Below are 139,661 nucleotides of genomic sequence, written 5' to 3' on the forward strand. Positions count from 1 at the left end.
TTTAAGGTGGCACACCGAACTCACCAGATTGTGTAAATATATGTAAAATGTAAATTTGTAAAATGTGAGCACCTCTTGTCTTGTCTTTCGATCAGAAAATTTTAGTAGCTGCAGGAAACTCTGCATTAATATGATTTTTATTTGCAGGTAATCATTCAGTTTTCCTGAATGTGTGTGTGTGTGAGGAGAGTTCTGTGAAAACATGTGTTTTTTGTTTTTAATAAAATCCCGTAAATCTGTCTGTCTCTAGTACATCACTAATAATCCGAATAAAATGTGTCACGTGAACACCACATGGGGGCACGGGAAGGTTTCGTTTGAGCACTGCTAGCATCCCATGGAGAGGTTTGTGAGAGGGTTTACCAGCTGAACATGAGCCTTTATCAACTAAAAACACAACTTCCAAAGCAAAGAGGTAACAGCACAGGAGAAAATATAAGAGACGCCTTGACAAAGGACAAAGAGGAAGGCAGGACTATGCAGTAAAACAACAAGAAACAGATTACAAAATAAGAAATGTAGGCAACACAGGTGCAGGTTGGAATGCAATGGCTGGAAACCTGTTGTAGGTATGACAGGGAAGCAGGATCCAAAGTTTAGTTTAATAAGTTTTTATTGTGAAGGAAACAAAAAGATCAGCAGAGAGGAGCAGGGTGATACAAATACCTAACAGACATCAAAGCTCAGAGGGAAATGAAGGAAGAACAAAAGGTACATCAGGTAAGAACACATCTATCCAGGTTAAGTTAACAGACAAACTGAGCAAAGAAAAAGTGTCAGGACCATGTAGCGTCTGTTATCATCACTTCCTGTTTTATTTTGTAGTCTGAGTCTACTGAAGTCTGTCTTCCTGTCTAGTTCCGTCTGTAATTGCTTTCCCCGCCCTCATGTGTTTCACCTGTGTCTCATTGTCTCCCTTGTTTATTTAAGCTCCATTCCTCCTGTGCCAGACCGTCTTGTAGGATTTCCTTAAGCGTTCCAGCTAGTTTCTTTGAGTGATTTCTTGTTGTGGCGTTAGCTTATCTGTATTCTATATTACCTGAGCTTTTGCCTGCCGGACCTCTGTACCTTTGCCTGAATCCTGATTTCCTGGTTTTGACCCTGGATCTGATTAAACTACCTCTGAGCCTGCCTGATCCCTGACCACCTGATCTGTACTTGATAGGAAGAGGCAGGATTATTATTATTATACACTGAGAACTAATGAGGGAAGAAGAAACAGGTTAGACCAGCTAGGCCTGATAAAATCAACCCACCCTTTGCGGCTATAACTGCTTCAATTCTTCTGGGAAGGTTTTCCACAAGGTTTAGGAGTGTGTTTATGGGAATTTCTGACCACTCTTCCAGAAGCACATTTGTGAGGGACTCTGTGCAGGCCTAGTCAAGTTCTTCCTCACCAAACTCGCTCATGGACCTTGCTTTGTGCACTGGTGCGCAGTCATGTTGGAACAGGCCATCTCCAAAATCTCCAGAATCTCTTGGTATACTGAAGCATTCAGAGTTCCTTTCACTGGAACGATAAGGGCCCAAGCCCAGCTCCTGAAAAACAACCCCACACCATAATCCCCCGTCCACTTCACACTTGGCACAATGCAGTCAGACAATCTCAGCTGTCATCGGGCAAGGGGCTGGTTACACCCTGGACAGTCTATTGCAGGGCCAATTCAGAATCACCAATGAACCTAACCAGCATGTCTTTGGACGATGGGAGGAAGCTGGAGTACCTGGAGAGAACCCACGCAGACACAGGGAGAACATGCAAACTCCACACAGAAAGGAACCAGTGCCTGAACCTGGAACCTTCTTGCTGTTAAGCATCAGCACTAACCACCATGCCACTATGCCGCCAAAATAACCAGATATTCAAAACTAGATTACAAAAACAAGAAAACATGTGAACTTAAAACAAGGAAACAGTTGACTCCGTGCAACTAGTTTGACCAGAAAGCACTGATGGGATGTCTGGATGGTTGAAAAGTGTGGATACTGCAAACTGCACTGCACAGCTTAGACTGAGGGATATATTACTTAAAATAAGCAAAGTGATCTGCCAGTAGAAAAAGCCAAGATTCTTTTAAAACAAAACTAAAAACCAATAAGAAAATCTCAATAACAATATTAATTTATTATAAATATTAATTATGAAGATAAATTAGGAACAAAATGCTTATAGGGAATGAAATACAAAAAAAACCCCAAAACACCTAGTAAATAGACTTATCTTGGTAGATAACTAAAGACAAATATAGTAATATAGACAAATTGGTTTTGTAACGTTGGTGCTCGTAGTATGATCCTAGCATCAGCCCTGTTCATGTACAACTAATAGTCCTAATTAAAGGTCTATAGAGTTTTAGCTGTTTCAAATTAAAAGCATTTAACCGCCTTTTATTGTGAAGCTCCCTTACAAACACATACTGGTAATATCCTGAATGTCTGTGTCTTGAGAGTAATTTTGGAGAAAAATTCCCGGGCATCAGCGTCAGCCTTTTTTTCTTTCAAAGAGTCCAATAGAGTTTCTTTGATGTTGCTCCTGTCGTTTTTGGAGAGGTTCGTCTTGATTTTGAGCAAAGCTGAGACGTGTGCCTCACTGTGGGGGGAAAGAAGGCATGGAAAGATTGTTATGTGACGGTTTACACTCGAGAGGACGCTTCACTGCTGTCTGTGTTAAAGTTAAACCATAAATGCAGAGGTGTAGGTGGTCACCTGAGGTCAGGATGAGCAATTCCCAGTGCAACTACTTGCATCTGTATGGCGGGGATGTCCTGGAGCTTCAGCACTTCTGCAATCTTGGTCAGAATTTCCTTTAACCAGTCGTCCTGTGATCCCTATGAAGACCGGAGCTAATGTTATTGGGTGAAGTTTCAGTCTTTTGCATGTGACACACGCTCACTTGCCAGTTCATTAGGTACACTGGTGAAAACGTTAAACAGTTGTCCCTCGCTATAACGCGGTTCACCTTTCGCGGCCTTGCAGTTTCGCAGATTTTTTTTGTGCAATTTTGCATGTTTTTTTTTTTGTTTTTTTTAACAGCGCATTGTTTTCTGCGTCCTGATTGGCTAAGGGACTGTAGACCATTGTCAATCAATCTCCTCCGTACGGTGTCTCTTGTACAGTACAGAATGCGTTCAGCTTGCCAAATTTACATATTCATGGGTTTCATCAGGTCCCTTTCCACAGGTGTTTTAATCAAGCACCATGCAGTCTACATTCATAATCTAGGTGCTTGATTTTAAACACCTGTGGAAAGGGACCTGGTGAAACCCATGAATAGCTACAGTAGGCCTATCTTTGATCGCTGACAGTGTGACTGAACTGCGGTTTGCAAGTTATTGAGAAAAGTGTATAAAGTGTGTAGTGAGGGGTTTTGCAACCTTAAAACATTTATAATCATTGTAAAAAATAAAGCTGACTGGCTACTTCGCGGATTTCGCCTATTGCGGGTTATTTTTAGAACGTAACTCCCGCGATTAACGAGGGACCACTGGAATATAAAACAGCCCTGCATAAAATCTTAACTTTATGAAGGTTCCGGTGTTCAACGTTAGTTTCAAATAACTGAGAGAGCTGCAATTCAACAATGTTTTCATTCTTAGAGGCTGTAGTTTGCATCGACACGTGTTCCTATTATTTTGTCAACCTCATATTAGTCTAAACACTAATTCATTCCAGTTTACCTGCACCACAAACTACATCCAATGATCAAACAGTTGAATTTCTACCTTTCTGACGCTGTTTCAACATAAACTGAACATTATAAGAGTCATGAAGATAAGATTTAGTCCAGGACTAGTGTACCTAATGAAATGGCAAGTGACTAATGTAACTTAGGTTTAAATATTGTCATGATCTTTTTATCAAAGGACAAGACAACAACCTCATCCTCCAACATTTTTTAAATGTTCAGCTATTTTTCTACCACACCAGCTCCAAGATTGTTTTTGCTTTGTTTAAATATAAATTTTTCTGACTAAACTCTCATCAGTACTCTGAGCTGGTGGCACAGCCTGCTTTTGTTTTCATCATCAGGAGACTTGAGAAGCTTTAGATGGTAAAACCAAAATTCCGTGCTCCTGAAGCCACATTAATATAAAAGTAAACGTGCACATTAACCAGATTTCAGCCTGAATTCAGTCTGAATCTGATCAGTTTGTTGTTCAGTCAGTGTGTGGTGACGCTCTCACCATCTTCTGGAACAGGTTGTGTAAACTCTCAGCGTTGTCTGTCACGGTGGCGTAGGCCTTCTCCTGCTGATCCTTGTCCATCAGTTTGACGTCTCCTCTCAGCAGCCTCCTGACGTATTCCTCCGTCACTTCCTGGTGAAGCTGGCCAATCAGCTCCTGAAATGGATCCCAGCGTCCAATCAGCAATCAGGGCACATTATAGTATATTTAGTTTTAACTTTAAACTGTTTAGACTTTACCTGATAACAGGACTGTTTGGGACCCTGAAGCTCCTGGAGTTCTCTTTCGATGCTGACCAGCAGCTTCTCAAACTCCTTGTTGTTCAGCCAGTCCTTCGTTGCCAGCTTCTGGTAATGTGGCTATGAGAGATACAAACATAAGACTTTATGTTTTGATCTTTAACTTTTACCACAAACACATCGTCTATTATTTTTTCAAACAGGAGGAAGCTGTTGATCTGCTGGGGACTGTTTTCAGCAGTGGATTAATTCACATTTGATGCTCTGTTAGAGGATGATGGGACGTGTCAGACAGATCTAAAATGGTTTTAATTTAATGGCATTTTTTAGTAGATATTGGAGAAAAACTGAAGAAGGCATTTGGTTGAGTGGCTTTGTTTGGAGATGTACCATGACCTGGATGACTGAGAATCTCCACAGACACGTGGCTCAGATGAATTCATATATATTGAGACTTGTTGACAACAAGAAAGAAAAACTACCTTTAAATGAACTTACCTTGAGGTTCTTGTGCACAGGACTCAATAAATACTTGTGTGCAGATTGTTTCATGTCGGTCATGACAGACAAACAGCTCCTCTGCATGTCCTCCTTGAACAGATCTCTCTTTCTGACGAGGACGTCCCTGCAGACAGACAGAGCACACATGAGCTCACTGTCCTCTGACTGTTTTCATTTGTCGTCTGATCACAAACGTACCTGAAGTCTTCAATGCAGCCGAGGTTTGCTTTGACGAACGCAGCGCTGTTGGGCTTGTTCTGCTTGATGATGTCTTCGTGAAAGACTTTGTACCTGCACGAGATGAAGGACACTTCTGTTAGTATAAAACAAAGAAAAAGGTGTCTCAAAATAAAATGACACCTTAGGAGATCACATGACGTCTCGTTACCTCTGCATTGAGTCTGATAGTTGACGTGTTATGTTCTGGGCCTTGTCCAGGTTTCCTACAATTGTCTCTGCTGCTTTCACCATACTATTGATGAACTAAAGACAGATGGAGGACACAAGTCAGTGACAGTAATTACTCTACACACTTGTTTTGTTCATATTTGTTTTGGTTTCGTACAGTTCCCTATGGGCCACGCTGGGTGGAGGTGGGAAGGCACAAATAGGAGAGGTACTAATTAATCTGGCAGGTGTGCTGCTTACACAGTTTATGACAGTCAGCGTTGTTTGTTCCGTGGCCAAAATGTGAGCCTTTGTTTAGTTTGTTTCTTTTTAGCTTTTGGCTCCAATATTTCATAAATATAACAAAATTATTAAGTGATTTCATGATTTCTGCATAATTCTGAGACTGCAAGGTATCCACAACCTTTTATCTGACAATTCTTTTAGCTCCATTTTTGGTCTATACCAACATTTATCTCGTTTGCTAAATGCTCCAACAGTTTTCTAGTAGCTAGTTTTTAAACTTCTGTCTACACTTTTTGGAAACTGTGCTATAAGCTACATAAGCCCAGTCAAAGCCCCTCTCACAGACATCATCATGCTTCGACGTCATGTCGTATCGATGCTCTACCTGGATGATGTCGTAGGCCACAGGACTGACATAGCAGCCATCCTCTCTTGTCGGCTCCTGTCCTGTTTTCCACTTTTCCACTTCGTCGTCCAGGACTCGTTTGATGTAAGTCTTCAGCTCAGCCTGAACACACAACAACAACATGTCACGTTTAACATACAGTCAGTTCATGCCTATTTGTTATTTGAGGCTGCTGAAGACTGATTTTCCAACCATGCAGCTGCTGTAAAACCTCCAAAACCTACATGTGATAATAAGAATAAACTAAAAATGCAGCTAACGTCTAATTAAACCCTCTGGTGTTACCTCTTGTTTCTCCAGATACTGTTGCTCCAGAGATGTCAGTAAGTCTTCAGGCAGCAGCTTTCCCAGCGCTCCCGCATTGATCTCTTTGGCCAGCTCTGGGTTTTGGAAGATTCTGCCACACAGAGGAAATATCTTTCATGAGACACATTCAGATTTACCTCACTCTGCCAGCCCACAATGTATGTTTCTATTGGAGTTTTTTCAAAACAAGGGCAGGATGCAGCCTGTTGAACACCAGGGTGTGACCGTGTCGCAATAACTCAACGCTCAATGTCAAACCCTAACGTTGAGCTATAAATACATCCAGGTGCCTCTCCTGGATGAATTGCTAGTGTGTGCTAACCCTAACCCATATAGAGAAATAAGAGATAAGATGATTATAGAGGTTTTCCGTTGTCCTGATATTCTTGATGGTGGTTAAGAACAGTTACACCGAGTGATTTATCATTATCATTTATTTTGGAGAAAAACATCTGGAAACCAAAAACAAATTCGATCATGGAGTAAAGTTTTTATCAAGACGACCTTTTATCCCGTTGTTGGAGCTATTGGAAGGACAACATGGCCGCCAGAATGATTTCCATGTTAGCAACAGCAGCAGAAACACTGTCCCTAAAATCAGCATGTTATTTGAATGGATACGTTTGTATGATATAAACAATATAATATTATAGACTAATAATTGATTGACTAATGAACTTCCTGACAGACAAACATCTCTATGTTTAGGCTGCAAAGACAAACAACAGAAATATAAAATATGAAACAAAGACTGGATTAATAACTTACCCTGGATAGTACTCATTAACCCACTGCAGGAGGAAAGCGCGGTTCTTGGCATCCAGATTTAATTTTGCAATCTTTCTGAGTCTGCTGCTGAAGATTTGGTGGTAAAGTTTAGCGTAAAAGTTACAGATGTCCATGTCAGGCGGGTAGCAGCTCTTCACCACCTTCACCACCAGCAGCAGGTCCTCCTTCAGCTTCCTGCCCATGTTCAGGATGTCTGTCTTGATGGACGACTGCTTCTCTCGGTTAGCAGGGGGTGTCATACGCCCTTCAACCAAGGCGCTCAGCATGGAGTTGTGGGTCTTCTTCCAGTTGCAGGGCCTCCATGGTGGCGCCATCCCACTTCTGCTTTTCCACATCTGGTCCTGCTCCTCCTCCTGGGCGATGGCCTTCACGGCGGACGTTAGAGCCGCCACATGAGCAGACACCGCCGTGTTGTTGTCATCGTTGACCTCCTCTCCACTGAGAGACAGACTCTGCATCACGGTCTCCATTACAAGGTTTTCAAGGGCCCTGTGGTATGTAGCGAGCTTTTGTTCTTCTTCTTTGGGACGAATAAGATCCTCTGCCTCTGTTATATTCCCAAACAGATGTTTCTCCTTGTCTATCAACAGCTGGCTGGCCTCACAGAAGCGTTGTTCCTCGAGGTGCTGCTCAAATGTGAGGATCACTGAGGAGGCTAAACAAAGGTTTACAATGAACCGTTGGACACTGGAATAAAATTATGCATTCAAACTTCAATCCAAATCTAATATGCAGTAATTTAATTGTTTATTTTCTTCCACGTATTTAGAGTAACTACATTAATCTTGCAACAGTCCTTCCTGAAATCATATTTTACATGATTTTATATCTCTGTTCCTGAAGTATTAATGTTAACAATCAGCAACTGGACTGGAGCCTTCTTGTCATCCACTGAAGGGTGTCCATCGGTCACAGAAGGACTTTTTCCACCTTTAAGACCTCTGGGACTTGTCCAATTCCTGAATGATCTTCTTGCCTTGGCTCCCCTGTTCTGCTCTGTGAGAAGGGAATGGAAACTTGAGAGCCCTTTGGAAGTCTTGTACTTTGGACTAAACTACGCTGCAGTTCCATTTATGTCCACTAGATGCTGTATTTCAGAGTCGAACCTGTCAAGTCCAAACCGCGTACACAAGTCCGAAGTTTCACATAAACAATCCATGGTGTTCAGTTGGTAACTTCGGTCATGAGAGGTAATGGTTGTTGGAGTCTAGCTAGCTAACGACCAGGTAAATTTACATACGAAATCCAAGCGCATAAAGAAACTACTAAAAAAATCTACACGACTAAATCAGAATTTATCAACTCACCATCCGTCTCCATTATTTTTAAAAATGTCAGCCAACGCGTCACGAGTCACAATCTCACAGCTTTCCAAAGATTTCCACTTGCGAAATACCACAAGATGGCGCTGTTCGTACAAAGTTTAACTCATGAACACGATAAACATGACTCCATTTGAAGGCAGCAATGTTTCAGCTGTCAGTTCAGAATATCTCTATTGAGTGGTAAATGTGTTTTCCTGGATCTAATACACTTTTTATGCAGCAATCTGATGAATCTCATGGGCGCTTTTGGATATTACAACCATTTTTTAATTATTACTGTTACAGAATTAAGTTATGAGACGTTATTGTGGTTTTGAGCTGATATTCAACCAAAGTAGAGGAGCTGAATGTAGAAGACACACGGGACAACGGCGCTTGCACACACACAATAAACCCCACAGCTAAAACAAGTTCACACAAGTTGAGGATGTTTAATATGAAGTGAATGAAGCAAAGTTTCATTTGATAAGATTTCTTATCTTATCAAATGGAACTTGTGTTAGGACTTCTCTGCTGCTCAGTGGGTTAAAAGTTAAAGTTCCCACTGTATCCATGTACTGTTGGCTGAATCATCAGAACAGAAACACCAACTCTCACCTTGTGTCTCCGCTACTTCCGATGGTGGAGGTGAGACCATAGACTGTGACCTTCTGAGTGCGGGCCTCGGCCTCGGCCTCACAAGGCGCATGCTTTTCCTGAATGTATTCCACATTCCCAGAGTGGTACCCTTGGGCAACTCTTTGCTCTTGGGGGACGCCTGCTCCTTCTTGGTGTCATCCTTGGACTTGCTCATGGTTTCTGACATCTTATCACACTCTGAGGAAAGAACTGAAATTAAATAAAAATGTCTGTCTGCTCGCTGCTCTAGTAGCGGCTGTTGTTTGACAAACAGCAGGACAGTCAACATGTCCCACAACAAGGAGAGACAAGGAAAAGGAAACTCTTGAATCTGAAGCTACAGCGTGTAAAAGACGAGAGGCAATTTGTCCACTAAGAAATCTTCCTTCTCACGTTTCATGATCCATTTCATCTGTTTTTAAGTAAAAAAATGTCGACACAGTGTTGACAAGAGGAGGTCATGAAAATCAGCTATAATGAAAATAAAGTTTTTTTTAACACAACCTTACAGAGACTTGTTTTAACCATTAGAGTGAGGAACATGTTGTAGCTCTTTTTAGTTCTGTAATAGGTCAATTAATCAATTAGCAAACTATTTTACATTTCTTTTTAACCATAATATCTCATAAGCTTTTTGTATTTAGCTTGAAGACTTGATGCTTTGACATAATCTAACAATAAACTGAATATCTTCTGAGTTTTACACATCCGTCGGACAAAACAAGATACCAAAAGTAGTCATTTTTAATTGTTTATGATTTTATTTTACATAGTAATAGTAATAAAAATAAGAATAATTTAATGAATTTCCATATAATTAACTATCTTTAGGCAATATAATATGATTTGGGTTTTCTACATTCAACATAATTTCTGAGAAAATATTGACATGTATATAATACATGCAAAGATTAGATTATATTAGATTAGACTGGAGTCCTTAGTTCAGCACACTGACTCTTACCTTGAGTGAGAAGGATTAACTGTGTCTGACAAATAAACGTTGAGTAATCCGCTTTAAAGAGCGTCTTTGTTTAAACAGACTTGACACCAGCAACCAGAACTTGTCACCTAAAGCAAAGTTTCTACATGTAAAGGCAAATATTTATAAGAGAAAAAGAAGAAGAAGAAGAAAAAGAAGAAGTGTTGCCTTACCTGTGAATGAAAGCCCAGGTGAAAGCCACCGCAGCCACTCCACTTTTTGTTGCAGAGCTACTTTCACTTTCTTTAATAATGAAAAAGATAGCAGGAGGAATCTGTTGCGTAAAAGCAACGTGAAAATCTGGGCGGACAGGTTTTTTATTTTTTCCACATAACGCAAACATCAATCAGAGTCATTGTTAATTATCGACTCTGATTGATGTTTGCGCTGTGCACCGGAGGAGGAATGTTGAAACAATGATAGTGAGCTGTAAGGGCAAAGTATGATTAAACTGTGCATTTACTTGCTTCCCTTTATGCTACTCTCTATGATAAATCTGCTTCTTTTCAGAGAAAGAAATTACATTTTTATCGCAGCACATTAGTTCACAGATGTAGTTAAATATGATTTTATATACATCTTTTGTGGTTTCTTGCAGCCGACGGGAAAATTAAGTCTGTTTGTGGCTGAGTTTTTTTACTGAACCTTTTATTTAACCAGGAAGATCTCATTAAGAACCTCTCATTCAAGGGAGTCCTGGCCTAGATAGGGAGCAGCAAATACAAGACACGGTTACATTTAAGACAAATAAAATAAAATTCATTCTGCAACATATTCCATGCAGAAGCTACTGAGTGGATCAGAGGAGTCCTTTTACCCAATTCAGTACAGACATGTGGAACAGAAAGCAACAAATGATCTGGTGAATGGAGAGAGTAAGGATCAGATCTTCTCTAGTAAATAATAAAGTTGATTTGGGGGGAAATGAGCCAATCTTACATATCTGTGATGCCCAAAAGTAAGTGCACTTCTAGGTTTACAAGGTAATTTCAAGGACAAATTAAATCTAATCTAAACTAATCTAATTGGAGAAATCACGACACATGTTTGTGGAAGTGTTTGATGGCACGGACAACGGAGCTTTCTCTAAGAGTTTGGAATCTACAAATAATCGACAATCAGACAGATTGAGAAGAAATGGAGGAGATTTAAGGAGACCGTTCCCCTCCACAGGAGTGGTCCATCAACAAAGAATTCAGAGGCCAGGTCGACACCTTGTGCTGTTTGAGTTGTTCCTAAAGTGTTTTTGTGTGTGTGTCTGTGTCAGACTGCCTCCTGCTGGGGATGGCTGCTGCCATCAAGGAGTGTCATTGCTATGGTGTGGGGGTGCCTGGTCTGGTCTAGGTGGGTGCTACATGTCTAAGTAACATCTACACCAATGAATGCCAGGTCCAGAAGTTTCCCAACAGAACATTGAATTGTCAATGTTATTTTCTCCTGTCAGTGGTTTTAATGTTGTGGCTGATGCAATGCGTGGCTTTGACGATGTGGTGGCAGCAGAGAGCTACATCTCTAATGTTTCTCTCACCATAAAGTTAAAGGTAATGCTCAGCAATGTGTTATCAACGCAGCACAGAAGATCATCCATCACTCCATGACATTGCAGACACACGCTTCCTCTCAAGAGCAAAAAAATATTGTGAAGGACCTCCAACCCCACCCTCTTCGGTTTGACCTGCTGGATTCCACACGTTCCCATTCCCTGCCAATCTTATCGTATCCTGTTATACAATGACAGTAAAGGCTTTTCATTTTACACCATTGCTTTGCATAATGGGACAATGCATGCACAACTGAAACAGAAACTGATCTCTGGAAGGATCAAAACGGTTCCCAAAAAAGCTGCCACGGGCTGACTCACCGGCCGTTTTCATTGCAGCAATTAATCTATTTATGACAAATGCAATGGTAGCTTTGACATGAACTTCTCGTGCATTGTTTACATTTATTCAACTCAGTTCAATCTAAGAAATGGTGTAATGTCTTTTAGGCATTCTTTATGTGCCTTGTAGACAAGCGGGTGTTTCATTTGACCTTTCTTCAGGTTGAAGAATCATTGACCCACGTGGTTGTAGTCATTCTTCCTATATCCTCATGTGAAGACATGTGTTTGCATACTAGTATGCATACATACTGTATATATTTCAAGTCAGATTTCAGTTGTCAGTTTTTTTAATGTACTGTTCATGAGCTCTGAGCCTAAACACATATGGAGCATTAAAAGCTTCGTCTGGCTTCAGTCCTGCCTGTGAGCTGCCGTCTCTTCCTCTGCAGGACGGACTGAGCTCCCTTGAGTCACTGCAGCGCACACATGTCTCCTCTTCTTTACAGTAAGTCATGTGACTTCCTGAGAATACCCACAATACACCGCTGAGACTAAATCACCCAGACAGGACTGCAGCTGGGTCACCCTGCCTCTAGAATAGAACCACAAGTGGATGTGTGCCATGAACTGGATGCTTTCTGTTTGAGTAAAGCAGTCTGTAGTGGTAGTAGTGTTCATGTAGTGGGGGAAGAATGAACAAAATAGTACTTCTGTTCAAATGAAAAGCCCAGCAAAGCTTAAATATAAGAAAGAAGAAACATGGCTTGGTGAAAATATATTTACATAAATATATAATATAATGTATTTGCATTTTTAGGCCTACATCTAAAATGTATGTTTACTTTTACTAAAATGGGTGTAGCATTGTTTTTCTTAATTCCTGTAGCTTTGAATTTGGTATATTTTTTAGACTTTTTAAAAAAGAAATATGATTTAAAGTCAAAGTTTATTCATTTTAAGTTAAAAAACAAACATGCAATACTTAATAAGAATGAACAAACATTTCTTCACGTTAAAAGCCCAGCAAAAATATATTTTATTGTCATACTTCATTGTCATTGTGACAATGGAATTAAGTGCAAAAGTCAAACGTTATAAAAAAGTAATATGGAGCACATACAAGGAGGAAAAAAGAAATACAGCTTGGTTATAAATCCAAAAACATATGTTTACTTTGATTAAAATGATAGGAGAGTTTTATTCGGTGACATGCAGGTCAACACCAACACAGACTGTCTGTCCATGCTGCCTTTCTCCTGCTTCAGCTTCCTGATGCCTCAAAACTAAGGAAACACCGCAGGTGAAATGCAAGTTCAGCACATGGACAGGAAAAGCTACGGTGTAGTTTCTCTCAGGGGGTTTGATCCAAACCGTCACTTTTATTTCACAGGAACATGTACGCATTTATTATTCCTTCTGCAAAACTTTCTTCCACCTTCAAAATCAAACACCAAGCGTGAACTGATCCACTGCCAGAAATTGGATTTTGTGGATCTCGTCTTTAGTCTCACTAAATACTTGTTCCTCAACATAATTTGAAATCTTTGAGAGTGAGCAGGTTTTAATCTGAACCTGCAGCTGCAGATCAAATAAAGTTGGCAGGTGGTCGAGATGACATCTAGAACAGATCAGCCAACGCCATCGACTGTACATAAAAGAGAGATGCCACGTGTGACAAATCTATTCAGTGTGACACATGGAGTGTGTTTGTGTTCACGGGTTTTCTGAGGAATTAAGAGCTTGTGAAAAATGATAAATGTGAAGCGGATTTGATGAGTGAAATTCCGGTTTTGTCATGTCAGAGTTTAAGGTGGCACACCGAACTCACCAGATTGTGTAAATATATGTGAAATGTAAATTTGTAAAATGTGAGCACCTCTTGTTTAGTAGCTGCAGGAAACTCTGCATGAAATGTGATTTTTATTTGCAGGTAATGTGTGTGAGGAGAGTTCTGTGAAAACATGGGTGTTTTGTTGTTAATAAAATCCCATAAATCTGTCTGTCTCTAGTACATCACTAATAATCCGAATAAAATGTGTCACGTGAACACCTCATGGGGGCACGGGAAGGTTTCGTTTGAGCACTGCTAGCATCCCATGGAGAGGTTTGTGAGAGGGTTTACCAGCTGAACATGAGCTTTTATCAACTAAAAACACAACTTCCAAAGCAAAGAGGTAACAGCACAGGAGAAAATATAAGAGACACCTTGACAAAGGACAATGAGGAAGGCAGGACTATGCAAGCACATGGAGAGAGGGGCTAACGAGACACAGGTGAGACTAACGGGGGCGGAGCACACAAGCAGAAACCAATCAAACAAACGAGGTGAAACAGGAAGTAAAACAACAAGAAACAGATTACAAAATAAGAAACGTCTGCAATACAGGTGCAGGTTGAAATGCAATGGCTGGAAACCTGTTGTAGGTATGACAGGGAAAAGCAGGATCTGAAGTTTAGTTTTATGAGTTTCACTGTGAAGGAAACAAAAAGATCAGCAGAGAGGAGCAGGGTGATACAAATACCTAACAGACGTCAAAGCTCAGAGGGAAATGAAGGAAGAACAAAAGGTAAATCAGGTAAGAACACATCTATCCAGGTTAAGTTAACAGACAAACTGAGTAAAGATAAAGGAAGAGTCAGGACCACCTAGTGTCTGTTATCATCACTTCCTGTTTTATTTTGTAGTCTGAGTCTACTGAAGCCTGTCTTCCTGTCTAGTTCTGTCTGTGATTGCTTTCCCCGCCCTCATGTGTTTCACCTGTGTCTCATTGTCTTCCTCTCCCTTGGGTATTTAAGCTGTGTTCCCCATTGCTCCTATGCCAGATCTTCTTGTATGATTTCCTTAAGCGCACCTTAAGGGTCAACCCAAGCAGGGCAAGAGGCAAACGCTATGAAGAAAATATTGCCTACCCTAAGTCAACACTACACACTAACACATTACTATCATTGCACTGCACCTTAAAGGGAGAAAGGGACTTCATGCACCTTAATCAGTAAGGACCATTTCACTCTGTAGTAAGAACCTCCAACACCAGGGGGAGACAGAGGGCTACCTCAGCCATGTTTGTTGTTCTTCAGTGCAAAATACACTATATTGCTCATCTGCCTCGACGTGCTTATGAATTTAAGGGTTATCCCATTCTTAATCCATTGAGTTTGATATGACGTCGGCCCACCCTTTGCAGCTATAACAGCTTCAACGCTTCTGGGAAGGCTTTCCACAAGGTTTAGGAATGTGTTTATGGGAATTTCTGACCACTCTTCCAGAAGCACATTTGTGAGGGACTTTGTGCAGGCCAGTCAAGTTCTTCCTCACCAAACTCGTGGATCTTGCTTTGTGCACTGATGGGCAGTCATGTTGGAACAGGCCATCTCCAAAATCTCCAGAATCTCTTGGTATGCTGAAGCATTCAGAGTTCCTTTCACTGGAACGATAAGGGCACAAGCCCAGCTCCTGAACAACAGCCCCACGCTTGGCACAATGCAGTCAGACAAGTACCGTTCTCCTGGCAAGCTCCAAACCCAGATTGGAGACATGGAAACCCATTCCATGAAGTTCTCCATCCACTGTGCTTGAGCTAATCTGAAGGCCACATGAAGTTTGGAGGTCTGTAGCGATCAACTCTCTATCAACGTTCCTAATCACTTCCACTTTGTTATCATACCACTGACAGTTAACTGTGGAAATTTCATGACTGGACTTGTTGTGCGGGTGGCATCCAATCTTCACTGAGCTCCTGAGAGCGGCCCATTCTTTCACAAATGTTTGTAGAAGCAGTCTGCATGACTAGGTGCTTGATCTTATACACCTGTGGCCATGGAAGTGATTGGAACACCTGAATTTATTTATTTGGATGGGCAAGTGAATACTTTTGGCGATATAGTGCATTCATTCATTCATCTTCTGTAACCACTTTTCCTGTGAAGGGTCACGGGGTCTGCTGGAGCCAATCTCAGCTGTCATCGGGCAAGGGGATGGGTACACCCTGGACAGTCTATTGCAGGGCCAATTTAGAATCACCAGTGATCCTAACCAGCACGTTTTTGGACGGTGGGAGGAAGCTGGAGTACCTGGAGAGAACCCACGCAGACACAGGGAGAACATGCAAACTCCACACAGAAAGGAACCAGTGCCTGAACCCGGAACCTTCTTGCTGTTAAGCATCAGCACTGACTATCACGCCACTGTGCTGCCAAAATAACCACAGATATTCAAAACTATCTGACAATAACAAGAAAACACGTGAACTTAAAATGAGGAAACAGTTGACTCTAGCACTGATGGTATGTCTGGATGGTTGAAAAGTGTGGAAACTGCAAACTGCACTGCACTGCTTAGACTGAGGGATATATTACTTAAAATAAGCAAATTGATCTGCCAGTAGAAAAAGCCAAGATTCTTTTAAAGCAAAACTAAAAACCAATAAGAAAATCTCAATAACAATTTAATTTATTATAATTATTAATTATGAAGATAAATTAGGAACAAAATGCTTATAGGGAATGAAATACAAAAAAAAGTCAACCAAAATAGTAAATAGACTTATCTTGGTAGACAAATAAAGACAAATATAGTAATATAGCCAAATTGGTTTTGTAACGTTGCTGCTCATAGTATGATCCTAGCATCAGCCCTGTTCATGTACAACTAATAGTCCTAATTAAAGGTCTACAGAGTTTTAGCTGTTTCAAATTAAAAGCATTTAACTGCCTTTTATTGTGAAGCTCCCTTACAACCACATACTGGTAATGTCCTGAATGTCTGTGTCTTGAGAGTAATTTTGGAGAAAAATTCCTGGGCATCAGCGTCAACATTGATTTCTTTCAAAGTGTCCAATAGAGTTTCTTTGATGTTGTTCCTGTCGTTTTGGGAGAGGTTCGTCTTCATTTTGAGCAAAGCTGAGACGTGTGCCTCACTGTAGGGGGGAAAGAAGGCATGAAGAGATTGTTATGTGACGGTTTACACTCGAGAGCACGCTTCACTGCTGTCTGTGTTAAAGTTAAACCTTAAATGCAGAGGTGTAGGTGGTCACCTGAGGTCAGGATGAGCAACTCCCAGTGCGACTACTTGCATCTGTATGGTGGGGATGTCCTGGAGCTTCAGCACTTCTGCAATCTTGGTCAGGATTTCCTTTAACCAGTCGTCCTGTGATCCCTGTCAAGGCCGAGCAGTTGCATCAGTTCAGTCTGAAGGTTGACTAAAACTGGAGCTTCTGTTATTGGGTGAAGTTTCAGTTTTTTGCATGTGACACACGCTCACTTGCCAGTTCATTAGGTACACTGGTGGAAACGTTATAATATAAAACAGCACTGCATATAATCTTAACTTTATGAAGGTTCTGGTGTTCAACGTTAGTTTCAAATAACTGGGAGAGCTGCAATTCAACAATGTTTTAATTTTAAGAGCCTGTAGTTTGCACCGACACGTGTTCCTATTATTTTGACAACCTCATACTCGTCGAAACACTAATTCATTCCAGTTTACCTGCACAACAAACTACATCCAATGATCAAACAGTTGAATTTCCACCTTTCTAACCCTGTTTCAACATAAACTGAACATTGTACGAGTCATGAAGATAAGATTTGGTCCAGGACTAGTGTACCTAATGAAATGGCAAGTGACTAGAGAATAATGTAACTTGGGTTTAAATACTGTCACGATCTCTTTATCAAAGGACAAGACAACAACCTCAATTCTCAAACATGTGTAAATGTTCAGCTATTTTTCTACCACACCAGCTCCAAGATTGTTTTTGCTTTGTTTAAAAATTATTTTTTTTCGACTAAACTCTCATCAGTACTCTGAGCTGGTGGCACAGCCTGCTTTTCTTATCATCATCAGGAGACTTGAGAAGCTTGAGATGGTAAAATCAAAACTACCATGCTCCTGCAGCAACATTAATATAAAGGTAAACGTGCACATTAACCAGATTTCTGCCTGAATTCAGTCTGAATCTGATCAGTTTGTTGTTCAGTCAGTGTGTGGTGACGCTCTCACCAACTTCTGGAACAGGTTGTGTAAACTCTCAGCGTTGTCTGTCACGGTGGTGTAGGCCTTCTGCTGCCGATCCTTGTCCTTCAGTTTGACGTCTCCTCTCAGCAGCCTCCTGACGTATTCCTCTGTCACTTCCTGGTGAAGCTGGCCAATCAGCTCCTGAAATGGTTCCCAACATCCAATCAGCAATCAGGGCACATTTTAGTATATTTAGTTTTAACTTTAGACTGTTTAGACTTTACCTGATAACAGGACTGTTTGGGACCCTGAAGCTCCTGCAGTTCTTTTTCGATGCCGTCCAGCAGCTTCTCAAACTCCTCGTTGTTCAGCCAGTCCTTCGTTGCCAGCTTCTGGTAATGTGGCTATGAGAGGTACAAACGTAAGACTTTATGTTTTTATCTTTAGCTTTTACCACAAACACATCATCTATTATTTTTTCAAACAGGAGGAAGCTGTTGATCTGCTGGGGACTATTTTCACATTTGGTGCTCTGTTTGTGGATGATGGGACGTGTCAGATCTAAAATGGTTTTAATTTAAGGACATTTTTTAATAGATATTGGAGAACAACTGAAGACGGCTGTATGAGGCAAGAATGAGCTTGCTAATATTCTCTTTTCTCCTTATCTTCTTGTGTTATTGAAATAAACATTTATTGTAACTTTTGAATTTTAAGTTTACATAGTTGTCTAATGGTCATTTATTAGTTAGTTTATTACTGGGGTACTGTAGCTTTAAGGCCACGTCTACACGTACGAAAACGATCTTTTCCCTATCCGTTTTCCCTGGCATCGTTTAAAGAATATCCGCGTCCACACAGATCCGTTTCAATAGACTGAAAATGCTACTTCATATTCCAGGCATATAGGTGGTGCTGTTTCAGAAATTCACCAAAAACGGAGAGGAAGAGGTGGGGCATGCGCATAAAGCTTGAGCGCTGTTTACAAATCGGCTTTAGAAGAAACCAAACTCAAGGAGAAATGATATTTTGCCCTAGTAACCCTAATAGGCTCAATATCTTCTCCAGCAGGAAAACGAGCATGTAGTCCGCCATTGTTGTTGATGTTGTTATGAGACGTCTCGCTGGAGGTGGAAGGCTGCTCGAGGGGTGTGGCGATGACATCATCGTTTTCTCCGTTTTCGCCGTCCACACTAAAACGCAAGAGGTGCGTTTGGGAATTTTTCCACCCTGGGACCCGGTTTCAGAAAAGTGCATTTTAGGGCTATGCGTTTACAGGATTCGTGTGGACGATCGGCCAAAACAATGCAAAACATCTGCATTTAGACCAAAACGCGTTTCCGTGTGGACAGGCCCTAAGAGGCAGCAGCCTCGCACTTTGGTTCAAGTGGTGTCGTTTACCTGCGTGGTAGAACCCCAGACTAGCAGTGGAGACACACGTTTTTTTTTACCGTGTCCTGTTCTGTATTTTTGATTAAGAGAAAGCTAATTTTGTGGATAATTCAGGGACACTTGTGGAATAAAAGTTTTTATTTTTTGTCACATCATCTGGAAGTCGAGTGGATTATTAAGGACAACAGCACCAGGATGCGTGTAAACGAGAAATACCTGCTAGTCAACATTTGCGGATACAAAGGCAGTTGGTTGAGTGGCTTTGTTTGTTCATGTATCATGACCTGGATGACTGAGAATCTCCACAGACACGTGGCTCAGATGAATTCATATATATTGAGACCTGTTGACAACAAGAAAGAAAACTTACCTTGAGGTTCTTGTGCACAGGACTCAATAAATACTTGTGTGCAGATTGTTTCATGTCAGTCATGAGAGACAAACAGCTTCTCTGCACGTCGTCCTTGAACAGATGTCTCTTATTGACGAGGACGTCCCTGCAGACAGACAGAGCACACATGAGCTCACTGTCCTCTGACTGTTTTCATTCGTCGCCTGATCATTGGATCACAAACGTACCTAAAGTCTTCAATGCAGCCGAGGTTTGCTTTAATGAACGCTGCGCTGTTGGGGTTATTCTGCTTGATGATGTCTTCGTGAAAGACTTTGTACCTGCACGAGATGAAGGACGCTTCTGTTAGTATAAAACAGAAAAAAAGGTGTCTCTCAAAACAAAATGACACCTTAGGAAATCGCATGATGTCTCGTTACCTCTGCATTGAGTCTGATAGTGGACATGTTCCATTTTTGGTCTCTACCAACATCTGAGGAAAACATTTATCTCATTTGGTTAATACTTCAACAGTTTTCTAAACGTCTGTCTACACTTTTTGGAAACTGCTACAAGCTACAAGCTGTTTTTTATAAATCTTTGTAAAGCTGATGCTGAGCCCATCATCATGCTTTGGCGTCATGTCGTATCGATGCTCTACCTGGATGATGTCGTAGGCCACATGACTGACGTAGTAGCCGTCCTTTCTTGTCGGCTCCTCTCCTGTTTTCCACTTTTCCACTGCGTCATCCAGGACTCGTTTGATGTAAGTCTTCAGCTCAGCCTGAACACACAACAACAACATGTCACATTTAACATACAGTCAGTTCATGCCTATTTGTTATTTGAGGCTGCTGCAGACTGATTTTCCAACCGTGCAGCTGCTGTAAAACCTCCAAAAACTACATGTGATAATAAGAATAAACTAAAAATGCAGCTAACGTCTAATTAAACCCTCAGGTGTTACCTCTTGTTTCTCCAGATGCTGTTGCTCGCAACGTGTCAGTAAGTCTTGAGGCAGCAGCTTTCCCAGCGCTCCTGCATCGATCTCTCTGGCCAGCTCTGGGTTTTGGAAGATTCTGCCACACAGAGGAAATATCTTTCATCTTGCAAAGATGCATTCATTCTCAGCTTAACCTTTACCTCACTCTGCCAGCCAATGTATGTTTCTATAGGAGTTTCAAAACAAGGGCAGGATGCAGCCTGTTGAACACCAGGGTGTGACCGTGTTGCAATAACTCAAAGCTCAATGTCAAACCCTAACGTTGAGCTGTAAATACATCCAGTTGCCTCTCCTGGAAGAATTGCTAGTGTGTGCTAACCCTAACCCATGTAGAGAAATAAGAGATAAGATGATTATAGGCGTTTTCCGTTGTCCTGATATTCTTGATGGTGGTGAAGAACAGTTACACCGAGTGATTTATTATCATTTATTTTGGAGAAAAACTTCTGGAGACCAAAAACAAGTTCGATCATGGACTAAAGTTATTATCAAGACGACCTTTTGTCCCGTTGTTGGAGCTATTGGGAGGACAACATGGCCGCCAGAATCACTTCCATGTTACCAACAGCAGCAGAAACACTGTCCCTAAAATCACCATGTTATTTGAATGGATAAGTTTGTATGATATAAACAATATAAAATTATAGACTAATAACTGATTGACTAATAAACTTCCTGACAGACACACATCTCCATGTTTAGGCTGCAAAGACAAACAACAGAAATATAAAATATGAAACAAAGACTGGATTAATGACTTACCCTGGATACTCATTAACCCACTGCAGGAGGAAAGCACGATCCTTGGCATCCAGATTTAATTTTGCAATCTTTCTGAGTCTGGTGCTGAAGATTTGGTGGTAAAGTTTAGCGTAAAAGTTACAGATGTCCCTGTCAGGTGGGTAGCAGCTCTTCACCACCTTCACCACCAGCAGCAGGTCCTCCTTCAGCTGCCTGCCCATGTTCTGGATGGACGACTGCTTCTCTAGGTTAGCAGGGGGTGTCATACGCCCTTCAACCAAGGCGCTCAGCATGGAGTCGTGGGTCTTCTTCCAGTTGCAGGGCCTCCATGGTGGCGCCATCCCACTTCTGCTTTTCCACATCTGGTCCTGCTCCTCCTCCTGGGTGATGGCCTTCACTGCGGACGTTAGAGCCGCCACATGAGCAGACACCGCCGTGTTGTTGTCATCGTTGACCTCCTCTCCACTGAGAGACAGACTCTGCATCACGGTCTCCATTACAAGCTTTTCAAGGGCCCTGTGGTATGCAGCGAGCTTTTGTTCTTCTTCTTTGGGACGAATAAGATCCTCTGCCTCTGTTATATTCCCAAACAGATGTTTCTCCTTGTCTATCAACAGCTGGCTGGCCTCACAGAAGCGTTGTTCCTCGAGGTGCTGCTCAAATGTGGGGATCACTGAGGAGGCTAAATAAAGGTTTACAATGAACTGTTGGACATTGGAATAAAATGATGCATTCAAACTTCATAAAAGAAATATTTCTTATATTTAACACTGCAGATCACGTCTATTTTAGATAATTTAATGGATTTTCTCTACATTAATCTCGCAATAGTTCTTCCTGAAATCATATTTTACATGATTTTATATCTCTGTTCCTGAAGCATTAATGGTAGCAATCAGCAACTGGACTGGAGCCTTCTTGTCATCCACTGAAGGGTGTCCATCGGTCACAGAAGGACTTTTTCCATCTTTAGGACCTCTGGGACTTGTCAAAGTCTTCTGGACTCTCCTGATTGATCTTCTTGCCTTGGCTCCCCAGTTCTGCTCTGTGAGAAGGGAATGGAAACTTGAGAGCTCCTTGGAAGTCTTGTACTTTGGACTAAACTACGCTGCAGTTCCATTTATGTCCACTAGATGCTGTATTTCAGAGTCGAACCTGTCAAGTTCAAACCGCGTACACAAGGCCGAAGTTTCACATAAACAATCCATGGTGTTCAGTTGGTAACTTCGGTCGTGAGAGGTAATGGTTGTTGGAGTCTAGCTAGCTAACGACCAGGTAAATTTACATACGAAATTCAAGCGCACAAAGAAACCACCAGAAAAAATCTACACAACTAAATCAGAATTTATCAACTCACCATCCATCTCCATTATTTTTAAAAATGTCAGCCAACGCGTCACGAGTCACAATCTCACAGTTTTCCAAAGATTTCCACTTGCGAAATAGAACAAGAGGGCGCTGTTCGTACAAAGTTTAACTCATGAACACGATAAACATGACTCCATTTGAAGGCAACAACGATTCAGCTGTCAGTTCAGAATATCCGTACTGAGTGGTTAATGTGTTTTCCTGGATCTAATACCCTTTTTATGCAGCAATCTAATGAATCTCATGGGCATTTTTGGATATTACAACTGTCTAAATACAACTGTTTTTGTAATTACTGTTACAGAATTAAGTTATGAGACGTTATTGTGGTTTTGAGCTGACATTCAACCAAAGTAGAGTAGCTGAATGTAGAAGACACACGGGACAACAACGCTTGCACACACACAATAAACCCCACAGATAAAACAAGTTCATACAAGTTGAGGACGTTTAATATGAAGTGAATGAAGCAAAGTTTCATTTGATAAGATTTCTTATCTCATCAAATGGAACTTGTGTTAGGACTTCTCTGCTGCTCAGTGGGTTCAAAGTTAAAGTTCCCACTGTATCCACGTACTGTTGGCTGAATCATCAGAACAGAAACACCAACTCTCACCTTGTGTCTCCGCTACTTCCAATGGTGGAGATGAGGCCATAGACTCTGGCATACTGAATGCGGGCCTCGACTTCAGCTTCCCAAGGCCCATGCTTTTCCTGAGTGCATTCAACATTCCCAGAGTGGTACCGTTGGGTGACTCGTTGCTCTTGGGGGACGCCTGCTCCTTCTTGGTGTCATCCTTGGACTTGCTCATGGTTTCTGACATCTCATCACACTCTGAGGAAAGAACTGAAATTAAATAAAAATGTCTGTCAAGCAGCTGTTGCTTGACAAACAGCAAGACAGTCAACATGTCCCACAACAAGGAGAGAAAAGGAAAAGGAAACTCTTGAATCTGAAGCTACAGCGTGTAAAAGACGAGAGGCAATTTGTCCACTAAGAAATCTTCCTTCTCACGTTTCATGATCCATTTCATCTGTTTTTAAGTAAAAAAATGTCGACACAGCGTTGACAAGAGGAGGTCATGAAAATCAGCTATAATGAAAATAAAGTTTTTTTAACACAACCTTACAGAGACTTGTTTTAACCATTAGAGTGAGGAACATCTTGTAGCTCTTCTTAGTTCTGTAATAGGTCAATTAATCAATTAGCAAACTATTTTACATTTCTTTTTAACCATAATGTCTCATAAGCTTTTTGTATTTAGCTTGAAGACTTGATGCTTTGACATAATCTAACAATAAACTGAATATCTTCTGAGTTTTACACATCCGTCGGACAAAACAAGATACAAAAAGTTGTCATTTTTAATTGTTTATGATTTTATTTTACATAGTAATAGTAATAAAAATAAGAATAATTTAATGAATTTCCATATAATTAACTATCTTTAGGCAATATAATATGATTTGGGTTTTCTACATTCAACATAATTTCTGAGAAAATATTGACATGTATATAATACATGCAAAGATTAGATTATATTAGATTAGACTGGAGTCCTTAGTTCAGCACACTGACTCTTACCTTGAGTGAGAAGGATTAACTGTGTCTGACAAATAAACGTTGAGTAATCCACTTTAAAGGCCGTCTTTGTTTAAACAGACTTGACACCAGCAACCAGAACTTGTCACCTAAAGCAAAGTTTCTACATGTAAAGGCAAATATTTATGAGAGAAAAAGAAGAAGAAAAAGAAGAAGAAGAAGTGTTGCCTTACCTGTGAATGAAAGCCCAGGTGAAAGCCACCGCAGCCACTCCACTTTTTGTTGCAGAGCTACTTTCACTTTCTTTAATAATGAAAAAGATAGCAGGAGGAATCTGTTGCGTAAAAGCAACGTGAAAGTCTGGGCAGACAGGTTTTTTTATTTTTTCCACATAACGCAAACATCAATAAGAGTCATTGTTAATTATCGACTCTGGTTGATGTTTGCGTTGTGCACCGGAGGAGGAATGTTGAAACAATGATAGTGAGCTGTAAGGGCAAAGTATGATTAAACTGTGCATTTACTTGCTTCCCTTTATGCTACTCTCTATGACAAATCTGCTTCTTTTCAGAGGAAGAAATTACATTTTTATCGCAGCACATTAGTTCACAGATGTACTTAAATATGATTTTATATACATCTTTTGTGGTTTCTTGCAGTCGACGGGAAAATTAAGTCTGTTTGTGGCTGAGTTTTTTTACTGAACCTTTTATTTAACCAGGAAGATCTCATTAAGAACCTCTCATTCAAGGGAGTCCTGGCCTAGATAGGCAGCAGCAAATACAAGTCACGGTTACATTTAAGACAAATAAAATAAAAGTCATTCTGCAACATATTCCATGCAGAACCTACTGAGTGGATCAGAGGAGTCCTTTTACCCAATTCAGTACAGACATGTGGAACAGAAAGCAACAAATGATCTGGTGAATGGAGAGAGTAAGGATCAGATCTTCTCTAGTAAATAATAAAGTTGATTCGGGGGGAAATGAGCCAATCTTACATATCTGTGATGCCCAAAAGTGCACTTGTAGGTTTACAAGGTAATTTCAAGGACAAATTAAATCTAATCTAATCTAATCTAATTGGAGAAATCACGACACATGTTTGTGGAAGTGTTTGATGGCACGGACAACGGAGCTTTCTCTAAGAGTTTGGAATCTACAAATAATCGACAATCAGACAGATTGAGAAGAAATGGAGGAGATTTAAGGAGACCGTTCCCCTCCACAGGAGTGGTCAATCAACAAAGAATTCAGAGGCCAGGTCAACACCTTGTGCTGTTTGAGTTGTTCCTAAAGTGTTTTTGTGTGTGTGTCTGTGTCAGACTGCCTCCTGCTGGGGATGGCTGCTGCCATCAAGGAGTGTCATTGCTATGGGGTGGGGGTGCCTGGTCTGGTCTAGGTGGGTGCTACATGTCTAAGTAACATCTACACCAATGAATGCCAGGTCCAGAAGTTTTCCAACAGAACATTGAATTGTCAATGTTATTTTCTCCTGTCAGTGGTTTTAATGTTGTGGCTGGTGCAATGCATGACTTTGACCATGTGGTGGCAGCAGAGAGCTCTTCATCTCTAATGTTTCTCTCACCATAAAGTTAAAGGTAATGCTCAGCAATGTGTTATCAACGCAGCACAGAAGATCATCCATCACTCCATGACATTGCAGACACACGCTTCCTCTCAAGAGCAAAAAAATATTGTGAAGGACTCCAACCCCACCCTCTTCGGTTTGACCTACTGCCCTCGGGGATTCCACACATTCCCATTCCCTGCCAATCTTATCGTCTCCTGTTATACAATGACAGTAAAGGCTTTTCATTTTACACCACTACTGCTTTGCATAATGGGACAATGCATGCACAACTGAAACAGAAACTGATCTCTGGAAGGATCGAAACGGTTCCCAAAAAAGCTGCCATGGGCTGACTCACCAGCCGTTTTCATTGCTGCAATTAATCTATTTATTACAAATGCAATAGTAGCTTTGACATGAACTTCTCGTGCATTGTTTACATTTATTCAACTCAGTTCAATCTAAGAAATGGTGTAATGTCTTTTAGGCATTCTTTGTGTGCCTTATAGACAAGCGGGTGTTTCATTTGACCTTTCTTCAGGATGAAGAATCATTGACCACGTGGTTGTAGTCATTCTTCCTATATCCTCATGTGAAGACATGTGTTTGCATACTAGTATGCATACATACTATATATATTTCAAGTCATATTTCAGTTGTCAGTTTTTTTAATGTACTGTTCATGAGCTCTGAGCCTAAACACATATGGAGCATTAAAAGCTTCGTCTGGCTTCAGTCCTGCCTGTGAGATGCCGTCTCTTCCTCTGCAGGACTGACTGAGCTCCCTTGAGTCACTGCAGCGCACACATGTCTCTTCTTCTTTACAGTAAGTCATGTGACTTCCTGAGAATACCCACAATGCACCGCTATGATTAAATCACCCAGACAGGACCGCAGCTGGGTCACCCTGCCTCTAGAATAGAACCACAAGTGGATGTGTGCCATGAACTGGATGCTTTCTGTTTGAGTAAAGCAGTATGTAGTGGTAGTAGTGTTCATGTAGTGGAAAAACAAAAAGAATGAACAAAATAGTACTTCTGTTCAAATTAAAAGCCCAGCAAAGCTTAAATATAAGAAAGATAAAAGAAATATGGCTTGGTGAAAATATATTTACATAAATATATAATATAATGTATTTACATTTTTAGGCCTACATCTAAAATGTATGTTTACTTTTACTTAAATGGGCGTAGCATTGTTTTTCTTAATTCATGTAGCTTTGAATTTGGTATGTTTTTTAGACTTTTTGAAAAAGAAATATGATTTAAAGTCAAAGTTTATTCATGTTAAGTTAAAAAACAAAGATGCAATACTTAATAAGAATAAACAAACATTTCTTCACGGTAAAAGCCCAGCAAAAATATATTTTATTGTCTTACTTCATTGTCATTGTAACAAGGGAATTAAGTGCAAAAGTCAAACATTATAAAAAGGTAATATGGTGCACATACAAGAAGGAAAAAAGAAATACAGCTTGGTTATAAATCCAAAAACATATGTTTAGTTTGATTAAAATGATATGAGAGTTTTATTCGGTGACATGCAGGTCAACATGAAGAACAGCACAAGGTGTTGACCTGGCCTCCACATTCACTAGATCCCAAACTGATAAAGTATCTGTGGGATGATCCACAGAGTACCCTAACCCTAACCCTAACCCTCCCATCAAAGGCCCCCCATTAACTCAAGAAGGAGATAGGCAGCTATGACGCCGATAGGAGAGTTTTATTCGGTGACATGCAGGTCAACACCAACACAGACTGTCTGTCCATGCTGCCTTTCTCCTGCTTCAGCTTGCTGATGCCTCACAACTAAGGAAACACCGCAGGTGAAATGCAAGTTCAGCACATGGACAGGAAAAGCTGACGGTGCAGTTTTTCTCAGGGGGTTTGATCTGAACCGTCACTTTTATTTCACAGGAACATGTACGCATTTATTATTCCTTCTGCAAAACTTTCTTCCACCTTCAAAATCAAACACCAAGCGTGAACCGATCCACAGCCGGGAATTGGACTTTGAGGATCTCGTCTTTAGTCTCACTAAATATTTGTTGCTCTACATAATTTAAAATCTTTGAGAGTGAGCAGGTTTTAATCTGAACCTGCAGCTGCAGATCAAATAAAGCTTGCAGATGGTCGAGATGACGACCAGAACAGATCAGCAATGTGCCAACGCCATCGACTGTACATAAATGAGAGATGCCACGTGTGACAAATCTATTCAGTGTGACACATGGAGTGTGTTTGTGTTCACGGGTTTTCTGAGGAATTAAGAGCATGTGAAAAATGATAAATGTGAAGCGGATTTGATGAGTGAAATTACGGTTTTGTCGTGTCAGAGTTTAAGGTGGCACACCGAACTCACCAGATTGTGTAAATATATGTGAAATGTAAATTTGTAAAATGTGAGCACCTCTTGTTTAGTAGCTGCAGGAAACTCTGCATGAAATGTGATTTTTATTTGCAGGTAATGTGTGTGAGGAGAGTTCTGTGAAAACGTGTTTTTTGTTGTTAATAAAATCCCGTAAATCTGTCTGTCTCTAGTACATCACTAATAATCCAAAAAAAAAGGTGTCATGTGAACACCTCACGGGGCCACGGGAAGGCAGTTGAATGAGGCTCGTTTGAGCACTGCTAGCATCCCATGGAGAGGTTTGTGAGAGGGTTTACCAGCTGAACATGAGCCTTTATCAACTCAAAACACAACTTCCAAAGCAAAGAGGTAACAGCACAGGAGAAAATATAAGGCTGCATTCAGACTGCAGACGGATCTGATTCAAATCTGATTCCTTCTCATATCCGATTTTTAGGGCTGACTGTTCACACTGCCTTCAGCAAGTGTCCAAATCGGATATGGTTCTGTTCAGACTGGGCCACATTCTTCACCGGTCTGATAGGTTGCTGTAGCAACGAGCGGAAGCGTCATTCAGCACATGTATTTGTCAGACGTCATATAATTGCGACAGCGACAAGCAAAACAACAACAAACAACACGATGGATGTACGTCACGTCAGTGTAAAGATTTATAAGGCATGCAGTTTCTTCCTCTGTCCAAGGCGAATTGTTTTCAAAGTCCTCCTCCATTGTGATAGCTGTAATATCACTGTCCGTGGCCGTAACGTGGCTCCTCCACAACGGAAATAGGCACGCGGTCTGGCGCATTGGTTCTGGCCTGGCGTCGCGTAAGTGACGTCACGGACAGTCAAAACCCATCTGAGTGTTGGGAGCTGTTCAGACTGAGACGCATCTGTCCATATCCGATACGAATGCGATATGAAACTACCTCTGGATGTGGTTTGCAACCGTTTGGCAAAAATCGGATTTCATGTGATCTGTCACTGTTCAGACTTCAAAATCGAGATCCGATTCAAATCTGAATGGGCTAAAAATCGGATTTTGGCTGGCAGTCTGAACGCAGCCTAAGAGACACCTTGACAAAGGACAAAGAGGAAGGCAGGACTATGCAAGCACACGGAGAGAGGGGCTAACGAGACACAGGTGAGACTAACGGGGGCAGAGCACACAAGCAGAAACCAATCAAACAAAGTAAGACAAGAAACAGATTACAAAATAAGAAACGTCTGCAACACAGGTGCAGGTTGGAACGCAATGGCTGAAAACCTGTTGTAGGTATGACAGGGAAAAGCAGGATCTGAAGTTTAGTTTAATAAGTTTCACTGTGAAGGAAACAAAAAGATCAGCAGAGAGAAGCAGGGTGATACAAATGTTTTGTTTTGTAGCCTGAGTCTACTGAAGTCTGTCTTCTTGTCTAGTTCTGTCTGTGATTGCTTTCCCCGCTCTCATGTGTTTCACCTGTGTCTCATTGTCTTCCTCTCCCTTGTGTATTTAAGCTCCATTGCTCCTGTGCCAAACCGTCTTGTAGGATTTCCTTAAGTGTTCCAGCCAGTTTCTTTGAGTGATTTCTTGTTGTGGCTTTAGCTTATCTATATTACCTGAGTTTTTGCCTGCCAGACCTTTGTACCTTAGCCTGAATCCTGATTTCCTGGTTTTGACCCTGCATCTGATTGAACTACCTCTGAGCCTGCCTGATCCCTGACTCCTCCATTTGTGTCCACCTGATCTGTACGTGATAGGAAAATCCAGGATTATTATTATTATTATATAAACTGAGAACTAATGAGGGAAGAAGACACAGGTGAGACCAGTGAGGTCTGATAAAATCAAAAGGTCCCACTGAGGTCAGCCCAAGCAGGGCAAGAGGCAAATGCTATGAAGAAAGTATTGCCTACCCTAAGTCAACACTGCACACTAACACATTACTATCATTGCACTGCACCTTAAAGGGAGAAAGGGACTTCATGCACCTTAATCAGTAAGGACCACTTCACTCTGTAGTAAAAACCTCCAACACCAGGGGGAGACAGAGGGCTGCCTCAGCCATGTTTGTTGCTCTTCAGTGCAAAATACACTATATTGCTCATCTGCCTCCTCACGCTTATGAACTTAAGGGATATCCCATTCTTAATCCATAGGGTTTAATATGACGTCGGCCCACCCTTTGCAGCTATAACCGCTTCAACTCTTCTGGGAAGAAGAGGTGTTAGACACACAAGGTTTAGGAGTGTGTTTATGGGAATTTCTGACCACTCTTCCAGAAGCACAGACACTGATACTCAGTCTTCACTCTAATTCATCCCAAAGGTATTTTATTGGGTTGAGGTCAGGACTCTGTGCAGGCCAGTCAAGTTCTTCCACACCAAACTCTCTCATCCATGTCTTTATAGACCTTGCTTTGTGCACTGGTGCTCAGTCATGTTGGAACAGGAAGGGGTCATCCCCAAACTGTTCCCACAAAGTTGGGAGCATGGAATTGTCCAAAATCTCTTGCTATGCTAAAGCATTCGGAATTCTTTTCACTGGAATTAAAGGGCCAAGCCCACCTCCTGAAAAACCACCCCACACCATAAATACACCTTATACACTTGTGGCCATGGAAGTGATTGGAACACCTGAATTTAATTATTTGGATGGGTGAGTGAATACTTTTGGCAATATAGTGTATGAACCAGGTAAAATAACCACATTCATTCATTCATTCATTCATCTTCTGTAACCACTTTTCCTGTGAAGGGTCATGGGGGGGTACTGGAGCCAATCTCAGCTGTCATCAGGCAAGAGGCGGGGTAACACCCTGGACATGTCTCCAGTCTATCTCAGGGCTAACACAGAGAGACAGACAACCATTCACACTCACACCTGCGGCCAATTTAGAATCACCAATGAACCTAACCAGCATGTCTTTGGACGGTGGGAGGAAGCTGGAGAACCTGGAGAGAACCCACGCAGACACAGGGAGAACATGCAAACTCCACACAGAAAGGAACCAGTGCCTGAACCCGGAACCTTGTTGCTGTTAAGCATCAGCACTAACCACCACGCCACTGTGCTGCCAAAATTACCACAGATATTCGAAACTATCTGACAATAACAAGAAAACACGTGAACTTAAAACAAGGAAACAGTTGACTCAGGGCAACTAGTTTGTCCAGAAAGCACCGACGGGATGTCTGGATGGTTGAAAAGTGTGGCAGCCTGCACTGCACATCTTAGACTGAGGGATATATTACTTAAAATAAGCAAATTGATCTGCCAGTAGAAAAAGCCAAGATTCTTTTAAAACAAGTTAATACATTTAGCCTCAAAGAACCCTCGGATATCTCTGAGGTTTTTAGGGTAAAAACATTTTTATTGATATGAACAGAGCAGTTTACTCAGTAGCAACAGTTGTGACTTTACATTAAGTACCCTCATTGCTCTGTACTGTATTTCATCTATGGGTTCATTTATCTAGAGTTGCAATAGTTTTAATTTTAAGCATTAGCTTAACTAAAAACCAATAAGAAAATCTCAATAACAATATTAATTTATTGTAAATATTAATTATGAAGATAAATTAGGAACAAAATGCTTAAAGGGAATCAAATACAAAAAAAAAAAAAACACACCTAGTAAATAGTCTTATCTTGGTAGACAAATAAAGACAAATATAGTAATATAGATAAATTGGTTTTGTAACGTTGCTGCTCGTAGTATGATCCTGGCATCAGCCCTGTTCATGTACAACTAATAGTCCTAATTAAAGGTCTAAAGAGTTTTAGCTGTTTCAAATTAAAAACATTTAACTGCCAAAAAAACCCACACACTTTTATTGTGAAGCTGCCTCATAACCACATTCAGATAATATCCTGAATGTCTGGTTTGAGTCGTGTCTAAATACAGGGTTAAAGTGTCTCTTCCTGCTTATGCTGCAAAAGTTTTTAGAGTGCCAGCTCATAAACAGTACCTTCACACAAGCACGCAAACCTTCATGTTTAAAAGCTGACTGAAATGTACAGCAGAGGGGGATGGGACACCACGGCTGCACTGCCTGGGACCCCTACAGGGCGTCCTCCTCCTGAAGCAGTTGCGCCAGACGAGCCTCCGCTGTTCGGGCCTTGTCCTGTCCGGGTCTGCCAGATGCCTCCTTATTTTAAGGATTATGTCACAGACTTATAATTTAGATCAGGGCATAGCCTGTCAGGTGGCAGAATAATCCACAAGGCTATGCAGGTAAACTGGTAGTTTACCCAGTTTATCTAGCCAGGTTGGCCCTGTTCAGGCCCTAATGTTGCTCTTTGCACTACACTGTTCCAAGCCTAATTGCAATTGTTCTGAAGCTTTAAAAAGGGGGGGAAATGTAGCATACTCCGGCAGGTGGTGCGCTAGCTAGTCACGACAGTGTGACATCACAGCTGTCATGTGTTGGCCGTATGTTAACTTGGCATTCTGTGATTAAACAAAGGATGAATGAAACACAGTCGGTGCCAAAAAACAAACACATACATCCATGTTATGTTAACAGACAAATTGAGCAAAGATAAAGGAAGTGGCAGGACCACCTAGTGTCTGTTATTTTTAAGTTCAGTTTTATGTCCTCTTTTCATCACTTCCTGTTTTATTTTGTATTCTCAGTCTACTGAAGCCTGTCTTCTTGTCTAGTTCTGTCTGTGATTGCTTTCCCCGCTCTCATGTGTTTCACCTGTGTCTCATTGTCTTCCTCTCCCTTGTGTATTTAAGCTCCATTGCTCCTGTGCCAAACCGTCTTGTAGGATTTCCTTAAGTGTTCCAGCCAGTTTCTTTGAGTGATTTCTTGTTGTGGCTTTAGCTTATCTGTATTACCTGAGTTTTTGCCTGCCAGACCTTTGTACCTTAGCCTGAATCCTGATTTCCTGGTTTTGACCCTGCATCTGATTGAACTACCTCTGAGCCTGCCTGATCCCTGACTCCTCCATTTGTGTCCACCTGATCTGTACGTGATAGGAAAATCCAGGATTATTATTATTATTATATAAACTGAGAACTAATGAGGGAAGAAGACACAGGTGAGACCAGTGAGGTCTGATAAAATCAAAAGGTCCCACTGAGGTCAGCCCAAGCAGGGCAAGGGGCAAACGCTATGAAGAAAGTATTGCCTACCCTAAGTCAACACTGCACACTAACACATTACTATCATTGCACTGCACCTTAAAGGGAGAAAGGGACTTCATGCACCTTAATCAGTAAGGACCACTTCACTCTGTAGTAAAAACCTCCAACACCAGGGGGGGACAGAGGGCTACCTCGGCCATGTTTGTTGTTCTTCAGCGCAAAATACACTATATTGCTCATCTGCCTCCTCACGCTTATGAACTTAAGGGATATCCCATTCTTAATCCATAGGGTTTGATATGATGTCGGCCCACCCTTTGCAGCTATAACCGCTTCAACTCTTCTGGGAAGAAGAGGTGTTAGACACACAAGGTTTAGGAGTGTGTTTATGGGAATTTCTGACCACTCTTCCAGAAGCACAGACACTGATACTCAGTCTTCACTCTAATTCATCCCAAAGGTATTTTATTGGGTTGAGGTCAGGACTGTGCAGGCCAGTCAAGTTCTTCCACACCAAACTCTCTCATCCATGTCTTTATAGACCTTGCTTTGTGCACTGGTGCTCAGTCATGTTGGAACAGGAAGGGGTCATCCCCAAACTGTTCCCACAAAGTTGGGAGCATGGAATTGTCCAAAATCTCTTGCTATGCTAAAGCATTCGGAATTCTTTTCACTGGAATTAAAGGGCCAAGCCCACCTCCTGAAAAACCACCCCACACCATAAATACACCTTATACACTTGTGGCCATGGAAGTGATTGGAACACCTGAATTTAATTATTTGGATGGGTGAGTGAATACTTCTGGCAATATAGTGTATGAACCAGGTAAAATAACCACATTCATTCATTCATTCATTCATCTTCTGTAACCACTTTTCCTGTGAAGGGTCATGGGGGGGTACTGGAGCCTATCTCAGCTGTCATCGGGCAACAGGCGGGGTACACCCTGGACATGTCTCCAGTCTATCTCAGGGCTAACACAGAGAGACAGACAACCATTCACACTCACACCTACGGCCAATTTAGAATCACCAATGAACCTAACCAGCATGTCTTTGGACGGTGGGAGGAAGCTGGAGAACCTCGAGAGAACCCACGCAGACACAGGGAGAACATGCAAACTCCACACAGAAAGGAACCAGTGCCTGAACCCGGAACCTTGTTGCTGTTAAGCATCAGCACTAACCACCAGGCCACTGTGCTGCCAAAATTACCACAGATATTCGAAACTATCTGACAATAACAAGAAAACACGTGAACTTAAAACAAGGAAACAGTTGACTCAGGGCAACTAGTTTGTCCAGAAAGCACCGACGGGATGTCTGGATGGTTGAAAAGTGTGGCAGCCTGCACTGCACATCTTAGACTGAGGGATATATTACTTAAAATAAGCAAATTGATCTGCCAGTAGAACAAGCCAAGATTCTTTTAAAACAAGTGAATACATTTAGCCTCAAAGAACCCTCGGATATCTCTGAGGTTTTTAGGGTAAAAACATTTTTATTGATATGAACAGAGCAGTTTACTCTGTATTGACGGTTGTGCCTTTACATTAAGTACCCTCATTGCTCTGTACTGTATTTCATCTATGGGTTCATCTATCTAGAGTTGCAGTAGTTTTAAGTTTAAGCATTAGCTTAACTAAAAACCAATAAGAAAATCTCAATAACAATATTAATTTATTATAAATATTAATTATGAAGATAAATTAGGAACAAAATGCTTAAAGGGAGTGAAATACAAAAAAAAAAAAAACACACCTAGTAAATAGTCTTATCTTGGTAGACAAATAAAGACAAATATAGTAATATAGATAAATTGGTTTTGTAACGTTGCTGCTCGTAGTATGATCCTGGCATCAGCCCTGTTCATGTACAACTAATAGTCCTAATTAAAGGTCTACAGAGTTTTAGCTGTTTCAAATTAAAAACATTTAACTGCCAAAAAAACCCACACACTTTTATTGTGAAGCTGCCTCATAACCACATACAGATAATATCCTGAATGTCTGGTTTGAGTCGTGTCTAAATACAGGGTTAAAGTGTCTCTTCCTGCTTATGCTGCAAAAGTTTTTAGAGTGCCAGCTCATAAACAGTACCTTCACACAAGCACGCAAACCTTCATGTGTAAAAGCTGACTGAAATGTACAGCAGAGGGGGATGGGACACCACGGCTGCACTGCCTGGGACCCCTACTGGGCGTCCTCCTCCTGAAGCAGTTGCGCCAGACGAGCCTCCGCTGTTCGGTTGCCCCGTCCTGTCCGGGTCCACAGATGCCTCCTTATCTTAAGGATTATGCCACAGACTTATAATTTAGATCAGGGCATAGCCTGTCAGGTGGCAGAATAATCCACAAGGCTATGCAGGTAAACTGGTAGTCTACCCAGTTTATCTAGCCAGGTTGGCCCTGTTCAGGCCCTAATGTTGCTCTTTGCACTACACTGTTCCAAGCCTAATTGCAATTGTTCTGAAGCTTTTAAAAGGGGGGAAAATGTAGCATACTCCGGCAGGTGGTGCGCTAGCTAGTCACGACAGTGTGACATCACAGCTGTCAAGTGTTGGCCGTATGTTAACTTGGCATTCTGTGATTAAACAAAGGATGAATGAAACACAGTCGGTGCCAAAAAAAAAACACATACATCCAGGTTATGTTAACAGACAAATTGAGCAAAGATAAAGGAAGAGTCAGGACCACCTAGTGTCTGTTATTTTTAAGTTCAGTTTTATGTCCTCTTTTCATCACTTCCTGTTTTTTTTTTGTATTCTCAGTCTACTGAAGCCTGTCTTCCTGTCTAGTTCTGTCTGTGATTGCTTTCCCCGCCCTCATGTGTTTCACCTGTGTCTCATTGTCTTCCTCTCCCTTGTGTATTTAAGCTCCGTTCCTCCTGTGCCAAACCGTCTTGTAGGATTTCCTTAAGTGCTTCAGGCAGTTTCTTTGAGTGATTTCTTGTTGTGGCTTTAGCTTATCTATATTACCTGAGTTTTTGTCTGCTGGGACCTCTGTACTTAGCCTGAATCCTGATTTGCTGGTTTTGACCCTGCATATGATTGAACTACCCTGAGCCTGTCTGATCCCTGACCACCTGATCTGTACGTGATAGGAAAATCCAGGATTATTATTATATACAATGAGAACTAATGAGGGAAGAAGACACAGGTGAGACCAGCTAGGCCTGATAAAATAAAAAGGTTACACTGAGGTCAGCCCAAGCAGGGCAAGGGGCAAACGCTATGAAGAAAGTATTGCCTACCCTAAGTCAACACTGCACACTAACACATTACTATCATTGCACTGCACCTTAAAGGGAGAAAGGGACTTCATGCACCTTAATCAGTAAGGACCACTTCACTCTGTAGTAAAAACCTCCAACACCAGGGGGAGACAGAGGGCTTCCTCGGCCATGTTTGTTGTTCTTCAGTGCAAAATACACTATATTGCTCATCTGCCTCCTCACGCTTATGAACTTAAGGGATATCCCATTCTTAATCCATAGGGTTAAATATGACATCGGTCCACCCTTTGCAGCTATAACAGCTTCAACTCTTCTGGAAGGCTTTCCACAAGGTTTAGGAGTGTGTTTATGGGAATTTCTGACCACTCTTCCAGAAGCACATTTGTGAGGGACTCTGTGCAGGCCTAGTCAAGTTCTTCCTCACCAAACTCGCTCATGGACCTTGCTTTGTGCACTGGTGCGCAGTCATGTTGGAACAGGCCGTCTCCAAAATCTCTTGGTATGCTGAAGCATTCAGAGTTCCTTTCACTGGAACTATAAGGGCCCAAGCCCAGCTCCTGAACAACAACCCCACACCATAACCCCCCCCCCCCCCCCCCCCCCCCTCCACTTCACAAACTTCACACTTAGCACAATGCAGTCAGACAAGTACCGTTCTCCTGGCAAGCTCCAAACCCAGATTCATCCATCAGATTGCCAGATGGAGAAGCGTGATTCATCACTGCAGAGAACGTGTCTCCTCTGCTCTAGAGTCCAGTGGTGGCATGCTTTACATCACTGCATCCAGCGCTTTGCATTGCACTTGATGATATATTAATATATGGCATGCCTGGACTTGTTGCGCAGGTGGCATCCAATCACAGTACCACGCTGGAATTCACTGAGCTCCTGAGAGCGACCCATTCTTTCACAAGTGTTTGTAGAAGCAGTCTGCATGCTTAGGTGCTTGATCTTATACACTTGTGGCCATGGAAGTGATTGGAACAACTGAATTTAATTATTTGGATGGGTGAGTGAATACTTTTGGCAATATAGTGTATGAACCAGGTAAAATAACCACATTCATTCATTCATCTTCTGTAACCACTTTTCCTGTGAAGGGTCATGGGGGGTACTGGAGCCTATCTCAGCTGTCATCAGGCAACAGGCGGGGTAACACCCTGGACAGGTCTCCAGTCTATCACAGGGTTAACACAGAGAGACAGACAACCATTCACACTCACACCTGCGGCCAATTTAGAATCACCAATGAACCTAACCAGCATGTCTTTGGACGGTGGGAGGAAGCTGGAGAACCTGGAGAGAACCCACGCAGACACAGGGAGAACATGCAAACTTCACACAAAGGGACCCAGTTCCTGAACCCGGAACCTTGTTGCTGTTAAGCATCAGCACTAACCACCAGAGGTCCGTTTCACAAAGCAGGTTCAACAAACTCTGAGTCTAACCTTGCACTCTGAGTTGATCTACTCTGAGATAGGAAACTCTGAGTTTTCGGTTCCAGAACAGCTGATTTGAGTTAGTTAGATCAACTCGGAGTAGTTTCACCTGGAGTTAAGCACGAGCACCACAAGTATAAAAAGACAGCATCAATGGAGCCCCGATTCGACGAGTCACCATGGCAACGGGGAAGAGGAGGGCTACGTTTTTCACCCAACTCGAACTGGAAATATTAATGCGCTCATACGGTGAGTTTGAGCACGTTTTTAGACGAAAGTGTAACACCGCTGCAGCAGCAAAAGAGAGGGAGACGGCGTGGGAGAACATTGCTGCTCGGGTCAATGCGTAAGTTTAAATGTAGTCCTTTGCAATCACAATAATATTACAGGGGGAAACTGCTTGAGTGGTAGCCTATTAATTTATTTCATTTAGATGCAATCCCGCGGGGGAGAAGCGCACTTGGCAGCAGCTTAAGATGAAACATAAAAACATTGTTCAAACAGGTAAGACCTCGGCATAATGTCATGGGGGTACCTCATTTTGATCATGTTTTACATTGTAAAGTAAATATTAAGTGGCTGTTTGACTGTACAGTTGTTTTATCCCCAACATAATGCTGTTTTCACACACATAAATGTCTTCTCATCTATATCGTGTTCTTTTAAATAATTAAGCCTATTTAAACTAACACAGACTTCTACTCAGCGAACAGAAAGAAAGCAGATGCCCGTAAAACGGGTGGTGGCCCAGCACCGCCACCTCTAACAGAGGCAGAGGAGCTGGCCCTAAGCCAGAATCTAGGAAGGCCAGTGGCTGAGGGAATCCCTGGAGGGAGCTCATCCTCTGAGCTCACCCCCCAAGACACAAGTGCTTTCATAAAATGTAATATGCCTAGACCTATATATATTTTTTTAAGCCTATTCATAAAAATATTTATTTCCCTTTCATGACTTTTTTTTTACTTTTGTCCCAACAGATTCTGACGGTGCTATCTGCCTGGTGGAGCCCCCTCACGCCACAACAGACCTTGTAACTGTAAGTAGGCAGTACTCCAAAGATTTTGTCAAATGGTAGTTTAAACATACTGAAACGTATCACTCATCTAGGATGAAGAGTACGAGGAAACTTTATCTGCTGCCTTTACAGAGAGGGATCCAGAAAGGCCTATAGAGGTAACATCTTGATATGTTACTGATAGTTCTCTTCCCATTTACATTTCTTAACATTCTGGTGGAATATAGAGTGACATTTAGCCTACACTGAAGTATTAACACATTCTCATCCTTTTTTAACAGTGCATGGCTGGGCAGCAGCAGGAGGGTCCCTCAACTTCCACTGCACAGATTGACACAGTGAGATGGATGTTCAGTAAACACCAGAGATTCATTCTGTGGAATTCATGTGCAACTGTATAATGTCCTCCTTGTATGTATTCCCAGTTAACAGTCAAAGAGATTTACAAAATTCACCTGCTGAAAAATATTAAAAAAACAGACAAAGAAATGCAGTACTTGGACCGCCAGATTAGGAAGGCAGACCTTGAAATTGAAATACTGGAGCACAAGTTAGAGGTAGGTGCATAGTCAAAGGTGAATTATGTTAACTATTGGAACATTAACTAAACTAGCTCTTGTATTTGCAGGAAATAAAGAAGACCAAATGAAATGTGTATTATGTCTTTATTTGACTGCTGTGGTGGTGGTTGTGGTGATGATGGTGACTCAATCACTGAAGTGATAATGGCATATGGTGTCTCTGACTGCTCTGCCGTCCTGCATAGCTGACAGGTGGATGGGGTCATCATCAGGGTCTTCAATTTGTAGGGCAGGGTGTTGCTCTCCTCTAATAGTGGCAATATTATGAAGAACAACACATGCCACAATAATATCACAGGCCCTCTCAGGGGTCACCCTGAGATGACGTAGGCACTGGAAACGGGCTTTCAGCAGGCCTATGGTCATCTCAACCCGGGCTCTCGTCCTGCAGTGAGCCCGGTTGAAGTTCTGTTGGGGGCCTGGTTCAGGGTCAGGGTAAGGGGTCAGCAGCCTAGGTTGGCATGGGTAACCCCTGTCACCCAGCAGATGGCCATCAAACTCTCCTGTAATGTAAAGTGGATACATTAGAGTATATTAAAAGGAGGGAGACAAGTGAATTATACAGTATTGTGCAAATCTTTAGGCTGCTTACCACGTTGCAGTCTGTTGCTCAGGTTAGACTCCCGATAAATCCTCGAGTCATGAACGGACCCAGGCCACTTGGCCTCCACATTGGAAATGATGTGTGCAGCATCACATACGATCTTGACAGTGCAGAGAATGACAGATGTTGAACTATGATGCAGTCTTTAACATTTTGAAACAGTAGTCAATCCACATGTACCTGCACATTTATGCTGTGAATGGACTTCCTATTCACATAATCTGCTTCATTATGTGATGGAGCCGTGATGGGGATGTGTGTGCCATCTATGCAGCCAATCACACTGGGAAATCCTGAAAGAAATTAAAATTAATAATCCCAGTCTGAGGTTGCAGCACAATGTCATTAATAGAATATTATTTAATATTCATTGAATGGATCTCTAAATCATTCACCTGCAATCCTGTGGAACTCCTCCTTGATGGCTCTGACAGGTTTATGTCCAGGGAAAATAATAAAGATCGGTAGTAGCCGTTTCAGGGCGAGGCACACTTTTCTGACTGCTCTGCATACAGTTGCCTTGCTCAAGTGATCTGCATCTCCGACGTTGTATAAAAAACTCCCATTTGCAAAAAAACGCAGCGCAACACACAATATCTGCTGGGATGTGAGAGCATGACTTCGGTTGGTAATGTTGGAAATGTAAGGACGGATTAGGTTGTGTATGTAAATGATGGACTGTGACGTGAAACGGTACCGCTCAAAAAGATAATTGTCTGGAAATGCAAGAACATCTATGCGCGGTCTGATAATCATCTCCCGACGAATATTCAATTCTCTGCGCAGTAATGCTGCACCTTCATCCACGGGATCATTGTCGAATGGACATGCCATGGTAGCCTAGTGCAAACAGTCGCCACCTAATGTAACTTATAATGTAGGCCTACTGACTGACTTTTGCAATGATTTTCTCAAAATACAGACGGCAGAACTATATTACGCCCAAACTTGCCCGCTGACTGAATGAATGAGGAAATCAAATACCGTGTGTGGCTGAAAGAGGGCGGAGACAGAGAGAAACTCGAGGTTTGTTGAGAAAAACCTGGTCCCGACCAGGTTAGGTTCATAGAGTATGGTACCATGGTAACTGACCGAGAGCTTAAGTTAACTCTCTCTGTGAAACAGGCTAGAGTTACCCCTCTTTCTCTGGTTTGAGTTACCTCCCTTTGTGAAACGGAAAACTCAGAGTTTCCCTCATTTCAGGGTTAACAGACTCAGAGTTTTCACTAAACCTGCTTTGTGAAACAGACCCCAGGCCACTGTGCCGCCAAAATAACCACAGATATTCGAAACTATCTGACAACAACAAGAAAACACGTGAACTTAAAACAAGGAAATAGTTGACTCCGTGCAACTAGTTTGTCCAGAAAACACAGACGGGATGTTCTGGATGGTTGAAAAGTGTGGTGGCCTGCACTGCACATCTTAGACTGAGGGATATATTACTTAAAATAAGCAAATGAATCTGCCAGTAGAAAAAGCCAAGATTCTTTTAAAGCAAAACTAAAAACCAATAACAAAATCTCAATAACAATATTAATTTATTATAAATATTAATTATTAAGATAAATTAGAAACAAAATGCTTAAAGGGAATGAAATACAAAAAAAAAAAAAACACCTAGTAAATAGACTTATCTTGGTAGACAACTAAAGACAAATATAGTAATATAGACAAATTGGTTTTGTAACGTTGCTGCTCATAGTATGATCCTAGCATCAGCCCTGTTCATGTACAACTAATAGTCCTAATTAAAGGTCTACAGAGTTTTAGCTGTTTCAAATGAAAAGCATTTAACTGCCTTTTATTGTGAAGCTGCCTCACAACCACATATTCATAATATCCCGAATGTCTGTGTCTTGAGAGTAATTTTGGAGAAAAATTCCCGGGCATCAGCGTCAGCCTTTTTTTCTTTCAAAGTGTCCATTAGAGTTTCTTTGATGTTGTTCCTGTCGTTTTTGGAGAGGTTCGTCTTGAGTTTGAGCAAAGCTGAGACGTGTGCCTCACTGTGGGGGGAGGCATGAAAAGATTGTTATGTGACGGTTTACACTCGAGAGGACGCTTCACTGCTGTCTGTGTTAAAGTTAAACCTTAAATGCAGAGGTGTAGTTGGTCACCTGAGGTCAGGATGAGCAACTCCCAGTGCGACTACTTGCATCTGTATGGCGGGGATGTCCTGGAGCTTCAGCACTTCTGCAATCTTGGTCAGGATTTCCTTTAACCAGTCGTCCTGTGATCCCTGTGAAGGCCGGAGCTTCTGTTATTGAGTGAAGTTTCAGTTTTTTGCATGTGACACACGCTCACTTGCCAGTTCATTAGGTACACGGGGGAAAACGTTAAACAGTTGTCCCTCGCTATAACGTGGTTAACCTTTCACGGCCTTGCAGTTTTTGCGGATTTTTTTAGTGCAATTTTGCATGCTTTTTTTTTTTTTTTTTTTTTTTTTTTTTTTACAGTGCATTGTTTTCTGCGTCCTGATTGGCTAAGGGACTGTAGACCATTGTCAATCAATCTCCTCTGTAAGATGTCTCTTGTACAGTACAGAATGCGTTCAGCTTGCCAAATTTACATATACAGTATCTTTGATCGCTGGCAGTGTGACTGAAGTGCGGTATGTTTGTAAGTTATTGAGAAAAGTGTATAAAGTGTGTAGTGAGGGGTTTTGCAACCTTAAAACATTTATAATCATTGTAAAAAATAAAGCTGACGACTTCGCGGATTTCGCCTATTGCGGGTTTTTTTTAGAACGTAACTCCGGCAATTAACAAGGGACCACTGTAATATAAAACAGCCCTGCATAAAATCTAAACTTTATGAAGGTTCTGGGCAGAACACCGGTGTTCAACGTTAGTTTCAACTGACTGAGAGAGCTGCATTTCAACAATGTTTACATTTTTAGAGGCTGTAGTTTGCACCGACACGTGTTCCTATTATTTTGACAACCTCATATTAGTCTAAACACTAATTCATTCCAGTTTACCTGCACCACAAACTACATCCAATGATCAAACAGTTGAATTTCCACCTTTCTGACGCGGTTTCAACATAAACTGAACATTATAAGATTCATGAAGATAAGATTTAGTCCAGGACTAGTGTACCTAATGAAATGGCAAGTGAGTAACTTAGGTTTAAATATTGTCATGATCTCTTTATCAAAGGACAAGACAACAACTTCAATCCTCAAACATGTGTAAATGCTCAGCTTTTCTACCACATCGGCTCCAAGATTGTTTTTGCTTTGTTTAAAAATTATTTTTTTACTAAACTTTCATCAGTACTCTGAGCTGGTGGCACAGCCTGCTTTTCTTATCATCATCAGGAGACTTGAGAAGCTTTAGGTGGTAAAACCAAAACTCCCGTGCTCCTGCAGCCACATTAATATAAAACTAAATGTGCACATTAACCAGATTTCAGCCTGAATCCAGTCTGAATCTGATCAGTTTGTTGTTCAGTCAGTGTGTGGTGACGCTCTCACCATCTTCTGGAACAAATTGTGTAAACTCTCAGCGTTGTCTGTCACGGTGGTGTAGGCCTTCTGCTGCCGATCCTTGTCCTTCAGTTTGACATCTCCTCTCAGCAGCCTCCTGACGTATTCCTCCATCACTTCCTGGTGAAGCTGGCCAATCAGCTCCTGAAATGGATCTCAGCATCCAATCAGCAATCAGGGCACATTATAGTATATTCAGTTTTAACTTTAAACTGTTTAGACTTTACCTGATAACAGGACTGTTTGGGACCCTGAAGCTCCTGCAGTTCTTTTTCAATGCTGACCAGCAGCTTCTCAAACTCCTTGTTGTTCAGCCAGGCCCTCGTTCCCAGCTTCTGGTAATGTGGCTATGACAGGTACAAACATAAGACTTTATCTTTTTATCTTTAATTTTTACCACAAACACATCGTCTATTATTTTTTCAAACAGGAGGAAGCTGTTCTGTTGGGGACTGTTTTCAGCAGCGGATTAATCCACATTTGGTGCTCTATTAGATGATGATGGGACGTGTCAGACAGATCTGAAATGGTTTTAATTTAATGACATTTTTTAGTAGATATTGGAGAAAAACTGAAGAAGGCATTTGGTTGAGTAGCTTTGTTTGGAGATGTACCATGACCTGGATGACTGAGAATCTCCACAGACACGTGGCTCAGATTAATTCATATATATTGAGACTTGTTGACAACAAGAAAGAAAAAAAATACCTTTAAATGAACCTACCTTGAGGTTCTTGTGCACAGGACTCAATAAATACTTGTGTGCAGATTGTTTCATGTCGGTCATGACAGACAAACAGCTCCTCTGCACGTCCTCCTTGAACAGATGTCTCTTATTGACGAGGACATCCCTGCAGACAGACAGAGCACACATGACCTCACTGTCCTCTGACTGTTTTCATTCGTCGCCTGATTATTGGATCACAAACGTACCTAAAGTCTTCAATGCAGCCGAGGTTTGCTTTAATGAACGCTGCGCTGTTGGGCTTGTTCTGCTTGATGATGTCTTCGTGAAAGACTTTGTACCTGCACGAGATGAAGGACGCTTCTGTTAGTATAAAACAAAATAAAATGACACCTTAGGAGATCACATGACGTCTCGTTACCTCTGCATTGAGTCTGATAGTGGATGTGTTATGTCCTGGGCCTTGTTCAGGTCTCCTACAGTTGTCTCTGCTGCTTTCACCATACCATTGATTAACTAAAGACAGATGGAGGACACAAGTCAGTGACAGTAATTACAGAGCACTCTACACACTTGTTTTGTTCGTATTTGTTTTGGTTTCGTACAGTTCCCTATGGGCCACGCTGGGTGGAGGTGGGAAGACACAAATAGGAGAGGTGCTAATTACTCGGGCAGGTGTGCTGCTTACACAGTTTTTGACTGTCAGCGTTGTTTGTTCCGTGGCCAAAATGTGAACCTTTGTTTAGTTGTTCATACAAGTTATAGGAGTACCTTAAGTGTGCATAGATCGGATGAGGCCACAAAGCCTTTGGATGATTTAAGTTGAAGATTGTGAATAAATGTTTGGTGCAACTGCATGGACTCTTCACTAGTCTTATTCAAAGGATCCACCACGGAAAAGGACGTGTCAGATACGATCACTGGTACAGCAGCCCCTCAGTGGCTTCGCTTTGTTGTTTTTTCATTGAAACAAGTCACTACACACCCTGCCTTCATTGTTGGTTAATATTTTATCTCCAGGTTTGTTTCTTTTTAATTTTGGTTCCAATATTTCACAAATATAACAAAATATTTAAGTGATTTCATGATATTGAGTTTTACCATTGCATGCTTTTACTTGTGTTGTGTTTTTAACGATTTTATTTATTATGTTTTTATGCATACGTGTGGTTATAACTAACGACTGCCCGTGAACGCACCACTTTAGCAGTTACACCTGGGAGCCTCCGCCCTCTCCCCGAACCGCTGAACCAATCGGCAGCGGCGGAGAGTGGCGGAGGGATATATAAAGAAAGGGTACGAACCGGAATAGAAAGAGCCAATATGGGAGAAAGACGCCAGCCAGAGGCACGGGCTTGGACCAACAGTAACATGTAGGAACAGAAGAGAAACAAGATGGATGGACGGACAGACGGACTAGGACTGAGTCATCATGTGAGAGGAATGCCAGAGGGACCTCGGGGCGGCGTGAGGGGATGAGAACGAGGAGGAGGCCGCGAACGAGCCGAGAACGGGCCAAGACAGCGGGTGTGTCGGCCGCAAAGAAGAGACCACGGAGCGTTACGATGCGAAGTACTCGCAGCGGCAGGGCATAGCGCCCTGCCTGGCGAGTAAGTGTCTCCCTATGGGCCGTTAGTAACGCTCTGGTGTGTGGTTGTGCGGCGGCATCGGAACCCGTGCGTTGTGTGGACACCCGTAGGTACTGGCCTTGTGTTTTTTTAAAAATTTTTTTATCTTCCAGGTGTCATCCAGGAAACCCACTGCAAGGGCAGAAGAGGCGCCTGCGGCACCTGGAGTGGTGGCAGGCCTCCATCACCTCCCGTCTGAGCCGCCTCGTCCCCGGTCTGGCGACCATGATAGACTCTTTTATTTTCTTTTAGTAATGGACAGTTTTTAACGTTTATTTGCATTTATTTTTTTTAACTTTTGGTTTTAAAACCTTTTAAGGTTTTAATGCTATTGGGTTTTATTTTTTTAAGTCCATTCAATAAATCATTGTTTTTAGTAGTACACCGGCATCTATTGGTTTTCCGTGTCTCTCTCTCCTCTGGTCACTGTCAGCGTGCTCTCCCCTGATTAATTCACTAGTACCTGTGCTTCCCCTCCCCTTCAATAATAACTTTTTCTTCATTCATCTACTCAGTAATTTTCCACTTCTCATCCTCTCTCCCCCCTTGTTGCATATCCACAACCTTTTATCAGGATCAGTGACGCTAACTTTCTTTTAGCTCCATTTTTGGTCTCTACCAACTTCTGAGGGAAACATTCATATCTTTTGCTAAATGCTTCCCCTCTTTTAAATGTCTGTCTCTGCTTTTTGGAAACTGGGATTAAAACCGAGCTACAAGCTGTAAAGCCGACGTTGAGCCCAGTCAAAGCCCCTCTCACAGACATCATCATGCTTTGACGTCATGTCGTATCGATGCTCTACCTGGATGATGTCAAAGGCCACAGGACTGACGTAGCAGCCATCCTCTCTTTTCGGCTCCTGTCCTGTTTTCCACTTTTCCACTGCGTCATCCAGGACTCGTTTGATGTAAGTCTTCAGCTCAGCCTGAACACACAACAACAACATGTCACATTTAACGTACAGTCAGTTCATGCCTATTTGTTATTTGAGTCTGCTGAAGACTGATTTTCCAACCATGCAGCTGCTGTAAAACCACCAAAACCTACATGTGATAATAAGAATAAACTAAAATGCAGATAATATCTAATTAAACCCTCAGGTGTTACCTCTCGTTTCACCAGATACTGTTGCTCCAGAGGTGTCAGTAAGTCTTGAGGCAGCAGCTTTCCCAGCACTCCCGCATCGATCTCTCTGGCCAGCTCTGGGTTTTGGAAGATTCTGCCACACAGAGGAAATATCTTTCATCTTGCAAAGATGCATTCATTCTCAGCTTAACCTTTACCTCACTCTGCCAGCCAATGTATGTTTCTATAGGAGTTTCAAAACAAGGGCAGGATGCAGCCTGTTGAACACCAGGGTGTAACCGTGTCGCAATAACTCAAAGCTCAATGTCAAACCCTAACGTTGAGCTATAAATACATCCAGTTGCCTCTCCTGGATGAATTGCTAATGTGTGCTAACCTTAACCCATATGGAGAAATAAGAGATAAGATGATTATAGAGGTTTTCCGTTGTCCTGATATTCTTGATGGTGGTTAAGAACAGTTACACCGAGTGATTTATTATCATTTATTTTGGAGAAAAACATCTGGAGACCAAAAACAAGTTGGATCATGGACTAAAGTTTTTATCAAGACGACCTTTTGTCCCATTGTTGGAGCTATTGGAAGGACAACATGGCCGCCAGCATCACTTCCATGTTAGCAACAGCAGCAGAAATTGTCCCTAAAATCAGCATGTTATTTGAATGGATAAGATATAAACGATATAAAATTATAGACTGTAATAATTGATTGACTAATGAACTTCCTGACAGACAAACATCAACATGTTTAGGCTGCAAAAACAAACAATAGAAATATAAAATATAAAACAAAGACTGGATTAATGACTTACCCTGGATAGTACTCATTAACCCACTGCAGGAGGAAAGTGCGGTCCTTGGCATCCAGATTTAATTTCGCAATCTCTCCGAGTCTGGTGCTGAAGATTTGGTGGTAAAGTTTAGCATAAAAATTACAGATGTCAATGTCAGGTGGGTAGCAGCTCTTCACCACCTTCACCACCAGCAGCAGGTCCTCCTTCAGCTTCCTGCCCATGTTCAGGATGTCTGTCTTGATGGACGACTGCTTCTCTGGGTTAGCAGGGGGTGTCCGCCCTTCAACCAAGGCGCTCAGCATGGAGTTGTGGGTCTTCTTCCAGTTGCAGGGCCTCCATGGTGGCGCCATCCCACTTCTGCTTTTCCACATCTGGTCCTGCTCCTCCTCCTGGGTGATGGCCTTCACGGCGGACGTTAGAGCCGCCATATGAGCAGACACCGCCGCGTTGTCATCGTCAATCTCCTTATGACTGAGAGACAGACTCTGCTTCACGGTCTCCATTACACGCTTTTCAAGATCCCTATAGTCTGCAGCGAGCTTTTGTTGTTCTTCTTTGGGAGGAGTAAGATCCTCTGCCTCTGTTATATTCCCAAACAGATGTTTCGCCTTGTCTATCAACAGCTGGCTGGCCTCACAGAAGTGTTGTTCCTCGAGGTGCTGCTCAAATGTGGGGATCAGTGAGGAGGCTAAACAAAGGTTTACAATGAACCGTTGGACACTGGAATAAAATGATGCATTCAAACTTCATAAAAGAAATATTTCTTATATTTAACTCTGCAGATCACGTCTATTTTAGATAATTTAATGGATTTTCTCTACATTAATCTCGCAATAGTTCTTCCTGAAATCATATTTACATGATTTTATATCTCTGTTCCTGAAGCATTAATGTTAGCAATCAGCAAAATGCCTCTCACCGACTGGAGCCTTCTTGTCATCCATTGAAGGGTGTCTATCGGTCACAGAAGGACTTTTTCCACCTTTAAGACCTCTGGGACTTGTCCAATTCCTGAATGATCTTCTTGCCTTGGCTCCCCTGTTCTGCTCTGTGAGAAGGGAATGGAAACTTGAGAGCTCTTTAGAAGTCTTGTACTTTGGACTAAACTACGCTGCAGTTCCATTTATGTCCACTAGATGCTGTATTTCAGAGTCGAACCTGTCAAGTCCAAACCGCGTACACAAGTCCGAAGTTTCACATAAACAATCCATGGTGTTCAGTTGGTAACTTCGGTCGTGAGAGGTAATGGTTGTTGGAGTCTAGCTAGCTAACGACCAGGTAAATTTACATATGAAATCCAAGCGCATAAAGAAACTACCAGAAAAAATCTTCACAACTAAATCAGAATTTATCAACTCACCATCCATCTCCATTATTTTTAAAAATGTCAGCCAACGCGTCACGAGTCACAATCTCACAGCTTTCCAAAGATTTGGAATCTCATGGGCGCTTTTGGATATTACAACCATCTAAATACAACTGTTTCTGTAATTACTGTTACAGAATTAAGTTATGAGACGTTATTGTGGTTTTGAGCTGACGTTCAACCAAAGTAGAGGAGCTGAATGTAGAAGACACACGGGACAAAGGCGCTTGCGCACACACAATAAACCCCACAGATAAAACAAGTTCACATAAGTGGAGGACATTTAATATGAAGTGAATGAAGCAAAGTTCCATTTGATAAGATTTCTTATCAAATGGAACTTGTGTTAGGACTTCTCTGCTGCTCAGTGGATTCAAAGTTAAAGTTCCCACTGTATCCGCATACTGTTGGCTGAATCATCAGAACAGAGACACCAACTCTCACCTTGTGTCTCCGCTACTTCCAATGGTGGAGGTGAGGCCATAGACTGTGACCTAGTGGGCCTCGGCCTCGGCCTCACAAGGCGCATGCTTCTTCTGAATGTATTCCACCTTCTCAGAGTACCGTTGGGCAACTCGTTGATCTTGAGGGACGCCTGCTCCTCCTTGGTGACATCCTTGGACTTGCTCATGGTTTCTGACATCTCATCTCACTGAATAACCCCACACTCTGAGGAAAGAACAGAAATTAAATAAAAATGTCTGTCTGCTCGCTGCTCTAGTAGCAGCTGTTGCTTGACAAACAGCAGGACAGTCAACATGTCCCACAACAAGGAGAGAAAAGGAAAAGGAAACTCTTGCCGCTACAGCGTGTAATAGACGATTTGTCGATTTGTTTCTTAGATTTGTTTCTTAGATTTGTCCACTAAGAAATCTTCATTCTCATGTTTCATGATCCGTTTCATCTGTTTTTAAGTTTCAGTTTGATTTTCTCTCTACAAAAATGTCGACACCGCGTCGACAAGTGGAGGTCATGAAAATCAGCTATAATGAAAATAATTATTTTTTTTAACACAACCTTACAGAGACTTGTTTTAACCATTAGAGTGAGGAACATCTTATAGCTCTTTTTAGTTCTGTAATAGGTCAATTAATCAATTAGCAAACTATTTTACATTTCTTTTTAACCATAATATCTCATAAGCTTTTTGTATTTAGCTTGAAGACTTGATGCTTTGTCATAATCTAACAATAAACTGAACATCTTCTGAGTTTTACACATCCGTCGGACAAAACAAGATACCAAAAGTTGTCATTTTTAATTGTTTATGATTGTATTGTATAGGCAATACGATTAATAGTAATAAAAATAAGAATAATTTAATGAATTTGCAGTTGTAGCCATATAATTAACTATATTTAGGCAATATAATATGATTTGGGTTTTCTACATTCAACTTCCTCACGATTTCTGAGAAAATATTGACATGTATATAATACATGCAAAGATTAGATTATATTAGAGTCCTTAGTTCAGCACACTGACTCTCATCTTGAGTGAGAAGGATCAACTGTGTTTGACAAATAAACGTTGAGTAATCTGCTTTAAAGAGCGTCTTTGTTTAAACAGACTTGACACGAGCAACCAGAACTTGTCACCTAAAGCAAAGTTTCTACATGTAAAGGCAAATATTTATAAGAAAAAGAGAAGAAGAAGAAGAAAAAGAAGAAGTGTCGTCTTACCTGTGAATGAATCTGTTGCGTAAAAACAATGTGAAAATCTGGGTGGCCAGGTTTTTCCACATAACACAAACATCAATCAGAGTCAGTTTTAATTATCGACTCTGATTGATGTTTGCGCTGTGCACCGGAGGAGGAATGTTGAAACAATGAGAATGAGCTGTAAGGGCAAAGTATGATTAAACTGTGCATTTACTTGCTTCCCTTTATGCTACTATCTATGACAAATCTGCTTCTTTTCAGAGGAAGAAATTACATTTTTATCACGGCACATTAGTTCACAGATGTAGTTAAATATGATTTTATATACATCTTTTGTGGTTTCTTGCAGCCGACGGGAAAATTAAGTCTGTTCTCCTTGTTATGTGGCTGCGTTTTTTTATTGAACCTTTTATTTAACCAGGAAGATCTCATTAAGAACCTCTCATTCAAGGGAGTCCTGGCCTTGATAGGCAGCAGCAAATACAAGACACGGTTACATTTAAGACAAATAAAATAAAATTCATTCTGCAACATATTCCATGCAGAAGCTACTGAGTGGATCAGAGGAGTCCTTTTACCCAGGTCAGTACAGACATGTGGAACAGAAAGCAACAAATAATCTAGTGAATGGAGAGAGTAAGGATCAGATATTCTCTAATAAATAATAAAGTTGATTTGGGGGGAAATGAGCCAATCTTACATATCTGTGATGCCCAAAAGTAAGTGCACTTCAAGGTTTACAAGGTAATTTCAAGGACAAATTTAATCTAATCTAATTGGAGAAATCACGACACATGTTTGAGGAAGTGTTCTCTAAGAGCTTTCTCTAAGAGTTTGGAATCCACAAATAATCGACAATCAGACAGATTGAGAAGAAATGGAGGAGATTTAAGGAGACTGTTCCCCTCCACAGGAGTGGTCCATCAACAAAGAATTCAGAGGCCAGGTCAACACCTTGTGCTGTTCTTCATGTTTTTTTTAGTTGTTCCTAAAGTGTTTTTGTGTGTGTGTCTGTGTCAGACTGCCTCCTGCTGGGGATGTCTGCTGCCATCAAGGAGTGTCATTGCTATGGGGTGGGGGTGCCTGGTCTGGTCTAAGTGGGTGCTACATGTCTAAGTAATATCCACATGGATGCCAGGTCCAGAAGTTTCCCAGCAGAACATTGAATTGTTAATGTTATTTTCTCCTGTCAGTGGTTTTAATGTTGTGGCTGATGCAGTGTATGACTTTGACCATGTGGTGGCAGCAGAGAGCTCTTCATCTCTAATGTTTCTCTCACCATAAAGTTAAAGGTAATGCTCAGCAATGTGTTATCAGCGCAGCACAGAGGATCATCCATCACTCCATGGCGTTGCAGACACACGCTTCCTCTGGAGAACAAAAAAATATTGTGAAGGACGCCCAACCCCTCTTCGGTTTGACCTCCTGCCCTCTGGGATTCCACACGGGTCCTTGGAAACGGTCCCTGCCAATCTTATCGTATCCTGTTATACAGTAAAGGCTTTTCATTTTACAGCATTGCTTTGCATAATGGAACAATGCATGCACAACTGAAACAGAAACTGACCTCTGGAAGGATTGAAACGGTTCCCAAAAAAGCTGCCACGGGCTGACTCACCGGCCATTTTCATTGCTGCAATTAATCTGTTTATTACAAATGCAATGGTAACTTTGACATGAACTTCTCGCGCATTGTTTACATTTATTCAACTCAATTCCATCTAAGAAATGGTGTAATGTCTTTTAGGCATTCTTTATGTGCCTTACAGACAAACGGATGTTTCATTTGACCTTTCTTCAAGTTGAAGAATCATTGACCACGTGGTTGTAGTCATTCCTCCTATATCCTCATGTGAAGACATGTGTTTGCATACTAGTATGCATACATACTATTTATATTTCAAGTCAGATTTCAGTTGTCAGTTTTTTTAATGTACTGTTCATGAGCTCTGAGCCTAAACACATATAGAGCATTAAAAGCTTCGTCTGGCTTCAGTTCTGCCTGTGAGCTGCCGTCTCTTCCTCTGCAGGACTGACTGAGCTGGTATATTTGGTATATTTTTTAGACTTTTTAAAAAAAATATGATTTAAAGTCAAAGTTTATTCATTTTAAGTTAAAAAACAAACATGCAATACTTAATAAGAATGAACAAACATTTCTTCACGGTAAAAGCCCAGCAAAAATATATTTTATTGTCATACTTCATTGTCATTGTAACAAGGGAATTAAGTGCAAAAGTCAAACGTTATAAAAAGGTAATATGGTGCACATACAAGAAGGAAAAAAGAAATGCAGCTTGGTTATAAATCCAAAAACATATGTTTAGTTTGATTAAAATGATATGAGAGTTTTATTCGGTGACATGCAGGTCAACACCAACACAGACTGTCTGTCCATGCTGCCTTTCTCCTGCTTCAGCTTCCTGACGCCTCACAACTAAGGAAACACCGCAGGTGAAATGCAAGTTCAGCACATGGACAGGAAAAGCTGACGGTGCAGTTTTTCTCAGGGGGTTTGATCTGAACCGTAACTTTTATTTCACAGGAACATGTACGCATTTATTATTCCTTCTGCAAAACTTTCTTCCACCTTCAAAATCAAACACCAAGCGTGAACTGATCCACAGCCGGGAATTGGACTTTGTGGATCTCGTCTTTAGTCTCACTAAGTATTTGTTGCTCTACATAATTTGAAATCTTTGAGAGTGAACAGGTTTTAATCTGAACCTGCAGCTGCAGATCAAATAAAGCTTGCAGATGGTCGAGATGACGACCAGAACAGATCAGCAGTGTGCCAACGCCATTGCCATTCACGTGTGACGAATCTATTCAGTGTGACACATGGGCTGCGTTCAGACTGCCAGCCAAAATCCGATTTTTAGCCCATTCAGATTTGAATCGGATCTCGATTTTGAAGTCTGAACAGTGACAGATCACATGAAATCCGATTTTTGCCAAACGGTTGCAAACCACATCCAGAGGTAGTTTCATATCGCATTCGTATCGGATATGGACAGATGCGTCTCAGTCTGAACAGCTCCCAACACTCAGATGGGTTTTGACTGTCCGTGACGTCACTTACGCGACGCCAGGCCAGAACCAATGCGCCAGACCGCGTGCCTATTTCCGTTGTGGAGGAGCCACGTTACGGCCACGGACAGTGATATTACAGCTATCACAATGGAGGAGGACTTTGAAAACAATTCGCCTTGGACAGAGGAAGAAACTGCATGCCTTATAAATCTTTACACTGACGTGACGTACATCCCTCGTGTTGTTTGTTGTTGTTTTGCTTGTCGCTGTCGCAATTATATGACGTCTGACAAATACACGTGCTGAATGACGCTTCCGCTCGTTGCTACAGCAACCTATCAGACCGGTGAAGAATGTGGCCCAGTCTGAACAGAACCATATCCGATTTGGACACTTGCTAAAGGCAGTGTGAACAGTCAGCCCTAAAAATCGGATATGAGAAGGAATCAGATTTGAATCAGATCCGTCTGCATTCTGAACGCAGCCATGGAGTGTGTTTGTGTTCTCAGGTTTTCTGAGGAATTAAGAGCCTGTGAAAAATGATAAATGTGAAGCGGTTTTGATGAGTGAAATTACGGTTTCGGTTTCGAGTTTAAGGTGGCACACCGAACTCACCAGATTGTGTAAATATATGTGAAATGTAAATTTGTAAAATGTGAGCACCTCTTGTTTAGTAGCTGCAGGAAACTCTGCATGAAATGGGATTTTTATTTGCAGGTAATCATTCAGTTGTTCTGAATGTGTGTGTGAGGAGAGTTCTGTGAAAACATGGGTGTTTGGTTTTTAATAAAATCCCGTAAATCTGTCTGTCTCTAGTACATCACTAATAATCAGAATAAAAAGCCTCACGTGAACACCTCATGGGGGCACGGGAAGGTTTTGTTTGAGCACTGCTAGCATCCCATGGAGAGGTTTGTGAGAGGGTTTCCCAGCTGAACATGAGCCTTTATCAACTAAAAACGCAACTTCCAAAGCAAAGAGGTAACAGCACAGGAGAAAATATAAGAGACACCTTGACAAAGGACAAAGAGGAAGGCAGGACTATGCAAGCACGCGGAGAGAGGGGCTAATGAGACACAGGTGAGACTAACGGGGGCGGAGCACACAAGGAGAAACCAATCAAACAAATGGGGTGAAACAGGAAGTAAAACAAGACAAGAAACAGATTACAAAATAAGAAACGTCTGCAACACAGGTGCAGGTTGAAATGCAATGGCTGGAAACCTGTTGTAGGTATGACAGGGAAAAGCAGGATCCAAAGTTTAGTTTAATAAGTTTCACTGAGTGAAGGAAATAAAATGATCGGCAGAGAGGAGCAGGGTGATATAAATACCTAAACAGACGTCAAAGCTCAGAGGGAAATGAAGGAAGAACAAAAGGTACATCAGGTAAGAACACATCTATCCAGGTTAAGTTAACAGACAAACTGAGCAAAGATAAAGGAAGCGTCAGGACCACCTAGTGTCTGTTATTTTTAAGTTCAATTTTATGTCCTCTTTTCGTCACTTCCTGTTTTATTTTGTAGTCTCAGTCTACTGAAGCCTGTCTTCCTGTCTAGTTCTGTCTGTGATTGCTTTCCCCGCCCTAATGTGTTTCACCTGTGTCTCATTGTCGTCCTCTCCCTTGTGTATTTAAGCTCCATTGCTCCTGTGCCAGACCTTCTTGTAGGATTTCCTTAAGCGCTCCAGCCAGTTTTTTCGAGTGATTTCTTGTTGTGACTTTAGCTTGTCTATATTACCTGAGTTTTTGCCTGCTGGACCTCTGAGGCAACCCTTTAAACACTATGAAGAAAGTATAGCCTACCATAAGTCAGCACTACACACTAACACATTATTATCATTGCACTGCACCTTAAAGGGATAAAGGGACTTCATGCACCTTAATCGGTAAGGACCACTTCACTCTGTAGTAAAAACCTCCAACACCAGGGGGAGACAGAGGGCTGCCTCAGCCATGTTTGTTGTTCTTCAGTGCAAAATACACTATGTTGCTCATTTGCCTCTACACGCTTATGAATCCCATTCATGATCCCATGATATCCCATTCTTAATCCATAGGGTTTAATATGACGTCAGCCCACCCTTTGCAGCTATAACCGCTTCAACTCTTCTGGGAAGAAGAGGTGTTGGACACAAAAGGTTTAGGAGTGTGTTTATGGGAATTTCTGACCACTCTTCCAGAAGCGCATTTGTGAGGGACTCTGTGCAGGCCAGCCAAGTTCTTCCTCACCAAACTCGCTCATGGACCTTGCTTTGTGCACTGATGCGCAGTCATGTTGAAACAGGCCGTCTCCAAAATCTCTTGGTATGCTGAAGCATTCAGAGTTCCTTTCTCTGGAACTATAAGGGCCCAAGCCCAGCTCCTGAACAACAACCCCACACCATAATCCCCCGTCCACTTCACAAACTTCACACTTGGCACAGTGCAGTCAGACAAGTACCATTCTCCTGGCAATCTCCAAACCCAGATTCATCCATCAGATTGGTGATGTATGGCTTGGATGCAGCTGCTCAGACATGGAGACCCATTCCATGAAGTTCTCTACCCACTGTTCTTGAGCTAATCTGAAGGCCACATGAAGTTTGGAGGTCTGTAGCCATCGACTCTATCAACGCTCTGTCATTTTACGTGGCCTGCCACTTTGTACCTGAATTGCTGTTGTTACTAATCGCTTCCACTTTGTTATCATACCACTGACAGTTAACTGTGGAAATTTCATGACTGGACTTGTTGCACAGGTGGCATCCAATCACAGTACCACGCTGGAATTCACTGAGCTCCTGAGAGCGGCCCATTCAAGTGTTTCTATAAGCAGTCTGCATGCCCAGGTGCTTGATCTTATACGCCTGTGGCCATGGAAGAGATTGGAACACCTGCATTTAATTATTTGGATAGGCGAGTGAATACTTTTGGTGATATAGTGCATTAATTCATTCATCTTCTGTAACCACTTTTCCTGTGAAGGGTCATGGGGTCTGCTGGAGCCAATCTCAGCTGCCATCGGGCAAGGGGCTGGTTACACCCTGGACAGTCTATTGCAGGGCCAATTTAGAATCACCAGTGAACCTAACCAGCATGTCTTTGGACGGTGGGAGGAAGCTAGAGTACCTGGAGAGAACCCACGCAGACACAGGGAGAACATGCAAACTCCGCACAAAAGGGACCAGTGCCTGAACCCGGAACCTTGTTGCTGTTAAGCATCAGCACTAACCACCACGCCACTGTGCTGCCAAAATAACCACAGATATTCAAAACTATCTGACAATAACAAGAAAACACATGAACTTAAAACATGGAAACAGTTGACTCTGTGCAACTAGTTTGACCAGAAAGCACCGACGGGATGTTCTGGATGATTGAAAAGTGTGGACACTGCAAACTGCACTGCACAGCTTAGACTGAGGGATATATTACTTAAAATAAGCAAAGTGATCTGCCAGTAGAACAAGCCAAGATTCTTTTAAAACAAGTTAATACATTTAGCCTCAAAGAACCCTCGGATATATCAAAGTTTTTTAGGGTAAAAACATTTTTATGATATGAACAGAGCAGTTTACTCTGTAGTGACAGTTGTGACTTTACATTAAGTACCCTCATTGCTCTGTACTGTATTTCATCTATGGGTTCATCTATCTAGAGTTGCGGTAGTTCTAATTTTAAGCATTAGCTTAACTGAAAACCAATAAGAAAATCTCAATAACAGTATTAATTTATTATAAATATTAATTATGAAGATAAATTAGGAACAAAATGCTTAAAGGGAGTGAAATGCAAAAAAAAAACAAAAAAAACTTATCTTGGTAGACAAATAAAAAAACATGCACATTTTGCTTATTTTTGATAATCCTTGAATTGTCACAAACCACTCGCTGTGGTTTTGTAACATTGCTGCTTGTAGTATGATCCTAGCATCAGCCCTGTTCATGTACAACTAATAGTCCTAATTAAATTTCTATAGAGTTTTAGCTGTTTCAAATTAAAAGCATTTAACTGCCAAAAAAAACCAACACACGCTTTTATTGTGAAGCTGCCTCATAACCAGAGGTGGCAAAAGTATTCACATTCTGTACTTAAGTAAAAGTACGGATACTTGTGTAAAAAAAATACTCTGGTAAAAGTGAAAGTACTGATTCAACCCCTTTACTCAAGTAAAAGACAGTACAGGCTCTGAAATGTACTAAAGTAAAAATGATTTTGCCATTAATGAAACAATTCATCCGTTGATAATTTTGCAAAATGAAAAAGAATTGACCAGATGTCCTGCATGAGCATCTGGATAATTTTTAATAATAAATTGAGGGTTATTGTGTTGTTGTTTTTAAACCGCTAGCTAGTGTTAGCTATAAACTATCAAAATGATGTGTTCCCATAGCATTGCTAACGTTGTAAACTAGCTTCCAAAAAATCCTCAAAAAGCTAATGATAGCAAGTAGCAACAGAAACCACACCATACCTGAATTAGTTTTTTTCACATTAGACCAGTAGTTCTCAAATAGCGGGGTCAGGTGGACTTTCAGTATTACTGTCTTTACGATTAAACAAGCCTCCGGTTACGAGGTGGCAGCAGAGCTCAAACCAATCAACAGGCTGCCTGTTCAAAACAGTAGAAGAAGAACACAGGAAGCGCATCGTTTACTTTTCTTCTCTAGTCCTATGCTCTAGTCATGTCCGGTCATGTCACGTCTTTTGTGTCTTGTCATCCGTGGAGGTTACAAAAGTAACAAGCCTGTTTTTCAAATGTACGAAGTAGAAAGTACAGATATTTGTGTACAAATGTAGGGAGTAAAAGTAAAAAGTCGTCAGAAGAAGATATACTCAAGTAAAGTACAGATACCTGAAAAATCTACTTAAGTACAGTAACGAAGTACTTGTACTTGTACTTCGTTACTTGCCACCTCTGCTCATAACCACATACAGATAATATCCTGAATGTCTGGTTTGAGTCGTGTCTAAATACAGGATTAAAGAGTCTCTTCCTGCACAAAAAAGTTTTTTTAGCGCGCCAGCTCATTAACGGTGCCTTCACACATGCACGCAAACATTCATGTTTAAAACCTGATTGAAACGTGCAGCAGAGGGGCAGATACAGTACAGGATACAGTCAATATGTACAATATGTACAACACAGGACGAGACGAAACGCGTATATCTACTTGTGTGACACATGTATGGCAAGCGATTTACAGTTTACAGTACTTCTCTGCACAAACTCATTTGAGAGTAATTTTGGAGAAAAATTCCCGGGCATCAGCGTCAGCATTGATTTCTTTCAAAGTGTCCGATAGAGTTTCTTTGATGTTGCTCCTGTCGTTTTTGGAGAGGTTCGTCTTCATTTTGAGCAAAGCTGAGACGTGTGCCTCACTGTGGGGGGAAAGAAGGCATGAAGAGATTGTTATGTGACGGTTTACACTCGAGAGCACGCTTCACTGCTGTCTGTGTTAAAGTTAAACCATAAATGCAGAGGTGTAGGTGGTCATCACCTGAGGTCAGGATGAGCAACTCCCAGTGCGACTACTTGCATCTGTATGGTGGGGATGTCCTGGAGCTTCAGCACTTCTGCAATTTTGGTCAGGATTTCCTTTAACCAGTCGTCCTGTGATCCCTGTGAAGGCCGAGCAGTTACGTCAGTTTAGTCTGAAGGTTTACTAAAACTGGAGCTTCTGTTATTGGGTGAAGTTTCAGTTTTTTGCATGTGACACATGCTCACTTGCCAGTTCATTAGGTACACTGGTGAAAACGTTATAATATAAAACAGCACTGCATAAAATCTTAACTTCATGTGTAAATGTTCAGCTATTTTTCTACCACACCAGCTCCAAGATTGTTTTTGCTTTGTTTAAAAATTATTTTTTTCAACTAAACTCTCATCAGTACTCTGAGCTGGTGGCACAGCCTGCTTTTCTTATCATCATCAGGAGACATGAGAAGCTTTAGATGGTAAAACCAAAACTCCCGTGCTCCTGCAGCCACATTAATATAAAACTAAACGTGCACATTAACCAGATTTCTGCCTGAATTCAGTCTGAATCTGATCAGTTTGTTGTTCAGTCAGTGTGTGGTGACGCTCTCACCATCTTCTGGAACAGGTTGTGTAAACTCTCAGCGTTGTCTGTCACGGTGGCGTAGGCCTTCTGCTGCCGATCCTTGTCCTTCAGTTTGACGTCTCCTCTCAGCAGCCTCCTGACGTATTCCTCCGTCACTTCCTGGTGAAGCTGGCCAATCAGCTCCTGAAATGAATCCCAGCGTCCAATCAGCAATCAGGGCACATTATAGCATATTCAGTTTTAACTTTAAACTGTTTAGACTTTACCTGATAACAGGACTGTTTGGGACCCTGAAGCTCCTGGAGTTCTCTTTCGATGCTGACCAGCAGCTTCTCAAACTCCTTGTTGTTCAGCCAGTCCTTCGTTCCCAGCTTCTGGTAATGTGGCTATGAGAGGTACAAACATAAGACTTTATGTTTTTATCTTTAACTTTTACCACAAACACATCGTCAATTATTTTTTCAAACAGGAGGAAGCTGTTCTGTTGGGGACTGTTTTCAGCAGCGGATTAATCCACATTTGGTGCTCTATAGAGGATGATGGGACGTGTCAGACAGATCTAAAATGGTTTTAATTGAATGTCATTTGAGAAGAGGGCATTTGGTTGAGTGGCTTTGTTTGGAGATGTACCATGACCTGGATGACTGAGAATCTCCACAGACACGTGGCTCAGATGAATTCATATATATTGAGACTTGTTGACAACAAGAAAGAAAAAAACAGCCTTTAAATGAACTTACCTTGAGGTTCTTGTGCACAGGACTCAATAAATACTTGTGTGCAGATTGTTTCATGTCGGTCATGACAGACAAACAGCTCCTCTGCACGTCCTCCTTGAACAGATGTCTCTTATTGACGAGGACGTCCCTGCAGACAGAGCAGAGCACACATGAGCTCACTGTCCTCTGACTGTTTTCATTTGTCGTCTGATCGCAAACGTACCTGAAGTCTTCAATGCAGCCGAGGTTTGCTTTAATGAACGCTACGCTGTTGGGCTTGTTCTGCTTGATGATGTCTTCGTGAAAGACTTTGTACCTGCATGAGATGAAGGACACTTCTGTTAGTATAAAACAAAGAAAAAGGTGTCTCTCAAAACAAAATGACACCTTAGGAGATCACATGACATCTCGTTACCTCTGCATCGAGTCTGATAGTGGACATGTTATGTTCTGGGCCTTGTCCAGGTCTCCTACAGTTGTCTCTGCTGCTTTCACCATACTATTGATTAACTAAAGACAGATGGAGGACACAAGTCAGTGACAGTAATTACAGAGCGCTCTACACACTTGTTTTGTTCGTGTTTGTTTTGGTTTCGTACAGTTCCCTATGGGCCACGCTGGGTGGAGGTGGGAAGGCACAAATAGGAGAGGTGCTAATAACTCCGGCAGGTGTGCTGCTTACAGGGTAAGCACACAGTTTTTGACCGTCAGCGTTGTTCCGTGGCCAAAATGTGAGCCTTTGTTTAGTTTGTTTCTTTTTAATTTTGGCTCCAATATTCCATAAATATAACAAAATTTCTAAGTGATTTCATGATTAGTGCATAATTCTGAGACAGCAAGGTATCCACAACCTTTTATCTGACAGTTCTTTTAGTTCCATTTTTGGTCTCTCCCAACATCTGAGGAAAACATTTATCTCGTTTGGTTAATACTTCAACAGTTTTCTAAACGTCTGTCTCCGGTTTTTGGAAACTGTGCTACAAGCTGTTTTTTATAAATCTTTGTAAAGCTGATGTTGAGCCCAGTCACAGCCCCTCTCACAGACATCATCATGCTTTGACGTCATGTCGTATCGATGCTCTACCTGGATGATGTCAAAGGCCACAGGACTGACGTAGCAGCCGTCCTCTCTTTTCGGCTCCTGTCCTGTTTTCCACTCTTCCACTGCGTTGTCCAGGACTCGTTTGATGTAAGTCTTCAGCTCAGCCTGAACACACAACAACGTGTTACGTTTAACATACAGTCAGTTCATGCCTATTTGTTATTTGAGGCTTCTGCAGACTGATTTTCCAACCATGCAGCTGCTGTAAAACCTCCAAAAACTACATGTGATAACAAGAATAAACTAAAAATGCAGCTAACGTCTAATTAAACCCTCAGGTGTTACCTCTTGTTTCTCCAGATACTGTTGCTCCCAGTGTGTCAGTAACTCTTGAGGCAGCAGCTTTCCCAGCGCTCCCGCATTGATCTCTTTGGCCAGCTCTGGGTTTTGGAAGATTCTGCCACACAGAGGAAATATCTTTCATGAGACACATTCAGATTTACCTCACTCTGCCAGCCCGCAATGTATGTTTCTATTGGAGTTTTTTCAAAACAAGGGCAGGATGCAGCCTGTTTAACAGAAGGGTGTGACCGTGTCGCAATAACTCAAAGCTCAATGTCAAACCCTAACGTTGAGCTATAAATACATCCAGTTGCCTCTCCTGGATGAATTGCTAGTGTGTGCTAACTCTATAGAGAAATAAGAGATAAGATGATTATAGAGGTTTTCCGTTGTCCTGATATTCTTGATGGTGGTTAGGAACAGTTACACCGAGTGATTTATTATCATTTATTTTGGAGAAAAACTTCTGGAGACCAAAAATAAGTTCGATCATGAACTAAAGTTTTTATCAAGACGACCTTTTGTCCCGTTGTTGGAGCTATTGGAAGGACAACATGGCCGCCAGAATGATTTCCATGTTAGCAACAGCAGCAGAAACACTGTCCCTAAAATCAGCATGTTATTTGAATGGATACGTTTGTATGATATAAACAATATAAAATTATAGACTGTAATAACTGATTGACTAATAAACTTCCTGACAGACACACATCTCCATGTTTAGGCTGCAAAGACAAACAACAGAAATATAAAATATGAAACAAAGACTGGATTAATGACTTACCCTGGATAGTACTCATTAACCCACTGCAGGAGGAAAGTGCCGTCCTTGGCATCCAGATTTAATTTCGCAATCGCTCTGAGTCTGCTGCTGAAGATTTGGTGGTAAAGTTTAGCGTAAAAATTACAGATGTCCATGTCAGGTGGGTAGCAGCTCTTCACCACCTTCACCACCAGCAGCAGGTCCTCCTTCAGCTGCCTGCCCATGGTATGGATGGACGACTGCTTCTCTGGGTTAGCAGGGGGTGTCATACGCCCTTCAACCAAGGCGCTCAGCTTGGAGTCGTGGGTCTTCTTCCAGTTACAGGGCCTCCATGACGGTGCCGTCCCACTTCTGCTTTTCCACATCTGGTCCTGCTCCTCCTCCTGGTTGATGGCCTTCACGGCGGACGTTAGGGCAGACACTTTCGCGTTGTTGTCATCATCGACCTCCTCACGACTGAGAGACAGACTCTGCTTCACGGTCTCCATTACAAGGTTTTCAAGCTCCCTGTAGTCTGCAGCGAGCTTTTGTTGTTCTTCTTTGGGAGGAATAAGATCCTCTGCCTCTGTCATATTCCCAAACAGATGTTTCTCCTTGTCTATCAACAGCTGGCTGGCCTCACAGAAGCGTTGTTCCTCGAGGTGCTGCTCAAATGTGGGGATCACTGAGGAGGCCAAACAAAGGTTTACAATGAACCGTTGGACACTGGAATAAAATGATGCATTCAAACTTCAATCCAAATCTAATATGCAGTAATTTAATTGTTTATTTTCTTCCACGTATTTAGAGTAACTACATTAATCATGCAACAGTCCTTCCTGAAATCATATCTTACATGATTTTATATCTCTGTTCCTGAAGCATTAATGTTAGCAATCAGCAAAATGCCTCTCACCGACTGGAGCCTTCTTGTCATCTGTTGAAGGGTGTCCGTCAGTCGCAGAAGGACTTCTTTTTCCATCTTTAAGACCTCTGGGACTTGTCAAAGTGTTCTGGACTCTCCTGAACGATCTTCTTGCCCTGGTTGTCAAGTTCTGATCTGTGAGAAGGGAATGGAAACTTGAGAACTCATTGGAAGTCTTGTACTGTGGACTAAACTACGCTGCAGTTCCATTTATGTCCACTAGATGCTGTATTTCAGAGTCGAACTTGTCAAACCCAAATGACTGAGTACACAAGTCTGAAGTTTCGCATAAAGGCTCCATGGTGTTCAGTTGGTAACTTCGGTCGTGAGAGGTAATGGTTGTTGGAGTCTAGCTAGTTAACGACCAGGTAAATTCACATACGAAATCCAAGCGCACAAAGAAACTACTAAAAAAATCTACACGACTAAATCAGAATTTATCAACTCACCATCCGTCTCCATTATTTTTAAAAATGTCAGCCAACGCGTTATGAGTTACAATCTCACAGCTTTCCAAAGATTACCACTTGCAAAATACCACAAGAGGGCGCTGTTCGTACAAAGTTTAACTCATGAACACGATAAACGTGACTCCGTTTGAAGGCAGCAATGTTTCAGCTGTCAGTTCAGAATATCTGTATTGAGTGGTAAATGTGTTTTCCTGGATCTAATACCCTTCTTATGAATCTCACGGGCGTTTTTGGATATTACAACCGTCTAAATACAACTGTTTTTGTAGTTGCTGTTACAGAATTAAGTTATTGTGCTGATGTTCAACTAAAGTAGAGGAGCTGAATGTAGAAGACACACCGGACAACGGCATTTGCACACTCACAATAAACCCCACAGATAAAACAAGTTCACATAAGTGGAGGACATTTAATATGAAGTGAAGGAAGCAAAGTTCCATTTGATAAGATTTCTTATCTTATCAAATGGAACTTGTGTTAGGACTTCTCTGCTGCTCAGTGGGTTCAAAGTTAAAGTTCCCACTGTATCCGCATACTGTTGGCTGAATCATCAGAACAGAGACACCAACTCTCACCTTGTGTCTCCGCTGCTTCCAGAGGAGGTGGAGATGAGGCCATAGACTCTGGCCTACTGACTGTGGGCTTTGGCTTCGGCCTCACAAGGCGCATGCCTTTCCTGAATGCATTCAACATTCCCAGAGTGGTACCGTTGGGCGACTCGTTGCTCTTGGGGGACGCCTGCTCCTCCTTGGTGTCATCCTTGGACTTGCTCATCGTTTCTGACATCTCATCACACTCTGAGGAAAGAACAGAAATTAAATAAAAATGTCTGTCTGCTTGCTGCTCTAGTAGCGGCTGTTGCTTGACAAACATCAGGACAGTCAACATGTCCCACAACAAGGAGAGACAAGGAAAAGGAAACTCTTCAATCTGTCGCTACAGCATGTAAAAAAACAAGAGGCAATTTGTCCACTAAGAAATCTTCCTTGTCATGTTTCATGATCCGTTTCATCTGTTTTTTTTTTATTTTCTCTCTAAAAAATATAACCTTACAGAGATTTGTTTTAACCATTAGAGTGAGGAACATCTTGTAGCTCTTCTTAGTTCTGTAATAGGTCAATTAATCAATTAGCAAACTATTTTACATTTCTTTTTAACCATAATGTCTCATAAGCTTTTTGTATTTAGCTTGAAGACTTGATGCTTTGACATAATCTAACAATAAACTGAATAAACTGAGTTTTACACATCCATCGGACAAAACAAGATACCAAAAGTTGTCATTTTTAATTGTTTATGATTTTATTTTATAGGCAATATGATTAATAGTAAAAAAAAAAAGAAGAGGAAGAATTTAATGCATTTGCAGGTATAGCCGTATAATTAACTATATTTAGGCAATATAATACGATCTGGGTGAAACTTCCTCATAATTCCTGAGAAAATGTTGACATGTATATAATACATGCAAAGATAAGATTATATTAGGCCCCGTCCACACGGAGACGCTTTTTGGTCTAAACGCAGATGTTTTGCATCGTTTTGGTCGATCGTCCACACGAATCCTGTAAACACATTGCCCTAAAACGCACTTTTCTGAAACCTGGTCCCAGGGTGGAAAAATTCGCAAACGCAGCTCTTGAGTTTTCGTGCGGACAGGGAAAAACGCATACGTGCGTTTCGATTATGTGATCGCCACACCTCTCGAGCAGCCTTCCACCTCGCGAGACGTCTCATAACAACATCAACAACAATGGCGGACTACATGCTCGTGTTCCTGCTGGAGAAGATATTGAGCCTATTAGGGTTACTAGGGCAAAATATCATGCTCCTGTGCCACCACGCTGAGCCAAAAAGGTTGATGGACAACCACATAAGCAACATTTTACATCCACCGCTCCGCCTCTTCCTCTCCATTTTTGGTGAATTTCTGAAACTGAAACAGGGCCACCTATAGGCCTGGAATATGAAGTAGCGTTTTGAGTCGTGTTGAGACGGATCCGTGTGTACGGAAATATTCTTGAAACGATGCCAGGGAAAACGGAGGGGGAAAAGATCGTTTTGGTACGTGTGGACGGGGCCTTAGATTAGACTGGAGTCCTTAGTTCAGCACACTGACTCCTACCTTGAGTGAGAAGGACTGACTGTGTTTGGCAAATAAACGTTGAGTAAACCGCTTTAAAGCGCGTCGTTGTTTAAACAGACTTGCCAAAGAAATCCATAAGATTTCTTATCTTATCAAATGGAACTTGTGTTCGGACTTCTCTGCTGCTCAGTGGGTTCAAAGTTTAAGTTCCCACTGTATCCATGTACTGTTGGCTGAATCATCAGAACAGAGACACCAACTCTCACCTTGTGTCTCCACTGCTTCCAGAGGAGGTGAAGATGAGGCCATAGACTGTGACCTTCTGAGTGCGGGCCTCAACTTCGGCTTCCCAAGGCCCATGCTTTTCCTGAATGCATTCAACATTCCCAGAGTGGTACCGCTGGGCGACTCGTTGCTCTTGGGGGACGCCTGCTCCTCCTTGGTGTCATCCTTGGACTTGCTCATCGTTTCTGACATCTCATCACACTCTGAGGAAAGAACAGAAATTAAATAAAAATGTCTGTCTGCTCGCTGCTCTAGTCGCAGCTGTTGCTTGACAAACAGCAGGGCAGTCAGCATATCCCACAACAAGGAGAGAAAAGGAAAAGGAAGCTCTTGCCGCTACAGCGTGTTAAAGACGAGAGGCAATTTGTCCACTAAGAAATCTTCCTTCTCATGTTTCATGATCCATTGCATCTGTTTTTAAGTTTCAGTTTGATTTTCTCTCTAAAAAAAATGTGGACACAGCGCCGACAAGGGGAGTTTTTTTTTTAACATTTTACATTTCTTTTTAATCATAATATCTCATAAGCTTTTTGTATTTAGCTTGAAGACTTGATGCTTTGTCATAATCTAACAATAAACTGAATATCTTCTGAGTTTTACACATCCGTTGGACAAAACAAGATACCAAAAGTTATCATTTTTAATTGTTTATGATTTTATTTTATAGGCAATCAGATTAATAGTAATAAAAAAGAAGAATAATTAAATGAATTTGCAGATGTATATGTAGCCATATAATTAACTATATTTAAGCAATATAATATGATTTGGGTGAAACGTCGTCATAATTTCTAAGAAAATATTAACATGTATGTAATACATGCAAAGATTAGATTAGATTAGAGTCCTTAGTTCAGCCCACTGACTCTTACCATGAGTGAGAAGGACTGACTGTGTTTGGCAAACAAACGTTGAGTAATCCGCTTTAAAGAGCGTCTTTGTTTAAACAGACTTGACACGAGCAATCAGAACTTGTCAACTAAAGCAAATTTTCTACATGTAAAGGCAAATATTTATAAGAAAAAGAGAAGAAAAAGACGAAGAAGAAGAAGAAGTGTCGTCTTACCTGCGAATGAAAGCCCAGGTGAAAGCCACTTCCGCAGTCACTCCTCCTTTTGTTGCAGAGCTACTTTCACTTTCTTTAATAATGGAAAAATAGCAGGAGAAATCTGTTGCGTAAAAACAACGTGAAAATCTGGGCGGGCAGGTTTTTCCCATGCAACGGAAACATCAATCAGAGTCGATGTTAATCATCGACTCTGATTGATGTTTGTTTTATTGAAACAAGCCCTCTGATAGTGAGCTGTAAGGACAAAGTATGATTAAACTGTGCATTTACTTGCTTCCCTTTATGCTACCCTCTATGACAACTCTGCTTCATTTCAGAGGAAGAAATTACATTTTTATCATGGCACATTAGTTCACAGATGTAGTTAAATATGATTTTATATACATCTTTTGTGGTTTCTTGCAGCCGACGGGAAAATTAAGTCCGTTCTCCTTGTTATGTGGCTGAGTTTTTTTTATTGAACCTTTTATTTAACCAGGAAGATCCCATTAAGAACTTCTCATTCAAGGGAGTCCTGGCCTTGATAGGCAGCAGCAAATACAAGACACGGTTACATGTAAATTACACCGTTAAGACACAGACAGAAGACAAGTCATTCTGCAACATATTCCATGCAGAAGCTACTGAGTGGAACAGAGGAGTCCTTTTACCCAATTCAGTACAGACATATGGAACAGAAAGCAAAAAATTATCTGGTAAATGCAGATAGTAAGGATCAGATCTTCTCATTCCCTGCCAATCTTATCGAGAAGAAATGGAGGACATTTAAGGAGACCAACAAATGATCACTCCATAATAGACTGAGAGGTCCCACTAACGAACCTAGGGGTACCTCTAAGCAGTTGAAGGTCTCTCTCCATCAGGAGAACGCTGAACAACCACGGTGTGATGGAAAACGACACTGCCTGTCTGCAGTTTGATCAACATCGTCTGAACAAGACAAAAGACTAGTGGGACAATGTTTAGTGGACAGATGAGACCAAAGTAGAAAATAGTTTGGTTTAAATGACAGGCGTCATGTTTGGAGATGAAACAGAACTGAACTCCAGCATCAGAACCTCATCCCTCCATGAAACATGTCCTGGTTTGGGCCTGTTCTGCTGCATCTGGACCAGGACGGCTTGTCATCATTGATGGACCAATGAATTCTGAATGCTAACAGTGAATTCTAAAAGAAAATGTCAGGACACGTGTCCATGAAGAGAAACTGGGTCATGCAGCTAGTGAATTCAGAGGCCAGGTCGACACCTTGTGCTGTTTGAGTTGTTCCTAAAGCGTTTTTGTGTGTGTGTTTGTGTCACACTGCCTCCTGCTGGGGATGTCGGCTGCCATCAAGGAGTGTCATTGCTATGGGGTGGGGGTGCCTGGTCTGGTCTAGGTGGGTGCTACACATCTAAGTAACATCTACACCAATGAATGCCAGGTCCAGAAGTTTCCCAGCAGAACATTGAATTGTCAATGTTATTTTCTCCTGTCAGTGGTTTTAATGTTGTGGCTGATGCAATGCGTGGCTTTGACCATGTGGTGGCAGCAGAGAGCTCTTCATCTCTAATGTTTCTCTCACCATAAAGTTAAAGGTAATGCTCAGCAATGTGTTATCAACGCAGCACAGAGGAACATCCATCACTCCATGGCATTGCAGACACACGCTTCCTCTCAAGAGCAAAAAAATATTGTGAAGGACTCCACCCTCTTCCAGCCGGTTTGACCTCCTGCCCTCGGGGATTCCACACGGGTCCTTGGAAACGGTCCCTGCCAGTCTTATCGTATCCTGTTATACAATGACAGTAAAGGCTTTTCATTTTACAGCATTGCTTTGCATAATGGAACAATGCATGCACAACTGAAACAGAAACTGATCTCTGGAAGGATCGAAACGGTTCCCAAAAAAGCTGCCACGGGCTGACTCACCGGCTGCAAATGCTTTCATTGCTGCAGTTAATCTATATATTACTAATGCAATGGTAGCTTTGACATGAACTTCTCGCGCATTGTTTACATTTATTCAACTCAGTTCCATCTAAGAAATGGTGTAATGTCTTTTAGGCATTCTGTGCCTTATAGACAAACGGGTGTTTCATTTGACCTTTCTTCAGGATGAAGAATCATTGACCACGTGGATGTAGTCATTCTTCCTATATCCTCATGTGAATACATGTGTTTGCATACTAGTATGCTAACATACTATATATATTTCAAGTCAGATATTCTTTTTAAAGTACTGATCATGAGCTCTGAGCCTAAACACATATGGAGCATTAAAAGCTTTGTCTGGCTTCAGTTCTGCCTGTGAGCTGCCGTCTCTTCCTCTGCAGGACTGACTGAGCTCCCTTGAGTCACTGCAGCGCACACATGTCTCCTCTTCTTTACAGTAAGTCATGTGACTTCCTGAGAATACCCACAATACACCGCTGAGACTAAATCACCCAGACAGGACCGCAGCTGGGTCACCCTGCCTCTAGAATAGAACCACAAGTGGATGTGTGCCATGAACTGGATGCTTTCTGTTTGAGTAAAGCAGTCTGTAGTGGTAGTAGTATTCATGTAGTGGAAAAACAAAAAGAATGAACAAAATAGTACTTCTGTTCAAATTAAAAGCCCAGCAAAGCTTAAATATAAGAAAGAAAAAAGAAACATGGCTTGGTGAAAATATATTTACATAAATATATAATATAATGTATTTGCATTTTTAGGCCTACATCTAAAATGTATGTTTAGGCGTAGTATTGTTTTTCTTCATTCCTTTAGCTTTGAATTTGGTATATTTTTTAGACTTTTTGAAAAAGAAATATGATTTAAAGTCAAAGTTTATTCATGCTGTTAAAAAACAAACATGCAATACTTAATAAGAATGAACAAACATTTCTTCACGTTAAAAGCCCAGCAAAAATATATTTTATTGTCATACTTCATTGTCATTGTGACAATGGAATTAAGTGCGGTCCAGTATTATAAAATATAATAAAAGGTAGCATGATGTACATATAAGAGAGGAAAAAAAGGAATATGGCTTGGTTATAAATCTAAAAATGTATGTTTACTTACTTAAAATGGGTGTAGCATTGGTTTGGATTGTTGTGGGAGACTTTCATATTGCTCAAATCTCCATAGCACAAGGTTTAAAATTAATTAATTACTTGAAAGATATAGAAGAGGCATAAAAAACATCGTCTAACCAGAGTGCGACTGCAGCAGCTCCGTGAGCAGGCTGCACTGATTCTTTGTCCAGAGGATGCCACTAAATCGAAATTGAACATTTGCAACTCAGTTTGAGGGAAACTTGATCATAGGTACCAGATTTAATGGGAATCCTTCCAGTAGTTTTCACAATCACGACATTGCTCTCATTTAAAGGTCACAGGGTGAAGAATATCTCTTTTTCTACATTCACAAACAAAACCATCACACATGACTTGCAATGTTTGTGCTTTTATTTCGAAGGCAGCCCAAAGCAAAACATATTAAACTTACGACTCTTGGCAAAAAGCTTTGATCGACTGATTCTTATTTTACATTATGTTGTTGTGCAGAAACATTGTGCAGAAAACCAGGTCACTTGGAGGAGTAATGGGCCGGCTGTAAGACCTTCTGTTTGGATAAGTCATCTCTAAAATATTCCAGACCCTAGAGAGTTTCTGCATGTATGTCAACAACTTTTCTCTTTAGTTCAAGCCTAGTCATTTAGATTTAGATGCTTTCTTGAAATGTATAAACAGCAGGGACTGTTTAGGAAAGAGATAAACAGATTATGGACAGTTTTGGAGATAGAGTTGCCAGCATCGCTGTCCCATGTGATTGCTGGGAATTGAGGCAGCGAGGGAGGAACAGTGCTGGCCCGTGAGAGGGAGAAAGCGAAAGTACTTGGTGCGCTTTGGGGAACTTGCCAGTACCCCCTTCAGCTGCTTCTGTCACTAAACTAAAACAGATGTCAGTGGAGAAGGTTCATTCAAGGACATTTGACACAGATCACCCGCTGATACTTATTTTACTCTGCTGAAGAAATGTGCTGAGCAACATTAGTCCGCTTGAGTTGAAAGCTGGAGAATGAAGTCTGCACAAAAAAAAAAAAGAAAAAGAAAAAACTGCAGAATTACATGGAAGTGTGTGAAATTCTGTGCAGGACTAGATAAATTTAATGTAGTCTGCAGATTAAAAATGCAAAGCTGAAAAATGCCAACGTGCATAAATCCTGATGAAACGAAACATAGATGGGACAAAGCATCGGATCTGGACGGGTTAGTGGAAGCTGAGGTTCTTATTTTCCACTGCCGGTTGCCAACAATGGGTCCAATGTTTGCAATCGGCGAGGGAGGACTAAGGTCTCATCAGGCCTATTCATCGTCTCCCTGGGAATCCCGCTTTGCTTAAAAGGCTCGAAGTTGGCCGCATTTCTCGTCCTTACCATATGAAACAGACTTCCATTATTTTTCTCTTTCAGTACAAACTTGTGTCAGTGAGGAGGTCTTGGACTACTCGAAGAAGTTTCCAAAGAATCTGGGACATTAAGTGGATAAACAAATTCCTGCATTGGTCCAGTGTGACAAAGAGGAAATAGCTTTCGCCTCCAGTTTTGGAGGATATTGGAAGATCTTAAATCTTTAGAAGAGCAACACGCATTGCTGAACTGCACTGATAGATTGGAAATTTTATTGAATGATGGAAGATAATTTATTTAAAGGACCATTCATTCATTCATTCAATTTCTGTAACCACTTGTCCTCTGGAGGGTCGTGGGGAGGGGGGGCTGGAGCCTACACTAGCTGCCAATGGGCGAGAGGCGGGGTACACCCTGGACAGGTCTCCAGTCTATCACAGGGCTAACACAGAGAGACAGACGACCATTCACAATCACACCTACAGCCAGTTTAGAATCACCAATGAACCTAACGAGCATGTCTTTGGACGGTGGGAGGAAGCTGGAGAACCAGTGATCGGCCGATGGACTCGAACCCAGAACCTTCCCAGTGCTAACCACCACACCACTGTGCCACCCCATTTAAAGGACCCGTGTGTAAGAATGTAGTGACATCTAGTGGTGGGATTGCAGCAATGGCTACCTTTAGGAATATTTTGCAAAGAAAAATAGTTGAAGGTTCTACAGTGCATCAACAATAATCCACCCACTCTCTAGTTGATCCTTTTTATTTACCATATAACAGATTTTACTAGTTTGTGCTCACATCTTCTGCTGGGGAACCAGAACATATAGGATCGCCACTGTGGAGAAGCTTATATTCAGTTGGTAGGAACCTGAGGGCATGTGGGAGCCACACAGGGAGGAGGATGTCTTGACCATAAGCATGCAATTTAAATAAAAACATCAAACTTTTCCTAACCAAGACGGAAAATATTCTGTAAAATTGAGATGTGGCAATAGCATAAGGTCAGATGCTTATGACTGTTTTTCCTCCTGCAGGAAGCACATGGAATGACACCAGTACAAATGTCCAGGTTAAGTGGAAGTCCTCAGGAAAGAGATGAAGTGGCTGTCTAAAAGACTGCTGCAGGCCCTCGAGGACACGTGCAGACAGGATGTCAAGATATTGTAATCCATTGGTTCAAATACTATTAGGTGAAAACCTAGTTCCCGTTTTTCTTCAGTTCGTTTCCTCACAGAGAGCAGTCATTTTCTGTTGTGGTTTCTGAAAGGAGAATTGAAAAGAGGATGCTGCTTTCCTAAACTCCCATTGAGATGCCCCAAGGCTTGCAGCATGGGGACGCAAGGCATACGTGTGAAACAGGAAGTGAGACACAATGAGGCAGACTGGACCATTTCCAGACCTGCCGCCACTATGGTTAATGTTTGGTTACACATTCAGGAACAAAACCTGCTCAGGGTTGGTTAAAGAAACTTTGACCATTGCCGTCCATTAACCTCTCCCACCTCACAACATTTAAGGCTCTTCTAAGATCTAAATACTACAATACTTTTTACAACTGGAGTCATTGTTAAAAGAATAAACGTTTCATAATAGCACAATGGCATTGTCTTTTGCTCCCTAGTCTAATTTTAAAGCCCTATCCACATCTCTTTGTCACTAGCAGTTGGTCACAAGTGGACGGTCCAGTCTCTGGTTGCCTAGGTAACCTTCTTGTATATTTCCCATCCCAAATGTTTCTGAATGAGCAGAATTAAAACATTGCTTGTGTGTGGACGAAGCATATGTTTCTTGTCACCACAGCAAAGAAAAACTTAGCAGTCTTTTCCAGCATGTTCACCCCAGAACATGGCAGTGTTGCCAAACACACGGCCCACAGGCCAAAACAGGCCCACCAGAGGGTCCAGTCTGACCCTCGGGATGAATTTGCAGGGGGTGAAAATTACTTAGAAGACGTTAACTGAAATTTTTCCTCATTTGGGCGGACACAACACGACACTGAGACCCTCAGAACTAAACTAGATTCCAGCAAGTGAATTAGGCAGTATGTGGCCCCCGAACTAAAATGACACCCTTGCTTTGCCTGGTTACTGAATATTTTCTGAATAACTAAAGCTGTTGTTCTTTGTGTAAGTTGTTATTTAGATAGAGTAGCCTCAATCTAAATAATCAAGGAGAACAACACTACAGACCTCCCTCAGATCTATGGAGACAAAAACCAAATCTTCCCTGTATGTTGTTTTCCAGCCGTACCTGAGGAGAATGATGACGATAAAGTGTCTCACTGACCACTGACTCACTCTCCTTTACAAACAGACGGAGAAGCTTTCAGAGCACTGTGAGCTCGCGAAGCCTCCACATGTCCAGGTGTGGAGGAAGTTGAGGAGGAAAAGGGCTGGAAAAAAAAGCAACCGTGGGGATTCCAGCGCTTATCCATCGCTTTATTAAATGTACCAGCCAAGTCATTTCACTAACAGGAAAGACCGACACCTCCTAATGTCAACAATGATCCATCAAGTTCCCAGCTACGGCCCAACATTTACTGGCATTGGTCCTATTTTGATTGGACATACCCTATGAACCTGGGAGTTACATTTAATGGGAGGTTTTCGTTTGTTTGTAATGTTATTTTAAACAGTTGAGATAGGCTTCAGTCCCCTGTGACCCTTCACAGGGCAAGCGGTTACAGAAGATGAATGAATAAATGGATGATAACACTTTCATACTGATATGTAATTGCTTGGGAGGAGTATAAGGGAAATCCTTATTTCTATTTTGTCTAACCCTCTTGGAAGTTCCAGTGAATCAATTTGGGCACCATTGTTTTTGCTGTTGGCTGTGACAGAAGACAAGTTCCTTAGAAGGAGAAGCTTTCAATTTGGTGGAAAATGAGGAACATCAGATATGCTGATGGCTGTAAACTCTTGAAGAATAACTACGCATGCAAGAACCACAAGGCATCTGCCAAGCCATCTGCGTTTAAATGCACTTTTGAGGCTTTACATTCAAGACTCACAGCCAACAAAAGCCCTGATTTTTAGTATTTTGGCCCCTTACAAAAAAAAAAAAAGAGAGAAAAAGAGAAATAGGCTACTGTTTTTATCTTGTGACCTTCTGGAAACTGACAGCTAGGGTTTACTCTGGGCATGTGTCAAAAATGGTTTTCATGTCGTTCTGGCTCCACTGACATTTAAAAGATGATGAAAGGTGGCTGCAGGCTTCTAATGTTTACTGGTTAGCAGTTAATAATTCTACAGAAGTGCTGTTTAATATTTAGCTGATGGGGTTCAACATTAGTTCATAAGCTGGATGCAATGTTTAAGAGGTTTTCATTGCTTCTGTCCCCACATGACGAACTGAGAGTGTTTTTTAAATCCTTGAACTTGCATCAGCAACAGTTATTATTTTATTTTTTTAATTAACCTGTAGAAAAAAACATGAAAATCAAATGGTTTAGTGTGTTTTAGCCGTGTAATATTTCCACAACAACATGACTGTTTGTAGTCAGCGGCTGTTTGTAGCTCATCCTAGCTTCCTAGCTCCCTGCTAATACTAACTCTTACTAGTTTCCTAGCCTACCAGCTATTTGTAGTTCTTTTTAGCTTCTTAGCCTGCCAGCTTATACTATCTCGCCCTAGCATCCTAGCCTCCCAGCTAATAGTAAAATAGTAACTCTTACTAATTCCCTAGCCTCCCAGCTATTAGTGATTTTTCTTAGCTTCTTAGCCACCCAGCTAATAACAGCTCTTCCTAGACTCCCAGCAAATAGTAGCTACTACTTGTAGCTTCCTAGCCATGCAGCTAATAGTTGCTCTTCCTAGCCTCCAACCCTCCCAGATAATAAAAGCTCTTCTTAGCTTCCTAGCTCCCTGCTAATACTAACTCTTACTAGTTTACTAGCCTACCAGCTATTTGTAGTTCTTTTTAGCTTCTTAGCCTGCCAGCTAATACTATCTAGCCCTAGCATCCTAGCCTCCCAGCTAATAGTAACTCTTACTAACTCCCTAACCTCCCAGCTATTAGTGGTTTTTCTTAGCTTCGTAGCTGCCCAGCTAATAATAGCTTTTCCTAGCCTCCCAGCTAATAGTACTACTTGCTAGCTTCCTGGCCACCCAGCTAATAGTTGCTCTTCCTAACCTCCAACCCTCCCAGATAATAAAAGCTCTTCTTAGCTTCCTAGCTCCCTGCTAATACTAACTCTTACTAGTTTACTAGCCTACCAGCTATTTGTAGTTCTTTTTAGCTTCTTAGCCTGCCAGCTAATACTATCTAGCCCTAGCATCCTAGCCTCCCAGCTAATAGTAACTCTTACTAACTCCCTAACCTCCCAGCTATTAGTGGTTTTTCTTAGCTTCTTAGCTGCCCAGCTAATAATAGCTTTTCCTAGCCTCCCAGCTAATAGTACTACTTGCTAGCTTCCTGGCCACCCAGCTAATAGTTGCTCTTTCTAGCCTCCAACCCTCCCAGATAATAAAAGCCTCTTCTTAGCTTCCTAGCTCCCTACTAATACTAGCTCTTACTAGTTTCCTAGCCTCCCAGCTAATAGTAAAACTTCTTAGCTTATTGCCTCCCAGCTAATAGTACCGCTTACTAGCTTCCTAGCCTCTTAGCCTCTTAACCTCCTAGCTAAAGGCTTCTCTTCCTGTTTGCCTTTTGAATGCAGACTACAGACTGCTGCCAACTTTTTGGTCCAGACGCAGGGGACATGATGATTAATGTTGTTTTGGTGTGTTGAAGCTATTACGCATAATATTTTCTCCAAAAGCTCCAGAAGAAATCTAAGTTCCAACCAGGCCTAACAATGATGCCAGGCTTCCTCAGAAATTAACATCCGCTTATACTGAAAGAGCGGGGAAATTTTTTATCAGGGAAATGCCTGATGTAAGTGTTGATGAGGTTTTTGCTGAATGGCACCTCAGGGTTCTGCCAAGGTCATAGTGTCTGAAAAGAGACAGGGTTTCCTTCTGCCCAGGTCACTTTTAAATAAACCAGGATGGTTTGTCAAAGTGAATAAATGAAAGTTACCATGTGTTGAAAATACATTTTTTTATTGTGACAATAATTGCACACACCACAAGAAAATCCACAATGAAGACATAACAAAAGCTTCCTCCACCCAGACGTAAAATAACTCGAAAATAAGGAAGTAAACTGCATTTCTGTAAATTATTTATCCAAAACAGAGAGCTGTGGTCATGGAGCTGCATTCAGGGTTTACGCAAACGACTTGTGACATTTGTCACGAGGAAGGTCTGGTCCCAGTATGTGCAAACACGACCTTTACAGTCCTGCAACACAGACGGACAGAAAGCACTCTTGTTATATCCAGCAGATTAAAAGTGTGTTTCTTTATCAGAGTTGGATTTAAAATAAAAAAGACCTCTTGAAAGTCCAACTCACGTTTTGACAGTAGAGATTCGGGATGTGGTCCGATCGTGTTTTAACTGGAACAGGAGCATAGTTGATGACGGAAATGAAATGATTGGCTTCTGCGTTGTGTTGAATAAATTATGACTTGACACTCTGCTAGATCTCAGAGCCGATTTTAAACAACAAGAAAAGTAACCATGAAACTCAGCTGATCACTCCTGGTCTGTCCTATGTATAAGGAGACGGGAGGAAAGTTAACTCAACACAGTGACTTTTAAGCTAGCAAAAGTTACTCTAGCATTAATTACATATTTGACGAATGTGCTGCAAAACTGAGTAAAAGCTAAGAGCGCTTGTTGTGAAGTGTTGAGAAACACCAGACTCTAACACTCATTTGACGTACGACCTTCTGAGCCCTACTTTATTTTAGATTTCTGCAACGTGCCTGTGGCCTTGTGGACAGCCAACCTCCCAGCAGCTGTTTAAAGCATATAGCTAAAAAAAGTAAAGAAAACTGCATTCTCATCCGTCCACGTGGCAGAGAAGTGGGCGCTACAAAAAAAACAGATGTTTCCACTTATGTTGCTCTGTGAGATCTCGTCTCAGAAACATTGAGAAAACAGCCAGCTGAGAAGGACTGGAAGTTATTTAAACAACAATTTTAAACCTCATTTTATATGTCTTATCCGCACATGGAATTGTGGGAACTTCACATTACACTTAACAAAGCTCCCATAAATTTTATCCTAAAAAGTGAGACTAAACTCTTCAGAAACACATTTGTGAAGTTAGAAAGAAATAATTCTGAAACTACAGTCTTGGTTTGTTGTATGTGTCTCTGGTTCTAACGTCCAAAGACTAGCACTTCGTATAAGCCCCTGATCCAGTAACTGCTGCAGCAGATGCAGTTTAGATGCCAAAGATCTGCTTGGGAAAGAATTTTGGAGCCTGGTAAAGGTTACACAACTTCATCTGTGATTCATTTTGGGCTGTTTTTTTTTTTTGTTTTTTTTCATTGTTTCATTTCAGCATGCATTTAATCTTGTGGATGTTTGTCATCTCTGTTGTTTTTGCTGCGCTGAGAGAAATGTTAAATGTTGATAAAGGACCTTTTGTGCTCGCTTTCTTGCAGAACTTTAATTAAAATAATAATAATAATAATTTTCATGATCTGTGCAAAGACAGCTAGCTCTCTCTTACAGTACTAGCACCTTTAAAGTTCACAAATTATCATGCAATTTGGTATTTAACCTGCACCAAGTGTCCATTACTTGACCATTTTGAGCTTTATATTCTTAATTGTCCTCTCAGTACAAGCTTCCTCCTTCAGCGTCTCATTCAGAGCTCTCCAACATCATCAACTCTGGAAAACAGAAACGCTTCCCACTAATTTCCTGCTCCAAAGAAAACATCATGACTCATCATCGTGGACAGTGAGACGCGACTGTGCAGGAAAACATTTCAACAATCCTCAAGTAAAGAAAAGATCCCTGAAAGTGTAGTTTTGGTTTGGTTTGTTGTATGTGTCTCTGGTTCTAACGTCCAAAGACTAGCACTTCGTATAAGCCTCTGATCCAGTAACTGCTGCAGCAGATGCAGTTTAGATGCCAAAGATCTGCTTGGGAAAGAATTTTGGAGCCTGGTAAAGGTTACACAACTTCATCTGTGATTCATTTTGGGCTGTTTTTTTTTTGTTTTTTTTCATTGTTTCATTGCAGCATGCATTTAATCTTGTGGATGTTTGTCATCTCTGTTGTTTTTGCTGCACTGAGAGAAATGTTAAATGTTGATAAAGGACCTTTTGTGCTCGCTTTCTTGCAGAACTTTAATTAAAATAATAATAATAATAATTTTCATGATCTGTGCAAAGACAGCTAGCTCTCTCTTACAGTACTAGCACCTTTAAAGTTCACAAATTATCATGCAATTTGGTATTTAACCTGCACCAAGTGTCCATTACTTGACCATTTTGAGCTTTATATTCTTAATTGTCCTCTCAGTACAAGCTTCCTCCTTCAGCGTCTCATTCAGAGCTCTCCAACATCATCAACTCTGGAAAACAGAAACGCTTCCCACTAATTTCCTGCTCCAAAGAAAACATCATGACTCATCATCGTGGACAGGGAGACGCGACTGTGCAGGAAAACATTTCAACAATCCTCAAGTAAAGGAAAGATCCCTGAAAGTGTAGTTTTGGTTTGATCTGGATGCCCCAATACTCAAGGGGCATTTATCAATCTGCGTTCTTCGTCTGTACTTGTGCCCTGGCGTTCAATTCAAAGTAGCATCTGAAGTACAGTCCAAGTATGTGTTCTTGGCCTGCGTGTCTTATCGAGGGTGCGTAGGTTGGTAACTTGTGTAACTTGTAGGGTGACCAGATCCCAATTCACCAGATGTGGGACAAAGGCTACGTTTGTGTGGGACAATGTGGGACAATGTGGGACAATGTGAGATACCAGTGCATCAAGGTACCCTAAAAGAACTAAAAGAAAAAATAAACATTTCTATTCTGCCCCTTTGCTTATAACATCACTATGCTTTGCCATCTGATTGATTCAGTAGCACATAACAGCCTGCAAATAAAAACTTAAATATATTCATTCATTCATCTTCTATACCCGTGTAGTCCTGTTAACGGTCACGGGGGTGTGCTGGAGCCTATCCCAGCTGTCATCGGGCGAGAGGCAGGGGTACACCCTGGACAGGTCGCCAGTCTATCGCAGGGCTAACACAGACAACCATTCACACTCATACGCACACCTACGTCTAGTTTAGAATCACCAATTAACCTAATGAGCATGTCTTTGGATGGTGGGAGGAAGCTGGAGTACCCGGAGAGAACCCACGCAGACACAGGGAGAACATGCAAACTCCACACAGAAAGGCCAGCCGGCCCATGGATTCGAACCCGGGACCTTCTCGCTGTGAGGCATCAGTGATAACCACCTTTCCACTGTGCCGCCAAAATATTTTATAATATATTTTATAAATATATATATATATATATATATATATATATAAACTTATTTAAATGCAACTTTCCCAAGTTCCCAAGTTGAGCAGCACGTTTTGTCTCGCATTGTCTGTGTCACGTCGTATTCACCTCCGTGTGAAACGGAAAAATGACTCAAGCAAGCTTCACAGCAAACTTTACCAGACTCGCCTTGCACTGGTTTCACCCAGGGATAGATCGTTTCCTAGTCTTTGTCATGGCTGCATTTCCTCTTCTTAGCCGGGTTGTGCTTCCCTCCATGTCTCGCGCTGCATGCCGTTCTGATCTGATTTGCATTGTTTGTTGTTGGTGGGCGCGCCCTTAACCTGCGTCCGCGTCCCAGTTTGATTGACATGATCAAACAGCCCGCCCCGACCCCTGATGACAGCCCTCACTGCTATTTGATAAATGCCAGATTATAAAACACGCATTTCAAAACTGGAGTCTGACTGTCAATAATGCGGGACAACGTCTCAATTTGCGGGACGTGTGAAAAGTAATGAAAATGCGTGACTGTCCCGCACAAAGCGGGACATCTGGTCACCCTAGTAACTTGTGGCTGTCATCAAGTTCGCTGACGTTCCAGTTACATAAAGACTGTCCTCTTCCTCCTCTGCTGGAAACCCCAGCTGATAAAACACAAGTTTTAATTAGTGACATGCAGGTCAACAACAGCAAAGACGGTCCGTCCAACCTTCTGCCACAACTTCCTGCTGCTGCACAACAAGGAAAATTAATGTTACCTCTAACCTTACCTCTCGCTCAGAGATGCCACATGCGTTTTTACTTAGCAGATGTGACGTTTGCAGAGTAGTAAATGCTCCCAGGTTTCTGAGGAGTCGTTTTGCAGGAAAGTAAACATTTCCCTCTCAACTACTTGGAAAAAGAAAAGCTTGTAAAACTTTCTGGTTTATACCGGAGGAATAAATCAGTTCTTTCTGAGAATGTTACCTGTACGTGGTGACATCTTGGTCATCTTCTTCTACTGCGGCAGGGCAGTGTTGGAGATAAAGTTGGGAATAAAACCTTCTTCTTCTGTTCTATTTCTATCAGATGTGATGCTCCACAGCAGCAGCAGTACCCCTTAGCAGCAATAGAGCTGTTAATGTTTTATTTATTGTCCATGTACAGTTAAGGCATCATGAAGAAATATTTGTCCATTTCTGTAAATCTAAAACCAGGTTCATCATTTTCCTACTGGATTTGTACTGCTATCGATGGTTATATTATATTATAGATGTATATATTATCCATTGCCACCTACTTCAAATGAAAACATGGTTCACATGCATCTCAATCAGGCCATTATCCCCGTTGGACACTTTCACTCCATCCATTGAAGAGTCCACAAGTATATTCTCTCTTACCAGCACTACCAGTAAAGAACGTCTTTGTGGACTCTTCAATGGTTCGAGTCATCTTTCCCAAAAAGTCCCAAATACTGAGAAGTCCGAACAAAAGTTTGAAATGTGATAAGAGAGTTTGGTGAAGCTGCTGCGGTGAGGCAAGGTGATGAAGACTTCTGACTGGACATCCCAGAGTGCTCAGACTTCATGTGTTACAGTAAACAGGACTGGTCAGCGGATGACTTCATGTTGCGCAAAATGAGATGATGAGCGGCTGAATAATGTCCTCCTCACTGACCAGAGCATCATTTAATCACCATCAAACTGAGATACGACTTTGTGAAGATGAAATTAATCAAAAGGTGTTGAAGCGAGGTTGAGAAATGTGACTGGAAAACTGAGTCAGAGGGGACCACAGATGCTGGAATGACGTAAATGTTGTTGACAGCACTCCAGTTCAAAACAGATGAATGAAGATAACCTGAACAATTATAATATGAAACTTGGTTTACTTTAGACGCTTCTAATGAAACAGGTGGTGTACCAACCTAATTGCTGCTCAAAGAGGAACGGAATGGGTGTGGAGTTCAACCGTTTAATCAGGCAAACAACACACAGACAAACATTAACCAAGAGGGCAAAGGAAAACTGTTGGTCAGAAACTGAAGGTTGAGATGAGGGAGGAAGACAGAGCAGATGAGTCAGGTAGGGTCAGTAAGAGTGCTGGTAAGTCTGGCATTGCAAAGAGAGCAGTCTGGCAAAGGAAGCGAGCGAGCGTGGAACTGGTGAATATATGCTGGCCCGATTACAGAGGATGAGAAGCAGATGTGTGCACAGGTGAACTGAGTTGAGTGAATCTGAGGAAGGGGGGATGGAAAAATACTGAGAGGGAGATGGTTGACTGAGATTTGACGTCTGATATCTGTAGATGAGCCCTCTTACTTGCACTTGATACAAGCACAGTCCAAATACCTGGTTGTGTTCTTACCCTGGCTGTTTCATGGAGGACGCTTTGGTTCATAAACTGCCTGGCCATAAAAAAAAAAAAGTCGCCACCTGGATTTAACTAGCAAATAGGTAGAAGCCTCCTATTGGATAATTACCGCATGGGTGATTATCTTTCAGCTGGCAACAAGTTATTTAACCCCAACTGGTGCAATGAGTAGTTTCTCATTTCTTAAACAACCATGTCTAAAGACACATCCTGTGGTCGTGGGAAAGATGTTAGTCTGTTTGAGAAGGGTCAAATCATTGGCATGCATCAAGCAGAGAAAACATCTAAGGGGATTTCAGAAAAAAATGTCCAACACATTATTAAGAACTGGAAGGATAGTGGAGAACCATCGTCTTCAAAGAAGACATGTAGTCGGGAAAAAAATCCTGATTAATAAACGTTTGGTGAAATCAAATCGAAGAAAAACAACAGTAGAGCTGTGGGGGCAGTGCTATGATCTGGGGTTGCTGCAGTTGCTCAGGTCTAGGTTCTGCAACATTATGTGTCCAAAGAATGAGGTCAGCTGACTACCTGAATATACTGAATGACAAGGTTCTTCCATCAATGAATCATATTCCAAGATGACAATGCCAGGATTCACGGGGCTCAGATTGTGTAAGAGTGGTTCAGGGAGCATGAGACATCATTGTCACACATGGATTGGCCACCACAGAGTCCAGACCTTAACCCCATTGAATATCTTTGGGATGTGCTGGAGAAGGCTTTGTGCAGTGGTCAGACTCTCCCATCATCAATACAAGATCTTGGTGAAAAATGAATGCAACACTGGATGGAAATAAATCTGGTGACATTGGAGAAGCTTATCAAAACAATGCTACAGAGAATGAGTGCTGTAATCAAAGCTAAAGGAGGTCCAACGAAATATTAGAGTGTGGGACCTTTTTATTTTCTTGGTGGTGACTTTTTGTTTGACCAGGTAGTGTAAATGGTAGTACTATTAGTTTGTCAACTTTACGCAGACACCTAAGACTTCAGGAATCAAAGGCACAATTATTTCCTCTCATGATTAGTTAGACAATACTGCAGGGTCCTTATGCAAGAGAACTTTTATCTTGTGAAAACATTTATTTTTTTCCTCAGAAAGACAGAAAAACACTCTAAGTCTAAGTCTAATATTTTTGGATCTAAAAAGCTTTTTTCCCCCCAGTTTTCTGGTTTTATAAACAAACTTGAAATACCCGAATATACGCAAACCCTTCAGCATATTCTGCTCTATTAATTAAATTCTAATGTTCAATTTATATAACCACACCCTTTGATAATATTCATACAGTCCTTTCTAATTCTTCTAAATCTAACTGATGTTTTAATAGTTGAACCAGCGAATCTTCTGCGAGGAAGCTTTTGTGTACAGGTAAACACAGTGTATTTACAGCAGACAGCAGATCCTTATTTTTGTCTGCTTCTGTTGCACCAACAGAGAAAGATAAGGAACAGAGAGTTGAATGCACGGACAGAGGGACGAGGTTCTGTTTTGAATTCTTGCTCGTAGCTATAAGTGTTTACGGACCTTGCATGGTCACATTTCCTCAGTGAATGTTGGTTCTGAACTTACATTTGACCTTTCCTTTATCGGATCACTTTGACCTCACTCGACATGCTTTTGAGTTTGTCTCTGCAGTGGTGCTGGTCCAAATCCTGCCTGTGCTATTTCCCGGGTGTCGTCCTCTCTCTCACCCATCTCACACATCCTGCCTCTCTACTGATCTATCCAACAAAGCAAAAGCAGAATACCAGATTTTCTTCACTTCCTCCGCCTGCATGACAATCAGGACAAGAGGCCTCTTGTTAATATACTTTATGCATCAATGCAAACAACTTGCACAGAGTTCAGAAGCTCTCGAGCCATTTTTTTTCCTTCCACAATGTCACAAGAGTTCATTGTTCGGTAATCTTTGACACGCATAGAGACTTTTGAGCAACACAAAAAAACTCTTTGTCCTTTCATTCTGCTGCTCTTCATGCTCATAACTTCTGCATAGTCTTACAGAAGGCCTAAAGCCTTGAGAGCATGCTCCAAAAAATAAATAAATAAATAAGGTACTGAAAAACACAACTGTACCTACAGATGCTGTGGCAGGCTTAAACTTGCAAACAGAAACCAGAACTGCCACTTACCACATCCACCTCTAATGTGTGCTGTTTGAATCCACAGCCTTACTGGAAATTATGAAATACATTACATTTGGGTTTTTCCGGAGTTTAAGTATATTTCTTTAAACAATGCAAAACAATCTAAATTGCTTCAATCAAACTGGATTTATTTGCTCCTTTTAACATTTGTCTACTGCTGGCACGTGCACCCTGACATTTTACATACCCAGACATTTCAGTCTTGTCCTGGTCTGGTGCAGTGTTTGCATGTGAACTGTTCAGTCCAGGGGTGTAAAAGCTTACTTCTCTGGCTGAAGGTGTTTAAATGGACCAAAAATAACCTAAAAATTAGTTTTACTTCGTAAGAACAATCTGATCATTCCAATGGGTTGCATTTTCTTTAGTGTCAAAAAAATGTTTATGTTGATTATCTTCTGTGATTTTTCTGTCTTTTGCAAGTATTTCAGCTACAAAAACATCTACTATGAAAAACAGACTCAGAAGACGTTTATTTGTCAGATATCTCAATCATCTTTGTGGAAATAATGGGTTTGGATGTTTTTTGAGGTGCCCTCCATCTGCAGAACTCTAATCTTAACATCATCACTGGCAAATATTCCCAGGCTTGCAGTAACACTGAAGGCAAATAGAAGTAAAAGGCAGCAGCAACATGTTCTGCCTGCAATCGCTGTGGCATCTGACAGTTCCTGTTTCACCTGCTGACAGTTTTGATAGTTTCACTTTACATTCTGTCCCACGCTTATTATAATATCCAACATGTGGCAACATGGGTGAGATGTGAAACTGACCGACTTGGTTCTTTTGACAATGTGGAAAGGACTTATGCCAAAGAAAAAAGAAGAAGAAGAAGAAGAAGAAAAAACAACTTTTCATGTAAATGCTGTAACTGACAAGAACTTCAGAAAACTAAATGTTGTTCCTCTTCTAAATCTGACCTGCTCTACAGGTCAGAAACATGGAGCTCTACAGATCAGAAACATGCTGCTCTACAGATCAGAAATATGCAGCTCTACAGATCAGAAACATGCAGCTCTATAGATCAGAAACATGCAGCTCCACGGACCAGAAACACACTGCTCTATAGATCAGAAACATGTAGCTCTACAGATAAAAAATGTGCAGCTCTATAGATCAGAAATATGCTGCTCTACAGATCAGAAACATGCAACTCTACAGATCAGAAACATGCAGCTCTACAGATCAGAAACATGCAACTCTATAGATCAGAAACATGCAGCTTTACAGATAAAAATGTGCAGCTCTATAGATTAGAAATATGCAGCTCCACAGACCAGAAACATGCTGCTTTATAGATCAGAAACATGCTGCTCTATAGATCATAAACATGTAGCTCTACAGATAAAAAATGTGCAGCTCTATAGATCAGAAACATGCTGCTCTATAGATCAGAAACATGCAGCTCTACAGATCAGAAACATGCAGCTCTGTAGATCAGAAACACGCAGCTCCACAGATCAGAAACATGCTGCTCTATAGATCAGAAACATGCAGCTCTAAGGGTAAAAATGTACAGCTCTATAGATCAGAAACATGCAGCCCAACAGATCAGAAATATGCTGCTCCACAGATCAGAAACATGCAACTCTATAGATCAGAAAAATGCAGCTTCAAGCGGAAAGGCCAGGAGGAGGGGATATGGAGGTGGGACATACAGTTTATGGATGTTAGTGAAAGAACAAAAAAAGGAATCAGAAACTGCTGCTTTCCCACATCTGCGGACACATGATCAGATCTACACTGTAATAAATTACCAGCATTTCACAATAATTAACAGTATTATTTTACAGTAACATGTTGTAATTAAGTTCCCCTGTTATGTCCCAGTATCAATAAAATGTATTTTGGTCAATCTCTGTTCTTGTGCACTTTATTGTTTCGAGTATCGACACCTTTAAATTCAGGTGGACTAAGCTAAGTGCTAAAAACCATGCTGAATATTTATAAGTTGAACTCCACTATGCCAAAGCAGAGAAAACAAATTTAAACATGAACTTCTGTGTTTTCTAAGGAAGTGAAAACCTTTTGGCCGCACTTCGAGGCATTTCTTAGACTGAACTACATTCAGCCTTGTGAGATCCTTGTGTTGAAGTGTTGAGTGTGCTTTGATGGGATCATGTGGGATTTGGAAGTATTATGATGTGAAAAAGAGAAGTAAAATCACTGTGTGTCGAGTAATCTTACTTCTCTCATGGGCCATTGTGAGATTGCGCTTCGAAGCTTTTGAAGTGTGAGAACCTTTTTACACTGTTATGAAACTTTCCATACACGTATTTTTATGCTTGTGCAGTGTCTCACAGGAAATGTGTATAGGTGCAAATATGGCAAGCACAGCAGAGTTTCTCACCGTGTGACCTAACCAACCTGACCTCAAATGTTATTTGCATTTTATCCTTGATTCGGGCTAGACGACGTACTGCAGAGACGGATAACAACAACACAACACCTGTGAGCCTTGCAGTCTTTGGTAGCAATGTTGTCGACGCTTCGCAGCTGCTTTCCCTGCCAGTGTTGCAAATCATGCAGAGGGAAAGGTAAGAAAAATCTGATCACAAGGAAGGCAGCGCCATGCAGGTGAGGGATGTAAGATGTTGTCACAAAAATAGGAACGGTAAACATGGCTGACAGGTTTTAAACTAGCAAACTGGAAAGTGCAACAGAAAAGCTTTACATCATAAAAAATATATCTTTGTAAAAGCTGCTGACTGGGTAAAGGTTAAGAAAGTCCTATAATAAAAAATATATCAGGCAAGTAACTGCAGAAATTGTGCATCTTGAATTTGAATGTTCACTGTGGTCATCAAATGTGACGAGATGCCCGCATGCTCCTGCATATAGCGCTGCTTTAAAGAAGTGAAACACGGTATGGCATTATCGTGGCCTGACAGAATAACGAACTGAAGAACTGAAGTCAGCCGGTTGTGTAGCTGAACCGGGGTAACTAAGTAAGCAGTCCTGCCAATGCTGGGGAGTCATGGAGACCAGAGGGAGATCTCAAACATCCTCCTCTTCGACAGCAGCTGCACACATGCAAATCTTTCTGGCGTTTAGGGTTGTAATGCATGCAGATGACAAAATATGAAATGGTGAGCAAATGCAAACGTGTTTTAACCAAACTACAAAACACAAAACACACAGTTTGTTCATCCACTATAGATAAAGTCATATCCTAAAGCGCTGGTGAAAGGAAGAAAATAGGATTAAATCATAGTCGTTTTAATTAATTGTTAAAGTGTTTGAATGAATGAAAGAGTACAGTCAGGGGGAGGTGATCGAGGTGGATGGTGGGCATGTGAAACGCTGGAATTCTGTGTTTCATTAAGATTTGAAAACAACGAAAGCAGTCCTGAGTTAAAGGGGTTAAAATCTGATGAACATGCACCAGGTAACTCAAGTGCAATATTAAAAGGTTGATGAGTTTAAGGGGTTTTCACTCTGACTGCTTTGTTCACCGCAAAAGAATTCATGTCGCAAGATCGGGTATTTTGGTGGAAAAGAAAAGAAAAGAACCGTCTTCAAAATATGACTCAAAAACATGATGCAAGCAGTGTTGAGGCTTGTGTACAACACAAGACAACAGGTGTACCACGAATTTTAACAATATGACCACCTGTCTAATATCCTAAAAGGTCCCAGTTTTTCCACCAAAGCAGCCCTGACCCGTCGAGGCACGGTCTCCGTTAGATCTCTGAATATGCGCTGTGGTATTTGGCAGCTGAGATGTTTGCAGCAGATCCTTTAAGCCCCGCATGTTGAGAGGTTGAGCCTCCTTGGATGGGACTTGTTTGTCCATACACAGACGCTGGATTGAACTCAACACTATTCCTGAACCAAGGAGCATTAATAACCTGCTGAAAGGGGTCAATTTATAAAAGGGTGTAGATGTAAGTGTGTTTCTGTAGATGGTGCATGCTAAAGTAACATGGGTTAACCCTGTTTCCTCACTTCCTCGGCCGTCTATGATTCTGACTCCGGTTCTTCTCCTCCTTTTGGACCATATAAAATCAACTCTGAGGACAAAATGTTCACTTGCTGCCATTATAACGTTATTTGCCTCAGCTAACAGTGGTCATAATGTTCTCCACAGGCCCCGAACAGAAACAATAGATGTTTCCTAGTCGGTTGTTGTTTCTTTGTGCTTTTGCCTGTCTGGTTAAATTTTGGTCAGGTGTTTGGATCTTCTTGGTTGAGGTTATGGTTGTGGTCACGATTAATAGAAACCACTGTTGACAGAGGATGTGGACAGAGCAGTGAGTGTTTCACCGTTTCCACCTTTGCTCCTAAGACATGCGGATATCACTGTCATGGCCACAATAGACACTTAAGGTGCATGTAAACACACAGCGGCTGTTTTTTAGATTTAAACAAGTGATTCATGCCGTAGTTTGGTGTGTTGAGCACAGTATCCTTTCTTCAGAACACATTCCTAGAGCACTAGGTTGTAGGAAAATGATCATTAATTTGCTCTGCTGGACGAGAACTAGAAGAGACTTCTCAACAAGCTGTAAAATCTTTGTCGTCATTTTACTCTTGCACAAAGACTCTGGCCACATGTTGCCTCAGCACTAGTGTCTAAAAAAAAAGCCCAGCATGATTGGATTTTCCCAGTCTCATCATCCAAACGAGGAGGAGCTTATTGGTCTATTTATTAAGGGGGCCAGACAGAGTGCAACTACATTCAGAGCAGAGAAGCGTCAGTGAGAACAGGGTGAGTTTATGAGCCGGTCAAGAGCATGCTTAGACTCTGAAAGGTTTCTTGCTTTACTTTTCTTATTTGGATAATTCAGGTCTAATTAATCTTTAATCTTATCTTTATCCATTAATAAAAAATCAGTGATTCTGATCTCTCTGTATGCATTTGTACTTCTTGTTTTTGCACAGCCCCTTTCTCATGTCCCTATTAGGATTTTAAATCAGCTGCTTTATCTTTACTTGACCATAAAAGAACAACTGAAGTGTTTTTTTTTTTTATGTTGTTTTTTAGTATTTTATTTTGAAAGTAACAGTAACTAACACTTACATTTTATGTTCAAGGTTCCCTTCTTACGAGATTTAAGCTATCTTTAAGTTTTTTTGTTTTTTTTTTAATGTCACTGAAAATATAATAACTTTCCTGTCTTCATTTTTTCCCCTCATACAGATTCTTCAGCGCCTCCTCTCTTGGACTGTTGGTCGCGTTTCTCCCCCTCTTCAAGGATGCGAACGCAGGCAGGCTCTCAGGAGGACGGAGAAGGATTCGGGGTCAATGTTCGCTCACAACCGAGAGGGAGAGGAAAATGGATTAGAGGAAAATTTCAGAAGTTTTGGGGCAGTCCCAGAAGTCAGGTCGGTGTCAGCGGTCCCTCGGAGCCCGATGGACACAGTTCGCCAGAGGAAGAGGAGCCTTCAGTCGGTGAGAGGCATCAGAAACCTTTACACCAATCGTCCTTTCTTGTGGATAATTAATGTTACTGTTTTACTAACAGATGAACTGTTAAATGCTGCATGCTTTGGTTACTTTTATTGTTATTAAACTATGATTTCAGGAAGGACTGCTGCAGGAATAAGACAGTTAAACCATAGAGAGAGCTTTGAGGTCATTAAACAGTCTGAATACTCAAATAATGTGGAGGAAAATAAACAATTAAATGACTGTATGAAGATTTTTAAGTGGCTAAAAACTGAATTTTGCAAATATTCACATCTGGAAGCTACAAGAAAATCCAGAAAATGCCTCATTTTATTGTCTAACAGTCATCGGAAACCTCTTCTTTGTTTATTCTCCTCAGTGGCCCGCACGTTTGAGCAGTACCTCGATGAACAACACTTCAGTGAGGCCAGCCAGCTGCTGATAAAAAAGGAGAAACATCTGTTTGGAAATATCACAGAGGCAGAGGATCTTATTCCTCACAACGAAGCAGTACAAAAGCTCGCTGCAGACCACGCGGCCCTTGAAAATTGTCTAATGCAGACCGTGAGGGAGAGTCTGTCTCTCAGCCTTCACGAGGTCGACCACAACGACGTGGCAGTGTCTGCTCATGTGGCGGCTCTAACGTCCGCCGTGAAGGCCATCGCCCAGGAGGAGGAGCAGGACCAGATGTGGAAAAGCAGATGTGGGACGGCGCCGTCATGGAGGCCCTGCAACTGGAAGAAGATCCACGACTCGACGCTTCATGTCCTGGTTGGCGGGCGTATAGATAGCCCCCAGACACCCCCTGCTAACCTAGTGGAGCAGTCATCCATCCAGACAGACATCAATACTATGGGCAGGCAGCTGAAGGAGGACCTGCTGGTGGTGGTGAAGGTGGTGAAGAGCTGCTACCCACCTGACATGGACATCTGTAACTTTTATGCTAAACTTTACCACCAAATTTTCAGCACAAGGCTCCGAAAAATTGCGGACTTTGGCTTGGATGACAAGGACTGTAATTTCCTCCTGCGCTGGGTCAATGAGTACTATCCAAGGTAAGTCATTAATCCTGTCTCTGCTTCATGTGTATTTGTATTTGTTAAAGTAACGGGGACTAAACGGGAACATCTTCTCACCAGCTTAACCATCAGGTCAAAATGGCAGATTGTGTGAAATGCGTTTATTGCTTTTTCTTCATTAATATGAAAACGATATTTCCTCTGTGTGGCAGAATCTTCCAAAACCCAGAGCTGGCCAGAGAGATCGATGCGGGAGCTCTGGGAAAGCTGCTGCCTCAAGACTTACTGACGCCTCTGGAGCAACAGTATCTGGAGAAACTAGAGGTAACACCTGAGGGTTTAATTAGACGTTAGCTGCGTTTTAGTTTATTCTTATTATCACATGTAGTTTCTGGTGATTTTACAGCAGCTGCATGGTTGGAAAATCAGTCTTCAGCAGCCTCAAATAACAAATAGGCATGAACTGACTGTACGTTAAACGTGACATGTTGTTGTTGTGTGTTCAGGCTGAGCTGAAGACTTACATCGAGCGAGTCCTGGACGACGCAGTGGAAAAGTGGAAAACAGGACAGGAGCCGACAAGAGAGGACGGCTACTACGTCAGTCCTGTGGCCTACGACATCATCCAGGTAGAGCATCGATACGACATGACGTCGAAGCATGATGATGTCTGTGAGAGGGGCTTTGACTGGGCTTACAAAGATTTATAAAACCAGCTTGTAGCACAGTTTCCAAAAAGCGGAGACAAACCTTTAAAAGCAGTTTCCCTCAGAAGTTGGTAGAGACCAAACATGGAGCTAAAAGAATTGTCAGTTTTAAAAACTTCCTGATAAAAGGTTGTGGATACCTTGCTGTCTCAAAATTATGCAGTAATCATGAAATCGTTTAACTATTTCGTTGTATTTATGAAGTATTGGAGCCAAAATTAGAAAAAGGAACAAACTTGGAGATAAAATATTAACCAACAGTGAAGACAGGGAGCATGTGTGTGTAGAGTGCTCTGTAAATACTGTCACTGACTTGTGTCCTCCATCTGTCTTTAGTTCATCAATGGCATGGTGAAAGCAGCAGAGACAACTGTAGGAGACCTGGACAAGGCCCAGAACATAACATGTCAACTATCAGACTCAATGCAGAGGTAACGAGACGTCATGTGATCTCCTAAGGTGTCATTTTGTTTTGAGAGACACCTTTTTCTTTGTTTTATACTAACAGAAGCGTCCTTCATCTCGTGCAGGTACAAAGTCTTTCACGAAGACATCATCAAGCAGAACAAGCCCAACAGCGTAGCGTTTATTAAAGCAAACCTCGGCTGCATTGAAGACTTCAGGTACGTTTGTGATCTGATGATCAGGCGACGAATGAAAACAGTCAGAGGACAGTGAGCTCATGTGTGCTCTGTCTGTCTGCAGGGACGTCCTCATCAGAAAGACACATCTGTTCAAGGAGGACGTGCAGAGGAGCTGTTTGTCTGTCATGACCGACATGAAACAATCTGCACACAAGTATTTATTGAGTCCTGTGCACAAGAACCTCAAGGTAAGTTCATTTAAAGGCTGTTTTTTTCTTTCTTGTTGTCAACAAGTCTCAATATATATGAATTCATCTGAGCCACGTGTCTGTGGAGATTCTCAGTCATCCAGGTCATGGTACATCTACAAACAAAGCTACTCAACCAAATGCCTTCTTCTCCAATATCTACTAAAAAATGACATTAAATTAAAACCATTTTAGATCTGTCTGACACGTCCCATCATCCTCGAACAGAGCATCAAATGTGGATTAATCCAATGCTGAAAATAGTCCCCAGCAGATCAACAGCTTCCTCCCGTTGAAAAAATAATAGATGATGTGTTTGTGGTAAAAGCTAAAGATAAAAACATAAAGCCTTACGTTTGTACCTGTCATAGCCACATTACCAGAAGCTGGGAACGAAGGACTGGCTGAACAACAAGGAGTTTGAGAAGCTGCTGGTCAGCATTGAAAGAGAACTCCAGGAGCTTCAGGGTCCCAAACAGTCCTGTTATCAGGTAAAGTCTAAACAGTTTAAAGATAAAACTAAATATACTATAATGTGCCCTGATTGCTGATTGGATGCTGGGATCCATTTCAGGAGCTGATTGGCCAGCTTCACCAGGAAGTGACGGAGGAATACGTCAGGAGGCTGCTGAGAGGAGACGTCAAACTGAAGGACAAGGATCGGCAGCAGAAGGCCTACGCCACCGTGACAGACAACGCTGAGAGTTTACACAACCTGTTCCAGAAGATGGTGAGAGCGTCACCACACACTGACTGAACAACAAACTGATCAGATTCAGACTGAATTCAGGCAGAAATCTGGTTAATGTGCACGTTTAGTTTTATATTAATGTGGCTTCAGGAGCACAGGAGTTTTGGTTTTGCCATCTAAAGCTTCTCAAGTCTCCTGATGATGATAAGAAAAGCAGGCTGTGCCACCAGCTCAGAGTTTAGTTGAAAAATTAATATTTAAACAAAGCAAAAACAATCTTTGAGCCGGTGTGGTAGAAAAATTGCTGAACATTTACACATGTTTGAGGATTGAGGTTGTTGTCTTGTCCTTTGATAAAGAGATCATGACAATATTTAAACCCAAGTTACATTATTCCCTAGTCACTATATCCTCTACAAATGAAAACACAGTTGAATATTATAACATTTTCACCAGTGTACCTAATGAATTGGCAAGTGAGCGTGTGTCACATGCAAAAAACTGTAAAATAACAGAAGCTCCAGTTTTAGTCAACCTTCAGACTGAACTGACGTAACTGCTCGACCTTCACAGGGATCACGGGACGACTGGTTAAAGGAAATCCTGACCAAGATTGCAGAAGTGCTGAAGCTCCAGGACATCCCCGCCATACAGATGCAAGTAGCTGCACTGGGAGCTGCTCATCCTGACCTCAGGTGACCACCTACACCTCTGCATTTATGGTTTAACTTTAACACAGACAGCAGTGAAGCGTGGTCTCTGGTGTAGCTGGCACAGAGAGGACGCAATAGCTTCACGATCAGATTAGTTTACATGAGCGTAAACAGATCTTCTTTTAGAGAGAGAGAGAGAGGGAGGGCAGGAAGTGAACCGAGCCAAACATATCTAATGTGCTTAGACGTTTCTGGCAACAGGATGAACTAAATCATGGAGATGATATGAGACGACAGCAGAGACTCTGATGCCCCAGTTTATGTTGTTACATAGACTGTATATAAATATGGACAATACGTCCCACTTCCTAGCGTTCCTAGTTTAGAGGCAGAGTCTGAAGAAAAATATTTGACGTGTTTTAGTTCGGCAAAATTCTCATCCACTAACATTGAGGGGGTGGAGCTTATGAACTACGCTGCAGCCAGCCACCAGGGGGAGCGCTACTTGTTTTGGCTTCACTTTAGAGGAGCAGTTCCTCCTTACAGACACAATAAATGGAGATAGATCAAAGTTATTTGTGCTAAAAAATGTGCATTCATATTCAAATGACCCAACGGTGTAAAAAATACCTTGTTTATTTGCGAATATCTGACTGAATTCATAGTTTTCTCTATAAATCAAGTGATTGGGAGCTTAGAGGGTTTTTGGTTGACCGTTCCTTTCAAAAGCTGCTGCAGCTTTGTGTTTACAGCATTCCTTTAAATTTGTAAACCCGACGTGTAAACAATCTCTTCCTGCCTTCTCTCTTCCCACAGTGAGAAACAGGTCTCGGCTTTGCTCAAACTCAAGACGAACATCTCCAAAAGCGACAGGAGCACCGTCAAAGCCACTCTAAAGGACACTTTGACAGAAACCAAGGTTGACGCCGACACCCGGAAGTTTTTCTCCAGAGTTGCTCTCAGATGAGTTTGTGCGGAGAAGTACTGTAAACGTCCCGGTGGACAATGAAGAAGAGAACACGGTTACTGTGTGAAGACTAAATGATGATACGAGTGCTGTTGTTACTGTACAAACATGTCGCATAAGCTACAGGTCACGGTTTTGCTGGTAAATATGGTGCATGTCGTTCTTAAAATTATCCAGCCTGCTCTATTTGAATGTTTTTGTGAGTATCAGGTGTGTGTTTGCGGGTCTAATTCTGTGAAAGTGTACTTGTTTATATGATATCAGTGTTATTTTTTTTATATCATAGAGCCCTTGTAGTGTTTTGTCACACGAATTTGAATGTACTGTACATAATTTAAAAATAAGTTAAATTTATAAATAAACTTTGAGAAACCTGCGTGATTTGAAGGATATTTCATGCATTTTTAAAAGAAATTTCAGGTTTTTAATGTTAACAGGTTACATGGTGAATGTGCGTAGATGCTTGCTGCAGGTTTGCGTGCATGCACCTCGTCTAAATGTCTAGATGTACTGTTCGTGGATAGCAAGGTTGAACTACTGTTGCGTGGCCCAGATCCAATGCGGCCTTCAGTCACTTTGAAGAACTGTCCCCCAAGAGTCAAAGATTCCTGTTCTTGATAACAAAGACTACATTACGGGAGATTTTATCCTCTTTATGAGTCATTGACAATTCTGGGAAATCGTTTAGTCTTTTGTGTGCGAAGCAAAGCGGTGTCTGATCTGAGGTGTTTCCAGTTTATTATTTCACAACTATAACTCTAGCTAATGGGCTTTCCTTAGCAGGGGAGGATGTGTGTTACCAGAATAGGCTGTTGCAAAAACGAGGATATCCTTGGGAAGCTATGACTTTAGCCCCCCGTGGAGAGGGAGAGTGTGTGAGCTCATTAAAGCTGCTGCCAACAGAATTTTCACGGTGCTTTCCTGCTGTGAGCCGTCGACCCGGAGATGTTGTTCCAGACACTTACTGACCAGACAATTTTTCTTCAGTTTTTATTCATTCCTCATGTGAAGAAATGAAACTTAGACTTAGACTTAGACTTGGATAAAAGTTTTTCATCCACAAGGGAAATTGCTTGGTCAGAGTAGCAGTAACACTCTTAAGAACCATGGATAAAAGAAAGATTAAATAAAATAAAATAAAACTAAAATAAGTAAATCAAGCCTAGTAAAATAAAATAAAATAGTATAAGCAAAATGTACAAATTAGCATATTAGTATATAGACAACCATGGCAGAACTAGCCATGCAAACTTAGCTTCTAAGGAATGGGTTAGCAGTTTAGCACAAATAGTCTGACACAGCTGTTAGCATGGCAGTAGGCTTTTTCAGTTGTTAAGTGTTTTTTATTCATCTGTTTGTTGGTCAGTTCTTCAACTTTGGTTCAAACCAACTGAAAACCTTGAGCCAATGCGAAAGTGATAAAATATGCAGTTCCTCAAACGGCTCCGAAAGTGAGTCAGTCTCCATGGAGCTTTGTGTTAAAAATGTCCAACTTTAAAGCAGAAATAAACATTTCTCCATTCATGACGAATGTAGAGATTATGACCACTGAGAGGTAAAGAAGTAAATAACATTGACCATCTTGTGACAATTCAATGTTCTGCTGGGAAACTTTTGGACCTGGTATTCATTGGTGTGGATGTTACTTAGACATGTAGCACCCACCTAGACCAGACCAGACCCCCCCCACCACCCCATAGCAATGACACTTCTTGATGGCAGCAGCACACACACAAAAACACTTTAGGAATAACTCAAAAAAACATGAAGAACAGCACAAGGTGTTGACCTGGCCTCCAAATTCACTAGATCCCAAACTGATCAAGTATCTGTGGGATGATCCACAGAGGCCCCTCCCCTCAAAGGCCCCCCCAGTAACAACATCCTGTTGCCCTCAGAAGGCCCATGTCCATTCTCTGATGAGTCACAACTGTTTTGGAGGCACAAGGGAGACCTACACAATATTAGGAAGGTGGTCATAATGTTGTGGCTGATCAGTGACCATAGATAGTGGCTCATCCTGATGTCTCAAAAAAATGATTGGATGTATTCCCATGATTACAAACAAAACCATCTTTGCTAGAATAAGCGAGTACAGCACAAGTACAGTTTTCCTTGTTACTGGATCTGTCGTTTGGCCTTACGTTGGCCTTCACATTCAACTTGTGAGCTTGTTGTTATGACATGGGAAGTCATTCATCAATTCTCTGTAACCCCTGGAGCCTATCCCAGCTGTCACTGAGGCGAGAGGCGGGGAACACTCAGTAGAGGTTGCCAGTCTATTTCAGGGCTAACACAAAGAGCTCTTGTGCACACCTATGGCTAATTTAGAATCACCAATGAACCTAACCATGTCTCTGGACGGTGGGAGGAAGCTGGAGTACCTGGAGAGAACCCACGCAGACACAGGGAGGACATGCAAACTCTGCACAGAAAGACCCTAGTCCGCCTAGATTAGAACCCAGAACCTTCTTGCTGTGAGGCATCAGTGCTAACCCCTGCCTAATATGCTGGGATGGAAAATATTATTTTAATTTTACTAATTTAAGTACGTATTCTTGATTATTCTTACATACTTACATACTTTTTTTCACATCACATTTCCAAGTCACCTGAACTCCCCCTCCCGTTCACCCAGATGTTTACTTTACACCTGCACCTGTTCCCACCTGTCGTCATATCCTAACTTGTATCTACCAACCTGCAGCTACAAGTTTCATATCTGGATTCATATCTGCACTGTGGAGCGAGACTCATTTTTATAACATGGTTTCAGTCTCCATCTAGTGGTGAGGAAGTGAACACACAGGACAAACAGTTTATTTTTACTGCATCAGACGGAAGTTTATTCATCTCAGCAGTAAAAAAAAAGAAAGAAAAGTGCATTGTTGTTTACCCGTAGCCCCACGTAGCATATAAAAATACAAAATACAAAATATGACAAAAGTCAGGACCCGTAAACAAATGTCGTACAACACACACAGGCAGAATTACTGAAGCTCAAAACACACAAAGGCTCCCATAACGTTTTCAAGTTTATAAAGAATTGGTGCTTCAAGTAAACTTTAGACTTTAGACAAATCTAACATTATTATTATTATTATTAACATTATTATTTGTCACATAAAACTTAAGCATTACTATAAAAATACTAAAGAAATCTTACTTTCTCTACTTTTACTCTCAACACTCTCATGGTCATGGTATTCACATCCAAACTAACTCCATTTACATTTAAAGTTCAAATAAATACCTATGAAACCGACATTTAACGAAGCTTTGCAATAAAAACATGAAGATTTTCTGCAAACAAGGTTTTAAAAAGCCATGCGTACCTTTATCGGAATGATACCTGAGAGTAATATTCATGCTGTTTCATACAAACAGATCACAGCCTGCGTTTTCTGTTTGTATATTTAAAACCTCCTGTAGCTTAATCTTGTTAATTATATCTTCAGTGTATGAAGTGCAGTTCCTAACAAGGTGAGTTTTAACAGCTCAAACTACTTCGTGAAAGTCCCACGAACATTTTGAGGACTCGCTTCACGGCCGTCCTTCGTCCCGTAGAGTCGCCGAACAGCTCAGCCTTCACCAGCAGGTCAGACAAGAGAAGCACGAACCAGAACTGGGTCTCTGCGGACCATCGGGCAGGGCGTCCATCACCTCCTTGACCTTAGATTTGGAAAGACCCTTCCATCTCAGCATGGCAGACAGCAGCTTCAGGTCCTCGCTGCACTCAGCAGAAAAACACCAACAAGTTAGTAAGATGCAGTTCCTCTAGCAGATAAACAAACACAAGTCACTACAGAGGTGAAGTGAAACCAGAGCTTCTGCTTCAAGGTTTCTGCGTGGAATAAGATTATTCTTCCTAGAAATTAGTTATATTTTTCCCCTGTGCAAAATAGCTTCTAGCTTCATCTTCCTCGAATCCTCAAATCTGAGAAAAACTACAGTGGCTGTAGCATAACACTGTCTGCTCTGCAAATGTGATAACCAGCTTCATGAGGTGGTTTCCAGTTAGAAGGTGAGGCCTGAGAAAGGTTAACTAGTGGAATTACTTCCCTCTTGGGCCCCATTCAAATCCGTCTCGGGGGAAGCCAATCACAAGTGGCCAGCGTAAAAGACAGGTGTGAACACACCCAGGACACAATGAGAGATCCTATGTGTGACCACAATTGGGTCACACGTGTCCACATTTGACCTCATTCCTTTGGTAGTGTAAACACACTGCGCGTCAGCCCTGAGCCACATTAAAGAAGGCGTATACTCAACAGAGGTGATCTATGAAAGAGCACTTTAACGCTTTCATTCAGGAAAATCCCCACGACCGCTGTTACATAAATGATCACCAGAAAAGGAGAAAGCACCATGAGTGACGTCTTTCCATTAGTGATGAAAGCCTTTTAAAATATTCTGTCCATGTAGCTGTTTACTGACTAAATGTGTCTGTGATGGTTCTCAGTCATCCAGGTCATAAAGGCAACTGGACTTGTAGAGTTTTTTGAGAAGATGTTTAATCCAAGTAGCTTCTTCAGCTCTAAGGGACAGGTGAGAAGTTGAGGTTTAAATAGGAACATCTGGGGGTATAACCCATCAGAAACTAGCTTGACCCGTTTCTGTTAACAACCAGAAACTGGTACAACTGGTGTCCATTAACGGCTAGATACTTACCTGTCGCTGAATATGATATGGTGCTCCCCTAACGACCCATTATCAGTCAGAGGCTACCAGTCACACGGTGTGAATGGGGTTGAAACTACTTGGGGACAGAAGTTAGGACTGTTTTTTTCAATCTGACATAGATAGCTTCCTTTAATCCTCTTTCAAACCATCTGTTTGTTCTGAAATAGCAGTAGAAACTGAGATGGGGATGCATTTTAATGTCAGGTAAGAACACAAGCATCTAAAGCTGGTCACTTGCAATCTAATATCCCAGGACGGATGTTTACACAAGATGTGAGAGAGAGCCCTCGGCTGCAGAGGAAAAGCTCAGCAACGAGAAATCAACAAGATCAGAGCCCACATCAGTGCTTCCCAGAGTGCATCACAGCATCAACTGCTGGAGGAGACAGCATGAATCAAGCTGCTGCAAGTTAACCATGACCGAGGGAGAACCTCATCATCCTGCAGGGACATGCGATCCCGTGTAGTTTGAGTTTAGTGGGATTATTGTTAGTTTGTTAGCGGGACAATGAGCCAGAACACATCTCTATGGTTTGGGGCCTCTGCTTTGAGTGCTGCATCAAATGATCTGAACATCTAAAGTGCTGAGTAAAGGAAAAGGAGCCGACAAGTGCTCTGGACGTGTTGTGTTGGAAATGCTCGAGGTGATGTCCTCATGAAGCTGGTTGAAGAACAAATATACGTGTGATAGATGCATGATTTACCCCTGTCTGCCACAGTCCTGGTGTATGCTCGCCACTATGAGCTTCAGCGAGTCGATGCAGTTGCTCTCCAACACTTCTTCGATCTTCACCAGCATCCGGTCACAGTGGACACCAGGAGCCTGATACAACACGATACATACAGGTCAGAAATTCAAGTTATTTTCTTATTCTTAGCCTCTTTAAAATGGTTAACGTCAAACAGTTGATCTCACCAGATCTGAGATGGCCTTATAAAGCCGACGTTCGTCTTCAGAGACTCTTTGGCCAACGCTGGGGCACCAGCAGTTCCTCAGTTTCCGCAGGCTGCTTCGGATGAGATGTTTGAGGTAAGTGTGACTGATGATCTTATAAGCCTCGGCCATCACCACCTGAGAGACAGAAAGACATGGGCATGACAGAAATACTGTACAGACTGAGTGGAGATTTAGACAGTCGTGGGAATACCCTTACCTTTTGCTCGTCCATAATGTACGGCAACTTGGGGAAATGCTTCTCTAAATCGTGCAGCAAGTAGAAGTGCCATCCTGTGGATCTGAAGTAATTCTTGAGGTTCCTCTGCAACACAGAACAGAGGAGAGCATGTATATATATATATTCCAACAGCATATACAGTTGTATTTAAATTGTACACTATAAACTATAAATAAACTATATATTCCAGGCAGGACAACTTGAAACCTATTTAACCTATTTATGGTAAATTATGTTTGGCGGTATAGCCCTAATCTGGGATCTCACTGTCCATGTTTCTTAAAAGCCTGAGGCCCTAGGGCAAGGCGATCATACCCCAACGTCTTTCTAAATGCCCTAGGTGGAAAGCCCAAGGCAGGGAGAGCAATGGATACGGAACAGATGTATCACAATCGACATGGACATTACCAGTGTTGTGCAAGAATCTGTTCATATTCTTGTGAACTGTGAACTTAACGCGTCTTTTTTCCGACTAAGAGCGTCGACGTGAGTTTCGCTCAGTCTATAGGGAAATAATGACCGTAAAAGCAACTGATGCAACATTTTAGTTATTTCCTAGTATATACAGTCAATGGTTATTTAAAAAAACAGTGCAGATACTGGTGGAAACGGGCTGGAGATAGATGTGCAGGTCAGTCAGAGATTCTATTGAAGAAGAATAGCTCGAAGCTGCTCATTTTGAACAAAGCCTATGTCCAAACAGTGAACACTGAACTATGAGCTTGAACTAATTCATTTTTATCTGTGTAAACTGAACGATGAACTAGTTCTTGTTTAGTGTAAACTTGCACAACACTGGAAATTACATTGATTAAAACCAAAACAGCATAAAATCAGGAAGTGGGTTGCACTGCACTGTGATTGGGTATTGCATTGGTAGGAAGGCTACAGCAGTTTCAGTAAGACTCCCCGAATGAGATTCACCAATGGTTTCAGTTCTTGTAGCTGGGCTTATGATCTGAGTTTGACTCTGTGGCCTGCCTGAACTAATGCTACGATCAGTCTGTAGAAAAGCTGAACAAATACCTCCGCAATGTTGGATATAACGTCCATTAGAAGTTTCATAGTAAAGGATTTGATGTCAATGAGCACTGCCACAAGGGAGGTGTTGACGGAAATGTTGACCGTCGAACCTTCGGTGTCAATGTGGTGCCTGGAAGACAGATTATTTATATTTATGTTATGAACCCTATTTGCTAATTATATATTCCTTAAAGAAAGGCACTGCATTACAACTAAAGTGAATACTCACTTGAGTTCTTTACAGGTTTTCAAAGTTTTCAGGAAGTAAATTGTTTCCGGTTTCTCAGATTCTACTTTTTTACCAAGGACCTCTTTCTGCTCTGCAGCATAGCTACAAACCAAAGAGAATATTGATGTTTAACCATTGCTCTGGTCATTATAAAATAATCCCAAAACTGAAAAATTAGACTCTCACCTCCTCACAAATGACTGCAGCTCCTCGAAGCAAACCTCACGCACACGATCCCGACATGCTGGGCTGATTTTTTGTGCTTCTCTGGTCATGGCAGTGATGGACTTCAAGAAATAAAAGTAAACAGACATTATAAAAATATATTTATCAAAAAACGTTTCCAGAATGTATTAATCATAGACACTTCCCCATACCTGAATAATGTCTACATAAAGTCCAACGTACGCCTCGTCACTATCACAACGTTTTTGGTTTCTCTCGTTCTCCAGGATTGTGTACAGGGTCCTTTTGATTTCCTGCTATTTATGTATAAAAAAGAAACAGAAATACACAGTAAGCCTATTCTCTAATCATCATACAAGGAAAACAACAGCGTAGGGAAATAATAGCTGACGGCTTACATCTAAAAATATGGCATTTTTCATTTGGAGGAAGTTAGCACTGGAGCGAGCTTTGGTCCTGCTAACAGAACGGCTGTCAGTAGGAACAACTTCTGGATTAATTGATGGAACATTTTGGTGCCAAGAGCCTGGTGACCTTCTGAGTCTTCCTCTTGTGCTACCATGAGATTAGGATTTGTTATTTTAAGTAGAATATTTCTGCAACTTTGCCTTAAAATTTGACCCCCAAAAGTATGTTCCTAACTCATTTCCTTTTGCTCATCTATCAGATTTGTCGCTAGTAGTTTTGGGTGAACTGGCTCAATATGTGCTGACTTAATGTTATTTGAAATATGCAACAGATGTCCACATCCTGCAGAGGATGAACTGTATCATGTGTCATTCGTGCAAAACAAAAAAATTCTTTGGTTTACTGTTAATGCTAGCATGCTAACATGCAAAACTTACAGAATTAAACCAACCAAACCGAATGAACCAACACAAGCAAGCAAATCATTACTTTGGTGTTGCCCTGTCTCTTGCAGGTTTATTCTTACCTGCACATTTTCCAGCAGTTTGTCCTTTGCTTTTGCCTCCCACTCAGTGAAGAGCTGGTGGTTAGGACGTCCAAGCACCTCCTGACTGGGAAAGTACCACAAAATACCAATATTATAATTGACTGCCGTCACATCTCACTTCTGCATTTAATATTCTAATTCCCTAAAATAACAAAGTGGGACACATAAGTCTTTGTGCTAGACTATTGAAGCTATCAAGACATCTAACTCTCTGCCAGATGGTGAATAAAGCAGTTGAATGTCTTTGAAAATGTTCTCCAAACCATTTTTCCTCTTGGCACAAGTATTTTTGGCCCTTTTCATGTGAACATAGTAGGACAACACTATGAGCGTATCAAAGCAAGCAAACACATCTTAAAGAACATAACCTGACCCTAAGTGTAACTAACAGTCTTGTTATTGAAGGTCATTGGATGCAAATGGAGATAGATACCTCAGGTACGTATGTCTGACCCAGTTCATCAACATGAAGGAATCCCTGACGGAGCTGACGTTCTGGAGCAGGCCGTGCAGATGAGCAAATGTCTGACGGTGGCAGCCCTCAATCAGGCATGCCGTCAGCTCCCTCGCCTCCATCAGGGGGCGGAGCCTCCTGAGCTCATTGTTCACGGCCTCTTGCACATTAACCAGATGCTGCTGGAGGCTCTTGTTCAGATCAACAGGGGGCTCCGGGAAGGTATTGGACAAGACTTTTTGTACGAGTTGGACGACTTGTTGCGTCTTGTGCTGCTGTTCCTCCGGAGTAAGCTCAGGCTTCACGGGGCGACCAGATCCATCCTCAGAGTCGCTGTCAGAGCAGACGCCAAGAAGTTTAACCAGTTCCTGGGGGATGAGGTTTTCTCTTCCCTCCGGGCGCTGATCCTCTTCAACGCTGAAGGTGTTCTGAGTCGCGCACCCGTGATGTGCATGATCACATCCTGTAAGAGGAGTTGATCACCACATCAGCAAACACTTAGGAACACACACACACAATACATGATGACAGAGTAATAAATTTCAGCCAGAACTTGGATGAACGAGACGGAAATGACAACACTCTGGTAAAGGAACAGTCATAACGTGCCGACTTTAACAACCTTGTGGTTTTATTTTTATTTCCTCATGTTGTGTGGATTATTTTGTGCTGCTGCTGGTCTGTGTCTCAGACAAATCACAGGGGCCTCTGTGGATCATCCCACAGATACTTGATCAGTTTGGGATCTAGTGAATTTGGAGGCCAGGTCAACACCTTGTGCTGTTCTTCTTCTTGTTCCTAAACTGTATTTGTGTGTGTGCATCTTGTTGGGGACGGCTGCTGCCATCAAGGAGTGTCATTGCTATGGGGTGGGGGTGCCTGGTCTGGTCTAGGTGGGTGCTACATGTCTAAGTAACATCCACATGAATGAATCCCAGGTTCAAAAGTTTCCCAGCAGAACATTGAATAGTCACAAGATGGTCAATGTTACTCACCTCTCCTATCTGTGATTGTAATGTTGTGGCTTTTTTGGTTTTGACGGAAGTGTTACTCAAAAGCCTTTGTGTTCCAGACTGAATTAATCATAATATGCCTCTAATTATTTAATGCCCTACAGTTCACAGTTAATTAATTCATTTCCTACAAGTCACAGTTTTATATCTCAACTAGTGCTTCATGTCAAAGTAGAAAAACTGATTTATTTGAGCCAAGTGAATAATATCAGAAGTAAAATCAGTACCAGTGTGTAACGGTTAATGCTTTATCAACAGTCTCATGACCGAAAGTCCAACAAATACTCTGCAAAGGCGGCACACCTTCAAGGAATCAAGGAGTACACTTGGGAATCCCCTTCATACCTGAGCACCATGCTGCTGCTCCCTCACACGTGCACTTCAAATATGACTTTGATTTAATCTCAGCTACTACAATCTTTTTTTTAAATCTTGAAATCGTGTCTCATACATATATATAGTCAAAATAAACAAAAGAAGCAGCTCATACTACAGCTCATGCAGACAATAAGAACAGGCTCTTACCGTCTCCACTGTCATTGTTGTTTTGCTCCATTAACTGGCTCTTGCTTTCGCTCCTCCGTAGTATCCTCTTCATAAAAGGCTTCAGCTTCTCCATCTTCACTTCTAAAGGTTCGTTCTTTCAGAGCAGGATGCCTTCAAACGCTTTGCACGGTTCACTGCTGAGTAATGCACGTTCTGGCACGGGGGTTGTGTTCATCTGACTCAGAGGGACAGATCCCGGCTCCTATAAAAGGCACAGGCAGGGGGTTTTCCGGTAACATCATCCCTGCTCTTTCCTACTTTCGTTTTCCAGTTCAGACAGTGAAGTGAAAGTTGTTGCATTGTGTTGAGGGAATATTTCAATGTCATACTTATTATAACTTTAGAAGAATAACCAGTGAACTGTTTATATTTTGATCACATTAGCTCAGAAAAAATAGTTTATTTCTACCAAGTGTAGACATGTGTTCTGGATACTTAAGGTTTTCAGAAAATGGCTTTAAAAACTATATGTATGCGGTTACTCCGGCATCACAAACATCCACAGTCTGAAAGCCTCAGTTTCACTTTTCACAGTTATAAACTCATTTTTTTTTTACAACATCAGGAAAGTGACAGGGTGCTGTTGCCACCCAGGGCCACAGGTCCCTGAGCCATGAAGCAAAATAGAAAGATGTGAGTTCAACTTTTCTACTGGGTAATGTCTTTCATGTAAATAAGAGAGATGCAAATTAAAAAGTGCAACAAGCTATTTCTTTTTACATGGAAGGAGAATAGGCTGCAGAGGGACTTCCCATAATGCACCGCTAACCTGACCCAACCCTTTCTCTGTTGGGGGTTTCTTAACACATAAAACTGATCTATTTAAGATAAGATAAGAAACGATGAGATGAGATAAGACAAGTCAACTTAAGATAATTTACTTTTAGAGAGGATAAAAAAAAATATGTGAAGTTAAGATGAGATATTACTGATTCCCACGGAGGAATGTAAGCGCCACAGTAATAAAAGGTCCCAGAGGGACTTCCCATGATTCACCTCTAACCTGACCTAACCCTTTCTCTGTTGTGCAACATTCAACATCAAACTAATCTACGGTATTTAAACTAGTGATGGGAAGCTTGGCTCTTTTCCGTGACCAGACTCTTTTGCCACGGCTCCCAAAGAAGAGCCGACTCTTTCGGCTCCCAAATGGCTCTTTACTTAGTATCGTTTATAGCCTAATATTTTAGCCCAACACAGCAAATACATATTGCTTTCAATGTTTCAAATGAACAAAACATTTCAATCAAATCCACAGAAGCAAAAAACACAACCAAACTCAACGTAAACAAACGGTACAAATGCTCTCAATATATTTTCATTAATTTGCAGTGAAGACACTTCGCCATCCCAATTGTCTTTAAATTTCAGCCAGATGCTGCTTCATTTACTGGAAAGCCACAGCGACTATACAACTCTCTCTGATTTCACATAATGGTATTATCCTAAGTCCTCACATATTATTGGACATATAGCCTGCACATCAAAACAAAGTTCCACCCCCGTCCTCACACAGCAGAGATAAACGGGCAAAAGGCAAAAAAAAAAACATAGTGGGGAGCCGGTTCTCACTTGATGGGAATCGACTCTTCTGATTCACTACCAAGCATCGACTCTTAGAGCCGACTCTTTTGAGCATGACACATCACTAATTTAAACTAAGATTAAAGTTGAGTTGAGTTAAAATAAGCTAAGCCAAGCTGAGTTAAATTAAGATACTTGGCTAAATGCAGTAAAATTCAGATTAGCTTAGCTTAGCTTAGCTTAGCTCAACTTACCTGAACTGAACTGAACTAAACTTAGCTTCAAACTTTTCTTCAAGCTTAGTTTAAGTTAGCTTGGCTTGGCTTATCTTAGCTATCTAAGCTAAGCTAAATGTAGCTAAAATAAGATAAGCTAGGTTGAACTAAGCTAAGTTTAGTTTAGCCTAGTTCAGTTCAGTTGAGCTAAGTTAAACTAAGTCAAACTAAGCTCTGTGCAGCCGAACTAAACTGAGCTGAACTGAACTGAACTGAGCTTAGCTTAGCTTAGCTTAGCTTAGCAGGACGACAGGACCGTGCAAAACACAAGTTAGATAAAAAATAGAATGTGGTAAGAGAAATAAAACTATATACCGTAAGAGTAAATATATTAAGGCGAGAATAATTAGCTACAGTCCCTGCACCAGGCTACAATAACTAACTAACCAAATTTTGAGTGGAAAAAACAACCAAAGTTAAATGAGAACAGTTGAGTTAATAAAATATATCATGAATAATGACATCTCCAATAGGAGCATTGGTCTTAAGAAAACAAATACTGCACAGAGATGACATGATGAGTAAGAAGAAATACCCAAGATATGTGCTTTGCATAGAATGAGATGATAAATAAGTACAATTATTGAGCTACATACCTATATATATATATTTATCATTTGTGGAGGAAACTCAGCAACAGTAAATGAGTCTTTCATGATAAACTTCTCCTCCAGTGAGAGAAAGCTGTTAAGGGATCTTCCTCGTTCCAGTCATGCAGCAACAAGCTGACGGTTAAACCAAATCTCCCGCGTTTAGATATTTAAATTCAAACGTGGCGCAGGCGTCACTATAACGAATCCGATTGGCTGAGACAGAATACAAAGTTAAATAACGGTTCAGCTGCGGGCTGTTGTGGGGTTTTTTTCTTTTTTTTTTTGTTTACAGCCATATAAATATAATTACATGTTTAGTCAAAGCTCTGTCTGCCAACCAGTTTCACATGTGCCACAAGGAGCTGAGTCATTTCGAAATAAAAGAGGAAAGCAATCAAATGAAAGTACCCAACAAACAAAACCCCTCGAGCAAAGTCTATTTTTTAACTCCAGACCAAACCTGCAAAGATTAACTTCATGTAACAGTTTATTTAAAAGATCATGTCGGTTGAATTCAGTTATGCTGAGTCCATTTTTGTAAATCTCTCTTGCGATCATCAGTTCAAAAAATAATAACCCAGCATACGATTTCTGAATTCCTCAAGGTGTCTATTTTGTTTTTGTGAAAGATTTTACGCGAGCATGGTTCATCATTTAGTTGTAGCACAAAAACTAAAACACATAAAACTGTTTTCAGACATTGTTTGGTCATTTGTGTGTGTTTCATTTATTGGAAATGATAAATTATAAATAATAATCTGAAAATCCTCCCAGCCTTTACTTTGAGTTCTGCATTATTAGGGTTTAATAATTAATGTTTAAAACTGAAACCTGTGAGTACAGTTTCACATCTGAGCAATCAGAGGCTCATATGAGTTTTGGTTTTCGGTCTTTCACACTAACCTAAATGTTTAACTCAGTCTTTCATTAAGGGAATTTACCCAGGAGGCAAAGATATTCAAATATTCAGATATTCAGGTCAGATCAACGCCTTCAGTTCACCTGGACTGCAACAGAAAACACGCAAAGTCAAAAACAAAGTGTGACTTTAAAGATTCTTATTTTCCTTGTAGGGGAAAGGACACACCCACAGGCCTCTGAGGTGCTGTGGAAGATCAGACCGCCTCTTTCCTTCGAGCATCTGGACAGACCTCAGCGTGGATGCACATGCTTTTAAACGGCAGATAAACTGGCTGAGTGTGCAGAGGATTCCTTGTTCCTTTTAGTCTTCGGACAATGAAAAAGCAAGTGACCTTTGCAGAAAATCCCCGGCTCCACAGGCTTTACGATGAGGCTTTGCCAAGGTAAAATGATAATAGTTTTAGTGCATGCCAAGTTAAATATCCTGCTCTGATTAATGTTACTGAGATGCCTCTTCTTCCTCTGTTGCAGGGGTGTTGGGATGAATCAGTCAAAAACAGGTTTGTGCAAATATATATATATATATATATATATACACTGTATATATATATAGCCCAAATGAGGACTCTGGTTTTTATTCATGTGAACTTGTCATTCATTGGGTCAGATTTCAGATGTGCAAGCACTGTCTGCTTGTTAAATAAACTAAACATGTCTCGTGTCCTGTCTGCTTTGAAACCGGAGGGCCGTGGTTTTGGGGGTTTTTTTTGGGGGCAGCGTGAGGAGATCAATGGAAACCAGGTGAAATCTCACACCTGAACCTGATCCGGGTCACGTTACAGGAAGAGACAACGCTCACTCGCTGTTACCACTGCTTTCTAATTAGCAGCTCTTTGGTTTGACAGTTCAGCTACAAACCTCTGGATCTGGAACTCGTGTCCCAATCAATAAACCATGGACTCTGACCGATGCGACCTGAAAGAAGAGATTAAATAACTAGATGACTTCTAAACTTTAAGGGATTTGATCGTCACATTGTTTCTTTGAGGAGGTACAAAATAATTGTCAGATAAGACAACATGCAGTTGATCTGAAGCACCTTGGACAGTTGCAGTCTTGAATTTAACACAAAATACTAACACGTTGTTGTTTCTCCTCGTTGTCATTTTGTGTCTGTGAATGTTATTCGTCCTTTTGTGGTCATTTTGAATCTCCTTCTTGTTGTTTTGTGCCTCTTTGTAGTGATTTTGTGTCTCTTTGTGGCAATTTCAAGTCTTTTTAGGGTCATTCTGTGTCTCTTTATGGTTGATTTGAACATATGCTGACATTTTTTGTTTCTTTGTGGCGATTTTTTTGTCTCTTTGTGGTCATTTTGAATCTCCTTGTGGTCATCTTGTGTCTCTTTGTTGTTGTTTTCTCACTCAACGGCCATTTTTTGTGTCTCTTTGTGGTTGATTTATGGTCATTTTGAAACTGGTAATTTTGTTTTGCTTCTCTTTAGTATATATGCCAACAATGTGGTCTTTATGTGTCTCTTTGTGGAGATTCTGAACGTCTTTATGGTTGTTTTGTATCTCATTGCGTATCTTTAATACCCCTTGATGGTCATTTTTTGTTTCTTTGTGGTATTGTCCACCACTGTGGTCAGTCTGTGTCTCACCATACAGTAGATTTATTCTGTCTTGTCCCTCTGGGTCACTGATATCCTGTCTCTCAGTAAACTCTGCCAATCGGTTGCATATATTTTCTGTGCAGCCGGATTGAATGACGTCGGCGTGAATCTCAACAGACCGTCGGCTGCAAGAAGAGATCCACAACTCATACAAATCCCCAAAAGCATGACTGCAGGCCCGTTTCTGAAGGTAAATCCTCATGTCATGGGACTTTCTAAAGAATGCTCATTCTCTTTAAGAGGTTTGCACTCATCTCAATCATACAATAGGAAATCTAGAAACAAGTTAAGTCACACTTTAGGTTTAAAATTGTGTCCCTCAGCACACAGCACTGACTCCGGCACAGAAGCAGTATCTGTACACCATCGCAGCTTCCTACAGCCCTGCACACGTCCGCAACCTCATCACACAACACTACATGAATGTTCTTCACAGGTGTACAGGAGCTGGTGAGCTAATACAGTTTAATTCGTTCAGTTCTGTGCTTCTGTTTCTTCTTTTAATGTTTTTTTTATTGTTCTCATATCTTTTCGACACACTTTGAGGGATAATCCTTTTAACCTGACCCTGTTTTATGTGTTTAACGGTGTCTCTGTCACAGGGATGAAAGTTTAAACACCGTGTTTATCGTGGTTGTAGGTTACAGCCCCGACAGAGACGACCTCGGTGTGACTGCTGTAGCGTCGGCCGAGAGCGAGAGAGAGAAACGGCAAATAAAAAGAATACAATCGGATGTTTCTTCCAGATTAAAACACAAGGAGAAGATAAGTGGTGCCACAAGGCGTTCAGGAAAATCGTTCCTTCCAAACATCACAAACAGGGAAACCAGGTAAACATCACCAGTCTTAAGGGATAATTCCAGGTTCATTTAAACCTGGTGTATTTCTCATTACTGTGTCACATTAATGGACTCTAGTATTCTCACAAAAACCAGCTGAGAAGATGAACCAAGCTGGAATCCATGTGGACAGAAAAGTTGGAGATGTGGAGACATCTTGGTCGTCTTCTTCTACTCTAGCTATTCAGGGTTGGTGAGAAAGTTGGGGAGAAAATCTTCTATTTCCAGCATATTTGATGCTCCAAATCAGGCATAACATTATGACCACCTACCTAATATTGTGTAGGTCTGTAGTCATTGCTATGGGGCGGGGGGGTGCCTGGTCTGGTCTAGGTGGGTGCTACATGTCTAAGTAACATCCACAAGAATGAATGCCAGGTCCAAAAGTTTCCCAGCAGAACAATGAATTATCATAAGGTGTTCAACCATAGAGACATTAAAAAATGTTATATTTCCTGTATGTGAAGTCCCAAAAGTTGCAAGAAATTAATAAAAAACACCTTTGTGGTAACTATGGTCCTGCTTAATCCACTAGTGTTGTAGTTCAGTGTTCAGTCTGCAATGAGGTGGAAGCTAATCCGGGGATTTTTTTTTTTTTCAAGCATGCAAAAATAAGGAAGTATTATCTCATGAACCGTTTAGCCTCCGCCACGACAGTCCCAGTGCTATCAGCCGCTGTGGTTTTCGTCAGCTTCCAGTAAATGCGTTCACTTTACCGTCAATACAACTCAGGACACAGAAGCAGATGGAGTGAAATCATATCTTTAATGTGGGGAACAAATGAATGGAAGAATGCCGACTACTACAGGAGATCAAAGTCCTGTTGAATGTGCAGGACATGATGAGGGGAAAAAAAGTTTAAAAAAAAAAAAATAATAAAGACAAAGAAAAAGACAATGGCACCAAAATATTTGTTTCGATAGCAAAACGTGACATTATTGCGTTTTCTACAGTTAACACATGACAGCTCGGATATAAGCAACTGCTGATGACATATAAACAATATAATACACGGGTGGTTTTAGAGTTACTGAACGCTTTGTTACACTCTGAGGGAGCTGCTGCCCCCTGGTGGACAGGAATGAAACGATACACTGAGCCTTGTTAACCCTTCTCTTCTCCTCCTCCTCCTCCTCCTCCTCCTCTTCTTCTTCCTCCTCCTTTAGGATTTCTTGTACTCGATTCTCTCCACCTTGACGTCGTCGCCGATCAGCTGATAAACGTACGTCACCACCGTAGACGCCTGGATGTCCATTAATACAAAAGAGGGGATGATGTTGCTGTGAGGAGAAGAGACAGATGTGTTTTAGGTTTGAGGCTAAAAAGATTCACGGTGAGCGCAAACTTAAACATCTATCTGTCATAATTCATTGCTATGAGCAGTCAGACATCTTAACCCTTGAGTGAATCCAAAACTATCTGTAAGGAGATAATACAGCTTTTATAATAAAAGGGATTTTCACAAAGACTACGCAATCAAATTAATGAAGCAGGAAAATTTGCCAATATTGCATATCAGTGACATGTAAAAGTCAGTGAACCCTTGTTTTCAGTAGCTGCTGTGACCTCCTTGTGCAAAAATAACAGCAACTAAACATTTCCGGTGACTGTTTGCAGCAGCTTGGAGGAATTTTAGCCCATTCTTCAGAACAGAACCACTTCAGTTCTGAGATGTTGTTGGGTTTCCTCACATGAACTGCTTGCTTCAGGTCCTTCCACAACATTTCTATTGGATTAAGGTCAGGACTTTGACTTGGCTTGACTTCCCAAACGTGCATCTTGTTCTTCTTTAACCGTTCTTGTTGTTCTTGGGCTCGTTGTCTTGCTACATGACCCAGTTTCTCTTCAGATTCAGCTCATTATTCTTACCTGCACATTTTCCAGCAGTTTGTCCTTTGCTTTTGCCTCCCACTCAGTGAAGAGCTGGTGGTTAGGACGTCCAAGCACCTCCTGACTGGGAAAGTACCACAAAATACCAATATTATAATTGACTGCCGTCACATCTCACTTCTGCATTTAATATTCTAATTCCCTAAAATAACAAAGTGGGACACATAAGTCTTTGTGCTAGACTATTGAAGCTATCAAGACATCTAACTCTCTGCCAGATGGTGAATAAAGCAGTTGAATGTCTTTGAAAATGTTCTCCAAACCATTTTTCCTCTTGGCACAAGTATTTTTGGCCCTTTTCATGTGAACATAGTAGGACAACACTATGAGCGTATCAAAGCAAGCAAACACATCTTAAAGAACATAACCTGACCCTAAGTGTAACTAACAGTCTTGTTATTGAAGGTCATTGGATGCAAATGGAGATAGATACCTCAGGTACGTATGTCTGACCCAGTTCATCAACATGAAGGAATCCCTGACGGAGCTGACGTTCTGGAGCAGGCCGTGCAGATGAGCAAATGTCTGACGGTGGCAGCCCTCAATCAGGCATGCCGTCAGCTCCCTCGCCTCCATCAGGGGGCGGAGCCTCCTGAGCTCATTGTTCACGGCCTCTTGCACATTAACCAGATGCTGCTGGAGGCTCTTGTTCAGATCAACAGGGGGCTCCGGGAAGGTATTGGACAAGACTTTTTGTACGAGTTGGACGACTTGTTGCGTCTTGTGCTGCTGTTCCTCCGGAGTAAGCTCAGGCTTCACGGGGCGACCAGATCCATCCTCAGAGTCGCTGTCAGAGCAGACGCCAAGAAGTTTAACCAGTTCCTGGGGGATGAGGTTTTCTCTTCCCTCCGGGCGCTGATCCTCTTCAACGCTGAAGGTGTTCTGAGTCGCGCACCCGTGATGTGCATGATCACATCCTGTAAGAGGAGTTGATCACCACATCAGCAAACACTTAGGAACACACACACACAATACATGATGACAGAGTAATAAATTTCAGCCAGAACTTGGATGAACGAGACGGAAATGACAACACTCTGGTAAAGGAACAGTCATAACGTGCCGACTTTAACAACCTTGTGGTTTTATTTTTATTTCCTCATGTTGTGTGGATTATTTTGTGCTGCTGCTGGTCTGTGTCTCAGACAAATCACAGGGGCCTCTGTGGATCATCCCACAGATACTTGATCAGTTTGGGATCTAGTGAATTTGGAGGCCAGGTCAACACCTTGTGCTGTTCTTCTTCTTGTTCCTAAACTGTATTTGTGTGTGTGCATCTTGTTGGGGACGGCTGCTGCCATCAAGGAGTGTCATTGCTATGGGGTGGGGGTGCCTGGTCTGGTCTAGGTGGGTGCTACATGTCTAAGTAACATCCACATGAATGAATCCCAGGTTCAAAAGTTTCCCAGCAGAACATTGAATAGTCACAAGATGGTCAATGTTACTCACCTCTCCTATCTGTGATTGTAATGTTGTGGCTTTTTTGGTTTTGACGGAAGTGTTACTCAAAAGCCTTTGTGTTCCAGACTGAATTAATCATAATATGCCTCTAATTATTTAATGCCCTACAGTTCACAGTTAATTAATTCATTTCCTACAAGTCACAGTTTTATATCTCAACTAGTGCTTCATGTCAAAGTAGAAAAACTGATTTATTTGAGCCAAGTGAATAATATCAGAAGTAAAATCAGTACCAGTGTGTAACGGTTAATGCTTTATCAACAGTCTCATGACCGAAAGTCCAACAAATACTCTGCAAAGGCGGCACACCTTCAAGGAATCAAGGAGTACACTTGGGAATCCCCTTCATACCTGAGCACCATGCTGCTGCTCCCTCACACGTGCACTTCAAATATGACTTTGATTTAATCTCAGCTACTACAATCTTTTTTTTAAATCTTGAAATCGTGTCTCATACATATATATAGTCAAAATAAACAAAAGAAGCAGCTCATACTACAGCTCATGCAGACAATAAGAACAGGCTCTTACCGTCTCCACTGTCATTGTTGTTTTGCTCCATTAACTGGCTCTTGCTTTCGCTCCTCCGTAGTATCCTCTTCATAAAAGGCTTCAGCTTCTCCATCTTCACTTCTAAAGGTTCGTTCTTTCAGAGCAGGATGCCTTCAAACGCTTTGCACGGTTCACTGCTGAGTAATGCACGTTCTGGCACGGGGGTTGTGTTCATCTGACTCAGAGGGACAGATCCCGGCTCCTATAAAAGGCACAGGCAGGGGGTTTTCCGGTAACATCATCCCTGCTCTTTCCTACTTTCGTTTTCCAGTTCAGACAGTGAAGTGAAAGTTGTTGCATTGTGTTGAGGGAATATTTCAATGTCATACTTATTATAACTTTAGAAGAATAACCAGTGAACTGTTTATATTTTGATCACATTAGCTCAGAAAAAATAGTTTATTTCTACCAAGTGTAGACATGTGTTCTGGATACTTAAGGTTTTCAGAAAATGGCTTTAAAAACTATATGTATGCGGTTACTCCGGCATCACAAACATCCACAGTCTGAAAGCCTCAGTTTCACTTTTCACAGTTATAAACTCATTTTTTTTTTACAACATCAGGAAAGTGACAGGGTGCTGTTGCCACCCAGGGCCACAGGTCCCTGAGCCATGAAGCAAAATAGAAAGATGTGAGTTCAACTTTTCTACTGGGTAATGTCTTTCATGTAAATAAGAGAGATGCAAATTAAAAAGTGCAACAAGCTATTTCTTTTTACATGGAAGGAGAATAGGCTGCAGAGGGACTTCCCATAATGCACCGCTAACCTGACCCAACCCTTTCTCTGTTGGGGGTTTCTTAACACATAAAACTGATCTATTTAAGATAAGATAAGAAACGATGAGATGAGATAAGACAAGTCAACTTAAGATAATTTACTTTTAGAGAGGATAAAAAAAAATATGTGAAGTTAAGATGAGATATTACTGATTCCCACGGAGGAATGTAAGCGCCACAGTAATAAAAGGTCCCAGAGGGACTTCCCATGATTCACCTCTAACCTGACCTAACCCTTTCTCTGTTGTGCAACATTCAACATCAAACTAATCTACGGTATTTAAACTAGTGATGGGAAGCTTGGCTCTTTTCCGTGACCAGACTCTTTTGCCACGGCTCCCAAAGAAGAGCCGACTCTTTCGGCTCCCAAATGGCTCTTTACTTAGTATCGTTTATAGCCTAATATTTTAGCCCAACACAGCAAATACATATTGCTTTCAATGTTTCAAATGAACAAAACATTTCAATCAAATCCACAGAAGCAAAAAACACAACCAAACTCAACGTAAACAAACGGTACAAATGCTCTCAATATATTTTCATTAATTTGCAGTGAAGACACTTCGCCATCCCAATTGTCTTTAAATTTCAGCCAGATGCTGCTTCATTTACTGGAAAGCCACAGCGACTATACAACTCTCTCTGATTTCACATAATGGTATTATCCTAAGTCCTCACATATTATTGGACATATAGCCTGCACATCAAAACAAAGTTCCACCCCCGTCCTCACACAGCAGAGATAAACGGGCAAAAGGCAAAAAAAAAAACATAGTGGGGAGCCGGTTCTCACTTGATGGGAATCGACTCTTCTGATTCACTACCAAGCATCGACTCTTAGAGCCGACTCTTTTGAGCATGACACATCACTAATTTAAACTAAGATTAAAGTTGAGTTGAGTTAAAATAAGCTAAGCCAAGCTGAGTTAAATTAAGATACTTGGCTAAATGCAGTAAAATTCAGATTAGCTTAGCTTAGTTTAGCTTAGCTCAACTTACCTGAACTGAACTGAACTAAACTTAGCTTCAAACTTTTCTTCAAGCTTAGTTTAAGTTAGCTTGGCTTGGCTTATCTTAGCTATCTAAGCTAAGCTAAATGTAGCTAAAATAAGATAAGCTAGGTTGAACTAAGCTAAGTTTAGTTTAGCCTAGTTCAGTTCAGTTGAGCTAAGTTAAACTAAGTCAAACTAAGCTCTGTGCAGCCGAACTAAACTGAGCTGAACTGAACTGAACTGAGCTTAGCTTAGCTTAGCTTAGCTTAGCAGGACGACAGGACCGTGCAAAACACAAGTTAGATAAAAAATAGAATGTGGTAAGAGAAATAAAACTATATACCGTAAGAGTAAATATATTAAGGCGAGAATAATTAGCTACAGTCCCTGCACCAGGCTACAATAACTAACTAACCAAATTTTGAGTGGAAAAAACAACCAAAGTTAAATGAGAACAGTTGAGTTAATAAAATATATCATGAATAATGACATCTCCAATAGGAGCATTGGTCTTAAGAAAACAAATACTGCACAGAGATGACATGATGAGTAAGAAGAAATACCCAAGATATGTGCTTTGCATAGAATGAGATGATAAATAAGTACAATTATTGAGCTACATACCTATATATATATATTTATCATTTGTGGAGGAAACTCAGCAACAGTAAATGAGTCTTTCATGATAAACTTCTCCTCCAGTGAGAGAAAGCTGTTAAGGGATCTTCCTCGTTCCAGTCATGCAGCAACAAGCTGACGGTTAAACCAAATCTCCCGCGTTTAGATATTTAAATTCAAACGTGGCGCAGGCGTCACTATAACGAATCCGATTGGCTGAGACAGAATACAAAGTTAAATAACGGTTCAGCTGCGGGCTGTTGTGGGGTTTTTTTCTTTTTTTTTTTGTTTACAGCCATATAAATATAATTACATGTTTAGTCAAAGCTCTGTCTGCCAACCAGTTTCACATGTGCCACAAGGAGCTGAGTCATTTCGAAATAAAAGAGGAAAGCAATCAAATGAAAGTACCCAACAAACAAAACCCCTCGAGCAAAGTCTATTTTTTAACTCCAGACCAAACCTGCAAAGATTAACTTCATGTAACAGTTTATTTAAAAGATCATGTCGGTTGAATTCAGTTATGCTGAGTCCATTTTTGTAAATCTCTCTTGCGATCATCAGTTCAAAAAATAATAACCCAGCATACGATTTCTGAATTCCTCAAGGTGTCTATTTTGTTTTTGTGAAAGATTTTACGCGAGCATGGTTCATCATTTAGTTGTAGCACAAAAACTAAAACACATAAAACTGTTTTCAGACATTGTTTGGTCATTTGTGTGTGTTTCATTTATTGGAAATGATAAATTATAAATAATAATCTGAAAATCCTCCCAGCCTTTACTTTGAGTTCTGCATTATTAGGGTTTAATAATTAATGTTTAAAACTGAAACCTGTGAGTACAGTTTCACATCTGAGCAATCAGAGGCTCATATGAGTTTTGGTTTTCGGTCTTTCACACTAACCTAAATGTTTAACTCAGTCTTTCATTAAGGGAATTTACCCAGGAGGCAAAGATATTCAAATATTCAGATATTCAGGTCAGATCAACGCCTTCAGTTCACCTGGACTGCAACAGAAAACACGCAAAGTCAAAAACAAAGTGTGACTTTAAAGATTCTTATTTTCCTTGTAGGGGAAAGGACACACCCACAGGCCTCTGAGGTGCTGTGGAAGATCAGACCGCCTCTTTCCTTCGAGCATCTGGACAGACCTCAGCGTGGATGCACATGCTTTTAAACGGCAGATAAACTGGCTGAGTGTGCAGAGGATTCCTTGTTCCTTTTAGTCTTCGGACAATGAAAAAGCAAGTGACCTTTGCAGAAAATCCCCGGCTCCACAGGCTTTACGATGAGGCTTTGCCAAGGTAAAATGATAATAGTTTTAGTGCATGCCAAGTTAAATATCCTGCTCTGATTAATGTTACTGAGATGCCTCTTCTTCCTCTGTTGCAGGGGTGTTGGGATGAATCAGTCAAAAACAGGTTTGTGCAAATATATATATATATATATATATATACACTGTATATATATATAGCCCAAATGAGGACTCTGGTTTTTATTCATGTGAACTTGTCATTCATTGGGTCAGATTTCAGATGTGCAAGCACTGTCTGCTTGTTAAATAAACTAAACATGTCTCGTGTCCTGTCTGCTTTGAAACCGGAGGGCCGTGGTTTTGGGGGTTTTTTTTGGGGGCAGCGTGAGGAGATCAATGGAAACCAGGTGAAATCTCACACCTGAACCTGATCCGGGTCACGTTACAGGAAGAGACAACGCTCACTCGCTGTTACCACTGCTTTCTAATTAGCAGCTCTTTGGTTTGACAGTTCAGCTACAAACCTCTGGATCTGGAACTCGTGTCCCAATCAATAAACCATGGACTCTGACCGATGCGACCTGAAAGAAGAGATTAAATAACTAGATGACTTCTAAACTTTAAGGGATTTGATCGTCACATTGTTTCTTTGAGGAGGTACAAAATAATTGTCAGATAAGACAACATGCAGTTGATCTGAAGCACCTTGGACAGTTGCAGTCTTGAATTTAACACAAAATACTAACACGTTGTTGTTTCTCCTCGTTGTCATTTTGTGTCTGTGAATGTTATTCGTCCTTTTGTGGTCATTTTGAATCTCCTTCTTGTTGTTTTGTGCCTCTTTGTAGTGATTTTGTGTCTCTTTGTGGCAATTTCAAGTCTTTTTAGGGTCATTCTGTGTCTCTTTATGGTTGATTTGAACATATGCTGACATTTTTTGTTTCTTTGTGGCGATTTTTTTGTCTCTTTGTGGTCATTTTGAATCTCCTTGTGGTCATCTTGTGTCTCTTTGTTGTTGTTTTCTCACTCAACGGCCATTTTTTGTGTCTCTTTGTGGTTGATTTATGGTCATTTTGAAACTGGTAATTTTGTTTTGCTTCTCTTTAGTATATATGCCAACAATGTGGTCTTTATGTGTCTCTTTGTGGAGATTCTGAACGTCTTTATGGTTGTTTTGTATCTCATTGCGTATCTTTAATACCCCTTGATGGTCATTTTTTGTTTCTTTGTGGTATTGTCCACCACTGTGGTCAGTCTGTGTCTCACCATACAGTAGATTTATTCTGTCTTGTCCCTCTGGGTCACTGATATCCTGTCTCTCAGTAAACTCTGCCAATCGGTTGCATATATTTTCTGTGCAGCCGGATTGAATGACGTCGGCGTGAATCTCAACAGACCGTCGGCTGCAAGAAGAGATCCACAACTCATACAAATCCCCAAAAGCATGACTGCAGGCCCGTTTCTGAAGGTAAATCCTCATGTCATGGGACTTTCTAAAGAATGCTCATTCTCTTTAAGAGGTTTGCACTCATCTCAATCATACAATAGGAAATCTAGAAACAAGTTAAGTCACACTTTAGGTTTAAAATTGTGTCCCTCAGCACACAGCACTGACTCCGGCACAGAAGCAGTATCTGTACACCATCGCAGCTTCCTACAGCCCTGCACACGTCCGCAACCTCATCACACAACACTACATGAATGTTCTTCACAGGTGTACAGGAGCTGGTGAGCTAATACAGTTTAATTCGTTCAGTTCTGTGCTTCTGTTTCTTCTTTTAATGTTTTTTTTATTGTTCTCATATCTTTTCGACACACTTTGAGGGATAATCCTTTTAACCTGACCCTGTTTTATGTGTTTAACGGTGTCTCTGTCACAGGGATGAAAGTTTAAACACCGTGTTTATCGTGGTTGTAGGTTACAGCCCCGACAGAGACGACCTCGGTGTGACTGCTGTAGCGTCGGCCGAGAGCGAGAGAGAGAAACGGCAAATAAAAAGAATACAATCGGATGTTTCTTCCAGATTAAAACACAAGGAGAAGATAAGTGGTGCCACAAGGCGTTCAGGAAAATCGTTCCTTCCAAACATCACAAACAGGGAAACCAGGTAAACATCACCAGTCTTAAGGGATAATTCCAGGTTCATTTAAACCTGGTGTATTTCTCATTACTGTGTCACATTAATGGACTCTAGTATTCTCACAAAAACCAGCTGAGAAGATGAACCAAGCTGGAATCCATGTGGACAGAAAAGTTGGAGATGTGGAGACATCTTGGTCGTCTTCTTCTACTCTAGCTATTCAGGGTTGGTGAGAAAGTTGGGGAGAAAATCTTCTATTTCCAGCATATTTGATGCTCCAAATCAGGCATAACATTATGACCACCTACCTAATATTGTGTAGGTCTGTAGTCATTGCTATGGGGCGGGGGGGTGCCTGGTCTGGTCTAGGTGGGTGCTACATGTCTAAGTAACATCCACAAGAATGAATGCCAGGTCCAAAAGTTTCCCAGCAGAACAATGAATTATCATAAGGTGTTCAACCATAGAGACATTAAAAAATGTTATATTTCCTGTATGTGAAGTCCCAAAAGTTGCAAGAAATTAATAAAAAACACCTTTGTGGTAACTATGGTCCTGCTTAATCCACTAGTGTTGTAGTTCAGTGTTCAGTCTGCAATGAGGTGGAAGCTAATCCGGGGATTTTTTTTTTTTTCAAGCATGCAAAAATAAGGAAGTATTATCTCATGAACCGTTTAGCCTCCGCCACGACAGTCCCAGTGCTATCAGCCGCTGTGGTTTTCGTCAGCTTCCAGTAAATGCGTTCACTTTACCGTCAATACAACTCAGGACACAGAAGCAGATGGAGTGAAATCATATCTTTAATGTGGGGAACAAATGAATGGAAGAATGCCGACTACTACAGGAGATCAAAGTCCTGTTGAATGTGCAGGACATGATGAGGGGAAAAAAAGTTTAAAAAAAAAAAAATAATAAAGACAAAGAAAAAGACAATGGCACCAAAATATTTGTTTCGATAGCAAAACGTGACATTATTGCGTTTTCTACAGTTAACACATGACAGCTCGGATATAAGCAACTGCTGATGACATATAAACAATATAATACACGGGTGGTTTTAGAGTTACTGAACGCTTTGTTACACTCTGAGGGAGCTGCTGCCCCCTGGTGGACAGGAATGAAACGATACACTGAGCCTTGTTAACCCTTCTCTTCTCCTCCTCCTCCTCCTCCTCCTCCTCTTCTTCTTCCTCCTCCTTTAGGATTTCTTGTACTCGATTCTCTCCACCTTGACGTCGTCGCCGATCAGCTGATAAACGTACGTCACCACCGTAGACGCCTGGATGTCCATTAATACAAAAGAGGGGATGATGTTGCTGTGAGGAGAAGAGACAGATGTGTTTTAGGTTTGAGGCTAAAAAGATTCACGGTGAGCGCAAACTTAAACATCTATCTGTCATAATTCATTGCTATGAGCAGTCAGACATCTTAACCCTTGAGTGAATCCAAAACTATCTGTAAGGAGATAATACAGCTTTTATAATAAAAGGGATTTTCACAAAGACTACGCAATCAAATTAATGAAGCAGGAAAATTTGCCAATATTGCATATCAGTGACATGTAAAAGTCAGTGAACCCTTGTTTTCAGTAGCTGCTGTGACCTCCTTGTGCAAAAATAACAGCAACTAAACATTTCCGGTGACTGTTTGCAGCAGCTTGGAGGAATTTTAGCCCATTCTTCAGAACAGAACCACTTCAGTTCTGAGATGTTGTTGGGTTTCCTCACATGAACTGCTTGCTTCAGGTCCTTCCACAACATTTCTATTGGATTAAGGTCAGGACTTTGACTTGGCTTGACTTCCCAAACGTGCATCTTGTTCTTCTTTAACCGTTCTTGTTGTTCTTGGGCTCGTTGTCTTGCTACATGACCCAGTTTCTCTTCAGATTCAGCTCATGGACAGATGTCCTGACATTTTCTTTCAGAATTCATTGGCTCATCAATGATGACAAGGCATCCTGGTCCAGATGCAGCAAAACAGCCCCAAGCTATGACATTAGCACCCCTATGTTTCACGGACGGGATGTCAGAACAGATTTGCGAATTTCAAACAATTTAGAGATGGTTTTGTGACATTTTGCACCTCACATTTATGCAATATTGGCTCATTTTCCTGAACAAATCAATCCAAAAGTATAATATGTTTATTTAATAAATTCGATTTGGGCTCTCTTTGTCTACTGCTAGGAAATCCACTGACGTTTTGAGTAATTTTTATGCAAAAAATGTACAAATACTTATAAGCGGCACTAAACCGTACGTTCTCCTACCTTTCCAGTGCGCTGTATGCTCCAGTGGCGGAACCAGGGTTGATGTAGAACTTGTTTTCATTCTCGAACGCCTCAAACTTGTGTGTGTGCCCGGAGATGAGGATGTCGACATCTAGCTGTCTCTGGAGCAGCGCCAGGCTGGCCATGTCGCCCCAGGGGATCACCTGGTGGCCGTGGATGAGGCCGATCTTAAACTGGCCCACTGTGACCACCTTCTGCTCCGGGTAGTTCAGGTTCTGAGGGACACGCAATGGTTGTTTGTTTGTTTGTTTGTTTTTTTAATTCGGCACCTCTAGTTTTTGAAATAATTCACTCCCACATCTACTAACGTCACCATTATTAATAATAATGAACAGGGCAGGCAAAGCTCATTCCGCAAAAAGGGGAGCTATTACGATTTAATTACACAGCAATTAGTCTTTAGTGTCAGCAAGAGATCCATTTCCTTCCTCCTTCTAATTAAATATTCAGCCACATAAATTCTAGCCTTTTTTGGTCCTGTCTGCACCTTAGAATTCTGCAAATTAAAATTTTGTGAACTTAAAAGAAGGAAACCTGTGTCATGTTATGCCTCAGCATTGCATTTAATGTTTTTTCATTATATTATGGGATGTAACAGACACAAACAGACCTCATCGAAATCCCCTCGGACTATGTGGACGTCCCCGGCGAGGGTTTTCAGGTAGTCATAGCTCTCCTTGGTGCAGAGGTTGCCCGTGCAGAGAATGTGCTGGATCTTCCCCGGGACCAGCAGCTTCTTGAACTTGGCTGGCAGCGTGTTGCACCGGTGGGGGATGTGCAGGTCACCTAACACCAGGACCAACTGATAGCACATCGCACAGACACAGACGGATTAATGACCCAGAGAGGAGCCCTGAGAGATACTGTATTACTCTGTGTTTCAGCATCTGAACAAAGGATGAGGAAGTGGGCCGAGGATAGAGCCCTGCAGGACGCCGCTGGTCGATCCTGCAGCAGAGACTAAACTAAACACCATAACCACTGCACTCCTCAGTTAGTTATTGTTAAACTGTTTTGTCTCTTTTTCAGTTTTATGTTATTACGTCTACAAAATAAGTCACTCCAGATTTACTTAGTACAGTTTAATTCAAAAAGCTCCAACTTGCAGATAAGCAGTGTTTCAAGTGTCTGAATTCAAACTGCATTGTGGACGTTACTAATCTTGCTTATTATTAAAAATATGGATTCATTCAACACAGCTGGAATTTCAGACACTTAATGACGGATGAGAGAGATAATTATGTTTTCACAAGACCTAAGAAGTCATGACAAACCAAGCATGAAACTCGTGTTATAACTCCACCAAACAGCAAAGAGATGCTGTAAGTACTGACTGTGATAGTCTGTTATAACTTCACACTAAATCAAAATTATTTTCTCTACTAATAAGATTTATGATTTTAAAGTGTGTCCGAGTCATAACAGACTTCTATACCGATTCTTGAAGCTTTAGGTATCCTGCCCTGTCTCATTCCCAGCTGATTTCAGGTCTATGAGGATCAGTATTTGTCGTCTTAGGACAACAGTCATGAGCAGATGCAGCTGCAGAGTGTTGCGCAAAAGGATGCAGAAAGAGCAGAGCTCTGCGGCTGCGTTAACTCAATCCCACGTTAATGTGCAAAGCAGAAAAGAGCGATCAGAAAACAGGGATCGGGCACAGAAGCGAGAACACTTACCCGGTGACCAGCCTGGTTGATTGGAGACAGGCAAAGAGGGGTGGGGAGAGGGGTGAGATAGGGAGGAAGGCGGGATGTGCGTGGAGAGAACGAAACGAGGCATGATCAAAGATTGGGGTAAAAAAAAATAAGAGTTGGGACAAGAGGGGGAAAAACTGAAATTAGAAATTAAAAAGTGGATGGATTAAGTAGACAGGTATTAAACATTCACAAACAAACGAGAAACGGTGACAATGTGGCTGGATCAAACTGTTAATGGTGGATGGTTAGTGATAACGATGAAGCAAAATATACGTGTGAGCAAATGCAAAATCATGTGGGGAAGCAAATTAAAGTGATTGGTGTAATCAGCCAAATAAACTGCACTTTTATTGCTCTAAACAACCAGGAAACTACAAACAAACAAAAAAATAATGAATGAATGAATGTGTAGCTGCAATCCTAAAGTAAAATCTGTCTGTTTAACTAGTTGGCTGCAGGTTAATAACTGATAAACATCCCTGTTGCTTCACAGTTAAGTGTCTCACAAGATAATGTAGCTGTTAGCTTGTTAGCTCTGCTAGCTAACTGCTTCCCAAACAGGGTAAAAAAAAGTACAAAACCTCGCGATATCACATAAACAGACAAAAAAAAGAATGGTTGATCAAACTTAAAGAGCATCGTGCTGATTAAAATAATGACTTTAGGGGTGGCTGCTTGTTGGAGTTCATTTTTTGGGCACTAAAGTGCTCAGCTGTCATGTGATCGTTGATCCATCTCGGAATGGAGCAAGACTGCAAAACACCCTGAAAATGAAACCTGTTCGACGCGCAACAACCACGACGCCGCCGTCCTCGCGTCGACTACTGGTCCAGTAAAACGTTAAATGTTCGAAACGCGACCTGTAAATGTGGGAAATCGCGGCCTTTTCGCCATTTCATACTCACCATCTTCTATTTTGCTGTCTGCTGCTAGTCAAGTTGAGGAAGCGCCTACGCACGCACAGCGTCAAGACGTCAACCAATGGGAAAGCAGAATACTAGAGCTGGCGTCAAGCTACATAGAGCACTTCCTTTTATCCTTTCAAAATAAAATATATAATTTTAATCATGCGTGAATTGATGGGGGGGATAATCCACGAACCGTAGTAATCTGATTTGAAAGCAACATCACATCATCATCATTATATCGTGGTTCTGAAACAAACAATATATGTCCCGTATTTCAGCTATTTAGAGTAGTATGTTTACGTGCTCATCAAGCACGACTTTAGCCTACTTTTAATTTAAAAAGAAGCCACCAACGGACGTAGCTAACGTCGCTACATCCGAGCGCTTGACACTCGTCAGTAAAAGCGACGTGAGTAGCAGCGTTTCGCAGAACATTCGAGAGGTAGGTGTGAAATATTTTCATCACATTTTCTCCCCGGCTCACGCCGACGTGGACTGCAGATCGATAGTCGTAATCCCGCCGGTGAATTGTTGTCGCCGATCCAGCCTTAAAGACTCCGCTTTATCAAATGATCTTCAACCTTAGCGCGTCGACTGCGCTCGGCTACTAGCTGCTCTAGCCGTGGGACGTCAGTTGGCTTCGCGTTAGCATCTGGGCTCCGACTATTTCCTGCAGCACCAGCGTTTTTTTTTTTTTTTTTCTGTCTTTTTAAAGCGGCTGTTTTTTCCAACGGACGCGACTTAACACTGTGTGAATTTAATAGTAGCCATTTGTGGGTAAACATATTTTAATAACCATGAATTTCATATGATTTGTCATATTTTATGAAACATGTAGTTATGAAACGCATGTAATGCTAACTTTAGCTTGTTAGCTGCTACGGTTTTTTTCCACTAAGCTAATGCTAACTGACATAACGGAACGTTTGGGGGCTGTTGATTATTGTGACAGTTGTGTTGTACGTGACCACCCAGTGACCGCCAACGGCTGTCACACCTTACTATGGTTGCCGCAGTTTGTGTGGATTATAAAAAAAATAAATAAATGCGCTTCTTCTCCCAAAGGACCCCCCCTCAGAACCCAGAGGACGTTCCAGAAAGCCTCCTGTTTTCTCCGAGCGTGGCACCGGCACTGTTTGGACGCTTTAGGGTGTTTGACTGTGCGTCTTTGAGAGCCACAAACCCGTAAAGAACCCCTGCTGCAATCAATACAACACCAGCAACAGCCATCGACCACCGTTCACTGCGGCTCTTGGACGATCAGCGTTGTGTTTATGTCTTTGTTTTGCGAAAACGGTAAGTCGTGGACAGAGGATTTACAACGCATCCGTGACATTTTACGAGCTGTGCGGTGTGCGGGGGTGGGTTTTTATTAACGCCAATAAAGCGGTAGTCAGCGTTATTGAGCCATATGACATGTTTTCTGTGCCACTGTATCAAAATGGCGTCTCCCAGTCCCGTCACTCGTGTGCAGTGACTGTATGACGCACTCTGCACCAAGCTGCCTGCTAAGCTAGTTGAGCTAGCCTCCACCTGAAATGGTCTCGGACCTCTGCTCTGCTAAACACCTGGACACCATACACCAGTGTGTCACTGACAGATCAGCTGCGAGTCATCTCACGTCTAATTGGAAACAATAATCACCACAGACTGGGTAGTATTGGGGGTTTTTAAAGGCATCAGCAGAGGGGGAGAGTATGCTTTGGCAGCTGCTAGGCCTCCTGTTTGTGACCTATTAAAAAGAGCAGGCCTTGTATGACTAAAGCTAGAGGCCCTCATGTAAGACAATAGGCTTTCACAAAGACATTTTTGTGTGTGTATGGTCACAAAAGGTGGGGAAGCATTCGGTTTAGCGAATGGATTTTGTTTCTCTCGCTTACTGTAGCATCACACGGACGTAGCAGTGTTTAACACAGTCGTACCGTGTTTGTAAAGCCGTCTGGCGTTACAGGAATCTCTCATGGAACCTGTTTAGTTTAACGTGTATTATTAAGAAATTCTGCCGAAACTCTCGGCCGTCTTCGAGGGTGGCTTTTCCTTCTGGCTTGGTTCTGTGCCATAACCGTCTTGTCTGCATAGTTGCATTCATTCAGCTGTCATCATACACCACAGGAATCCATTTTATTATGTTCCTGTGGCCTGTGAGCAACTGAAAAATATGAACCACTTTAATTACGGAATAAATCATAGTCGGGGATACAGCTAATTATTTCCCAACAATTTTTCAGGACTCCTGAACGTCAACAGGTTGTAGTTTGAACTAAAATAGAAGCTCAGACCAGAATGATGTTCTAATCTAACAGTTCTGCACTAATTCTTCGGTTCAGCATTAGTTTACAATAGAAGAACTGTTGATTCAACTTTTTGTTTTCATTGTGGAGTGTGTAGTACTATTGGCTCTTGTTCCTGTTATTTGACAGCCCCACTTTAGTTAAATTAGAAACACTTTAAATTCAATCCAGTTTAACGGCGCCGTAAACTACACCCTCCAAAATGATCCGAGTTGAAGTTACCACCTGTTTCAACATCAAAACATTTAGTGCAGGACTGTTATACAAGATCACATTTGTTTACCTAAGGGCAACTGACTGACCTAATTGGCAACTGACTGTATGTGCATTGAAAACATGATGATAAATTAGGCAGGTATTTCCAGTATATTTATTAAACAGTGGCACAGAGTGTAACATGGCTGCATAGCGACACACTCAGCACATCTTTTAGTTATAATATTCTCTGTTCAGTCCAGACCTCGGTTGGTTTTCTTTATTAAATATTGATCGCTGTTTGTCCCTCTCCTCTTTCAGAGCTGTTGCGCAGCCGTTGGAACCTGTGTGGTGGAAATCTAGCCTTCAAGCAAGGAGCTTGCGGCCACAGCGGCACAACGTTTTTCATGTCAGAGACCGAGCACGCTTGCAGTCGTTTATGTCATCCCCTCTTTTCCAGACAGAAGATCCCGAAAAATCCCCAACCAAGATCCTTTTATCTTACTGATAGTGCTAACATCCAGCCAAAATGTCTGTCAACGTCAACCGCAGCGTGTCAGACCAGTTCTATCGCTACAAGATGCCCCGTCTGATTGCCAAGGTGACGGCTCGATGACGCGGGGGATTGTTTGAAATGTGCAGAAATTCAGTTGGTTGTGGGTGTTCACGGTCTGAATTGTGTCTTCAATCCAGGTGGAAGGCAAAGGGAATGGAATCAAGACGGTCATTGTCAACATGGTTGATGTTGCAAAGGCTCTGAACAGGCCTCCAACATGTGAGTGAATGCCATGTGTCACATTCCCACAACGTGACTAGTTTTAGACTGAACCTTGGTCTGTGGAAATGTAAATCCACATCCAGATACCAACCAAACGGCAGAATTTATTTAGATATTATTCAAAATAAATGACCTCAGGGATTTGACTACACTGAACTGAGGTGTTCAGGTCCTACATTTAAGTTTCTGTATCACAATGTCACTCATTTAAATAGTTATATAGATAAAGGACTTCATGGCTAGATGAAGCTGACTGTACGGGACAAAGTCTTTAATGTTGGTCATGTTAAATGCAAAGAAAACATTTCCATGAATTCAGACCACATCAAATTCATACGTGTGACGTCTCTGCTCTCCTCCTCAGACCCGACCAAGTTTTTTGGTTGTGAACTCGGCGCTCAGACCCAGTTTGATTCCAAAAACGATCGTTACATCGTCAACGGGTCTCACGAGGCGAACAAGTTGCAAGACATGCTTGATGGGTTCATCCGAAAATTTGTGCTGTGTGCCGAGTGTGACAACCCTGAAACTGATCTGGTAAATATTCCGGCCTCTGTCGGTCACGTCCTGACAAGCTTACGTCTTTAGTCGACGGGATAGCGTGTACAAATTTATTTCTTTGTCCTCCTCACAGCATGTCAATCCCAAGAAACAAACCATCGGCACTTCCTGTAAGGCCTGTGGATACCGCGGCATGCTTGACACCAGACACAAACTCTGCACGTTCATCCTCAAAAACCCACCAGGTGAGAGTTTTGTCTTCACTGTGAAAAGACCCTTTAAAGGAGCTTGTTGACATAAATCCAAGAGAGATTATTTAAAAACGACTGATCTGCTTTGCCAATGACAGAGAGCAACGATAGTGGATCTGCATCTGCAAAAAAAGAGAAGGAGAAGAAGAACCGCAAGAAGGACAAGGAGAACGGCTCTGGCAGCGGCGAGGCTGGAAACAATGACATTGATGCTCCTGAGGCTGTGGTGCGTTCGCTGTTCTCGTCTTTTTTTTTTTTTTTTTTACCCACCAGAGTCTAGTATAGCGCCTTCCTTCATTTCTTCCAGCTGAATAACGGTGGAAGGTCATTTTACCCTCTGTCCTAACTTGTTCCTGCTGAGTTCAATGACCTTGTTAGCTGAGGGCCAATCTTTGTTTAAGCTGTGAGTACACAAAGTCTGAATCCGCCGTCTGACACTGGAGCAAAGTTTCAAAAGGTCATTATTTTTTTTTCTGCTTTACTGAGTTAAGTTGACATAGTGACATCCTGTTTGCTCAGGTGTTCTCCTTTTATAAACCTGTAGTTGAGTCTAACACTGCTGCTACGGAACGAGTTATGGTGATATTGGAAATACCTGAACACATACAGGTGTTGTCAATCCCGTTTCCCCTTAAGCTTGTTTTTGAATGTGTGGAACATAATAGAGGTTTTAAAGTCCAACATCTACTTGTAACTGATTTTGATTGATCCATTTAATGTCGTGTTTTTAAACTTCTGCACCCCCACCCCCCGTGTTCAGAACAGAGACGACGACGACGAGGACTGGGCGGAGGAGACGACGGAGGAGGCGCAGAGGCGGCGGATGGAGGAGATCAGTGACCACGCCAAGAACCTCACACTCAGTGAGGACCTAGAGAAACCCCTGGAGGAGAGGGTCAACCTGTTCTACAACTTTGTGAAAGTAAGGATGCCACGACTGTTGATTCCTGGTTGAACTTAATTCACAGCATCCGTCGTGTTGCTTCATCTTCATTCGTTGTTCTCTGGGCTCTTGAGGAAAATCTTTTTACCTTTTTTAACTGTTCATGTAATGACTTGCTCTTTTAGATGAGTAAGAAACGGTGCTTTCATCTCATCTCAACATTTTGTGTACTTCTCTTCATTTGTGATCCCACTCTTTAAATATTTCTTTCTTCTCCAGCATAAGAAGGAGAGTGGAACCATCGACGGGGCTGATAAGGAGATCTTGGCGGAGGCAGAGCGCCTGGATGTGAAGGCCATGGGCCCCCTCATCCTGAGCGAGCTGCTCTTCAACGAGAACATCCGTGACCAGATCAAGAAGTACAAACGCCACTTCCTGCGAGTAAGTCGTCGTGAAAGCTCCTGAACGATATCTACTTGTTTTTTTGTCTTCTCAAACTTTAAGTCGGATGAAAACTCTCTTCCTGACATTTCACGATTATTGTCCCCCCTCAGTTCTGCCACAACAACAAGAAGGCCCAGAAGTATCTTTTGGGAGGCTTCGAGTGCGTCGTGAAACTGCATCAGGTTCAGCTGCTGCAACGCGTTCCCCTCATCCTCAAAGATCTGTACGACGCTGACCTGCTGGAGGAGGACGTCATTTTTGCCTGGGCAGAGAAGGTACTGAATGACACCTGAAGTTAAAACGCTGTCTGACGTGTCTTTAACTACGGGCAAAGAAAAATAAAATGAAGAAAGACATGCTGGACATAGTTTGATCAAAAATCCAAAAAAATCTGGCAGCAGAGACATGTCGGTCTTTGCTTCTCAGATCATGTTTAATCTGAACTGTCTGCTTCTTTGTATTTCTCCTCTAGGTTTCTAAGAAGTACGTCTCCAAGGAACTTGCCAAAGAGATCCACGCCAAGGCTGCTCCTTTCGTCAAATGGCTGAAGGAGGCAGAGGAGGAGAGCGAGGGCAGTGAGGAAGAGGAGGAGGAAGACGACGAAAACGTTGAGGTACAGTTTATCAGAAGCAAACTATAAGATCTGAAACTCAAAGTATAGTTTGTTAAGATAATATTTTTTTTCTTCAACAAAGGTCTAAATTTAAAAAAATAAAAAAAATCATGCTCAGTAATTTATTTTAAAACTCATAACTTCTTATTCTCGGATCTTATCAGAACGCACCAGTCTCCGTTACAAAGAGACGTTTGATAACAGACTGGTCATTTATTTTTTCCTCCTGGTCTGCTTCATGGAGCCGTCGTCAATGGCAACCGTTAATCATCATCATGTCACATCCTGTTTTTATAAAGTCAAATAATTAACTAAAGCAAAACTTCTCAGAAGAATTGACTCTTGAACATACATCGGTATTACGTTAACTACCTAAAACCACACAAACAATATAAAAACGTCTACTTTTAGTGTTTTTAGTTCAGCTCAAGTCTCATCCACTAACATGGAGGGGTTGGAGCTGATGACCTATACTGCAGCCAGCCACCAGGGAGAGCTCTACTAGCTTTGGCTTTTGGCTTTGTTTTTACACTCTGTTTTCAACCAATAAAGAGAGAAAACTATCTTTTAGCAAGCAGATACTCCTCCAATCAGAGCAAAGAATCATGTGATGAATGCGGCTTTTAAACAAATGACTTTAAAGGACGCATAATTAACTGTGTTTAAGTCATTTCTCTCAGTATCTTTGACGACGGATACAATAGCAGACTCTAACATTTGATTCTTCCATGTAGTATAATCAACTCCCAGCGTAGAGACTCCAGCCTGAAATTTCCCGATCATTTTGTGAGCAGGTTAACATCAGATAAACTTCTGCTCCGTTTAGAGGCAACATCACACTACTCTGGTGTTTGAAGGCTCGAGGTGTGTTTTAATATGGACGAGCAGAAAATCTCACTTTTGGAAACGGTAACCCAGACGGCTACTTCTTATCCTGATCGTCCCTTTCACTACAGCCTTTAGTGGAAGAAAAACATTAACAACCAGCGGTTAACAAATTACACACGTTTCTGATTGCTCTATATCTATTTACAGTTCTTTTCATCATCCGACTGATGCCCGTGTGCACAGATCCAAAAAAATTAATCAGCCCTTTTGAGACCGTGTCCATAGACTCCATCAGCCCTCCATGGATCATCATTTTAATTTTAAGAACATAGCGCAGACAGAAAAACCAGTCGAACCGATTTTTAATAACATTGAGCTGCGTGTTTTTACCACTGCAGGAGCTGATTATTTTCAGTTAGTCGAGTAAATGATTAAATTAGAGCTTCATAAAACAATATTAAAAATGAGGTTGAGCCTACAGGAGATGTTGGTTTCCCTGCAACATATTTACTGCTTTAATATTCCACTTTGTGAATGATTTAAAGCAGCAGGATGTATTATTAAACACCTTCCAGGCTCGTATTCATCTGAAAGTGGCTTTTTAGACAAAGCTCATCTGCGTTATGTATTCAGCCTTTTATTCAAGGAGGCAGTGTGAGATTTAAGGTTGTTGTGTCGTCCTCAGGTGGTGTACTCGCCCTCCGCCCGGGAGCTCAAAGTGGAGACCGTGAAACCAGACACGCCCGAGAAAGAAGAGGACGACATCGACATTGATGCGATCTGAGAGACTGAAGCTTTTCTTGTGTTGTTGTGGCTTTGACTCACGATGCCCTATAACGGCTGGCCTTTCCTTCCTTTACTACCTGCCCTCTATGCCCCCTCCCCCAGCCCCCCTCCTCCTCCTCTGCTTTGTGGCATGACTTATAACATAGCGCTTTCCTCGCTGCACATTAACTCTTGTGATTTGAGATGTATTCAGTTGATGAAATGAAGTCGCTTTTGGGGGATTTTAATCATGGGGTGTTTTGGGGGATCGTTTTGACTGCACACTTTTGTTTTTATTTTTCCTTTGGTCCCTGTACTTTTTCCAGTCAATAAAGAATGAATGTTTTGCTATCCACCACACTTGAATGTGTGCTGATGTGGTCACTCTTTCCTTTCTGAGAAAAGAAATGAAAGCAAAAGTAGAAGAATTGTCCCCATAGATTTGAAAAAGAAACCGATTTTATCATTTTTGCTGTGGTTGGATCGAAGATGGAAACACAAACACTGAGAAATTAAGAGAATTTTTATTTGATCATGAATGACAAATAATTAGGGCACAATCCTGTTTCAAACATGAAATAATGTTTGTGGTTCCCTTTCAAGGTTGCCTTACTGAAATAGCAATCCAAAAAACAAGAATAAAACAATGCAATAAAAATAAGACTTGTAGCAGTATGTAGAAATGGGATGAAGTAAAATGGAGCAAACAAAATAAAACAAATATATAGTCTGATTTATCTGCAAATCAGGATCTTGTATGCTTTAACGTGCTTCATGTGCCTGTTTTTTTATTATACAAAGCTAAATAAATGTTGAATCATATACATATCTTGCAGGAGATCTTGAAAGCAGCTCTGAAATGTACCTTGAATGCACAGTAGTTCTGAGATTTATCTAAAATATATTAAAATTGTGGCATTCATTTAAAAGAAAAGACCAAAAATGTGACGATAATGCTGCTTTAAATTCATCAAATGGCTTTGTACGTATTAAAATATAATAAATTAATATTAACTGGGAATATAATTATGAATTATTTTGCAGCACGTGTGAAAAAGGACATACCGGTAATGAAATTAATAAATATATATGTATATGAACTAGAAAGTAAAGCAGCTATTTTGAAGAGTTCCTACAATAATAAAAGTTCTATTTTCCAAATGTTCAAAGCATTAATGAAGCCAATATATTCACATTTAAAAGGTGTAATCCAAAGACTGAAAGAGGCCCATTGTGTTGTACTCTCCGCTGCCTCCCTGTTTTCCTTTGAAGCCAAATAAATTCCCATTTCCTCCTGAATCACAGTCGCTCCGGACTTTCTGAGGTCAGCCCGTTTCCTCACTTCCTCCGCCCGTTCAGCTGGACGCCGATGCTGCATTCAGGCGCCGTCGGAAATATCGAAACCCTCACAGTAGAGTTAGGGCTCTGAAAGTATATCAGTTTATTTATTATTTACAATTATTTCAATGACAATTTTTCAAAATAAAAATGAATATTATTATATTTCACGTCTTATATATTTTTATTTCATGCTATTTGCCTCCCGTTACAGTTTATGAAACCTCCAATTCACCGTAAAAATGTCTGATTGAGTTTCAACAACACTTATTATCAGTATTATTATTCATATTCATCACATAACAGTATTTTTGGAACAGTGCACAGTTTTTTATTTAGCTATATGCCACTGTATTCAAATTAAAACAACAGGAGATTAAAAAATAATGACAAAAACATGATTTATTTATTGCATCACTGCTGGGGAATCGCATGCAAATTAAGAAAACCTCCTGGTCAATTTCAAGACATGTGCACTGCAAATACAAAAACACAAAGCAAGTAGCACGGACAACAGAACAGAATGTGTCCAGGGGACCCCAAAAAGTGAATAAATGTTTAAATATTATTGATGAAAAAGAAAAAAAAATACCTCTCCGCGTAATTGGGTCAAACCGCGTGACCTATGCTCTCGACAAATGCCGTAATCATAAACTGCTTTTCCTTAATTATTTCCTGTCAGTATCTTTTACAACTAATGTGATATTGGACTCTGAACAGATCGCTGCTTTGACAACAACTATTTTGTTGTAAACAAATTCATCTCCAGATCTAGGGCTGGACTTGTTTTTTGAAGATGTTTCATCCGAGCCTTCACTTCTAAAAGGCTGGTGAGGAGTTGGGGTTTAAATAGAAACATCCATGGGTGTTGATCATCAGAAACTCGTTTGACTAGTGTCTGCTAAGGACCAGATACTTACCTGTAGCTGGTAAGGAGTCCAGCCCCAGGTAGAGATAGACGTAACTAACTTTTAAGTCTAGTTGCTTTGTTTGTAGCTCAGTTCAACATTGAATGGTGAGCAGCAAACAATAACACGCCCAAAAGTCATAAACAGGTGTGTACTGGCCATGTTCATCACTTGCTGGGGTCATTTAGAAACATTTCCGTTGTTGCGTGCACTTCTTGACCTAATTAATTTATTGCATTTCAGTATTTGAAGGAGTTTTCTTACGTTGACTTCTCTCGGCCACCACAGAGTTTGATTACACACTTAACTGATTCAGATTAAACCTACTTGGAATTAATCGAGAGGAAATAAATCAGCAATAATATTTTTAATCACTATCATTATCCGATAATGTTTTCACATCAGTATTTTGGTGAGACATAGCAAAATATTTGTGATCGCGTGTCGACCCAGTGATTAGCGGACAAATGAGTCCGCAAATACTTTTAGTTGCTTTTTTTTTTCTTAGTTTGATTAATGTTCTCATTCAAATTTATCAAGTAAAACGCAGCATCTATTTGTCGCACAGCTGCAAAAGAACCTTGTGCAGCATTATTTATTCACCTACTGATTATTTTTTGCATTAATTCTCATTCATTTTTAAATTTTGCCTCAAGATAATGTTAAAACATGCTTGTTTTACTAGACCAATGCTCCGTAAGCCCAAAATAAATAAGTTTACTTTCAAATATCACACACTTAAGCTGAAAATCGTCACATCTCATTAGTATTAACCAGTAAACGTACGGCATTTTATGCTTGAATAATGTCTAAATAGGTTACCAGAATAGTTGCTGATGTATTTTCTCTATTAAAAGCTAAACGATAGTAAGCTACGTTACGTTCTTTAGCCTAGCTTGTTTATTGGTAGGTTGGACTCCAGATAAAACAGAAAATTAAGTCTGCAACTATTTATATATATATATTTTTTTAAAAGTTACATGAAATAAAAATGTTTCAGCCATCCAGGGTGTATTTTTAACCTTATGCAGAGTTTTTTTTTTTTTTTATCAACTAAATAATCAGTTAATTAAAAAAAATATCTTTGCCACGTTTAATGATAACGAATTGAATATTTTTTTTTTGCCTTTTTTCTCTGTTCGACGTATAAATATTTCGACTGGTGAATTTTAATCGACTAATCGACAAAATATAGGTTAAAAAACACGGTTTTAAAAGTCGGTTGTTGGATGTCGGAGCTCTGCGCTGGTCCGTGAAGGCACCCTAATCCAGCCCAGCCGCTGAGTAGCCATTTTGGTCCCACCTAAAACAGACAGACCCGCTTCACTTTGGGCCGCCGGAGATGGAAGAAACCGAGCCGACGGCGAGTATTTCAGCCGGCCAAACCTTCTGAGCCCCCCGGAGAAACACAACCTGGTGACACTCGACGCCATGGCTTGTTTCTAGACGGAGACGTTTAGTAGAAAATAAGAAAAAGCCTGTGGCGATTTTTTTTTTTTTTTTTTTTTTTTTTTGGAAGTGGCTGCCGACAGCGCCTTTAGTTTAGTTAGCTTCACTGACTCGAACCCTAAAACGGACAGACGGACACTGATTTGTGGAGTTGGACGCAGGCCATGAACGGAGTCTAAACGTTCAGATTATTGTGTTTATTTTTTTCTTCTTCCTTCATCTCCTAACAGTTGAAGTGCTCGGCTGCTTCTAACACGTCCGGTCTGGTTTTGAAAATTGTCACGATCCATGCTGAGGCTGTTTCCCCGGAGAGGGCTGCAAAAGCAAAGCAATAAGCTCACATCTTTTTCCTCAAGCTTTCGGACCGAAGACGGAGCAGTCTTATCTTTTGTTTCTGTGTGGACATCACACGGCCACCGGTCGAGGAAGGACGAATAAAAAGATGTCAACAAAAACTCCTTTACCGACGGTCAACGAGAAGGTGACGGAAAGTGTAAGTATTTAAAGGCTTGTTTGTCGGGTTGTTGTCGCCTGGTTCGTGGCTGTTAAATGCCACCGACCTATATCTAGAAGCAGGGTAAATTATGGCTCATTATTAGACAGAAAAATAGCGAATTGTTTCACACTTTATTGGAAAATGGTAAACAAGCATATCGTTTACGTCAGATAGACCTTGTATTTTTTTATCGGTGGCAATGATGTGATTTCTATACACTTAATTTCATCTTTTAATACTAGTTTTAATGTGATTTTATCCGTATTTGAGTACGTACTCTGGATATTTAGGCCCGGCCACGAACAAAACTACAGTACTTTGCCTTCTGCTTCTGGCAGGCAACAGTAGTTTCTGTTCCGGCTGCCGATTGGCTCTCCCGGCTGTCACTCAAAGGATTCAGCCGTTCAGCTTCCAAATATGGGTCTCGTTAGTCCCCGCCCCCTCGTGGCCACCAGAATCTCCTGTGTGCGAGAACGCTGTCAGCGCAGCCGCAGTGTGAGCGTGTGGGTTCCGGGCAGGATTTTCAAAATTAAAGCACTGTCACACAATGGACACAATGCATCTTTTCATCAGTTAAACTCTCAGATGAGCGTCAAGATAAAGGCGGAATTGATTCATAATTCCCCTCATTTAAGGTTAAAATACAAAGAATGTGTGTACTTTAAGTTTTAAATAATTCAGGGTAACAAAGAGCTGTTGTTTTGTTTTCAAAAGAAATAAAAACAAGCCTTTTTAATATTTGATGATTTGAGCGGCATACTGAATATTTTTAACAATATTTATGTTTATGATTCTGTTTTTCCCCACAATCATTTTAATACCTAGTGTATATGATTGACAGTTGGCGTATCTCTGCAGTGCATTAAGAAACTAAATGTTTATTGGCTTTTCTAACAAAAAGACTTAGTTTTAACAAACTACATATCCAACCGACAAACTTCAACATCTTTTATGAACAGCCCTGCGGTGTACATCTTAAATTGAAGTTATAAATAGCTGTACAAAACCTCTGGAACATCTGCTGTGGATGTTTTTTGCTCTATTTCTACCACACAATATATCCACATTGCACGCCTCGCTAATCGCTGTCTGGCTGCCACCGTTATCCAGATTTACACCTCCATATCGAGTTAAGGCTGCTTCTGGTTTCAAGCTAGCTTCGCCGATTAGTCTGGCTCGTTGCTGGTAGCGAGCGCTTGGTCCGGACTAAACTCCACAACGACGGAGGGTGAAGGAGGGAGATCATCAGATTAGCACACTGCTCGACGGCTGTTGTACAGATCTGTTTAGATATTTGCCTGGATCAAAAAATCAAAATGAATGAATCGGGACACTTCTAATTAAAACAACACTGCATAGTAGATGTGTTTACTTTGAGATGGCACAAACACACCCTGCAAATCATCACATCTCATTAATATTAACTAAGTAAATGTTTGGTAGTTTGAATAGCTGTGATTATCAGAATAGCTGCAGATTGCCTCAGTTGGATATTTCATCGACTAAATAATTAATCGGTTAACCCTGGGGCTTTCCTAAAACCAAAACGTTGCCTTCAAGGTTTAAAGTTTTGTTCAATCGTCAGTCCAAAATCCAGATTTACAAAAACAAAGATAAATCTGTTGTTGTCACACACGTAAACATGAACACCTGTCTACACCCGTCTCATTCATAAACACAGAATATTAAGGAACAGGAACCGTTTTCTTGCTTGGCCTTTAATGTCTAAATGGTCCTACAGAGACGTTTTAATCTCTAAATCCATGACTTGTTGTGCTTGTCTTTAAATCAGATGTTTTTTATTTATTCGCACGCTGCCTTTCTCAGTCATACCTTGGTGTTTTATGCTCCATATGCCGCCTGTAGCTGCAGAGACGTACAGTAATGCCTGCATGTGATATCGTCTTGGATCTCATGACTCATCACGCTAGTGGCAGAGAGTCAGAGAGTCAGAGAGCTTGGAGATAAGACCTTCTGCTGCACAAACAAGAGCTCCGAGGGCGATAAGATGTGGTGAAACTTTTTTATTGATCCCGTAGGGGCGGGAGGAGGGAAGAAATTAGGCCACTCCAGCCGGCGTTAATGTAAACGTTCGGGCTGCCAAATGCGTTGCCAAGATGTTAGTTTAATCGCCTGGTGGTTTGTTTTCTTGTGCAGTAGAATCACGTGATGATTAATCCCTAATTAAACACGCAGACAAACAACTAAACATCACCTTTTTTTTGGAAGTCTGTGTTGCTAAAATGACCCCAGCGCCTTTTATTTTGGAAGGTTAGTGTCTCGTTTCCGGGTTGGGCGCTCTGGGTGAGTTGTTGGCTTGACTGGGATCAGTGTGTTCCCCCGTCCCGCTGCTGTCCTCTCTGATTGTCTCTGCGGGTATCAGGGGCTCTGAG

General features: G+C 41.3%; 13 protein-coding genes across 35 annotated transcripts in view; 5 read left to right on the forward strand and 8 right to left on the reverse strand.

The window, feature by feature from the left end:
* Positions 1-547: 547 nt before the first annotated feature.
* LOC311505751 (tumor necrosis factor alpha-induced protein 2-like) lies at positions 548-9,615 on the reverse strand. The gene is made up of 11 exons (XM_084569490.1): positions 8,981-9,615; positions 7,038-7,713; positions 6,249-6,360; positions 5,943-6,065; positions 5,313-5,407; positions 5,123-5,215; positions 4,922-5,048; positions 4,424-4,543; positions 4,185-4,340; positions 2,707-2,828; positions 548-2,590 (listed from the first exon to the last, which is right to left on the reverse strand). The coding sequence occupies exons 1-11, from the start codon at positions 9,288-9,290 to the stop codon at positions 2,389-2,391; spliced, it is 2,136 nt and encodes a 711-aa protein (XP_084425616.1). The 5' UTR covers positions 9,291-9,615; the 3' UTR covers positions 548-2,388.
* A 6,781-nt stretch (positions 9,616-16,396) lies between these two features.
* On the reverse strand, positions 16,397-23,422 carry LOC311505754 (tumor necrosis factor alpha-induced protein 2-like). Its single transcript, XM_084569496.1, has 11 exons — positions 23,216-23,422; positions 21,253-21,913; positions 20,455-20,566; positions 20,149-20,271; positions 19,928-19,980; positions 19,736-19,828; positions 19,527-19,653; positions 18,049-18,168; positions 17,810-17,965; positions 16,842-16,963; positions 16,397-16,724 (listed from the first exon to the last, which is right to left on the reverse strand). Exons 1-11 carry the CDS (start codon positions 23,409-23,411, stop codon positions 16,523-16,525), a joined length of 1,965 nt encoding a protein of 654 aa, XP_084425622.1. The 5' UTR covers positions 23,412-23,422; the 3' UTR covers positions 16,397-16,522.
* An 18,190-nt stretch (positions 23,423-41,612) lies between these two features.
* LOC311505081 (tumor necrosis factor alpha-induced protein 2-like) lies at positions 41,613-49,694 on the reverse strand (the record flags this gene model as incomplete). Its single annotated transcript, XM_084568484.1, has 12 exons — positions 41,613-42,020; positions 42,132-42,253; positions 43,493-43,648; positions 43,732-43,851; positions 44,229-44,355; positions 44,438-44,530; positions 44,611-44,705; positions 46,621-46,743; positions 46,926-47,037; positions 47,716-48,385; positions 48,617-48,745; positions 49,508-49,694. 12 exons carry the CDS (start codon positions 49,692-49,694, stop codon positions 41,849-41,851), a joined length of 2,106 nt encoding a protein of 701 aa, XP_084424610.1. The 3' UTR covers positions 41,613-41,848.
* A 7,672-nt stretch (positions 49,695-57,366) lies between these two features.
* LOC311505749 (tumor necrosis factor alpha-induced protein 2-like) lies at positions 57,367-66,627 on the reverse strand. Of its 2 annotated transcripts, none has more exons than XM_084569488.1 (13): positions 66,394-66,627; positions 64,617-64,838; positions 63,563-63,706; positions 62,689-63,331; positions 61,908-62,019; positions 61,605-61,727; positions 60,936-61,030; positions 60,744-60,836; positions 60,542-60,668; positions 60,068-60,187; positions 59,829-59,984; positions 59,238-59,350; positions 57,367-59,118 (listed from the first exon to the last, which is right to left on the reverse strand). In XM_084569488.1, the coding sequence occupies exons 1-13, from the start codon at positions 66,602-66,604 to the stop codon at positions 58,968-58,970; spliced, it is 2,310 nt and encodes a 769-aa protein (XP_084425614.1). In that variant the 5' UTR covers positions 66,605-66,627; the 3' UTR covers positions 57,367-58,967. The 2 variants fall into 2 exon arrangements, with proteins under 2 accessions (XP_084425614.1, XP_084425613.1); XM_084569487.1 differs by having other exon boundaries at positions 59,238-59,359.
* A 20,034-nt stretch (positions 66,628-86,661) lies between these two features.
* On the forward strand, positions 86,662-95,350 carry LOC311505753 (tumor necrosis factor alpha-induced protein 2-like). 3 transcript variants are annotated; one of them, XM_084569495.1, is made up of 12 exons: positions 86,662-87,290; positions 89,857-90,108; positions 90,485-91,160; positions 91,337-91,448; positions 91,631-91,753; positions 92,168-92,262; positions 92,362-92,454; positions 92,537-92,663; positions 93,035-93,154; positions 93,238-93,393; positions 93,928-94,049; positions 94,824-95,350. In XM_084569495.1, exons 2-12 carry the CDS (start codon positions 89,913-89,915, stop codon positions 94,972-94,974), a joined length of 1,971 nt encoding a protein of 656 aa, XP_084425621.1. In that variant the 5' UTR covers positions 86,662-87,290; positions 89,857-89,912; the 3' UTR covers positions 94,975-95,350. The 3 variants fall into 3 exon arrangements, with proteins under 3 accessions (XP_084425621.1, XP_084425619.1, XP_084425620.1); XM_084569493.1 differs by having other exon boundaries at positions 86,662-87,250; XM_084569494.1 differs by lacking the exon at positions 86,662-87,290 and adding an exon at positions 89,400-89,424.
* A 2,481-nt stretch (positions 95,351-97,831) lies between these two features.
* LOC311505896 (uncharacterized protein) lies at positions 97,832-102,437 on the reverse strand. 2 transcript variants are annotated; one of them, XM_084569718.1, is made up of 6 exons: positions 102,271-102,310; positions 102,085-102,186; positions 101,859-101,985; positions 100,574-100,916; positions 100,362-100,480; positions 97,832-98,704 (listed from the first exon to the last, which is right to left on the reverse strand). In XM_084569718.1, exons 4-6 carry the CDS (start codon positions 100,721-100,723, stop codon positions 98,563-98,565), a joined length of 411 nt encoding a protein of 136 aa, XP_084425844.1. In that variant the 5' UTR covers positions 100,724-100,916; positions 101,859-101,985; positions 102,085-102,186; positions 102,271-102,310; the 3' UTR covers positions 97,832-98,562. The 2 variants fall into 2 exon arrangements, with proteins under 2 accessions (XP_084425844.1, XP_084425845.1); XM_084569719.1 differs by having other exon boundaries at positions 102,085-102,437.
* Positions 102,438-103,554: 1,117 nt separating this feature from the next.
* LOC311504976 (uncharacterized protein) lies at positions 103,555-105,372 on the reverse strand. The gene is made up of 2 exons (XM_084568342.1): positions 105,218-105,372; positions 103,555-104,142 (listed from the first exon to the last, which is right to left on the reverse strand). Exons 1-2 carry the CDS (start codon positions 105,309-105,311, stop codon positions 103,622-103,624), a joined length of 615 nt encoding a protein of 204 aa, XP_084424468.1. The 5' UTR covers positions 105,312-105,372; the 3' UTR covers positions 103,555-103,621.
* Positions 105,373-108,343: 2,971 nt separating this feature from the next.
* Positions 108,344-112,278, forward strand: fam216a (family with sequence similarity 216 member A). The gene is made up of 5 exons (XM_084568779.1): positions 108,344-108,934; positions 109,023-109,051; positions 110,247-110,353; positions 110,487-110,613; positions 110,804-112,278. The coding sequence occupies exons 1-5, from the start codon at positions 108,867-108,869 to the stop codon at positions 110,995-110,997; spliced, it is 525 nt and encodes a 174-aa protein (XP_084424905.1). The 5' UTR covers positions 108,344-108,866; the 3' UTR covers positions 110,998-112,278.
* Positions 112,279-113,221: 943 nt separating this feature from the next.
* On the reverse strand, positions 113,222-115,039 carry LOC311505554 (uncharacterized protein). The gene is made up of 2 exons (XM_084569188.1): positions 114,885-115,039; positions 113,222-113,809 (listed from the first exon to the last, which is right to left on the reverse strand). The coding sequence occupies exons 1-2, from the start codon at positions 114,976-114,978 to the stop codon at positions 113,289-113,291; spliced, it is 615 nt and encodes a 204-aa protein (XP_084425314.1). The 5' UTR covers positions 114,979-115,039; the 3' UTR covers positions 113,222-113,288.
* A 2,971-nt stretch (positions 115,040-118,010) lies between these two features.
* LOC311505570 (protein FAM216A-like) lies at positions 118,011-121,286 on the forward strand. The gene is made up of 5 exons (XM_084569206.1): positions 118,011-118,601; positions 118,690-118,718; positions 119,914-120,020; positions 120,154-120,280; positions 120,471-121,286. Exons 1-5 carry the CDS (start codon positions 118,534-118,536, stop codon positions 120,662-120,664), a joined length of 525 nt encoding a protein of 174 aa, XP_084425332.1. The 5' UTR covers positions 118,011-118,533; the 3' UTR covers positions 120,665-121,286.
* A 129-nt stretch (positions 121,287-121,415) lies between these two features.
* vps29 (VPS29 retromer complex component) lies at positions 121,416-125,519 on the reverse strand. Its single transcript, XM_084569205.1, is given in 5 exon segments — positions 121,416-121,949; positions 122,903-123,138; positions 123,534-123,725; positions 124,600-124,612; positions 124,614-125,519. Coding segments are annotated over 5 exon segments (648 nt in total). The 5' UTR covers positions 124,703-125,519; the 3' UTR covers positions 121,416-121,831.
* Positions 125,520-125,884: 365 nt separating this feature from the next.
* Positions 125,885-133,437, forward strand: eif5 (eukaryotic translation initiation factor 5). 2 transcript variants are annotated; one of them, XM_084569350.1, is made up of 12 exons: positions 125,885-125,970; positions 126,594-126,824; positions 128,336-128,615; positions 128,708-128,789; positions 129,157-129,329; positions 129,427-129,538; positions 129,643-129,770; positions 130,305-130,466; positions 130,707-130,868; positions 130,982-131,146; positions 131,344-131,484; positions 132,998-133,437. In XM_084569350.1, the coding sequence occupies exons 3-12, from the start codon at positions 128,544-128,546 to the stop codon at positions 133,094-133,096; spliced, it is 1,296 nt and encodes a 431-aa protein (XP_084425476.1). In that variant the 5' UTR covers positions 125,885-125,970; positions 126,594-126,824; positions 128,336-128,543; the 3' UTR covers positions 133,097-133,437. The 2 variants fall into 2 exon arrangements, with proteins under 2 accessions (XP_084425476.1, XP_084425477.1); XM_084569351.1 differs by lacking the exon at positions 125,885-125,970 and adding an exon at positions 126,190-126,301.
* Positions 133,438-136,612: 3,175 nt separating this feature from the next.
* Positions 136,613-139,661, forward strand: part of mark3a (MAP/microtubule affinity-regulating kinase 3a) — a 53,955-nt gene continuing 50,906 nt past the window's right edge. For all 18 annotated transcript variants that reach the window (XR_014699662.1, XR_014699663.1, XM_084569402.1 and 15 more), the window contains exon 1: positions 136,613-137,265. Coding sequence is in view for 16 of the 18 variants with exons in the window: in XM_084569402.1 (XP_084425528.1) it covers positions 137,215-137,265 (51 nt within the window). In the remaining 2 variants the exon portion in view is untranslated. The remainder of the gene's footprint in view (positions 137,266-139,661) is intronic.

This window comes from Chelon labrosus (genome assembly GCF_963514085.1).
Source record: "Chelon labrosus genome assembly, chromosome: 20".
Classification (NCBI taxonomy): Eukaryota; Metazoa; Chordata; class Actinopteri; order Mugiliformes; family Mugilidae; genus Chelon; species Chelon labrosus.

Excerpts from the sequence above, each read along its gene's own strand:
- LOC311505753 (XM_084569493.1), top strand. The coding sequence starts at position 87,190 with ATGTTGTCGACGCTTCGCAGCTGCTTTCCCTGCCAGTGTTGCAAATCA. Across the intron at positions 91,161-91,336 it reads GTCAATGAGTACTATCCAAG|AATCTTCCAAAACCCAGAGC; the intron begins GTAAGTCATTAA and ends TCTGTGTGGCAG. Across the intron at positions 93,394-93,927 it reads ACAACCTGTTCCAGAAGATG|GGATCACGGGACGACTGGTT; the intron begins GTGAGAGCGTCA and ends CGACCTTCACAG.
- LOC311504976 (XM_084568342.1), bottom strand. The coding sequence starts at position 105,311 with ATGGAGAAGCTGAAGCCTTTTATGAAGAGGATACTACGGAGGAGCGAA. Across the intron at positions 104,143-105,217 it reads CAACAATGACAGTGGAGACG|GATGTGATCATGCACATCAC; the intron begins GTAAGAGCCTGT and ends CTCCTCTTACAG.
- LOC311505570 (XM_084569206.1), top strand. The coding sequence starts at position 118,534 with ATGAAAAAGCAAGTGACCTTTGCAGAAAATCCCCGGCTCCACAGGCTT. Across the intron at positions 118,719-119,913 it reads GATGAATCAGTCAAAAACAG|CCGGATTGAATGACGTCGGC; the intron begins GTTTGTGCAAAT and ends TTTTCTGTGCAG. Across the intron at positions 120,021-120,153 it reads CTGCAGGCCCGTTTCTGAAG|CACACAGCACTGACTCCGGC; the intron begins GTAAATCCTCAT and ends TGTGTCCCTCAG.
- fam216a (XM_084568779.1), top strand. The coding sequence starts at position 108,867 with ATGAAAAAGCAAGTGACCTTTGCAGAAAATCCCCGGCTCCACAGGCTT. Across the intron at positions 109,052-110,246 it reads GATGAATCAGTCAAAAACAG|CCGGATTGAATGACGTCGGC; the intron begins GTTTGTGCAAAT and ends TTTTCTGTGCAG. Across the intron at positions 110,614-110,803 it reads TCACAGGTGTACAGGAGCTG|GTTACAGCCCCGACAGAGAC; the intron begins GTGAGCTAATAC and ends TCGTGGTTGTAG.
- LOC311505896 (XM_084569719.1), bottom strand. The coding sequence starts at position 100,723 with ATGGCCGAGGCTTATAAGATCATCAGTCACACTTACCTCAAACATCTC. Across the intron at positions 100,481-100,573 it reads ATAAGGCCATCTCAGATCTG|GCTCCTGGTGTCCACTGTGA; the intron begins GTGAGATCAACT and ends GTGTTGTATCAG. Across the intron at positions 98,705-100,361 it reads CAGGACTGTGGCAGACAGGG|CGAGGACCTGAAGCTGCTGT; the intron begins GTAAATCATGCA and ends TGCTGAGTGCAG.
- LOC311505749 (XM_084569487.1), bottom strand. The coding sequence starts at position 66,604 with ATGTCAGAAACGATGAGCAAGTCCAAGGATGACACCAAGGAGGAGCAG. Across the intron at positions 60,188-60,541 it reads CTGTGCACAAGAACCTCAAG|CCACATTACCAGAAGCTGGG; the intron begins GTAAGTTCATTT and ends TACCTCTCATAG. Across the intron at positions 59,119-59,237 it reads GTTGCTCATCCTGACCTCAG|TGAGGCACACGTCTCAGCTT; the intron begins GTGATGACCACC and ends TTCCCCCCACAG.
- eif5 (XM_084569350.1), top strand. The coding sequence starts at position 128,544 with ATGTCTGTCAACGTCAACCGCAGCGTGTCAGACCAGTTCTATCGCTAC. Across the intron at positions 128,790-129,156 it reads TCTGAACAGGCCTCCAACAT|ACCCGACCAAGTTTTTTGGT; the intron begins GTGAGTGAATGC and ends TCTCCTCCTCAG. Across the intron at positions 131,485-132,997 it reads AAGACGACGAAAACGTTGAG|GTGGTGTACTCGCCCTCCGC; the intron begins GTACAGTTTATC and ends TGTCGTCCTCAG.
- LOC311505754 (XM_084569496.1), bottom strand. The coding sequence starts at position 23,411 with ATGAGCAAGTCCAAGGATGACACCAAGAAGGAGCAGGCGTCCCCCAAG. Across the intron at positions 20,272-20,454 it reads AGCATCTGGAGAAACAAGAG|GCTGAGCTGAAGACTTACAT; the intron begins GTAACACCTGAG and ends TTGTGTGTTCAG. Across the intron at positions 19,981-20,148 it reads TGGCCTACGACATCATCCAG|ATGTTGGTAGAGACCAAAAA; the intron begins GTAGAGCATCGA and ends TGTTTTCCTCAG.
- LOC311505751 (XM_084569490.1), bottom strand. The coding sequence starts at position 9,290 with ATGTTGACTGTCCTGCTGTTTGTCAAACAACAGCCGCTACTAGAGCAG. Across the intron at positions 5,408-5,942 it reads TGGCCTACGACATCATCCAG|TTCATCAATAGTATGGTGAA; the intron begins GTAGAGCATCGA and ends ATCTGTCTTTAG. Across the intron at positions 5,216-5,312 it reads CTATCAGACTCAATGCAGAG|GTACAAAGTCTTTCACGAAG; the intron begins GTAACGAGACGT and ends CATCTCGTGCAG.
- LOC311505554 (XM_084569188.1), bottom strand. The coding sequence starts at position 114,978 with ATGGAGAAGCTGAAGCCTTTTATGAAGAGGATACTACGGAGGAGCGAA. Across the intron at positions 113,810-114,884 it reads CAACAATGACAGTGGAGACG|GATGTGATCATGCACATCAC; the intron begins GTAAGAGCCTGT and ends CTCCTCTTACAG.